At 36.7% G+C, this 117,035-nt stretch overlaps 7 protein-coding genes and 1 long non-coding RNA gene across 11 annotated transcripts; 5 read left to right on the top strand and 3 right to left on the bottom strand.

Moving 5' to 3' along the window:
• The first annotated feature begins 23,017 nt into the window (after positions 1-23,017).
• On the top strand, positions 23,018-25,206 carry LOC115929555. The gene is made up of 2 exons (XR_004066538.1): positions 23,018-23,501; positions 24,265-25,206. It is a non-coding gene; the product is annotated as an uncharacterized LOC115929555 (long non-coding RNA).
• Positions 25,207-25,282: 76 nt separating this feature from the next.
• On the bottom strand, positions 25,283-31,032 carry LOC593766 (ATP synthase subunit s, mitochondrial). The gene is made up of 5 exons (XM_030998851.1): positions 30,946-31,032; positions 30,376-30,473; positions 28,266-28,474; positions 27,332-27,494; positions 25,283-26,862 (listed from the first exon to the last, which is right to left on the bottom strand). The coding sequence occupies exons 1-5, from the start codon at positions 30,967-30,969 to the stop codon at positions 26,688-26,690; spliced, it is 669 nt and encodes a 222-aa protein (XP_030854711.1). The 5' UTR covers positions 30,970-31,032; the 3' UTR covers positions 25,283-26,687.
• Positions 31,033-31,083: 51 nt separating this feature from the next.
• Positions 31,084-46,110, top strand: LOC100893673 (ras-related protein Rab-32B). The gene is made up of 10 exons (XM_011679160.2): positions 31,084-31,266; positions 32,907-32,911; positions 33,733-33,760; positions 34,839-34,935; positions 35,150-35,206; positions 36,511-36,543; positions 37,834-37,861; positions 39,103-39,177; positions 39,743-39,851; positions 45,814-46,110. The coding sequence occupies exons 1-10, from the start codon at positions 31,197-31,199 to the stop codon at positions 46,002-46,004; spliced, it is 693 nt and encodes a 230-aa protein (XP_011677462.1). The 5' UTR covers positions 31,084-31,196; the 3' UTR covers positions 46,005-46,110.
• Positions 46,111-55,112: 9,002 nt separating this feature from the next.
• On the bottom strand, positions 55,113-65,992 carry LOC588091 (mitochondrial import inner membrane translocase subunit Tim9). The gene is made up of 4 exons (XM_030999414.1): positions 65,893-65,992; positions 57,404-57,550; positions 56,448-56,543; positions 55,113-55,344 (listed from the first exon to the last, which is right to left on the bottom strand). Exons 2-4 carry the CDS (start codon positions 57,434-57,436, stop codon positions 55,213-55,215), a joined length of 261 nt encoding a protein of 86 aa, XP_030855274.1. The 5' UTR covers positions 57,437-57,550; positions 65,893-65,992; the 3' UTR covers positions 55,113-55,212.
• LOC588074 (adenosine receptor A2a-like) lies at positions 58,391-61,402 on the bottom strand. The gene has a single exon (XM_787774.3). It carries the CDS (start codon positions 59,676-59,678, stop codon positions 58,677-58,679), a length of 1,002 nt encoding a protein of 333 aa, XP_792867.3. The 5' UTR covers positions 59,679-61,402; the 3' UTR covers positions 58,391-58,676.
• Positions 65,993-88,845: 22,853 nt separating the features above from the next.
• Positions 88,846-98,993, top strand: LOC105438861. The gene is made up of 3 exons (XM_030998935.1): positions 88,846-97,440; positions 98,048-98,301; positions 98,882-98,993. Exons 1-2 carry the CDS (start codon positions 88,896-88,898, stop codon positions 98,263-98,265), a joined length of 8,763 nt encoding a protein of 2,920 aa, XP_030854795.1. The 5' UTR covers positions 88,846-88,895; the 3' UTR covers positions 98,266-98,301; positions 98,882-98,993.
• Positions 98,969-104,331, top strand: LOC115929563 (hyalin-like). Of its 3 annotated transcripts, XM_030998936.1 has the most exons (7): positions 98,969-99,083; positions 99,312-99,560; positions 100,684-100,932; positions 101,349-101,597; positions 102,715-102,963; positions 103,380-103,628; positions 104,137-104,331. In XM_030998936.1, the coding sequence occupies exons 2-7, from the start codon at positions 99,371-99,373 to the stop codon at positions 104,250-104,252; spliced, it is 1,302 nt and encodes a 433-aa protein (XP_030854796.1). In that variant the 5' UTR covers positions 98,969-99,083; positions 99,312-99,370; the 3' UTR covers positions 104,253-104,331. The 3 variants fall into 3 exon arrangements, with proteins under 3 accessions (XP_030854796.1, XP_030854798.1, XP_030854797.1); XM_030998938.1 differs by lacking the exon at positions 101,349-101,597; XM_030998937.1 differs by lacking the exon at positions 103,380-103,628.
• A 177-nt stretch (positions 104,332-104,508) lies between these two features.
• Positions 104,509-112,513, top strand: LOC115929564 (hyalin-like). Of its 2 annotated transcripts, XM_030998940.1 has the most exons (8): positions 104,509-104,994; positions 105,411-105,659; positions 106,777-107,025; positions 107,442-107,689; positions 108,256-108,434; positions 109,279-109,404; positions 109,831-109,935; positions 111,344-112,513. In XM_030998940.1, the coding sequence occupies exons 1-5, from the start codon at positions 104,664-104,666 to the stop codon at positions 108,412-108,414; spliced, it is 1,236 nt and encodes a 411-aa protein (XP_030854800.1). In that variant the 5' UTR covers positions 104,509-104,663; the 3' UTR covers positions 108,415-108,434; positions 109,279-109,404; positions 109,831-109,935; positions 111,344-112,513. The 2 variants fall into 2 exon arrangements, with proteins under 2 accessions (XP_030854800.1, XP_030854801.1); XM_030998941.1 differs by lacking the exon at positions 107,442-107,689 and having other exon boundaries at positions 104,524-104,994.
• Positions 112,514-117,035: the final 4,522 nt, after the last annotated feature.

The raw sequence follows: 117,035 nt of genomic DNA, 5'->3' as shown, positions 1-117,035 counted from the left end.
GAAATGGTAAGGGCCGGGGTGGTTCAGCATTTTGGAGGAAAATAATATTTTTTTAATAGGCTAGTTTCCCCACAATGAATGTCCATACATGCCATTAGATGGATCCTGACCCCCATATCCCTTTGAAAGGGGCGTAGGGGCAAATATTGTAAAAATTTGAATTATCACAACTTTCAGGCCGAAATTGTAAGGGCGGGTGGTTCAGCATTTTGAAGGAAAAAATTATATTTTTCGATAGGCTAGTTACCCCACAATGAATGTAGATACATGCATTAGATGGATCCTGACCCCCATATCCCTTTGAAAGGGGCGTAGGGGCAAATATTGTGATAATTTGAATAAACACCAATTTCAGGCCGAAATGGTAAGGGCCGGGGTGGTTCAGCATTTTGGAGGAAAATATTATATTTTTTTAATAGGCTAGTTTCCCCACAATGAATGTACATACATGCCATTAGATGGATTCTGACCCCCATATCCCTTTGAAAGGGGCGTAGGGGCAAATATTGTGATAATTTGAATTATCACAACTTTCGGGCCGAAATTAGAAGGGCCGGGGTGGTTCAGCATTTTGGAGGAAATTTTTTTTTTTTTTAATAGGTTAGTTTCCCCACAATGAATGTCCATACATGCCATTAGATGGATCCTGACCCCCATATCCCTTTGAAAGGGGCGTAGGGGCAAATATTGTGATAATTTGAATAAACACCATTTCAGGCCGAAATGGTAAGGGCCGGGGTGGTTCAGCATTTTGGAGGAAAATATATATTTTTAATAGGCTAGTTTTCCCACAATGAATGTACATACATGCCATTAGATGGATCCTGACCCCCATATCCCTTTGAAAGGGGCGTAGGGGCAAATATTGTGATAATTTGAATAAAACACCAATTTCAGGCCGAAATGGTAAGGGCCGGGGTGGTTCAGCATTTTGGAGGAAAATATTATTTTTTTTAATAGGCTAGTTTCCCCACAATGAATGTACATACATGCCATTAGATGGATCCTGACCCCCATATCCCTTTGAAAGGGGCGTAGGGGCAAATATTGTGATAATTTGAATAAACACCAATTTCAGGCCGAAATGGTAAGGGCCGGGGTGGTTCAGCATTTTGGAGGAAAAATATTAATTTTTTAATAGGCTAGTTACCCACAATGAATGTACATACATGCCATTAGATGGATCCTGACCCCCATATCCCTTTGAAAGGGGCGTAGGGGCAAATATTGTGATAATTTGAATAAACACCAATTTCAGGCCGAAATGGTAAGGGCCGGGGTGGTTCAGCATTTTGGAGGAAAATATTATATTTTTTTAATAGGCTAGTTTCCCCACAATGAATGTACATACATGCCATTAGATGGATCTGACCCCCATATCCCTTTGAAAGGGGCGTAGGGGCAAATATTGTGATAATTTGAATTATCACAACTTTCGGCCGAAATTGTAAGGGCCGGGGTGGTTCAGCATTTTGGAGGAAAATAATTTTTTTTTTTAATAGGCTAGTTTCCCCACAATGAATGTACATACATGCCATTAGATGGATTCTGACCCCCATATCCCTTGAAAGGGGCGTAGGGGCAAATATTGTAAAAATTTGAATTATCACAACTTTCGGGCCGAAATTAGAAGGTCCGGGGTGGTTCAGCATTTTGGAGGAAATATTTTTTTTTTTAATAGGCTAGTTTCCCACAATGAATGTACATACATGCCATTAGATGGATCCTGACCCCCATATCCCTTTGAAAGGGGCGTAGGGGCAAATATTGTGATAATTTGAATAAACACCAATTTCAGGCCGAAATGGTAAGGGCCGGGGTGGTTCAGGATTTTGGAGGAAAATATATATTTTTTTAATAGGCTAGTTTCCCCACAATGAATGTACATACATGCCATTAGATGGATCCTGACCCCCATATCCCTTTGAAAGGGGCGTAGGGGCAAATATTGTGATAATTTGAATAATAACACCAATTTCAGGCCGAAATGGTAAGGGCCGGGTGGTTCAGCATTTTGGAGGAAAATATTTTTTTTTTTTGATAGGCTAGTTTCCCCACAATGAATGTACATACATGCCATTAGATGGATCCTGACCCCCATATCCCTTTGAAAGGGGCGTAGGAGCAAATATTGTGATAATTTGAATAAACACCAATTTCAGGCCGAAATGGTAAGGGCCGGGGTGGTTCAGCATTTTGGAGGAAAATATTATATTTTTTAATAGGCTAGTTCCCCACAATGAATGTAGATACATGCCATTAGATGGATCCTGACCCCCATATCCCTTTGAAAGGGGCGTGGGCAAATATTGTGATAATTTGAATAAACACCAATTTCAGGCCGAAATGGTAAGGGCCGGGGTGGTTCAGCATTTTGGAGGAAAATATTATATTTTTTAATAGGCTAGTTTCCCCACAATGAATGTACATACATGCCATTAGATGGATCCTGACCCCCATATCCCTTTGAAAGGGGCGTAGGGGCAAATATTGTAAAAATTTGAATTATCACAACTTTCGGGCCGAAATTGTAAGGGCCGGGGTGGTTCAGCATTTTGGAGGAAAATAATTTTTTTTTTTTAATAGGCTAGTTTCCCCACAATGAATGTACATACATGCCATTAGATGGATCCTGACCCCCATATCCCTTTGAAAGGGGCGTAGGGGCAAATATTGTGATAATTTGAATAAACACCAATTTCAGGCCGAAATGGTAAGGGCCGGGGTGGTTCAGCATTTTGGAGGAAAATATTATATTTTTTAATAGGCTAGTTACCCCACAATGAATGTACATACATGCCATTAGATGGATCCTGACCCCCATATCCCTTTGAAAGGGGCGTAGGGGCAAATATTGTGATAATTTGAATAAACACCAATTTCGTGCCGAAATTGTAAGGGCCGGGGTGGTTCAGCATTTTGGAGGAAAATAATTTTTTTTTTTAATAGGCTAGTTTCCCACAATGAATGTACATACATGCCATTAGATGGATCTGACCCCCATATCCCTTTAAAGGGGCGTAGGGGCAAATATTGTGATAATTTGAATAAACACCAATTTCAGGCCGAAATGGTAAGGGTCGGGGTGGTTCAGCATTTTGGAGGAAAATATTATATTTTTTAATAGGCTAGTTCCCCACAATGAATGTACATACATGCCATTAGATGGATCCTGACCCCCATATCCCTTTGAAAGGGGCGTAGGGGCAAATATTGTAAAATTTGAATTATCACAATTTCGGCCGAAATTGTAAGGGCCGGGGTGGTTCAGCATTTTGGAGGAAAATAATTTTTTTTTTTAATAGGCTAGTTTCCCCACAATGAATGTACATACATGCCATTAGATGGATCTGACCCCCATATCCCTTTGAAAGGGGCGTAGGGGGCAAATATTGTAAAAATTTGAATATCACAACTTTCGGGCCGAAATTAGAAGGTCGGGGTGGTTCAGCATTTTGGAGGAAATTTTTTTTTTTTTTTAATAGGCTAGTTTCCCCACAATGAATGTCCATACATGCCATTAGATGATCCTGACCCCCATATCCTTTTGAAAGGGGCGTAGGGGCAAATATTGTGATAATTTGAATAAACACCAATTTCAGGCCGAAATGGTAAGGGCCGGGGGGGTCAGGATTTTGGAGGAAAATATATTTTTTTAATAGGCTAGTTTCCCCACAATGAATGTACATACATGCCATTAGATGGATCCTGACCCCCATATCCCTTTGAAAGGGGCGTAGGGGCAAATATTGTGATAATTTGAATAAAACACCAATTTCAGGCCGAAATGGTAAGGGCCGGGGTGGTTCAGCATTTTGGAGGAAAATATTTTTTTTTTTTGAATAGGCTAGTTTCCCCACAATGAATGTACATACATGCCATTAGATGAATCCTGACCCCCATATCCCTTTGAAATATTGTGATAATTTGAACAAACACCAATTTCAGGCCGAAATGGTAAGGGCCGGGGTGGTTCAGCATTTGGAGGAAAATATTATATTTTTTTAATAGGCTAGTTACCCCACAATGAATGTGTACATACATGCCATTAGATGGATCCTGACCCCCATACCTTTGAAAGGGGCGTAGGGGCAAATATTGTGGATAATTTGAATAAACACCAATTTCAGGCCGAAATGGTAAGGGCCGGGTGGTTCAGCATTTTGGAGGAAAATATTATTTTTTTAATAGGCTAGTTTCCCCACAATGAATGTACATACATGCCATTAGATGGATCCTGACCCCCATATCCCTTTGAAAGGGGCGTAGGGGCAAATATTGTAAAATTTGAATTATCACAACTTTCGTGCCGAAATTGTAAGGGCCGGGGTGGTTCAGCATTTTGGAGGAAAATAATTTTTTTTTTTAATAGGCTAGTTTCCCCACAATGAATGTACATACATGCCATTAGATGATCCTGACCCCCATATCCCTTTGAAAGGGGCGTAGGGGCAAATATTGTGATAATTTGAATAAACACCATTTCAGGCCGAAATGGTAAGGGCCGGGGTGGTTCAGCATTTTGGAGGAAAATATTATATTTTTTTAATAGGCTAGTTTCCCCCAATGAATGTACATACATGCCATTAGATGGATCCTGACCCCCATATCCCTTTGAAAGGGGCGTTAGGGGCAAATATTGTGAATTTGAATAAACACCAATTTCGGCCGAAATTGTAAGGGCCGGGGTGGTTCAGCATTTGGAGGAAAATAATTTTTTTTTTTTAATAGGCTAGTTTCCCCACAATGAATGTACATACATGCCATTAGATGGATCCTGACCCCCATATCCCTTTGAAAGGGGCGTAGGGGCAAATATTGTAAAAATTTGAATTATCAACTTTCGGGCCGAAATTAGAAGGTCGGGGTGGTTCAGCATTTTGGAGGAAAATATTTTTTTTTTTAATAGGTTAGTTTCCCACAATGAATGTCCATACATGCCATTAGATGGATCCTGACCCCCATATCCCTTTGAAAGGGCGTAGGGCAAATATTGTGATAATTTGAATAAACACCAATTTCAGGCCGAAATGGTAAGGGCCGGGGTGGTTCAGCATTTTGGAGAAAATATATTTTTTTTTAATAGGCTAGTTTCCCCACAATGAATGTACATACATGCCATTAGATGGATCCTGACCCCCATATCCCTTTGAAAGGGGCGTAGGGGCAAATATTGTGATAATTTGAATAAACACCAATTTCAGGCCGAAATGGTAAGGGCCGGGGTGGTTCAGCATTTTGGAGGAAAATATTATTTTTTTAATAGGCTAGTTTCCCCACAATGAATGTACATACATGCCATTAGATGGATCCTGACCCCCATATCCCTTTGAAAGGGGCGAAGGGCAAATATTGTAAAAATTTGAATTATCACAACTTTCGTGCCGAAATTGTAAGGGCCGGGGTGGTTCAGCATTTTGGAGGAAAATATTATTTTTTTTTAATAGGTTAGTTTCCCCACAATGAATGTCCATACATGCCATTAGATGGATCCTGACCCCCATATCCCTTTTAAAGGGGCGTAGGGGCAAATATTGTGATAATTTGAATAAACACCAATTTCAGGCCGAAATGGTAAGGGCCGGGGTGGTTCAGCATTTTGGAGGAAAATATTATATTTTTTTAATAGGCTAGTTTCCCCACAATGAATGTACATACATGCCATTAGATGGATCCTGACCCCCATATCCCTTTGAAAGGGGCGTAGGGGCAAATATTGTGATAATTTGAATAAACACCAATTTCAGGCCGAAATGGTAAGGGCCGGGGTGGTTCAGCATTTTGGAGGAAAATATATATTTTTTTAATAGGCTAGTTTCCCCACAATGAATGTACATACATGCCATTAGATGGATCCTGACCCCCATATCCCTTTGAAAGGGGCGTAGGGGCAAATATTGTAAAAATTTGAATTACACAACTTTCGGCCGAAATTGTAAGGGCCGGGGTGGTTCAGCATTTGGAGGAAAATATTTTTTTTTTTAATAGGCTAGTTTCCCCACAATGAATGTACATACATGCCATTAGATGGATCCTGACCCCCATATCCCTTTGAAAGGGGCGTAGGGGCAAATATTGTGATAATTTGAATAAACACCAATTTCAGGCCGAAATGGTAAGGCCGGGGTGGTTCAGCATTTTGGAGGAAAATATATTTTTTTTAAATAGGCTAGTTTCCCACAATGAATGTACCTACATGCATTAGATCAATTCTGACCCCCATATCCTTTGAAAGGGGCGTAGGGCAAATATTGTAAAATTTGAATTATCACAACTTTCGGGCCGAAATTAGAAGGTCCGGGGTGGTTCAGCATTTTGGAGGAAAATATATTTTTTTGATAGGCTAGTTCCCCACAATGAATGTACATACATGCCATTAGATGGATCCTGACCCCCATATCCCTTTGAAAGGGGCGTAGGGCAAATATTGTGATAATTTGAACAAACACCAATTTCAGGCCGAAATGGTAAGGGCCGGGGTGGTTCAGCATTTTGGAGGAAAATATTATATTTTTTTAATAGGCTAGTTTCCCCACAATGAATGTACATACATGCCATTAGATGGATCCTGACCCCCATATCCCTTTGAAAGGGGCGTAGGGGCAAATATTGTAAAAATTTGAATTATCACAACTTCGGCCGAAATTGTAAGGGCCGGGGTGGTTCAGCATTTTGGAGGAAAATATATATTTTTTTTAATAGGTTAGTTTCCCCACAATGAATGTCCATACATGTCATTAGATGATCCTGACCCCCATATCCCTTTGAAAGGGGCGTAGGGGCAAATATTGTGATAATTTGAATAAACACCAATTTCAGGCCGAAATGGTAAGGGCCGGGGTGGTTCAGCATTTTGGAGGAAAATATATATTTTTTAATAGGCTAGTTTCCCCACAATGAATGTACATACATGCCATTAGATGGATCCTGACCCCCATATCCCTTTGAAAGGGGCGTAGGGGCAAATATTGTGATAATTTGAATAAACACCAATTTCAGGCCGAAATGGTAAGGGCCGGGGTGGTTCAGCATTTTGGAGGAAAATATATATTTTTTTTTAATAGGCTAGTTTCCCCACAATGAATGTCCATACATGCCATTAGATGGATCCTGACCCCCATATCCCTTTGAAAGGGGCGTAGGGGCAAATATTGTAAAAATTTGAATTATCACAACTTTCAGGCCGAAATTGGTAAGGGCCGGGGTGGTTCAGCATTTTGGAGGAAAAATATATTTTTTGAATAGGCTAGTTTCCCCACAATGAATGTACATACATGCCATTAGATGGATCCTGACCCCCATATCCCTTTGAAAGGGGCGTAGGGGCAAATATTGTGATAATTTGAATAAACACCAATTTCAGGCCGAAATGGTAAGGGCCGGGGTGGTTCAGCATTTTGGAGGAAAAATATTATATTTTTTTAATAGGCTAGTTTCCCCACAATGAATGTACATACATGCCATTAGATGGATCCTGACCCCCATATCCCTTGAAAGGGGGCGTAGGGGCAAATATTGTAAAAATTTGAATTATCACAACTTTCGGGCCGAAATTAGAAGGTCCGGGGTGGTTCAGCATTTTGGAGGAAAATATTTTTTTTTTTTAATAGGTTAGTTTCCCCACAATGAATGTCCATACATGCCATTAGATGGATCCTGACCCCCATATCCCTTTGAAAGGGGCGTAGGGGCAAATATTGTGATAATTTGAATAAACACCAATTTCAGGCCGAAATGGTAAGGGCCGGGGTGGTTCAGCATTTTGGAGGAAAATATATATTTTTTTAATAGGCTAGTTTCCCCACAATGAATGTACTACATGCCATTAGATGAATCCTGACCCCCATATCCCTTTGAAAGGGGCGTAGGGGCAAATATTGTGATAATTTGAATAAACACCAATTTCAGGCCGAAATGGTAAGGGCCGGGGTGGTTCAGCATTTTGGAGGAAAATATTATATTTTTTGAATAGGCTAGTTTCCCCACAATGAATGTACATACATGCCATTAGATGGATCCTGACCCCCATATCCCTTTGAAAGGGGCGTAGGGGCAAATATTGTAAAAATTTGAATTATCACAACTTTCGTGCCGAAATTGTAAGGGCCGGGGTGGTTCAGCATTTTGGAGGAAAATATATATTTTTTTTAATAGGTTAGTTTCCCCACAATGAATGTCCATACATGCCATTAGATGATCCTGACCCCCATATCCCTTTGAAAGGGGCGTAGGGGCAAATATTGTGATAATTTGAATAAACACCAATTTCAGGCCGAAATGGTAAGGGCCGGGGTGGTTCAGCATTTTGGAGGAAAATATATATTTTTTAATAGGCTAGTTTCCCCACAATGAATGTACATACATGCCATTAGATGGATCCTGACCCCCATATCCCTTTGAAAGGGGCGTAGGGGCAAATATTGTGATAATTTGAATAAACACCAATTTCAGGCCGAAATGGTAAGGGCCGGGGTGGTTCAGCATTTTGGAGGAAAATATATATTTTTTTAATAGGCTAGTTTCCCCACAATGAATGTCCATACATGCCATTAGATGGATCCTGACCCCCATATCCCTTTGAAAGGGGCGTAGGGGCAAATATTGTAAAAATTTGAATTATCACAACTTTCAGGCCGAAATTGTAAGGGCCGGGGTGGTTCAGCATTTTGGAGGAAAAAATTATATTTTTTTATTAGGCTAGTTTCCCCACAATGAATGTACATACATGCCATTAGATGGATCCTGACCCCCATATCCCTTTGAAAGGGGCGTAGGGGCAAATATTGTGATAATTTGAATAAACACCAATTTCAGGCCGAAATGGTAAGGGCCGGGGTGGTTCAGCATTTTGGAGGAAAATATTATATTTTTTTAATAGGCTAGTTTCCCCACAATGAATGTACATACATGCCATTAGATGGATCCGACCCCCATATCCCTTTGAAAGGGGCGTAGGGGCAAATATTGTAAAAATTTGAATTATCACAACTTTCAGGCCGAAATTGTAAGGGCCGGGGTGGTTCAGCATTTTGGAGGAAAATATTATATTTTTTTAATAGGCTAGTTTCCCCACAATGAATGTACATACATGCCATTAGATGGATCCTGACCCCCATATCCCTTTGAAAGGGGCGTAGGGGCAAATATTGTAAAAATTTGAATTATCACAACTTTCAGGCCGAAATTAGAAGGTCCGGGGTGGTTCAGCATTTTGGAGGAAAATATTATATTTTTTTAATAGGCTAGTTTCCCCACAATGAATGTACATACATGCCATTAGATGGATCCTGACCCCCATATCCCTTTGAAAGGGGCGTAGGGGCAAATATTGTGATAATTTGAATAAACACCAATTTCAGGCCGAAATGGTAAGGGCCGGGGTGGTTCAGCATTTTGGAGGAAAATATTATATTTTTTTAATAGGCTAGTTTCCCCACAATGAATGTACATACATGCCATTAGATGGATCCTGACCCCCATATCCCTTTGAAAGGGGCGTAGGGGCAAATATTGTAAAAATTTGAATTATCACAACTTTCGTGCCGAAATTGTAAGGGCCGGGGTGGTTCAGCATTTTGGAGGAAAATATTTTTTTTTTTAATAGGCTAGTTTCCCCACAATGAATGTACATACATGCCATTAGATGGATCCTGACCCCCATATCCCTTTGAAAGGGGCGTAGGGGCAAATATTGTGATAATTTGAATAAACACCAATTTCAGGCCGAAATGGTAAGGGCCGGGGTGGTTCAGGATTTTGGAGGAAAATATATATTTTTTTAATAGGCTAGTTTCCCCACAATGAATGTACCTACATGCAATTAAATGGATTCTGACCCCCATATCCCTTTGAAAGGGGCGTAGTGGCAAATATTGTAAAATTTGAATTATCACAACTTTCGGGCCGAAATTAGAAGGTCGGGGTGGTTCAGCATTTTGGAGGAAAATATATTTTTTTTTGATTAGGCTAGTTTACCCCACAATGAATGTACATACATGCCATTAGATGAATCCTGACCCCCATATCCCTTTGAAAGGGGCGTAGGGGCAAATATTGTGATAATTTGAACAAACACCAATTTCAGGCCGAAATGGTAAGGGCCGGGGTGGTTCAGCATTTTGGAGGAAAATATTATATTTTTTAATAGGCTAGTTTCCCCACAATGAATGTACATACATGCCATTAGATGGATCCTGACCCCCATATCCCTTTGAAAGGGGCGTAGGGGCAAATATTGTAAAAATTTGAATTATCACAACTTTCGTGCCGAAATTGTAAGGGCGGGGTGGTTCAGCATTTTGGAGGAAAATATATATTTTTTTTAATAGGTTAGTTTCCCCACAATGAATGTCCATACATGCCATTAGATGATCCTGACCCCCATATCCCTTTTAAAGGGGCGTAGGGGCAAATATTGTGATAATTTGAATAAACACCAATTTCAGGCCGAAATGGTAAGGGCCGGGGTGGTTCAGCATTTTGGAGGAAAAATATATTTTTTTAATAGGCTAGTTTCCCCACAATGAATGTACATACATGCCATTAGATGGATCCTGACCCCCATATCCTTTGAAAGGGGCGTAGGGGCAAATATTGTGATAATTTGAATAAACACCAATTTCAGGCCGAAATGGTAAGGGCCGGGGTGGTTCAGCATTTTGGAGGAAAATATATATTTTTTAAATAGGCTAGTTTCCCCACAATGAATGTCCATACATGCCATTAGATGGATCCTGACCCCCATATCCCTTTGAAAGGGGCGTAGGGGCAAATATTGTAAAAATTTGAATTATCACAACTTTCAGGCCGAAATTGTAAGGGCGGGGTGGTTCAGCATTTTGGAGGAAAAAATTATATTTTTCGATTAGGCTAGTTACCCCACAATGAATGTAGATACATGCCATTAGATGGATCCTGACCCCCATATCCCTTTGAAAGGGGCGTAGGGGCAAATATTGTGATAATTTGAATAAACACCAATTTCAGGCCGAAATGGTAAGGTCCGGGGTGGTTCAGCATTTTGGAGGAAAATATTATATTTTTTTAATAGGCTAGTTTCCCCACAATGAATGTACATACATGCCATTAGATGGATCCTGACCCCCATATCCCTTTGAAAGGGGCGTAGGGGCAAATATTGTAAAAATTTGAATTATCACAACTTTCGGGCCGAAATTAGAAGGTCCGGGGTGGTTCAGCATTTTGGAGGAAAATATTTTTTTTTTTAATAGGTTAGTTTCCCCACAATGAATGTCCATACATGCCATTAGATGATCCTGACCCCCATATCCCTTTGAAAGGGGCGTAGGGGCAAATATTGTGATAATTTGAATAAACACCAATTTCAGGCCGAAATGGTAAGGGCCGGGTGGTTCAGCATTTTGGAGGAAAAATATATTTTTTAATAGGCTAGTTTCCCCACAATGAATGTACATACATGCCATTAGATGGATCCTGACCCCCATATCCCTTTGAAAGGGGCGTAGGGGCAAATATTGTGATAATTTGAACAAACACCAATTTCAGGCCGAAATGGTAAGGGCCGGGGTGGTTCAGCATTTTGGAGGAAAATATTATATTTTTTGAATAGGCTAGTTTCCCACAATGAATGTACATACATGCCATTAGATGGATCCTGACCCCCATATCCCTTTGAAAGGGCGTAGGGGCAAATATTGTAAAAATTTGAATTATCACAACTTTCGTGCCGAAATTGTGAGGGCCGGGGTGGTTCAGCATTTTGGAGGAAAATATATATTTTTTTAATAGGTTAGTTTCCCCACAATGAATGTCCATACATGTCATTAGATGATCCTGACCCCCATATCCCTTTTAAAGGGGCGTAGGGGCAAATATTGTGATAATTTGAATAAACACCAATTTCAGGCCGAAATGGTAAGGGCCGGGGTGGTTCAGCATTTTGGAGGAAAATATATATTTTTTTAATAGGCTAGTTTCCCCACAATGAATGTACATACATGCCATTAGATGGATCCTGACCCCCATATCCCTTTGAAAGGGGCGTAGGGGCAAATATTGTGATAATTTGAATAAACACCAATTTCAGGCCGAAATGGTAAGGGCCGGGGTGGTTCAGCATTTTGGAGGAAAATATATATTTTTTAAATAGGCTAGTTTCCCCACAATGAATGTCCATACATGCCATTTGATGGATCCTGACCCCCATATCCCTTTGAAAGGGGCGTAGGGGCAAATATTGTAAAAATTTGAATTATCACAACTTTCAGGCCGAAATTGTAAGGGCCGGGGTGGTTCAGCATTTTGAAGGAAAAATTATATTTTTCATTAGGCTAGTTCCCCACAATGAATGTACATACATGCCATTAGATGGATCCTGACCCCCATATCCCTTTGAAAGGGGCGTAGGGGCAAATATTGTGATAATTTGAATAAACACCAATTTCAGGCCGAAATGGTAAGGGCCGGGGTGGTTCAGCATTTTGGAGGAAAATATTATATTTTTTTAATAGGCTAGTTTCCCCACAATGAATGTACATACATGCCATTAGATGGATCCAACCCCCATATCCCTTTGAAAGGGGCGTAGGGGCAAATATTGTAAAAATTTGAATTATCACAACTTTCAGGCCGAAATTGTAAGGGCCGGGGTGGTTCAGCATTTTGGAGGAAAATATTATATTTTTTTAATAGGCTAGTTTCCCCACAATGAATGTACATACATGCCATTAGATGGATCCTGACCCCCATATCCCTTTGAAAGGGGCGTAGGGGCAAATATTGTAAAAATTTGAATTATCACAACTTTCGGGCCGAAATTAGAAGGTCCGGGGTGGTTCAGCATTTTGGAGGAAAATATTTTTTTTTTAATAGGCTAGTTTCCCACAATGAATGTCCATACATGCCATTAGATGATCCTGACCCCCATATCCCTTTGAAAGGGGCGTAGGGGCAAATATTGTGATAATTTGAATAAACACCAATTTCAGGCCGAAATGGTAAGGGCCGGGGTGGTTCAGATTTTGGAGGAAAATATATATTTTTTTTAATAGGCTAGTTTCCCCACAATGAATGTCCATACATGCCATTAGATGGATCCTGACCCCCATATCCCTTTGAAAGGGGCGTAGGGGCAAATATTGTGATAATTTGAATAAACACCAATTTCAGGCCGAAATGGTAAGGGCCGGGGTGGTTCAGCATTTTGGAGGAAAATATATATTATTTTTAATAGGCTAGTTTCCCCACAATGAATGTACATACATGCCATTAGATGGATCCTGACCCCCATATCCCTTTGAAAGGGGCGTAGGGGCAAATATTGTGATAATTTGAATAAACACCAATTTCAGGCCGAAATGGTAAGGGCCGGGGTGGTTCAGCATTTTGGAGGAAAATATATATTTTTTTAATAGGCTAGTTTCCCCACAATGAATGTCCATACATGCCATTAGATGGATCCTGACCCCCATATCCCTTTGAAAGGGGCGTAGGGGCAAATATTGTAAAAATTTGAATTATCACAACTTTCAGGCCGAAATTGTAAGGGCCGGGGTGGTTCAGCATTTTGAAGGAAAAATTATATTTTTCGATTAGGCTAGTTACCCCACAATGAATGTAGATACATGCCATTAGATGGATCCTGACCCCCATATCCCTTTGAAAGGGGCGTAGGGGCAAATATTGTGATAATTTGAATAAACACCAATTTCAGGCCGAAATGGTAAGGGCCGGGGTGGTTCAGCATTTTGGAGGAAAATATTATATTTTTTTAATAGGCTAGTTTCCCCACAATGAATGTACATACATGCCATTAGATGGATCCTGACCCCCATATCCCTCTGAAAGGGGCGTAGGGGCAAATATTGTAAAAATTTGAATTATCACAACTTTCGGCCGAAATTAGAAGGTCCGGCGGGGTGGTTCAGCATTTTGGAGGAAAATATTTTTTTTTTAATAGGTTAGTTTCCCCACAATGAATGTCCATACATGCCATTAGATGATCCTGACCCCCATATCCCTTTAAAGGGGCGTAGGGGCAAATATTGTGATAATTTGAATAAACACCAATTTCAGGCCGAAATGGTAAGGGCCAGGGTGGTTCAGCATTTTGGAGGAAAATATATATTTTTTTTTAATAGGCTAGTTTCCCCACAATGAATGTACCTACATGCCATTAATCAATTCTGACCCCCATATCCCTTTGAAAGGGGCGTAGTGGCAAATATTTAAAAATTTGAATAAAACACCAATTTCAGGCCGAAATGGTAAGGGCCGGGGTGGTTCAGCATTTTGGAGGAAAATATATATTTTTTAATAGGCTAGTTTCCCCACAATGAATGTACCTACATGCCATTAGATGATCCTGACCCCCATATCCCTTTTAAAGGGGCGTAGGGGCAAATATTGTGATAATTTGAATAAACACCAATTTCAGGCCGAAATGGTTAGGGCCGGGGTGGTTCAGCATTTTGGAGGAAAATTTTTTTTTTGTTGATTAGGCTAGTTACCCCACAATGAATGTACATACATGCCATTAGATGAATCCTGACCCCCATATCCCTTTGAAAGGGGCGTAGGGGCAAATATTGTGATAATTTGAACAAACACCAATTTCAGGCCGAAATGGTAAGGGCCGGGGTGGTTCAGCATTTTGGAGGAAAATATTATATTTTTTTAATAGGCTAGTTTCCCCACAATGAATATACATACATGCCATTAGATGGATCCTGACCCCCATATCCCTTTGAAAGGGGCGAAGGGGCAAATATTGTAAAAATTTGAATTATCACAACTTTCATGCCGAAATTGTAAGGGCCGGGGTGGTTCAGCATTTTGGAGGAAAATATTATATTTTTTTAATAGGCTAGTTTCCCCACAATGAATGTACATACATGCCATTAGATGGATCCTGACCCCCATATCCCTCTGAAAGGGGTGTAGGGGCAAATATTGTAAAATTTGAATTATCACAACTTTCGGGCCGAAATTAGAAGGTCCGGGGTGGTTCAGCATTTTGGAGGAAAATATTTTTTTTTTTAATAGGTAAGTTTCCCCACAATGAATGTCCATACATGCCATTAGATGATCCTGACCCCCATATCCCTTTGAAAGGGGCGTAGGGGCAAATATTGTGATAATTTGAATAAACACCAATTTCAGGCCGAAATGGTAAGGGCCGGGGTGGTTCAGCATTTTGGAGGAAAATATATTTTTTTTTAATAGGCTAGTTTCCCCACAATGATTGTACCTACATGCAATTAGATGGATTCTGACCCCCATATCCCTTTGAAAGGGGTGTAGTGGCAAATATTGTAAAAATTTGAATAAACACCAATTTCAGGCCGAAATGGTAAGGGCCGGGGTGGTTCAGCATTTTGGAGGAAAATATTATATTTTTTTAATAGGCTAGTTTCCCCACAATGAATGTACATACATGCCATTAGATGGATCCTGACCCCCATATCCCTCTGAAAGGGGCGTAGGGGCAAATATTGTAAAAATTTGAATTATCACATTTTTCGGGCCGAAATTAGAAGGTCCGGGGTGGTTCAGCATTTTGGAGGAAAATATTTTTTTTTTTAATAGGTTAGTTTCCCCACAATGAATGTCCATACATGCCATTAGATGATCCTGACCCCCATATCCCTTTTAAAGGGGCGTAGGGGCAAATATTGTGATAATTTGAATAAACACCAATTTCAGGCCGAAATGGTAAGGGGCGGGGTGGTTCAGCATTTTGGAGGAAAATATATATTTTTTTAATAGGCTAGTTTCCCCACAATGATTGTACCTACATGCATTAAATGGATTCTGACCCCCATATCCCTTTGAAAGGGGTGTAGTGGCAAATATTGTAAAAATTTGAATAAACACCAATTTCAGGCCGAAATGGTAAGGGCCGGGGTGGTTCAGCATTTTGGAGGAAAATATATATTTTTTTTAATAGGCTAGTTTCCCCACAATGAATGTACCTACATGCCATTAGATGGATCCTGACCCCCATATCCCTTTTAAAGGGGCGTAGGGGCAAATATTGTGATAATTTGAATAAACACCAATTTCAGGCCGAAATGGTTAGGGCCGGGGTGGTTCAGCATTTTGGAGGAAAATATTTTTTTTTTTGATTAGGCTAGTTACCCCACAATGAATGTACATACATGCCATTAGATGAATCCTGACCCCCATATCCCTTTGAAAGGGGCGTAGGGGCAAATATTGTGATAATTTGAACAAACACCAATTTCAGGCCGAAATGGTAAGGGCCGGGGTGGTTCAGCATTTTGGAGGAAAATATTATATTTTTTTAATAGGCTAGTTTCCCCACAATGAATGTACATACATGCCCTTAGATGGATCCTGACCCCCATATCCCTTTGAAAGGGGCGAAGGGGCAAATATTGTAAAAATTTGAATTATCACAACTTTCATGCCGAAATTGTAAGGGCCGGGGTGGTTCAGCATTTTGGAGGAAAATATTATATTTTTTTAATAGGCTAGTTTCCCCACAATGAATGTACATACATGCCATTAGATGGATCCTGACCCCCATATCCCTCTGAAAGGGGCGTAGGGGCAAATATTGTAAAAATTTGAATTATCACAACTTTCGGGCCGAAATTAGAAGGTCCGGGGTGGTTCAGCATTTTGGAGGAAAATATTTTTTTTTTTAATAGGTTAGTTTCCCCACAATGAATGTCCATACATGCCATTAGATGATCCTGACCCCCATATCCCTTTTAAAGGGGCGTAGGGGCAAATATTGTGATAATTTGAATAAACACCAATTTCAGGCCGAAATGGTAAGGGCCGGGGTGGTTCAGGATTTTGGAGGAAAATATATTTTTTTTAATAGGCTAGTTTCCCCACAATGATTGTACCTACATGCAATTAAATCAATTCTGACCCCCATATCCCTTTGAAAGGGGCGTAGTGGCAAATATTGTAAAAATTTGAATAAACACCAATTTCAGGCCGAAATGGTAAGGGCCGGGGTGGTTCAGGATTTTGGAGGAAAATATATATTTTTTTTAATAGGCTAGTTTCCCCACAATGATTGTACCTACATGCCATTAGATGATCCTGACCCCCATATCCCTTTTAAAGGGGCGTAGGGGCAAATATTGTGATAATTTGAATAAACACCAATTTCAGGCCGAAATGGTTAGGGCCGGGGTGGTTCAGGATTTTGGAGGAAAATATTTTTTTTTTTGATTAGGCTAGTTACCCCACAATGAATGTACATACATGCCATTAGATGATCCTGACCCCCATATCCCTTTGAAAGGGGCGTAGGAGCAAATATTGTGATAATTTGAACAAACACCAATTTCAGGCCGAAATGGTAAGGGCCGGGGTGGTTCAGCATTTTGGAGGAAAATATTATATTTTTTTAATAGGCTAGTTTCCCCACAATGAATGTACATACATGCCCTTAGATGGATCCTGACCCCCATATCCCTTTGAAAGGGGCGAAGGGGCAAATATTGTAAAAATTTGAATTATCACAACTTTCATGCCGAAATTGTAAGGGCCGGGGTGGTTCAGCATTTTGGAGGAAAATATTATATTTTTTTAATAGGCTAGTTTCCCCACAATGAATGTACATACATGCCATTAGATGGATCCTGACCCCCATATCCCTCTGAAAGGGGTGTAGGGGCAAATATTGTAAAAATTTGAATTATCACAACTTTCGGGCCGAAATTAGAAGGTCCGGGGTGGTTCAGCATTTTGGAGGAAAATATTTTTTTTTTTAATAGGTTAGTTTCCCCACAATGAATGTCCATACATGCCATTAGATGGATCCTGACCCCCATATCCCTCTGAAAGGGGCGTAGGGGCAAATATTGTGATAATTTGAATAAACACCAATTTCAGGCCGAAATGGTAAGGGCCGGGGTGGTTCAGATTTTGGAGGAAAATATATTTTTTTTAATAGGCTAGTTTCCCCACAATGAATGTACCTACATGCCATTAGATGATCCTGACCCCCATATCCCTTTAAAGGGGCGTAGGGGCAAATATTGTGATAATTTGAATAAACACCAATTTCAGGCCGAAATGGTTAGGGCCGGGGTGGTTCAGGATTTTGGAGGAAAATATATTTTTTTTGATTAGGCTAGTTACCCCACAATGAATGTACATACATGCCATTAGATGAATCCTGACCCCCATATCCCTTTGAAAGGGGCGTAGGAGCAAATATTGTGATAATTTGAACAAACACCAATTTCAGGCCGAAATGGTAAGGGCCGGGGTGGTTCAGCATTTTGGAGGAAAATATTATATTTTTTTAATAGGCTAGTTACCCCACAATGAATGTACATACATGCCATTAGATGAATCCTGACCCCCATATCCCTTTGAAAGGGGCGTAGGAGCAAATATTGTGATAATTTGAAAAACACCAATTTCAGGCCGAAATGGTAAGGGCCGGGATGGTTCAGCATTTTGGAGGAAAATATTATATTTTTTTAATAGGCTAGTTTCCCCACAATGAATGTACATACATGCCATTAGATGGATCCTGACCCACATATCCCTTTGAAAGGGGCGTAGGGGCAAATATTGTAAAAATTTGAATTATCACAGCTTTCGGGCCGAAATTAGAAGGTCCGGGGTGGTTCAGCATTTTGGAGGAAAATATATATTTTTTTTGATTAGGCTAGTTACCCCAAAATGAATGTACATACATGCCATTAGATGGATCCTGACCCCCATATCCCTTTGAAAGGGGCGTAGGGGCAAATATTGTGATAATTTGAACAAACACCAATTTCAGGCCGAAATGGTAAGGGCCGGGGTGGTTCAGCATTTTGGAGGAAAATATTATATTTTTTTAATAGGCTAGTTTTCCCACAATGAATGTACATACATGCCATTAGATGGATCCTGACCCCCATGTCCCTTTTAAAGGGGCGTAGGGGCAAATATTGTGATAATTTGAATAAACACCAATTTCAGGCCGAAATGGTTAGGGCCGGGGTGGTTCAGGATTTTGGAGGAAAATATATATTTTTTTGATTAGGCTAGTTACCCCACAATGAATGTACATACATGCCATTAGATGAATCCTGACCCCCATATCCCTTTGAAAGGGGTGTAGTGGCAAATATTGTAAAAATTTGAATGAACACCAATTTCAGGCCGAAATGGTAAGGGCCGGGGTGGTTCAGGATTTTGGAGGAAAATATATTTTTTTTTAATAGGCTAGTTTCCCCACAATGAATGTACCTACATGCCATTAGATGATCCTGACCCCCATATCCCTTTTAAAGGGGCGTAGGGGCAAATACTGTGATAATTTGAATAAACACCAATTTCAGGCCGAAATGGTTAGGGCCGGGGTGGTTCAGCATTTTGGAGGAAAATATATTTTTTTTTTTTGATTAGGCTAGTTACCCCACAATGAATGTACATACATGCCATTAGATGAATCCTGACCCCCATATCCCTTTGAAAGGGGCGTAGTAGCAAATATTGTGATAATTTGAACAAACACCAATTTCAGGCCGAAATGGTAAGGGCCGGGGTGGTTCAGCATTTTGGAGGAAAATATTATATTTTTTTAATAGGCTAGTTACCCCACAATGAATGTAGATACATGCCATTAGATGGATCCTGACCCCCATATCCCTTTGAAAGGGGTGTTGGGGCAAATATTGTGATAATTTGAATAAACACCAATTTCAGGCCGAAATGGTAAGGGCCGGGGTGGTTCAGCATTTTGGAGGAAAATATTATATTTTTTTAATTGGCTAGTTTCCCCACAATGAATGTACATACATGCCATTAGATGGATCCTGACCCCCATATCCCTTTGAAAGGGGCGAAGGGGCAAATATTGTAAAAATTTGAATTATCACAACTTTCGTGCCGAAATTGTAAGGGCCGGGGTGGTTCAGCATTTTGGAGGAAAATAATTTTTTTTTTTAATAGGCTAGTGTCCCCACAATGAATGTACATACATGCCATTAGATGGATCCTGACCCCCATATCCCTCTGAAAGGGGCGTAGGGGCAAATATTGTAAAAATTTGAATTATCACAGCTTTCGGGCCGAAATTCGAAGGTCCGGGGTGGTTCAGCATTTTGGAGGAAAATATTTTTTTCTTTTAATAGGTTAGTTTCCCCACAATGAATGTCCATACATGCCATTAGATGATCCTGACCCCCATATCCCTTTTAAAGGGGCGAAGGGGCAAATATTGTAAAAATTTGAATTATCACAACTTTCGTGCCGAAATTGTAAGGGCCGGGGTGGTTCAGCATTTTGGAGGAAAATAATTTTTTTTTTTTAATAGGCTAGTGTCCCCACAATGAATGTACATACATGCCATTAGATGGATCCTGACCCCCATATCCCTTTGAAAGGGGCGTAGGGGCAAATATTGTAAAAATTTGAATTATCACAGCTTTCGGGCCGAAATTAGAAGGTCCGGGGTGGTTCAGCATTTTGGAGGAAAATATTTTTTTCTTTTTAATAGGTTAGTTTCCCCACAATGAATGTCCATACATGCCATTAGATGATCCTGACCCCCATATCCCTTTTAAAGGGGCGTAGGGGCAAATATTGTGATAATTTGAATAAACACCAATTTCAGGCCGAAATGGTTAGGGCCGGGGTGGTTCAGGATTTTGGAGGAAAATATATTTTTTTTTGATTAGGCTAGTTACCCCACAATGAATGTACATACATGCCATTAGATGGATCTTGACCCCCATATCCCTTTGAAAGGGGCGAAGGGGCAAATATTGTAAACATTTGAATTATCACAACTTTCATGCCGAAATTGTAAGGGCCGGGGTGGTTCAGCATTTTGGAGGAAAATATTATATTTTTTTAATAGGCTAGTTTCCCCACAATGAATGTACATACATGCCATTAGATGGATCCTGACCCCCATATCCCTCTGAAAGGGGTGTAGGGGCAAATATTGTAAAAATTTGAATTATCACAACTTTCGGGCCGAAATTAGAAGGTCCGGGGTGGTTCAGCATTTTGGAGGAAAATATTTTTTTCTTTTAATAGGTTAGTTTCCCCACAATGAATGTCCATACATGCCATTAGATGGATCCTGACCCCCATATCCCTTTTAAAGGGGCGTAGGGGCAAATATTGTGATAATTTGAATAAACACCAATTTCAGGCCGAAATGGTAAGGGCCGGGGTGGTTCAGCATTTTGGAGGAAAATATTATATTTTTTTAATAGGCTAGTTATCCCACAATGAATGTACATACAAGCCATTAGATGCATCTTGACCCCCATATCCCTTTGAAAGGGGCGTAGGGGCAAATATTGTGATAATTTGAATAAACACCAATTTCAGGCCGAAATGGTAAGGGCCGGGGTGGTTCAGCATTTTGGAGGAAAATATATTTTTTTTAATAGGCTAGTTTCCCCACAATGAATGTACATACTTGCCATTAGATGGATCCTGACCCCCATATCCCTTTGGAAGGGGCATAGGGGCAAATATTGTGATAATTTGAATAAACACCAATTTCAGGCCGAAATGGTAAGGGCCGGGGTGGTTCAGGATTTTGGAGGAAAAATATATATTTTTTTTAATAGGCTAGTTTCCCCACAATGATTGTACCTACATGCAATTAAATCGATTCTGACCCCCATATCCCTTTGAAAGGGGCGTAGTGGCAAATATTGTAAAAATTTGAATTATCACAACTTTCGTGCCGAAATTGTAAGGGCCGGGGTGGTTCAGCATTTTGGAGGAATTTTTTTTTTTTTTTTTAATAGGCTAGTTTCCCCACAATGAATGTACATACATGCCATTAGATGGATCCTGACCCCCATATCCCTTTGAAAGGGGCGTAGGGGCAAATATTGTAAAAATTTGAATTATCACAACTTTCGGGCCGAAATTAGAAGGTCCGGGGTGGTTCAGCATTTTGGAGGAAATTTTTTTTTTTTTTTAATAGGTTAATTCCCCACAATGAATGTCCATACATGCCATTAGATGGATCTTGACCCCCATATCCCTTTGATAGGGGCGTAGGGGCAAATATTGTGATAATTTGAATAAACACCAATTTGAGATTTGAGATTTAAACTTCAAACTTAAGGATAGTATGTATCACCATAGGAAGACGATCTGATTAGATTTTGGAGCACGTTTGTCAAAGGTCAAGGGTCACAGAGGTCAACTTATGAAATTCCATACATTGAGATTGTTATCATGATATCTCAAGAACCACTGGAGATTTAAACTTCAAACTTAGTGATAGTGTGTATCACTATAGGAAAACAATCTGATTACATTTTGGAGCACGTAGGTCAAAGGTCAAGGGTCATAGAGGTCAACTTATGAAATTCCATACATTGAGATTGTTATCATATCTCAAGAACCACTGGAGATTTAAACTTCAAACTTAATGATAGTGTGTATCACCATAGGAAGACAATCTGATTAGATTTTGGAGCACGTAGGTCAAAGGTCAAGGGTCACAGAGGTCAACTTATGAAATTCCATACATTGAGATCGTTATCGCGATGTCTCAAGAACCACTGGAGAATTTTCACTTCAAACTTAATGATAGTGTATCACCATATCTCAAGAACCACTGGAGATTTAAACTTCAAACTTAATGATAGTGTGTATCACCATAGGAAGACAATCTGATTAGATTTTGGAGCACATAGGTCAAAGGTCAAGGGTCACAGAGGTCAACTTATGAAATTCCATACATTGAGATCGTTATCGCGATATCTCAAGAACCACTGGAGAATTTTCACTTCAAACTTAATGATAGTATGTATCACCATATCATAATATCTCAAGAACCACTGGAGATTTAAACTTCAAACTTAATGATAGTGTGTATCACCATAGGAAGACAATCTGATTAGATTTTGGAGCACGTAGGTCAAAGGTCAAGGGTCACAGAGGTCAACTTATGAAATTCCATACATTGAGATTGTTATCATGATATCTCAAGAACCACTGGAGATTTAAACTCCAAACTTGTTTAAATTGCTCTATGGCGGAGGCATCATTTTCGACTGCGCGCAGTCAAAATTCCATCTAGTTTGTTTTATAGAACAAATCTCCCAGATGCTTATTATTTCTTGTTAAAAAGGAAACACTTTGATGTGTAAGATTTGTATTACATTATACAACAAATGTACGAAAAGAAACAAGTGCAGTTGAATTGCACTCTTTCAAGGATCTGGGATATTTGTTCTATACAATTTTCTTACGATATGTCTGGTAAAGCAATGAAGTGAACCAATACTGTTCAATAAGTGTTGAAAATTATAGAAATAATGGATTTGCGTCTTTAGAAAGTATATTTAAAAGTAACTATGAGGCAAATTCTATGAACATAACGAAGAGGTGTCATTACTTTTGATTCTGCAGAAATTCATGAAGTGTGTTTTATTCCATATGCTATCTGTGACAGATGTTCTTCAAGGTATCAGACTACACACACAGTGGCTGTAAAGTGGATACCAGGTCAGTGCAGATCCAACCAAGTTCAAAGGTCAAGGTCACATCAGGTCAGTCAACATTTGATATCATAGCTATGCAGTATTGCTAGCATTACATTGGTTTAGCATGTTATAGAAAGACAAATTTGCAGTCATTTAGTCACCGTGTTGGCATGAAAGTGATGAAACATTCCTCCAATTCATACCATGCAGTAAAATTCTAAACTGTTTATGTCATGCAGTCTGTGATGTGTTGCTAAAAGCCAAGTTGCGATTAGCTGAACAAATTGTCCTCCATAACGCCTAAAAATAAAGAGGTTGTAATGCCCTTTAGGTGCCAAAACATGGGTCAGTTGGTCAGAATTTTTTTTTTTTTATTATTTCCCCTCCCTCTTTGGACTGATATTTCTCAGTTTTGAATGCTTCAATACATATTTTGTTATTCATTAAACATTTTTTTCCTAAAAAATGGTAATTAAAAAAAACTTGTTTAAAAAGCCGACCGTAGATTTCAAGAATTTTGGGTCGGTCGCAAAGGGCAATACAATATCTTTTTTTCAACGCCTAACTGAGGGCCATCCCCAAGATGGGAAGAATATAATATTGAATGTCAATGTTTAACCTCTTTTCAAATGTATTTCACACAAGAATCAATGAAGGCGACTGTGTTGTTGATTATTTTATCTTTGGCCATCCTAACCTTGAACTGGATAAAAGCTACCGTCGTTCTTGCCTTCCAAATCAAGTTTTTGATCTTTATTCAAACAGAGGACATAAACACGCATTCTGTATTCAATTGTTTTTCTTCCTGTTTGTCGCATATTTTCTACAGTTCGAGAATTCTTGTCGGTGGAGTATAAGGTGTGGAACTCCCAGGGGGACGCCCTCTCTTGCCTACCACCTGTCATGCAGGAAACGTGATGAGGGGATATTCATCAGGCAGAAAACAAGATCAGTCGGGGACCATTTGGTTGTGAGATACAGTGGAATTGCGGTGCAAGATGTTGCCTTTCAAATTTCCAAGTCTTATAAAAGTGAACATCCCAACGTGAAATAATAATTCACTCCCCACTTTTTTTTTATGATGAAATATGCCCTTTTCCCTCTTTATTTTTTGGCTTTTGCATCACTCTTATTCAAAGAAGTACTTCCTCTCATTTATTTTGAGGCTTCTGTAGCATCTGGATGAAGGTTCAGTTCATGTGATTGAAAATAAAAATGAAATAGGAGTTTGCATATAAGATTACTGAATAAATCAAGACTATTTTTTTTGTTTTATATCAGTGTATAGACTCCTGTACAAATTTTGCATTCACAAAACAGTACCAAATCTGCTATCTGGTTTTCTTACACAGTGGTTTACTTTTGATTTCAAAATATAGAACAAGGGATTTTAAAATATAATGAAATGAAAACGGTTTGATCTCATTTTGGATAAAACTTTATTACCTGTAAAGACAATCGGGCAAAAATAATATTCCCTTCTCATTTGTTGAAGAAGAAAAAAATTAGAAAAGCAAACAATTTCAATTGCTCAAGTTGTATGCTTAACCATCAGATATGATTGCCATGTGTCAGCTGTAAAGTACTCGGCCATATCAAGAACTTCTACACAGCAATGAAGACCTGTAAAAGATATAATTTGTATCATTCCACAATGCATTTTTATATTTTCCCAGAAATGTATGTTGTGATATATGCTGTATTTGTAATACAGACAAGATAGAGATATATTTATTTAAATAAAGTTTATAAACTATTACAAAAATATAAATGATGCTTGCAGCTTTGAATTTTGTGTGATCGTGTTGCACATAACAGATATATTGGAGGGACCAATACGAGTGGAATTCAAGTCTAGCATGATGGCAAGGTTGTTTGTTCAATGTTCTCACAAAGTAAAAATTATGATAAATCCAAACACTACCATGGTATTTCACAAAGGGAAGTCTTTCATAATTACCGGACCGGTACATGTACTACAAAACATACATGCCATTAATCAAGTCTATACGTACATTACACAAGTGCTTGAATAATTGTTGTTGGGTATAAAACCAATTTCACATGGACAATAACATTGATTTTCCTGTGCATTTACATGGCACAGACAAGTCTTTCCACTTATTAATGTACCCATTGTCAGAGAGTCATTGAAATAACATAATAATAAAATAACAAAACAAAGAAGGTCATGCTCCAGATTCTTATTACATGAATAGGATTATTGCAATTTTTAGAGAATCACTTGCCCTGATCTCCTATATATAGCACTATCCCAACTTTCCCAAGTAACACCTTAATTTCATTAATGATCTATGTTATCCTTTAAAAAAAAAAAATGGTTGAACTATTACAGGTAAAGAGTTAACAATGCATTAAGCAACAAACTCAAAGTATGTTTATTTTAACTACGGCAGACTGAAACTTGTCATATTTCTGTACTGACAAGACTCCTTAATCATTGTCTATTCTTCAGAAATTTTAGTCACATTCCCACTATTCTTCATTTAAAAGTAGTACAGTACAAACAGATTTCATAGGATAGCATATTTCCTATTCGGGTAGCTGACTGCTAATATTCCACAAAGACCTTTACAAAGGATGAAAGTCTTGCAAATACTCATTCCATCTTTCACTAAGGTAACAGCATTGCAAGGTTGCTATGCCTTTCTGGATTTACAACATTTTAAAGCTTTTTTTTCTTCTAAACTAGTTCTCCACTTCCAAGAATATCAGAGAGCAAGATGTCAAGATACTATAGATCCGTGCATTAAATGCACAAGTGCCCATACATTCCCTTTCAAACTTTACAGATGTCATGTCCATTGTATTGGCTGACTCCTTCAAAGTTCATGCAAGTACAAGACTTGATATAAAAATAGCATTAATCACTTGCTCAATATCAACATGATCCTTAGAGACCCAAACTGGTCATCATGCAAGATGACAAAACATTGCTAAGTTCTCCAGGAAGAAAATCAGTGATAAATTCCTTAATCTTGCTCATGCTATCTCCTCTTATTCTTCATCCAGATTTTGCTTGATGCTATCTCACAGTTTGATAGGGCCGATCCAAGAATGATGATCACTCCCTCCATGTCCTTCACAACATGAAAGTCACACAAGAACAACTTTTCCAATTGACTCTTGGGGAGAATGACATATAGTCCTCATGCAGGATGATAGCACTTTGTAAAGATTTCCCAGGCAGAAAATAAGTTGTATCTCTCAATTCAAACGTATAATCTCAGTCTATGGGTCCAGGTTCTCCTTCATGCCATCTTTACCAAGTCTCTTTAAATCTTTGAGTCCTTCCAGAGAGAGGTATCTGATCTCACAGTTTGGTAGGGCTGATCCAAGAATGTGGATTACTCCCTCCATGTCTTTCACAGCTGGAAGGTCACATAGGAATAGCTTCTCTAGTTTACTGTAGGTAGAATAAAATATTTTGTATTTGTATCAAACCAACTGATAAACTAGAACGATGACTAGTAATATTAGTTTATTAGCTTCTGATAAAAAAAATTAATGAAGAAAAAAACCAAACTGGTCTTTCCGAGGGTAGTATTTTAAAACAAAATTGTTATGCAGATTTCTAAAATACAGGCGAGTGATTCAAAGATATTCAAAAATATTCAAAGATGTAACACCATTTTTGCACACATAATTTAGTTGAAAACACCAATATGAACTGAATTCTTAGCAACTTTCAATTCACTTTTTAAAAAAGGGCTAATTTCTTCAATTGTATCCCATTCTTCACAATAAGAGTCCCCTTTCATTTTTATAAAAATCTTTTTGTATTTGTTTTTGTAGTTCCCATTATATATTATGCTTATTTCCAGAGTAGAAGTTTGAACTGCTTTAATTTGAATATAACTAGCGAGTAAACTTACTGAAGGTGATGAAGTGTTGCTAGCCCCTTATCTGTGACATCACCACAGCTGCTTATCTGGAGTTCTTCAAGGGAGTCTTTGAGATAGACTAGCTTGGAGACGCACATGTCCTGTAGGTAGGTGCAGTGGTGAAGCTTCACATATAGTAGGTGCTCCACTCCCTCTGCAATAGTAGTGATGGAAAATATGAAGAGCAATTAGTTATCACATGAGTAAATGTCTGAACCAAAGACATTGAAACTGTCACAGGTAAATACCTTTTGGATGTGTCATAGAACCCGGGCACCCCTCCCCCCCCCCCCCCCCCCCCCCCCCCCCCTCCGTGAACAGCGGGATACCATGCGTGTTACCAAAATGTCCGGTAAAGGGGTACTTTTCACGCACCAAAGTCTGACTCGTAGTACACAAAAATCTGGCCCGTATTGACTTTACACACCGGACTTACGGGGGTGTTTTCAAAAGGAGGGAACATGCATATGCGTACCCTAAATAACACTGAGTGGGGGGCCAGGCATAGAACTAACTCCTAATGATTTATGATTTAACCCATCATGATAAACTTCTTTAAAAACAGTGAGTTAATGCACTGATTCTAAAAAGCTGCATAGAATTACTGCATGACAATCAAGTATACATTCAGTAAATAGCTACAGATACATAATAATCTCGGATACTAATCAGGTATCCATTTTGTAAATGCATGATAATATAGGACTGCCTACAAACTTTTGAATTCTACATATTCCCTACATTTAAATTCTAGGTGACAAAACTGGTGTTTTGAAGGACAAAAAGTTGTTCAAAAAAAAGTATTAAAAATTCTTAACTACTGTACACTGGTAACAACACAAATAAACAAATTTCTTTTATAAATGCAGATTAGGAATTACAGATACATTCATCACAACGTCTAGTTCCCTTTTTGATGACTTACGGAAGTGTTCAAAACCAATGTGCATGATGGATGAATCTGTGGCATCCACTTCCACAATCTTGAGCCTGTCTCTGCCTCCAGTCGGTAAGAGGTTGTAGTCCACTGTCCATCTCTCAAAATCTCTGAACTTCACAGAAGCTCCGCATCTCAATAACCACTCTGCGGCGGCTCTGTCCGGTCCTACTTCTTTGATCCTGGATCGATCTACCCTGGACATGGAGAGAAGAAGAAAAGAAATATGACACAGTCACACAGACGGAGAGAGAGAGAGAGAGAGAGAGAGAGAGAGAGAGAGAGGAGGGTAGGAGGGAGCACATGAGATCAGCAGACAAATAAGAAGTGACAGAGAGACAGAACAAGAGAGCACAAGACAAATATAAAGAATAAATAAGGGTATGGAATTATTAGTGTGTAGATGAATTGTGAATGGAAATTGTAAAGGCGTGTTCACTGATCACACAACATAACTCTCTTTTTAATTTAACTACGAGGAAACAAGGTTGCACTGGCAATAAAATACATGATAAACTGTATTCCCTTTTCGTTATTTTATTGGGTACTGATTTGCAGACACAACACTTGCAAAGTGTAGTCATGCAAGCAAATAAATGATTCAGAATGAGAATCACATTAATGAGGATCGTGGATATTGCACGGAGTTTAAATGGTCATGTATGAGATGGACATGAATAAATGCAGTGAATGAATAGAGCTTACGACAATGGTAGAAATGACGTCGAAAGTCCATGAAGATGATGATGGATGAAACGAAGAAAGGGGCTCACGCGATGATTGTGCGGAGGCTTGATGATGGAAACGCGACTTCGTTGACGTGGCTGAAGAGCCGAGAAGAACGCGATGTCGATGCCGACGCTCATGATGATGATGAATGTAGCGCTCAGGCGAGAAGAAAAGAGAAGAGATGTGGCGCTCGACGACGAGGCAGTGAGTCGCTCGATGTCGGAGGCCCAGGTTGAAATGTAGACATCAAAGCCGGTATCGTGGTGATCGTGAAGAGCAATGAGTCGCTCGATGCTGGATCGATGAGCCGGACTTTGAAGTGAAATCATCCGAGTTGCAGTGAGATGGACTCGTTGATGAAAGTTCAGGCGAGCTACAGTGAATTGAGCTCGTGTGTGAAGAAGAAGCTAGCAGCTCCCAGCGGAGAATCAGGAGCCATGTCGGGTCCTGATTTAAGCGTTCCACTGCAAGACTGCCAGTCCTTTGAAGACGGAAGGATAAAGAGTTGATGTGCCATACAAGAGGTGATAGGCACGGAAGAGAATTCTCCAATTGAAATGCAGGAGGTTAGAATTGTAGAAGGATTTGCTCCTTGTGTATGCATTGAGCAAATTGTGATGGTAGAGGTGACATTCTCATATTGACGTGTTACTTCATCGAAGAACTATGAGAAGTGTAGTGGTGAAGAAAGTTAGACAGAAGATGTTGTTTTCATCCTTCTTGGGAGGCAGGATAAAACAAAGAGGGTACTATATACCAATTCTGGGAAGGGAGAGTGAGTCACTGGTGATTACCAGGTACAGGGACATTGAAGCCATTATGCTGACACTTGTTGACAAATATATAGGGGTGGCAGTGCCTGGCATAAGTCAGAGGGCAATGTCCTCCCAAATTGGGTTAGCAAAGTGACAAATGAAATTTGGAAATGAAGAAAGATGAAATGAGGAAAATACTACAAGGGAAAGAACAAATGAGAGAATAAGAATGCACAACAGTGCGAAGCGAAAAGGGACAGAGCATGAGAGACACAGCAGAGATATGTACAGAGTACATGTGAAAGGGAGGAAGATGAGAGTGAGATAGGAGAGAGAAGAGTATATGATTGTGCAAAGGAGTGGGGATAGAGCAACAACAACAAAAGGCTCCATTTCAATTTTATACAAATTTTTCGCATACTGATCTGTTGAGTATTTTTAATTACAAGAGCATGTTCCAATTACAACAAATTACCGATACAAAATATTTGGTCTCCTTTGTCATAACTTGAGTAGAACAGCATAAAATGTACATACATGTAGGTAGAGCTATCAACATCAAATAAAAATAATGATAACCTGTTATGTTAGGGCAGAAAATATCCAATACTTACTGATTAAAGACAGCATTCAACATCCCCCAAAGGGAACGTGATTCAAGATGGTGCTGTGGTAGAATACCTCTTGCAAGACATCTACCCTGGCCATACATCTAAAAACAGTATTGTAAATATTAAAAAAAAAGGATGAAAATATAAATAGATCTATTCATGTTAAAAATTAAATGTTCTAAAACTTGATGAACTCTAGTCTCTACTGTGAACAGATTTAAGAAATTGTGTAGGAGTGCTTAAGTTGAGGGATTGGGTAACATATTTTAGAACACACTTTAGTTTTACCTTGTCTTTACATCATGATATCACTCTTCAATTTCGATTAACAATACTCAATAGTCAATTCAATAGGACCACAATTTGTAACTCCAGGGAGCTCCGCGACGCGACGCCTTCGGCATCGGGCTCGGAGCTCCCTGGACTCTGGAGACAATTTCGGATGGAGGCGGGTCGGGCTAACTTACAATATATTGGCATAGTCTACACATCATATCAAATTTACATAAATCGGTAACCTAGACTAGGCCAATCAGACACACCCTTGCATACGAATTACATGAAATTACTTACATTTCTCCACAGCAAGCTTGCCATTTTAATGTTTACAAAATTTAATTTAATTTTGTAAACATTCGCTCAGCTCCGAGTAGGGTGTCGCCGAAACATAAAAAGGAAAAAGAAAGCAGTTTATCCAAGCCTACGTTCACATAGTCTGCATGTCTTCAGTTTGGATGACAATTATTTTTTTTCTCACTTTTATGTCAACTTCATAAATTAGGATTTATACTATTTGAGATAATTGGAGAGTTAAATAAACAAAAATGTCGTCGGCCGAAAGGACAGTGGTAGAACACCTTTATAAAGTGCTTGTTATCGGGGAATTCGGAGTTGGTTAGTATGCGAACTCAATCTTCTTTCAGTCCCATTCATACATTCTCATGTGCTGTATAACTGCGACAGAACTATGATGAGTGACGTTTGAGTTTGACTATGAGTGCAGAGAAATCGTGAGACATGAATGACTATGTTACACTATCTGACTATGTAGCATGCAGTATGTTCATGTTTGGCCAAACTTTGGAGTATTTGTTGTGAAAATTGTGAATATGACTGCGATTTTAACATCGATCCATTTTTGTGTGTGTGTGTTTGATCAGTCAGTGCGCGTGCGCTGGTCCAAGAATGAGGATCGGGTCCGCATAGACGAGGATATCCTTTATACGCGCACAAAAATTAAGGATTGTCCACATTTTCGTGGATACTTTTGTTCCTAGGCGCTCTGCAGGGGTCCCAGATCCGCGTGCTGGCGATGTGAAAAAGCGGATTCTGCATAATAAATACGTAATACCCCCAGTTCACCCTCTTCTCGAGGATTTAACCCTCATAGCGTGAAAGTCTCTGTACAAAGTCAATGTAAAATGAATCAAGAAAATCATTGCAGCACCCATTTTTCGCATCGCCAGCGCACGGACTGGAAATCAGAATCGTCAGCGAAAATGCGGACGTTTCTTATTTTTGCGGAAGTGTCTGTCCGCGTTTACGAAGAAGATCCTCGTTTGTGCGGACGATCCTTATTCTCGGACCAGCACCCCTGCTGGTGTGTGTGTGTGGATTTGTCTTTGCTTTTTGACTTGACCAGCTCCAGCCTCTTGGAGTTAGGTGCTTATAATCATTTATTAGTTAGATCTAGATAGTAGATCTATCTAATATGTATTATATATCTTGTATTATTATAGAATCTAGATTATTGTTATTATTATTATTATTATTATTATTATTATTATATTCAGTTATTTTATTTTATTATATTATTATTATTATTAATAATATCACCATTATTATTTATTTTCCACTTCTACAGGTCAAACCGTAAATGGTATGGGAAGGGGGTTGCAGTTCAGAAATGTGGCAAGATTTGGAAATGTAGAATCTTGTCTTTTGTATCATATTTATATTTTTTGTATGTGACTTTGTATTAAGATTAAGTTAATTCTAAATTTTGGACTAGTTTATCTAGATGTACGGCATCATGTAATGTTTCAGATAAATAAAGCGTGGTTTATGTTATTTCACAGACATTCAAACAATGGAAGTAGTCTTTAAATTTGTAAATTTTGTTTAATGTTTGTTTATTTAGCTTCAAGTTATTTATGTATTTAATTAGTTGATGTGATAATTTGTATTCTTTGTATTTTTGTTTGCAAAAGTTGCAAAAGAACTTGTCATGTTGCAAAATTTATTGATTGGAAACTGTTACCGGTATTTTGTTCAGGTAGATCTACATGGCCTAAACTGTAATTAAATTACCTTTCTTATCCAATGATTTTTTTTTATCTTTTCAATTTCCAAACATAGTAAATTATGTGGATGTGGTTCCTGATTTGGAATACCTATATTACATAACATGTACATCATGTCTTTAAGTCCTTAGATATCAAACTACAGTATTTACTAACAGTTGTGTTTCTTTTCTTTTAATTTTTCTTTCTATTTTGATGCTGTTCTCTTCTTGGAATAAATCATGGTGGCAGGAAAGGTAAATAAGACTTTCTTTAAAAAATGTTATTATTATTATTATTATTATTATTATTATTCACTATTAGAATTTATCTTTTAACTATTTCTATTCAAGAATGATATAGATAATTATTCCACTCTAAGATTCCACCCTAAGATACTTCCCTTTTCTGTGATTTCAAAGCATCAAAAGTCAAAACAAAAAAGTGACAAGTGTTTCAAAAAGTGAAAGTTAGCAAAGATCAAAAACATTGCTTTTATTTTGATTTTTGTTATTGTTTTAAATGCTTTTGAATTTAATTTATCTGAAAAGATGATTGGTACTACAAAAAATCGGAGAATAGCGTTGAAAAGAGCCATAACTAAAGCTTTTTCGACTTGCACTCATCAGAGTAAAACACAAGAATGAAACAGAAAGCCGAAATCGATCAATATAAACGGAAACTAAACGGATCAAGTCGTGAATATAACTTATAATTTGATTTATAGTAAGCTGTGTAGTAGTATTACAGAATTAAAACATGGTTGATACTTAAATAATTATTGTATTGTTATAAGTTTGCCTGGATTCTATGCTGTGATGTAACCTTTTCTTTCAGCACTGCTGCACTGATCTCCTGTAATCTTTGATACTTTCTAGGGAACAATACAAACTCCATGTATGTCTTTCTGTTGAGTGCACAATAATTATGGAATGATTGGAATCAATTGCTCCTACAGAAAATAGCTTAAATGATTACTAGTATTACAATACATCTCAGGTATATTAATCTCATTATAGATAATTTGTTTTATTATGATTTTAAAGATTGTATCTTATGATTTTCCCACTCCCTTTAGACATCACTCATCAGGAGATATACAGAAGGTCAGTATTCATTAGTATTCATGTACACAAAATAGAATACTTGGCAAGTCCATAGTGTTTTGTCCCTGGATAAGTTATTTACTTACGACATCTAACTTTGATGATTGTACTTCAGTGATAGCCTTTCTATAGATGGAATCAGACCAGAGTCACCAGGCATACAGGAAAATTGTAGTTTCAAACTTTCATTGTTCATATTTGTTCTAAATTTCATGATAGTTGATAACTTATGGGACAGAGAGTCAGAGACTGACAAAATACATTGGACGTGGATTCCAATAATCATGAAGAAAAGAGGGAAAGTAGACATCACAACCCTAGCCCTATTTATCCTGGTAGATTGTACATGTATAAAAATGTGTTATTTCCCTTTAAAAAACGATAGGAAACTGATTGTAGTCACATGATTGTAATAGAAAGTTTGTGGTTTTAAGTTGGTATCTCCAATGTCAAGTACATTATGATCATTATACAAAAACGTGGGTACTTATGTATATATAAGGATGTGATCTGCAGGCATTTTATAACAAGAATGAACCAATGTGTGGTTTACAACAAAATATTGTGCATTATTCTTTTTTTTTAAGTACCCCCTGTAGTTGTACTCAATGTTTGGTATACATACTGGGTATTAATTTTGCGATAATGTTTGATTAAAAATATGGCACCTGTTGTTTTATTGACAGTAAAATGGAAACTTAAAATGTTCATATTTTCAGAATTCATTAAAAAGAACCATACATGTACATGCACACTGTAGGATTTCCTTGTTTATTGCTAGAACTTGTATTTTATGGATACGATAAATCATAAAAATGTCAGTATAAAGATCTGAAATGTACATTTTTGTGGAAATGTTGTATAGCAATTTTGTATTTGTTGTTGTTCTTATTTTCTTGCATAGTATCTGTTAAACTCCCAAAATGTACATTGATAGATTTAATTTGTCTTATTATATTTCTGTGTGTGGGCATGTGCTTGTGTGTGTGTTTAATTGTAAAGGAAATCTACTTTCCTTAGTCTTACTTTGCTATGTAACTTCATTATACTTTTTTTTTCTATCATGATACTTTTCCAGGTTACTTCTCACCAAACTACAAATTGACAATAGGTGTTGACTTTGCTTTGAAGTCATTAGACTGGGATGAGAATACAAGAGTTAATTTACAATTGTGGTGAGATAATGTATGATTTTTTTTCTTTAATTAAGAATTTGAATTGAGAGAGTTAGATCTAGATGAATTGAAATCACCATTCAAATAGATAATGTATGTATTACATGTATTTGGTTATATCATTTTATTAATAAATGATAATATTATTTTCACATGTTTTCTAATATGTTCAATATTTAACTGCATGAATTCATTTTCACTCAATCTGATACAGGGACATTGCTGGTCATGAGAGGTTTGGTCACATGACAAGAGTCTACTATAAATATGCGTAAGTACATAAAAGTATTCATGAACTACCAAATGTGTATTTAAAAAGTCTGTTTCACTTGTATAATGAAGTACATGTATATAATTATTTGATTCAACAATCGAAAACTTGAATACAAGGGGTTAGTGTTGTAAAACAGAAAGTATAGCTATGAATGTTGCTGTATGTTGGAATCCCAGGGAGGTTTAATTTTACTGTAAATGGCTTCATAAATTGCTAAGATGTGTGCTAGTATTTGGTTACATTCTCCTTATATTTCATGATAATATTAATTATTTCCTGTATGCATTAAATAATCTATCACAGGTGCTATTCATAGACAAATTAAAACAAAGTGAAAGAGTTTATGATTGTAAATGAAGTGTTTCCACATTTTTTAAAGGGTCGGGTCAATCAATCCTTTATAGATATAGTGCTCTGTCATCAGGTTTATATCAGGTTTGAATTCAGGTTTTATACTTAAAGCTTTTATCTTCTTCAAACATTTTAATATGACAAAGCCCTTTCTCGGAAATCAACTTTATATCCACATTTAAATGATAAGAGATGAGATACATATGTACATGTAGTCTTACATTTGCTACTAGAATATCAAACGTATTGTTTGCCACTTGTGCCAATTTTTTTTATTTTTTACAAAACCCCAAAACCTTATACTCTCGTCACAACGAAGTAGTTCTATAGTACTCTTGTAAGTTATCTCTTCTTTCATCCAGATTATAAAAATACACACCAACTACTCAAAGTCTTTTAAATCACAATCTTCAGAAAATTAATTATTTGTTTTATAAAACGGTTGTGTACAATATAAAATTAAAGTCAAGAAACAAGCAACAAACCTGATAAAAATTCGAAGAAATGAACAATCAGGGGGAAGGTGGGGGGGGGGGGGGGGGCACAGCCATTTGCATTGAATGTCATCACAATACAAAAGCTCAGCCAAACAGGGTAATGTAAGTCTTGGTGTGCACATCAATAAATTTGCCACTGGTATTATTACCATGTGCCTTTCATCGAATCCTAATTTTGTACTTGCCTGTGATATGCATGCACATAATTGCACACCTTACATGTAGCTGTGTATTATCACTCTCAGCTGTGGGTTATCACTTTTTGAAGGGACATTTCTTGCACGATTGGTATGGTAGGAAAGAATGATGCACAGTCACATGGTGTCATTTGACCAATAAGATTGCCAACATTTGTAGAACCCATTTTATAATGTTAAATCTGTACTTGGTAGCAGTGACATCATATGGGGATTATGGTAATATATGAAATCTGATTTTTCCTTCCAATTTCAGCATTGCTGCTGTAATAGTATTTGACCTGTCAAGGTAAGATATTTATAATCTTATACACTTGGTTTATTATGTCTCGTATTAGATGAGCAAGTGCTTTTAAATGAATAAATGCAGTATAAATGCCCATGAATTTACAATGTATTTGTTTTTATTTGGAAATAAGAATGTGACGGTATAACTATAAGCTACATATTAAAATAGGATACCGGTACCCACGGTATTGATGAATCAGAGCAAGACGGTTGTTAACTCTTTGTATGTGAGTTAATACCTTCTGGCTCCAAACGATATGAACAAATGACAACTATATGTTTGCAATATGTACATACAGGTGTATATGCTATGCATGCCAGATTTCTTTTGAAAAACGACATGATTGGATTCACCTACTATGCACTTAAAGAACAGTTATGTTTGTGCCGGTACTAGTATTTGCTTGCGGCTTGCCTGTGCATGTACACTACAGTATGTATTTTCATGTGATATATACAGTTATGAAGTATAATGATAATTTAGAGTAATAGAGTTAGTACAACAATTTGTCAATGTATGTGTAAGAATGTATTGCTCAGGGCATAAAGTCAAGGAATAGGGGAACTGCAATTCATTCACTTTTGTATTTATTTTTATATATCTTAGATAATCAAATTTATTTCATTCATCACAAAAAAACATTTAGATAAAATAACATACAATATTGCATACATATAAAGATAAAATAACATACATTACAAAGATAATCATACAATATAATATCTACATAAAGGTAATCTGGACAAAATAAAGGGAAAAGTGAGTCTTTATGAGAATGAAGAAACACAGTACACAAAAAGGGATCCATCTACTCAATTTCAGTCCAATTTCATAAAGCAATCAATTTGAAATGGACTAGATACCTAGAATGCATGTACATTCATCCTGAATATATTTTCTTTTGAAAAAGACAGAAAGGTAGTAATGTTGTACTATTGACTGGTTTGTAAAGTTAAACTTGGTTTATATTTTGGTCAACTAACTTACAAAGTTCCAAGTGTCAAACTCGTCATTCTGCGAAAACAAACAATCTTAACAAAATTATTCCTTTTGACATAATATTTTATTTGAATATTTAGTTTCTAAAGAAATATATTTTCAATGGGGTTGAGGGGCTCGACATGTAGTGCTCTACGGTATTTAAAAATTATTAATATATTGAATCTTCCGATTTTAAAGTTGGTACGCTGTTATGCATACTGGCTTTTGAATGCTCTTTGAATGCCCATCTTATGTATGACTTGATACTGCATGACTCACACATCTACATGTATCACTCTTTCCTTCTAGACCGGCCACATTTGACTCGGTATTAAAGGTAGGCATGTTGACATCACTGTAGCTTTAAAAGAGTAGAGATTGCCCTGCTTTGTAGAGCATTTGCACAATCGCACGCACATATGCTACCTTCCAGCTCAAAATGGATGATCGTCTTATGTGTTTTTCCTAAAAATGAGGTTTCTCTCAGCTTTTGAATGGAACATGTGTATAACTTTGATTTTACAAAAAGTGAACCAATTTCAACTCATGTTAACCTCTTTATGTACCATTAGGTTATTGCAATCATTTGTGATGAATAAACTTTTAATATTAAAGCCAAAATTTGGGTTTTGCCTTTAGTCAGTTTATTATTAACAATTTGCTAACATGTCTACCATACATTGCTGTAAGAACAGATTTCAAAATGTACCATATTTCATTCAGGAAGAAACTTAGCATAAACTTTAAGTGTAATATTTTACATAGGACTAATGACTTTGTTATCTATAAAAGGGTTAATACACAGCCATCAGTAGGAAAGTAGCGTTACAGTTTGGATCAAGAGAGGGTACGAGGTAACCCCCCTGCCATTGAATACAGCACTATTAAAGGATTTTTAAGCTTTAAATCTGGCATGTATCCTTGGATTAATTCTTATGAGAAAAGGAAAATTGTCTTGGGCGGTGGATTATTGATTGAAATTGGAAGTCAACCAGTGTCTGAATCTGCTTTATTGCAGATTCTTTTTCCAGTTGAGTACCCGCCTCTTAAATAGAGTATTTACATACTTTGTGCAGTACTTTTGTGCCGTGTGCAGGGTGTTATACTTGTATAAGAGTACTATGCTTTCTTAGAAATCACTATAAGTCTAGACATGCTGAAATGACCATCAGGAGTGCACATCTTTACAAGAAATCAAATGTAAAAAAAGAAATAAAGAAATTTACCATGATAATTTTCGCTCTCTCTCTCTCTCTCTCTCTATATAGCTTTCAACTTTTTTTTTTACAATGGTCCAAATAATGCTAAAAGTAGTTTCATCATGCATACATAATTCAATGTTTTGCCAGTAAATCTTGGGGCATATTGTGTTTCACTTTCACTGCACTGCACTCTTTCAATTCTAAACATCTTATAAATAGGCATCACCCTATATATATATCCATGTAAAACTCAAGTATGTTTGTATCTAAACCAACATATTCTTAAGCTGCTATTGTTACTTCAAGATATATTTAGGTTTTATTCATGTTTATTGATTTCAATTGTTCGTTTCTGTTTTTATCTGATGATGCATAGTGGTCAACAGATGTTCATGAAAAAGTGATGTTAGCTAATGAGCAACCAGTGCCTCTCTTACTACTAGCAAATAAGGTAAGTGCATGAGAGCATTACTAAATGCAAACAGAATGAATGGAAATCCCCCCCCCCCCCCCTCTCAAAAAGAAAAAGTAATAATACAAAAAATTGTAGCACAAGTGTGTAACACCTTGTTACTTGAAGCTTGTAACGTGATTCAGCGCCTACTAAGATATTTGACCGAGTTTGAATTTGGTTGCTGAAATTGAAATTTGAAAGATACTCATGTGACTCTCATTCCCCATCACAATTTTCAGACCCATCTCTCCTTTTTTTTTCTTCAAGTTACTCTCACTTTTTAAAATGTAATGTTATGAGCCATTATTTGTCTTGCCTTACTCAGATTAGACAGTCTAGTATAGTCGCCCGATGGTCCATCTTGGTCCATTTTGGGCAACAGCCAATGTCAAACCAGACTTATACATGTAACATTTCTGTGTCCCTTCCTTTGAATATGAATACCGGTAAATAACCATTCTCTCCTTATTAGTGTAAATATTTTACATGATGGAAGGTCTTTTCCAATTTTATTTGCAAGACTGTAAACTTTTCAATTTTTTCTTCTCATCTCCCTACTCAGTGTGACTTGCCAGATACAGTGTTAGATGCAGACATGCTGGATCATTTCTGCAAAGAAAACAAGTTCATCGGCTGGTTCGGAACATCTGCTAAGGATGACACCAATGTCAGTAAGTAGGACCATCTATATTTTCTCATCTCATCACTCTCTCTCTTCTCCTATCTTCTTCTCTCTCTATCTCTCTCTCTCTCTCTCTCTCTCTCTCTCACCCTTTCTTTCTACAAAACTACCACTAATACAAGGAAATGAACAGTGTTAAATATGTTCTACATGTATTTGTACAGTTTTCGGTTGGTAAGTTGTATCTTTTTATAGTGAAAACTAACTCTTACAATGATTGTTAAATTATAGAAAAAATTACAAGGTCTAGTCAATACTCTAAAGCCTACCGGTATTTAGAATAGAGATCTCGGCATTGATCACTTTCTATTGATAGAAAGTTTCACTTGTCGATTGCATGTTTTGAAAAGTGAAGGGGGTTTATTCATAATTCATAACTTAGTGAATTACATTGTACACCACTGTAGTATGCAACAGATGTACATGAAATTAGATTGCCCAAGTTCGCACTGATTTGCACCGTATTCAGCACATGCATTAATGTGGATGTAATATTTTCACTTTTAGCACTGTCACTTTTTATTATCTTTTTTTATTTCTCTTTTTTTATTTCTCTTCTTTATTGCACTCACGAAGTTGGTATTTGCTCCATGTGATATTTTTTTTGCATGCATTGTGAGCCGTATAAATTACATAGCAGTTTGATTTAATGTTCTGATACAAGAAAATATCTGTAATTGTCTTCCTTTTGTACTTTCTCCACTTTTATTATTTTCCTCATTTTATTTACTTATTAATTCCTCTTTGTCACATTTTGTTTGTACTGAACTTACATTGGTCATTGCTTTTAAAACTTATTTACTGAAGCTCAAAGAGTAGGGCAATATAAGTGAATGAAGAATAAAAAGTGAGAGGAGTATCGAAAAGTATTTAATCAGAAATAAAATGTCGGTCTGAGAGGTCATGCAAACAGAAGAATAATTTTTTGGTATTTTGATGATAGTATGGAAAATGAACAGGTGTTTGTAAATGATTACGTCAGTTTAACATCTCGTAAATCATAGACAATGGCATATATATTGATGAAAATATGACTGATAAAAGTCAATAACAAAATACAGGAAAGATTTGCAGGTGCAGAATGTTTAGAATAGATTTATCGATATCATATATTGATTGATTGGTATTGGAAGATTCCCTCTTCAAAATAGTTTGGGGCCCACAGTAATCATCTCTAAAAAAAAATGTTAATTTTGAGATCCATATTTTCTGCCTTCAGTGGTCCTCCGTAGAGCGTCAAGATTTGTGACGTCACAACGAGATACAGCTAGCCATAAAATTACATTTTACGCCTTTTCCATGATATCTCTATGATTTTTCAGCAAATATTCGTGTTTTTCAAGAGAAAATCTTTCCATCCATATATAATTTGTCCATAATAATCAGTTGTCTTGAATTTTCTTTGGGTGACTACTTTAAGCAGTTTTGATAATGATCCCTAGGGAATAGTTTTTTTATTACAGTTATGGCATCAAAGTATATTTTTGTTGGGAATTACTGAATTAGGTTTGAAATGATTATTCAAATCTTGCTATAGGTCAACCAGGGTGATAGCCAACAAGTGCACCTTGATAAAAATGCACATGTGTTGATACATTCAAATGCACATGTTTTGATCAAAACAAACGCACCTGTGTTGATCAATACAAAAAGGGGGGGGGGGTGACTAGAATAATGAGCTGTTGCTTCTGCATAATTGTATCTAGGTTAGGTTTAGAAAATATTGAACACTACTCTATTTTTCAATCTAAACTAGTGCTGTAACATCACGGATATCTCCAATTCCGTTTAACCGCCAGTCAAAACCGGACGGTTTTCGGTTAAACGATTAAAAAAAAAAAAAAAAAAAAAAAAAAAAAAATCGTTTTTTTTTTAGTTTTTTTTTACCGACTCTCTCGGCAGCAGGTCCGTGTGAAAAAGCGGGAAGGACTTTCATTTAACTGCGAGGTGCATTTAAAGGGGCCGATTTGTGATGGGGAACTTGTCACAAATAATAGTAACAATGTCGTTTTTAGAAGAATGTGTAAGATCATAAATGTAAATTAAAAACAGTAGAGGACCTAGGATAGAACCATGTGTAAAAGTTGGATGAATTATTATTATAAACTACATATTGAGATGATGAGATCTATTACAAAGATTATTTTCAAACCAAGATGACAGACAAATTGGACTGTTGTTCTAGTTTTGGAGTGGTGAGTCAACACACAGATTACTGAGCTGGGAGACATTGCCAGGCATAGTGCCAGGTGGAGGGGCATAAATCGAAACTTTAAAAAAAAAAAAAAAAAAAAAAAATTATAAAAAAAAAAAAAAAAAATTATTAAAAAAAAAATTTAAAAAAAAAAAAAAAAAAATCGGGAAAACGAAACCGTCCAATTGAAAACGGAATCCGCCATGGGCGGTCGGATACCGGACGGTTAAACGTTTGACTACAGCACTAATCTAAACCATATAAAGTTGAACAGTAAAGATTTATTATGATGTACTTTGTTCTCAATAAATGATCTTCTGACTTATAATACTGTAGTTGTGGACAAGTTTTATTGCAAGGTCATCTGTATGGAAGCAAAAGGGTGTTAACTCGTTGCCCAACTGAATTATCTCACTCCCGTAGACCTTTGCATAACAAGCACCCGGTACCTGTAGGCAGTAGGTTAACTCATATCACTCAGAGTGTATGCCCTTCTTGTTCCTAACAGACGATGTATAGATTGTCACATGCTTTTCATCTGTTTAAGATAGTGCACTCCCTCTAGATTGGTTAAACAGCACGCACATGTGCTCTTTCAACCACTTGCCAGAAGCCTTTCATGTATGCTAACAGAATGCATTTATTAACAAAAATGTTAAAGGTAATACAAAGTTTTGGTAATATTCCAACAGAATTGGATTATGAAATTTAGAATTTGCATTACCATTGTGAAACCTAGTGTTAGAATGAGCAACTTTGACAAAATTGGGCTCTGGAACTCTAAGGATTTCGAGAAATTAAAATATCAAAATTATTGGTGCTATATAATATATGATAAATGATAGCGCCTACGGTCATACAATGGTAGCTGCGACCTTGAAAATCTCGGAATATGCACTTGTGATATATAACTTCAAAATGGGAATAGAACATCGGTCGATTTTTGTCAAGAACCATTGTTTTGAAGCTTAAGTAATATCAATCTTGAGAGGGAGCTATACAACATAAAGAGTCTATTATTCACTATTTCATCACTTTAGACTGATTTTCAACCGCGACAACGATCATTGAATATTGTAGGATTGCATATGTTCATTTGAACCAAATTCATGACCCAATCACAAAACTTGTTATTAAAGGTAAAGACCAGTTTTGGAAATGCCCCCCTCTCAAAATATTAAATGGAAGCTCTTATTACCAATCATGTGAAATAATATATTTTGACTAATACGTGATGATACAAATTTTGCAGTGAAACCGCCTACTAATTGATGTATTTGGTAAATTATTATATCTATTTGGACCGGATAGATATCGTGCACGTGTCACGTAGTCATGTATACATCTTTCTGTGTACAGTGCTTGTAACTTTACCAAGACTGGGCCAAATTTCTTATCATTTTGATGATTCCAGAACCTTGCAGTACACACCAATACTTAAATGCTGGATGCTGGCGCGTACGCAGGGGGGGGGGGGGGGGGGGGTTGGGTTTAAACCCCCCCCCCCCCCCCTTTTTTAATTTTTTTTTATGCCTCCGCCACCAAAGGTGGTGCCGGAGGCATCATGTTTTCGGGTTGTCCGTCCGTACGTCCGTACGTCCGTCCCGTTTGACCGTTTATCTCAAGAACCATTTAAGATTTAAACTTAAGACTCGGGAATAGTATTTATCACCATAGGAAGACGATCTGATTAGATTTTGGAGTACGTAGTTCAAAGGTCACAGGTCACAGAGGTCAACTTATGAAATTCCTTGTATTGAGTTTGTTAGTGCGATATCTCAAGAACCACTGGAGATTTAAACTTCAAACTTAGTGATAGTGTGTATCACTATAGGAAAACAATCTGATTACATTTTGGAGCACGTAGGTCAAAGGTCAAGGGTCATAGAGGTCAACTTATGAAATTCCATACATTGAGATTGTTATCATGATATCTCAAGAACCACTGGAGATGTAAAAACTTCAAACTTAAGGATAGTATGTATCACCATAGGAAGACGATCTGATTAGATTTTGGAGCACGTAGGTCAAAGGTCAAGGGTCACAGAGGTCAACTTATGAAATTCCATACATTGAGATTGTTATCATAATATCTCAAGAACCACTGGAGATTTAAACTTCAAACTTAATGATAGTGTGTATCACCATAGGAAGACAATCTGATTAGATTTTGGAGCACGTAGGTCAAAGGTCAAGGGTCACAGAGGTCAACTTATGAAATTCCATACATTGAGATCGTTATCGCGATATCTCAAGAACCACTGGAGAATTTTCACTTCAAACTTAATGATAGTATGTATCACCATATCATAATATCTCAAGAACCACTGGAGATTTAAACTTCAAACTTAATGATAGTGTGTATCACCATAGGAAGACAATCTGATTAGATTTTGGAGCATGTAGGTCAAAGGTCAAGGGTCACAGAGGTCAACTTATGAAATTCTATACATTGAGATTGTTATCATGATATCTCAAGAACCACTGGAGATTTAAACTCCAAACTTGTTTAAATTGCTCTATGGCGGAGGCATCATTTTCGACTGCACGCAGTCAAAATTCCATCTAGTTTATTTTTTTTTTAATAAAAAAATTTAAAAAAAAAATAATTATGTCAATGGCTGACCTAAAAAAGGTGACCTTACCCCCCCCCCCCCAACTGAACAAAATGTCAAATTTTCAAATTTCGAGACCAAAATTTTTTTTTTTTAAATGTCCTCTTTTCCTAAAAATATGCATAATATTCAAAAGTGTGATCCCTTTCCCATATCCTCTTTCTCATTTCTATCTTTTTCCCCTTTTATTTCTTTCTTTACAGTGTAGTGCATGCATTTCTATGAATACTTTGTATAAATATTTTGAATTAGATTTTTGCTGTAGGTGTATTCCATGTTCTTTTTATTGAATTATATATTGAATGTAGTGTTGTAAATGTATTGTAATGTGAGCTAGACTCCAGGTATAGCTTATTAAAATTAAGATCCTTTTTGTTGGTGTTGACAACTTCTTGAATATATTTGTTAAAGACAAGTTAATCACTTGTAAACATCATTGCCCTCCATTTGCACCTCCTGTATGCTCTTTACTCAGTGGTCATTTTCTGAGGTCATTACACAGTGTTGGCCAAGGACATTGATCTGGTTGAATGATACAGTAGTTTGCTATTACTGTATATACACTAGTTTGCTATTACTGTATATACACTGTACTGACATATCTGTACCAGTATTCAAATTTTGTGACTCTGCCCTTACACAAGATATTCAGTGGGACAGATAGATATTCTTTAAAAAAAAATCAACACTAAAGATGTGGTTTTAATAAAATGCCATTGTTCCAGAGTGAGCTTTTTAGAGGTTAGTTTCTAGCCTCATAGTGCATCCAGATTCCAAAAATTAATTATTTTTGAAGGAAAATCAATGTTAGTTTTAATCTCTAGATAAATTTATGAAACTCTGCATTACTCAAACAAAATAATAATGACATATTTAGTTTTACCATCTATTTATCAAATCTCTGTATTACTTAATAAAAATAATCTAAAATGGCGCCCATGTCAAAATGATGTGAGCTCACGGTGCAGATAGTGACACAACAATACATGCGCAACTAAAAACATTGATGGCGCAATGTTTTCTTGTAAATTAAAATGGCGGCCTTAACCGTGAAAGGGTGTATTAGTTTCACCCTTTATACATTGATCAAGCCTCTGCATAACCTTTAACCTCCTGTATTTGTACCATCCATCTCACTTCAGCTGATGCCATGTCATACCTGGTGGAGACCATCCTCCAGCTGACCTCCGAGGGCCAGAAGCCTCAGGAACATATCTCAGTACATCAGGACCAGGACTACCTGACAGCTATGAAGGAGAAGAGGCAACAAGATGCACTCCAGAGCCAGCAGAAACAAAGGAAGAAAGCAGAGGCCAAGTGCTGTCCCATATAGTAGGACCAGGTCTATAATGTATTAACAGGACTATAATTCCGCCCAGGACCGTAATGCGGGAGTATAACTTGATCTTAAGAACTTGGTCTGTAGAACAAGTAGATAAGAAGAAGTTCTGTAGAAGGTTATAAAAGTACACCTTAATGTGAGGTAGGTATAGCACATGCCTTTTGCAGGAACCCTGACTATGGTGAAAAGCTCTTTAGTACAGAACCCAAAAGACACACAGAGGTGCTTGGATGATATGTAGGTTCTATGCATGTATATACAAGCACAATATCACATCTCGTAATTAGATAATCAGTTGGCTTCTATCTAAGGAACTGATTTTGTCATTTGCCCAAACTGCCAAAATAATGGTTTCAGTGAAGACATGAGCCGAATTCTGAAAGCGATGTTATCTTGTATGTTAGGAAAGAAAATTTATCTCAGTTGTCATAACAAACTCGAGAGCTGAACTAACAGATGTCTTGTATGCCTACACAGTCATCTTTGCACTGACATTAACCAATTACTTGTCCTAATTTTAATTTGTAATGAGAATTAGTATCTCATTTTCTAAACGATAACATCATTTTCAGAATACCACCCATGGTCTTTACTAGACTTCCATTGCTTCAAACAGAAGTAGGCGTACATGTTGCTGAAGAAAAAAAGCAGGTATTACTCCTAATTATTTCATAAACTGTTTTACATTCTAAATGGTGCTTGACTCATGTTTTACAGTTCAAGTTGGTGTAAGTTGGCTGCTAGGGCAGTGTACAGCAAAAGATCTCTTTTTAGTAGATTTCATAGTATGTGTAAAGAGAATGCACATTGACTAACCCTTACTTCACAGTTGCACAATATTAACACTAGCCCACACACTTTAATACCAGAGCACATGTACAAAACGTATGCCCTACAGCAACTCAAACAGTGATGTCAACAAACATCCGTTAGACTGGGATCTGCATATTGAAAGTTACCGGTACATGTATTTCTATAATTAGACATACATGTTACATGACATTCTTTTACTTCAAAGTATAGTGTAGTGTAGTAGTGGTCATTGGTGATGATGCTGGTGATGATGACGATGATGATGGTAATGATGAATGAATATGTTAATGATGGCAATGCATTTGTATAGCACAAGTATCAGCCTCAGCTTGGCTCTCGAGGCACTCTAAGTGAAATTAAATATACTTATAACAGTCTGTGCTTCAATTTTAGAATAATCTTTACCATAATTGTTTAATTGCAATAATTATTCTTGTGAAGATGCCACAGCAGGGAGCAGATAGTTGATAGTTGACCCAGCATTGACAGTTATTGTGGAAGAGATTCATTCCATGGTTGTCACATGCTATGGGGCCAGTGCCACCTATGCAGTGCAGTCTCTCAATTGAGATCAATTCTCAATGTGGTGAAAAAGGGCATCAGGTCAAATGTCTCCCCCCCCCCCCTCCCCTTTCACAATCTGATAATAATGTGGACCCTCATCATATTGTAATTTGAATGAATTTGAAAGAATTTGACTGAAAGAAATAGAAAGGGTCTGCATTATCTATTTTTAGGGAGAGGGGGGTGACAAAAGCTTGTCAAATGTTGTCCCTATTCGCCCCAGTGTCCTTATTCAACTAGTTTTACAGTACACATTTTTAAAAGAAATTTGTGTGAAATACTTTTCCAGTACTATTATGAACAGACTGTTTGATAAGAAGGCCCATTGGGAGAAAGTGCATAATGTAGATATATGATACCATGTGATACCATGTGATACCATGTGATACCATGTGATACCATGTGATACCATGTGATACCATTCCCTGACTCCCACTGAGAGACCTATACAAACAGGGGGAAGAGAAATACATCCTATTGTGATGCATATTAATTATATTCTTAGGAGCATATTATATTTATATTGGATATTTTTACTCAAATTATATGAAATTCCACCATTAAGGAATATTTTAATACAGCTCCTGCATGTGATGTGAACTGGAATGAGCAATGTTTTTTAAAAATATTATCATTATGATTGTATTCAGGTATTTATTTGACTTGTGTAAAATAATAAGTACCGGTACATTAACTGTACACTAATGTATATTTGAATGATGAACAAAATGAAAATATATTTTGAATGTAGAACCCCTCTTTAAATTGTTGAGGCATGCAATTTTCTCCAAATCATAGTATTATATAATGTTCGGTATATGCCTCAGATATATATCATATATTTTAGTATCAAGGTTATTCATTGGATATATTTTTTAAAGCTTAGAAATTTGAATGCAATATATGAAAGTGTGTATTGATATTTATTTGAAAAATGAATTCATGAAGAAATGATAGTGGAATGTAAGACAATGTGTTCCAAATAATGTTTTATCAGTCAGGGTGACCAGATTTTAAATTTTGGAACATGGGGCATTTGAGGCCCCTTCTGATTACCAGGGATCCACCATCGCAATTTGTTCTCTCGTGTCCATAACACATCCTTTTAGACGACGGATCATTCGTAGGAGTCTTGGGAGATACACCAAGCAATGTCTCGGCTCATAAATTCTAAGTATTTGAAGGAAAGAATGTACATCTTTTGCGCTACTAAGATCTTTCCAGTGTGCAAACTTAGTGGGAAAGCAAAATATCAGAAGTTGAAATATTCTCTAATTTCAAATATAATTTTGAAATAGAGAAAATGAATGGTATCCCTGGGAGGTTTGATGCAGGACAAGGGACAAATGATGGAAATACAGGGTGATCCCAAAAATACAAGTCTGGTCAACCCATTATTAATAGCTAGACAAGTTAATCTTGTCTGAGTAAATAATGGTAGTACCTTCATGTTGGAAAAAAAAACATTTGGCAATTTTAGCAATAATCCAAGGCACTTGTTGAAATTTATTTAGTTATGTCATCTACCACTTCTATTGATGTAGATAGTGGATTGGGAGTTGGGGGCAGTGCTTTTTATTCTGTTTTTATTGTATTTTTGGTTTTGGGATGCATGTTCCAATTCAGCACTGTATTTGATAATCACTTATTAACAGTTGTGTGGAAGGATATCAATATGCAATGGGATATGTGGATGCAGGGAAGAGGTATATAGTATCATAATAGGTTTAATGCTGTTTTATTGTACATTAAAGATAGCTCATTTTTTAAATCATGTTAGCTTGATTAAATATTAATCGTGAGGAAAATGGAGCAAGATCTAATTTCTGGATCTATTTTTAGGAGAAAAAAAATCATGCATGTATCCTAGAAAACAAATGATTCCCAAGTCGTTATGTGATAAAAAGAGGTGAAGTAAAGGAATTAGTTTAGAAGAAAGAGAAAGCAGATATGTATAAAACAATAAATGTGCACATGTAGCTCAAAGCACATAACAATTAACAGGTTAACATTTTAGGCTCTCATGATTATATCAATTATAGCACCATACAATAATCTGCATTACATCTAATTGGCATTTTACTTGGTTTTGATTTCAAAGAAACCCTAAATCTAGTTCTCATTTTGTTGGGCTAGAGAGAAAATCATTCCTATGATTATGTGATCCGTCCTATTTTGTTTCCTAGACTTTCTTGGCCTCGCCATGTATTTTGATTTTAAAGCAATAACTATGTATTATGATATCATTGCAATACCTGGCATAGACTACTTTCTTCATTGTTTCATCTTGATATTACTACAAGTAATAGCATCTCATAGGTTTCTTAGATATAACATCAGGCTTGACACGTCACAGTAACAATTTCCAAAGTTTTGTATTTGTGATCATGTTTTGCAGTGATCTATTACAAAGTGTGCTGCTTTTCTTGAATAATGCATTTGTTCCCAAAATGGTTGATTTTCATCCTTAAAAAAGAATCAGGTTCACACCCCCCCCCCCCCCCCCCCCTCCCCATGCTTATTTTCAAGGAATATATTGTATACCAATTTAAAAATGAACAGTTAGAATTTGAGGTAAATGTCCAGAACTGGGGGAGTGGGGAGGGTAGGGGCATATTAATGTTTATGAAAAGAGAGAAGAGCAACAACAAAAAATGCACCATTCTGTTTTAAAAACAAACAGCTTCACATTATCCTGTGTATTGCAAAGCTTTGTAATTTTAGAAATGGAAAATATGAGTGGCAATTTTGAATGTAAACAAAAAATATATTGTATAGTCCATTTGTGAATGCTTTTCTCGACTACAACTACCTGTATCTCCATTCATTTTCTTTCAATAATTACCTATTATGCTTTCAGTTTTATTCATTTTCAATTTCATTTATTCATTTTTGGTTTCCTTTCTCTCTCATCATAGTAGATTTTCTTTTTCTCTTACATTCAGATCACTTGGTAAAAAATAGGTAGAGAATCTTATGATTGATTTTTGGACAGATTGTGCATAAAGATACTTGACAAATCATGATTTAAAGAAATTAGTTGAGTCTTTAAATCAATATATAATCTAAGGGCAAGCTTGATGCAAATGTGAAGTTTACCTGTGTCATTTGATGAAAATATTTTCTCCATAACCCAAATAACTCTTCCAAAAACAATGTCCAGGAAACAAATAGAAAGCTTTTAATATAAAGAGTGCACAATCCCTCAAAAGACAGGATTTGGCCAGGTTCTGACGCCATCAGACATCCCCCAGTCTCTTATTGATCGATGGATGCGAGAGGAAAAAGTGGGTGAATTGATGGAGGGGGGTATCACCTGGTAATGTCATTAATCTGTTAAACTCTATTCAACATGTGAAGTCTACTTTGCCACCCTTTTATTCCTTGACTCGCTTCCATCCATAACCATAGGCTGCGATTGATCGATGGTAGAGCTCTCGAGATGGTTGTATGGCTCATGAACTTCTTTTGTGATGGGGAGAATGGCAGAGTGGAAGAACAGGTGGTTCACCTTCCTGGCCCCGGCGAGACTCTCATGTGAAATATTATGCATTACGTCCATAACAACATGGGGGTATAAATAGCATGTTTCAAAATTATGTTGACAGTTCGATAAGATTCCATGGTAATAAGATATTCACAATCAAAAGTTTATTGATTTTATAAGTAGGATACATACATGTGTAGTGGCTTTTATTTTGGGGGTGTGTTTTCTGCTCTACTTTTCAGATTTATGTCCGCTTTGTTAATTTGGTCATCTCCAGTAATGAACAAATAGTGTTTGAATCTTTAAAAGAATTGATATATTAACAATGTCCTCAATGAGAAAAAAGAGGTACAGTGTATCCTGTTCGACTAATCACAGTATTATTTCTGATTATGCTTTGACATAATAGACAAATTAAGTTGATATTATATGAACATATCAGGGACAGATGGTAATCATGATTTAGCAACTTTATTTTTGTAATGATGTTCTTCAAGAATGCAAATATTGTTTAAATCAGTATGCAAATATTGATATGTGAAAAATTAAGTTTGATTCATGTTCCAATTTTTCCATCAGATATGAAGTATATTTTACAAGTTTTTAAGTTCTCTTTTGTGTGCCTTATTTCAATATGTATTTTTGATGCAATATCTGTAAATATGTATTACCTATCTTAGATTTATTAACCATGTATTACTCAGAATTTATATTTAACTCGTACGAAGGATCATATTCATGCATAGAATTAATTGGTGTATTGATATACTGATATTGTAAATTTTACTTTGCAGATTGTATATAGATTATAATAAAACACAACTCTTCTACAGAGTCTCTTCATACAAACGGTTGTCAATGCTGCTTTTCTTTTTCTGAATGACAATTTATTTATAAACAGAATGATCTATGTACATATCGAGTACAGTAACATCTGAAGTATTTGTGTTTGATAAATCTAAAGATACTTAATTTTCATGATAAACAAGTTGTAAACTGATTGGTGATATTTTCTTTTGACTAATATTTTTCTACTTTTACAGTAGCTGCATTTACACTGCAACCAAAAATTGTTGATTTTTCTCACATTCTGGTGTTTCTGCGGCAGTTACATTACAACTGTCGGCAAACACGACAAGAAAAATCTAAATCGCAAAAATCCACCTCTGGAGTGTGGTTTTTTAAACGCCTGCCAAAGTTTCACAGATTTTTGGTAAGATACCACTTTTTGCTCACATGACCCTCCTTGCTAGCGCATGCAGGGCACCGAGGAGTCTCGGAACGCACTCTACTCACACAAAAAAAAAACAGTAGGAGCGAACCTCAACAGTTTTGTATGTATTTTTCCAGTAATGTAAAATGGTAGACACCAAAAAGTGGACAATTTTTCAAAATGGTGTTTGGGATGTGTAAATAGGCCTAGTTTGAATGTTGCATCTTTGATTTCTGGGTTTTATCCTTTTTTGTGTAAAAGGTCAAACCTTACCGTCCAAGGTAAACCAAATTTTTATCAAGATCATGCATATGGATATATTAAATTGAATCGTGAAGTATATTATAACCAATTTAGAATTGTTTTGGCCCTTTTCTCTTGAATATCTTGTTCACTTCAGAAAAAGTTTTTTTTTTTAAGTCAATATTTCAAAATGCAAAAAAAAAATGCCTACGAATCAAAGTGGTATCCAAGATATATTCATTATAAAATAATCAGTCAACTTTGTACTCTACCTTGAAATTAACTTCCTGGCATTCTGGCACATTAATGCAAATTATTTAAAGGTAGTTTTACTAATTTTATAAAGATTTTTATTGCACCAATATATTTTACTTTCCTATTTCCTTTTCAAAAATAAGCTGTAATTGGGAAACATATTCTACAGAACTGAAATTGAGGAACTATTAAAAAATATAGCCTGATTTGTAAAAAAAAAATTTCTTTGGGAGGGGGGGGGGGGGGTGCAGAGATGCCAACCTTCTTCAACAAAAAAAAGTATTCTTAAGAGCAAAAAACAGTATTTTTGAAAAAATCTCTCAACTTAACATATCGCCCAATCGAGCAGCTTAAAAAACCCAGGCAGTACCAGTATACGTACCCGGATCGGAGCGCGACGTGCATACATTACACATGGGTTGTTCGCAATGTGCGCAGTTTGGGGCCCGTATCACCATCCTGCGTGCATCGTTTTAAGATGTAGGTGCATGATACACTTACGACACAAAGCCCATGATCAGAAATTAAGAAAAACATCACTAAAAAAAAAATAAAAAATAAAAAAACGTAACAAAACATACAAAAAACGTACTGCCGTATTCATAGCGAAAAAACAGAAAAAATACGGCAAAAACGGAACAGTTGGCATCTCTGAGGGTGTAGTTGGTGTAGTTTTGAGTTTTAATAAGAAGTACTGCATTTTTTTTTTTTTTGCATTTCATTTCTTATTTTGATCAATAACAGTTAAACACTACCTTTAAATTTTGAATAGATGTATTCACCACAAAAACTGATCACAAATAAATACTTGTAATTATGAAGTTCAGTTCATTTCCTTTTTTATTATTCATAAAAATATTGCATTCAATAAGAACACAATCTCATCATATTTAAGACGAGCAGCTGTGAAACAAAGAACTTAAAGAAGACAGAGAAAATACAAGATTCCATCTGAGAAAGCATACATGGTAAAATGTTAAACTGAACATCCTAATGCTTTATAACAAAACACATGTCTCATAGTTTTCAATAGTTTGGTATTGGTTTTAGGTCCCGTAAACAGACAAACTTTGGCACCTGTATTTCTCATACATGTAACTGTAATGAGCATAAATTTAGCAACCAAGAAATAGCTCTATTGCTACTATTGGCAATAAATCAAAGAGTAATACTGTACAAGATAAAGATAAATGTATTACATTCAGTAGCTTTTCTTCCTTCTGACCTTCCATAAATGTTGAAAGCAAAGTTGTTGTTTTTTTAATTTCGGTGAAAACTGCAGCAAAACTCACATTTGGAGGTTTTCTATCCTAAAAAGAAAACAAGTCTCTAAACAATTGGGTATGCATACAAAATTGACATTATTGTACCAAACATTGCACAGATAATAAAAGCATCCAATTTTGAATAGAAACTATGCTCATTTGCTTTCACTTCAACATGTTAGCTTCGAGGTCATCTACTGATAGTTATGTCACCTTTTCAATGACATGTGCAAAATGTGTTGTATTTTATTGTTAATTTTGTATTTTTACATTCTAACACAATGGATAAATCTTCTTAAAACAAATTTTCACCCTACAGCAGATGGTCTTTAGGTATTTTTTATTTTTCTTCCTTATTTCTCATTGAAACTTATGGAAAATTACGAAGGGAAATTGTGATTAAGAGAGTAAATCTACGTAATCATTTAAGTTTATAGAAAACGGGTACAAAGAGGGTATCCAACAATAAAATGAATTGAAATCTGATTTCAAGGTTTTAACTATAACACTGGAAAGCAAAGGTTCTTCTGTACATTGAAATGAATGTCATACATCATGAAGAAGAATACGAGTTCAAATTTTCACTTCATAGCATAGAGGTACACAATGCTTATATTATTAATTTATATGCTGATTAATATATATTCAAGGTGAGGTGAAGGACAAGAAGTTAAAAACATATTGCCTCGGTACCTACTATGGTACCAGTACATCACAGAGCCTTGTCACATCATATATCAAAACAAATTTCAAGTCTGAGTAATCAATTATATCCTAATTCGGTAAGTTGCATATTTCTATTAAAGGGGCAAAGATGTCATACTCTGAAAGCTATGTTGATTGTTCTAACAAATCCAAATAAGGACAACTCATTGCTTTCATGTCTGCCAAATCTGACTGTGAACAAATAAATTTAAGAGAGACTTCTGGGAAAGCAAACAAAGAGTTATTCTAACCAATTAAATTTGATATGACAATCAACATACCTCTCTTTAACATAAAAAGCTATTATAGTTTTCAGCATATGGGCTAGTAGGATTTAACTACAAAGAATAAAAGCAACTTCATCGATGCAGAACATTGGGAGATCCTCAAAGCACCATTAGGAAGCAACATTGGAATAGTCAATGTGCGGTTGCATTACATGGTGTCTAAACTCATCTCCTCTTTACAATATTTTCAATAATAATAATCAATGATATAGTCGAGGCCAGCAAATCTTAATCGTGAAGCCGCTGAAAAATATCACATTCCATAGGTTTTGTACACAGGTCAAGGCCACCGAAACATGGCCGAAGCTGGACTTGACTACAACACTGTTAATAATTCAACGTAATTATGTCTGGTCCATAGCATGTACTATCTACCACCGAACTTGGCTTGTTGAGCTATGAGACCTTCATTTTCTTGGACCTGGTACTCCTGAAATCTCATGGATACTCGCTGGGTCATCTTCAGATACTTCTCCATGCAGTTGAATGAACAGCGTTGCTGCAATGTAAAAGAAAAACAAACAAAATATTTGAAAATAAGAAGACAAAAATAATATTTCATATATTTTAAGACTTGGGGGGGTTCAATCACGATGTTTTTTCATGCATGTTTAAAAATCTGTAGCTATCATGCAGTGGCCTAAAATCTGTTCCAAGGAATGAGAAGGGGGAGGGTTATGCTTACAATCAGGCATGAACATACCCACCACTCTTGTGAGATAAATGTGAAATGAAAATTTTAAAAATGTTTTAATTCTAGTTTTGGATTTAAACTAGAAAAAGGAAACTTTCACGATTACATGAGTCATTTATCAACTTTGTCAACATTTTCATGGAGTGATTTGAAAATTATTTTTCCTTGATAACTTGGGGGGGGGGGGGTGCATTTTAACAGGCCATCCCCCTCCTTAAAAAGTGATTAATTTGCAAAATCATTTTCCTCAATAAGTTGGGGGGGGGGGGGGGGGGGAGATGCATTTGAACAGGCCACCCCCTCCTTAAAAAGTGAGTTTTACGCCCATGCTGTCATATATATTTCCCTTAACAACTGCAATCTTTATGGTTCATTTGATCTATTTTCAATTGATTCTAGTTTACTATAGTTATTATGCATAGAAAAAATAAACCTTATTTGACTCATCTCAACAATGGTATATGTTTTCAAAAGTAATACCAGCATCAGAGTCCAATGATAGCTACCTGTAAACTTTGTTAATATAATAAATTCACAACTTAAAATCAAATTATCTTTGGCAACTAGAGAACATAGAAAACACATTTATAAGGATACTTCGAGATATGTTCTGTAGATTCCTTTTGAAAAACAGTCAAAATGGAAACAGATTCAATCTTGGGTGATTTCTGGCCAAGCAAAATGCTTTAAAGGCCATCGGTACTAGTTTGGCTAGAGGGGATTAGACTACCCAGGGTGGTCACTGACAGGTGGCTATCTCATCAACTCAGTTCTCAATTAACATAAGAAAAAGAGGATCATGGGGGACTAATGATCACTGATTAGGCATTGTTTTCTACATAGAGGGAGCAAGTAGCTACAAGTAGTACAGTGGGGATTTAAAACTCAGATATATATTGACAAGTAACCTCATTGTCCTGTAGTTTTCTGCTGGTGAAGTCACTGACGCAATCCGAGAAGCAGGCTTCTGTTAGCTTGTTGTAGGAATGGAGGAAATCCTTCAACTGTGATGAAAAATACACAAAAAGAATGTCACTTATGCCACCTTTACTTAATGTATTTCGTGTGTAGGACAGGTAATGACTTTCTTCCAACCTACACTGTAGATGATTTTGTCTGTTCTTCTCGGTCAGTTTCTCTGCTTCTCTATCCCTCTTCCAACCTAAAGCCCCCCCCCCCCATGATGCTAGTGGAATTCTCGTTGTTTTTCCATTTTTCTTTATCTGTGTAGCTGTGTTGATTTCAGCACTCTCTTTCAACTCTAGTGTTACTGTACAACCTCATTTTTTCCCCCATTACAAATATATATTTGTATTTGTATAAATATATACCAAGACATAGTACGGTATGTATGATGTTTCTCACAATTTTTTCTTTTCCTATCATTCATTCCCTCTATATATTTTATTTATCAGTACCACCACCCCACTACCACTCACCCCACACATACATTTGCTTGTAATATATACATTTTTATTGTATATATACATGTTTAGTGTTTTATTTTTAAAAAAGCTATTGCATTTTTATATTGTAGTTTTAAGCAGAAGAGGATCCCCGATAAACCTCTGTGGTTTAAGATCACCCCTCTGTACATGTAGGTTTATCTTTTGTTTTAAAGCCTTTACATTCGATTGTAATTTATATTGTCTTTTTATGAATTGTGAGGAAATAAATGAATTGAAAAATTGAATATCATGACTAAAGAAGAGGCTACATGTTCATTTATCTCAGAAATAAAGCCAAATTCAGATTGCTACAACTACTTTGTTGCCATAAATAATACAGCAATGTGATGGCTAGGGTTTATATGCTGATTTGCATCTTTTGCAATATAAATTATTTGAAGATGCAATTCTCGTACCTGCTTTGGATCCATTTGAGGTTGCAATGCCATGATTTCAAAGTGTTGCTAGTTTCTTTGCTGCAGGTACCAGATCTTCTGTGGAACAGCAACAGGGGTGTAGGTGAAAGTCAAGCTTTACAAATGTTGATCTGCAGTCTTTCAGATCTGAAAAGAGATGTAATATTATGCAGTGAAACATTAATATGAATAACAAGCATAATCTATTGAGTGTGGGAGAATCACTCTATAAAGTCATGATGCATCATAGACATTTAAGAGATAAAATATCTGCATACAAACGCAATTAATCATTCTTTTTTCCTTCTCTATTACATGATGTCATTCACAATTCTTGATTAGCGGTAAATACATGTTTCCATGAATTCATTTACACTCATCATTGAGAGTGTACAGATTGTACAATTCATCAGCTATTTCAGCTTTCTGAGTGAAATAATGAATATTGACCACATAAAAAGTACTCCAGGTAGAAGGAAAGAAAAATATAATAACTTTTTGATAGATTTAAAGGAAAATTCAACATCAATAGCTAACAACTCTAAAAGAAGAGCAGACTGGTGACAGTTTGAACAAAATCGGACAAAAAATAAGAAAGTTATGACTTTAAAAAAGTTGCAATCACTATACCTATGGGGACTTTAAATTGCCTGAATTCTTCTACACAAAATGACTAAAATGTCTTCTTTATTTCTTCAAAATGTATGACTCAGGAGTGTATTTTCTGTTCAGCGGACCTATAAAATATACTATTCATAATATATTTTGAGTATTACCCCAAGGGAGAAGGCATTTAGGAGAAAATATTAAATTATTAATATATTTTTATATGACAAAGGGGAGAGTTTTCTGTGACTATGTCACAATCCATAGCTAAGTGACCTCATATTTCAAACATTCATAACTCTCTCATTATTGGTCTGATCTATTTCAAACTTTCGCCATTTTCTCTTATTTGTCGGTTCTCATACAAATAAACTTATTACAAGGTTGGATTGCCCTTTAAACGAACTAGGCATCCATGTATGTCACCTAAAATTCAAACCAGAAATGAAGGGATGAGTTAAACAGAATCCTACTACAAGACTTGTCTGTCTGCCAAGGATCACATTCTCAAACGTACCTGCCCACTGAGTGTGCTTTCATTTCATGAGGTGAGTACATATGAGAGAATACTTCATGAGTGGAAGTTCTTGGAATAATCAGCTGCTTTGGAAGACTATATAATCTAGCACACAACACACTTCAATGGAATATCACAAATATTCTCCCATTATAAAGGACATCCAAACAGAATCTTGAGGAGATTATGCGTGCGATGGATAATGACAGTGGCTCTTTGACGGAATCTTTGACTCTTGTATGCATAGATGAATGGATTGACCGCTGTACTAAGGGCTAAGGTTATATTACAAGCACTGGAGAGACCGAGGAATACGTGCGAGTTGCCCAAGCTCGAATTTGCCAGGTGTGTGAAGTAAGCTAAGCAGGTAGGTAAGAAACACAGGATGAAGCTGCCGAGGATGAGTCCGACGGTTACGGTGGCCTTGATATCCTTCATCAAGCGAGGTTTACGTCTGACACCATTCTTGAAGAGAACAGCTATCTCGAGCTGTGCCACACGGCGGGTCTGCCGTCTTGCCTCTCTGAACATGACAAAGTAGAGGAAGACCATGATGAGGAGAGGGATGATGAAACATGCTGTGAAGAGGAAGATGAAGTACTCATGAGGCAGGATGAGGAGATAGCTGCAGACTGGTAGCGGGGTATCCATTGCATTGTGCCACCCAAACTGGGGCAGGAGACCGATCAGCAAGCCTAAAGACCAAGCTAGGAAGAGGTAGACGTTCACTCGTAATTCCGACATGATCACAAAGTATCTCAGTGGTTTGGTCACAGCGGTGTAACGATCGACAGCTATCAGGAGAAGGTGGAAAATAGAGACGGGGAAGTTTATCATGAGAAGAGTAAGACTCCAAAGGCACGTGGTATATTGGCTGATGTCCGTGGTATATGAGACTACAAGACATAATGGAGCCAAAATCACATAGAAGAGGTCTGCGCATGCTAGACTAACAATATAAGTATTTGCGGGCACTCTTAAGATGGACTCTCGCTGGTAAGTGAAGATGATTAACATGTTCCCAATGGCGTTGATGACAATAATGATGGCAATGACCACGTAGATGGCCACATCTGACATCCTAACGATTTCAGCTTCCAAGACAGAGGAATTTAACGCCATCAAGGAATTTTTCCATAAAGAGCCGAACATGAGACATGGCAAATGCGTATACAGATATCCATTGCCTCCTGTAACTTGAAAAATGAGTGCAAAATATCATCCAATTCCAACTCGACTACCTCAGAAGTGATAGCTCCATCATCCTCTATGTATCCCTGAGTTACCGTGGCAACAGGAATACCTTCCCATTGATGCTGCATTGCACCTATAAGAGCAGGTGTTTCGCACCTTCCAGGCCATCCATGTTCATCACCTCTCCTTTATGTTCGCCAACCGAGTTGTTTCCATCACCCTGGAAATGATCACTGCCCGATGAGGGCTTCCTTATAATATGATCGATGGCACTTGACTTCACACCGCGACGATGGTGGTGATATAGTCTGTGAGATGAAATTTGCTTTTAACATTTAATTTTTTTCACCAACAATCATTGGGTCAAGGCTTTGTGGGTTCATTTATCAGCCAGTACATTCTTTAGCTTCCATAGTGATTGTTGCCATGTGTTGATGACGGAATGCATTAATATCATAGACAGGGACCCAAGTGTGCTCGATCACAATAGTTTCAAAGCCTATATAGCTTGGTAAGCAAAGAGCCCCAATAGCATTCCCTTCACATTTATAGTACATATAGTAATCGCAAGATACACACAATCAGTGCTGCAAAATAATTTCTACCAAAGTGGAGTAGAAGCAAATAAGAAGTAACACACAAATAATATCCAAAACTGTGACCAGAATCAATTTTTCTCATGTGCCTGTGCTCTGCAAACACAACACAAAATCAACCAAAAAAGTGTGTGTGTTTTTTTTTTTTTTAAACGCCCACTGATTTTTGCAGTGTAAATGCAAACCGATACTGCTAAGATACAGATTTTTTGCTCAAGTGACTCTCCTCGCTTCTGTGCTAACACATGCAGGGCACTGATAAGTGTTGCTGTCTCATGCGTACTACTCACCAAACATTAGTTAGAGCAAACCTGACAGTTTTGTATGCATTTTTCCACTAGTGTAAATGATAGTCCAAATTTCTTCAAAATGATTTTTTGAATGTGTAAATGGGCCTAAGGACAATACAAAAAGAAACTACAGTACTTGTATGGGGAAGTCTGTTAAACATTAACGTCTGTTAAACATTAACGTCTGAACATGGCATTACCAGATTTCAAAATCACTATTTTCCCCTTATTTATTTTGGCTTATAACTTTTCAATTACAGTAAGACTTGCATTGGTCTGAACCTGGCTCATTTCTTTCACACCTGAATGATTATGCTTTATATTTGTAAATAAAGCCCCTTTTCTGCTAAATTTCTCTTGAATTTTTTGTATCAAACATTGCCTTTCTCTAAAACTTCTGTTTGATCTCAGCCATATTTTTGCCAATTGCCTTATCAAACTGTTTGGCTGGTCTTGAATAGCGCCCTCTGTCTTCTAAATACCATTTTTCTTATAATGTTTGCTTTGGTGTGAAACTTTGCTCATATTGTAAACTTTAATACCATAATACCATTGCTCATGTCATCATTGAGTTTTATTTATGAACAATCACGCTCTATCTTGAATAGCGCAATCTTTCTGGTATAGATGTATCATATACCTTTCCTTACAACATTTGCAAGAAAAATTGCTTTGATCTGAAATGTTTGGTTGTCTCCACCTGGGGGCCGTTTCTTGAAACCAACTCCATGACAGTCATATCTTTGTCGCCGACCTAAGGAGATGTCATGAAGTGGATAAACCGTTTCACAAAGCCATGACAAGCCATGACAGACATGATATCGATATATCGCGATACTAGCAGCTCGAGAACATAGTCTTTGTCACGATCCATTTGATTTATCAAGAATAATCCAAAACAAGTTTTGGGGCTAAAATTGTTCAAAAAGAAATATATACATATAAATTCTCCTAAAATAAATAATAAATAGTGTCATTATCAAATGAAGATCATCAAACGATTTGCATATTTCTGTAAAGATTCTTAAATTGAAGAATAACCGGTGTTTTTTTTTTTGACAGTCAAATCAAAAGTTAGTTGAAGGATACCGTAATGTGATAGTTTATCAATACTTACTTTTTTGTTTTGTTTGAAGAATTTTGTTTGAAGAATAACCGTTTTTTTTTTTTTGACAGTCAAATCAAAAGTTAGTTGAAGGATACCGTAATGTGATAGTTTATCAATACTTACTTTTTTGTTTATTGTGACAAGGGATTTTAGGCAAAATACCTTTTCTCATCCAGTTTTTATTCTAGAGTCTCATAAATACTTGTTATATAATTGATTTGATATTGAAAATATAATTTGAAACAAGTTATTACAAAGGAAACATTAATGCACAAAGGCCCCAAGGGGCTGCCGGCCCTTCGTTTGTTTCTGCCTTGCCTTCGGAGGTACGGAAGTCAAACTGCTTGGGCCATGTGGATCGTCTGTTGTTGGATGTTGCGCAGTCGAACAGCTTGGCTCATGGTCGTCCGTGTCTACCCCTCCCTGGATGCCCTCGATTGCCGTTGAACCCATAATGTCCAAAACCCTTTTCTCGACGTCGTCGAGGGTGTCTACTGGGGGAGGGCCCCCTCCCGTCTTCGCTCTCTGCTTACGAAGTTGACTATATTTGTTTTTGGTCATCGATTGGTACTTAGACCATTTTGCCCGGACTTCATCCCCTGTCCTCTCCCCTCCTGCGATTCCGTTGATCTTGACTGCAATTTCATGCCATTTCTTTTTTTAAAGCTTCGCGGAACTCAAGTCTTTAAACCCCGCAAACAGGAGTAGATGGTTTTCTTCTACTTCGTTTACCAAGAGGTGAAGTTCATCCGCGTTAAAGTTGGCCCGTCGCTTCGCCATGGTGGAACATGTGATTACAAAAAATTAAAGCCCCTTTATATATAGCATACAACCGCCCCCCCCCCTCTACATTCATTTTTATTTACATAGATTAGGCCTACACCCGATCAATCAAATGTTGAGCTTCAGCTTCAAGTCTTATGTCAAATTTCTGCTGCATATAATATAATTTTGTTAAGTCCAGTGAAGATATAAATTGATGAAATTTGGGCGTGTATTATTTTTGTATTGTGCATATTATACCGACCAATCACTGATCGATAGGGATGGACGTCTGATCTGAAAATGAAGAATTAGGAGACTTTCCGTACAGTGCCAGGTAGGATCGATTTAATACATTAGTGGCACATAACTATACACCGGACATACTATGTGAGATTTAAATTCCCAGACGAATCCGTTTGGAAGTGAATTCCACAGAGGATGCATGCGTTTCAACGCCATGAAGGTCAAAATTGCACCAATCTATAGCATATCTGTATAGGCATGGTAAGAAAAAAAAGGGGGGAGGGGCAATAATTATTCATTTTCATATTCTCATAACGTCATATCACATTGTCACAGAAAATGGGATGTTCAATTACAGCAATAAGATATTGGAACATCAAATGTTCTAACTGAACAAGATTTATATGCTACCCTTTTCCCATTCATATTGCATTCTTATCATGTGTGTATGTGTGTGGGGGGGGGGGGGTGGGAGCCCCTCCTTCCTTATGGCGACGGACTTTTCAAATACACAGGATATGAGGTGATGAAATTGGGTGTGTATTAATTTTGTAGTTTGCATATTATACCGACCAATCACTGATTGATAGGTATGAACGGCTGATCTGAAAATGAACAATTAGGAGACTTTCCGTACAGTGCCAGGTAGGGTAGCTTTAATACATTAGTGGCACATAACTACATGTATACAGGGTAATAATTGGAGCAGCGCCAGGAGCGTCACAACATGACGGACATGTGCGCTATATAAGAAGCCACCGTTATTATTATTATTATTATACACCGGACATACTATGTGAGATTTAAATTCCCCGACGTATCCATCTGGAAGTGAATTCCACAGAGGACGTATGTGTTTCAACGTGACTTCCATAATTATCAAATAGGTCTAGTGGTATTAAAGGCCCACACTTAAACTAACTTTGGTTCATCCAAAGTTTTCATAAAAATATTAATTACTCCATTAATTTAGTATGTACAAATATATTTTTGAATATTTAATAAACAGCGAAATCTCATTTTGATCTTTTAAATTAGGAGAAAACCCATGACAGAGAGTGAAGTTTAAAAGGACTTTTGGTTATATAGTGCCCCGAATCTCAGCGCAAAGTACATTTGATTTTGAAATAGATGAATAAAACCGCCAAATGTCTTGTTTTAATAAAATGAGATACGAAATTCAGGAAACACAAGCCTACTTTATTCAGTGTCAAAACTATTGCTACTGTACATGTACATTGCGCCGAAATTATTTCTAGGTAAATTTGAATTCCAAAATAATGTAGGTCTTTAAGTATACTGGATATGTTATCTTTTGTCTGTATTCATCTAAATTGTTTCCCTATTGAATGGTTATCATGGAATGCATGACATACAGTTCTTTGAGATGTATTTCCATATTGCTCCGCATGTGACTGGCTTGCATGTTTCAGTTTATTTTGTGTTTTGTTGGTGGGGACGGGGGTGCACATAGGCATAGCAGTGTGGGCGGTGCCTGAATATTTAACAAGCACGCATTTTCTTGTTGTGATTATTCTGTTGACATGCAATGTTAATGAGGGAAAGACACCGGGGATGATATCCCCAGCCCCTCTCCAACCAATGATAGAAAAATGATTAAAGGAAACCAAAACCTTCATACTAAGTTACTTTTATTGTAAAGTTTAAGATATTTGAAAAATATCAGTGAAAATTTGAACAAAATCGGGCAAGGAATAAGGAAGTAAGAGCTTTTTGAAATGACTAGTCACTAGAGGGCGGTATTCAATTTGATGACATCATCTGTGGACAACTCTCCATGCCTTTTGTACATCAAATTTTATGTTTTTCCTTCTTTCTTGTGATTGAGATAATGTACTCCCCCGAAAGCAAGATATAGAATGCAAAATGATATTCTACTTCACATTTTATGAAGTCAGATCAAGAACACAAATAAATACGAAGAAAACAAAAAAATTGTGAAATTTTATGTACAAAAGGCATGGAGAGTTGTTCACAGATGATGTCATCAAATTGAATACTGCCCTCTAGTGACTAGTCATTTCAAAAAGCTCTTAGGCCTACTTCCTTATTCCTTGCCCGATTTTGTTCAAATTTTCACTGATTTTATTCAAATCTTTTAAACTTTACAATAAAAGTAACTTAGTATGAAGGTTTTGGTTTCCTTTAAAAATGTATGTTGTCCGTGCAACGATATACTCATGATGTTACAATCAACAAAATAATGAGATAGATGTATGTATAATAATTGCTCTCACATTACTCAGACATATTAAATACTTCCAAGCCTGATTTTATTTAAGAAAGTCGTAGTTTTATTTTGTTTGAAACTTGCATCCTCTTTTAGCCTTAACATAACACGCCCCTTTTTAATCATTCACTACCAGTTTGAATTCTTTAGTTTGCTTGAATTAATGATTTTAGCTCCTCCCTTTGCGGATGTTTACGAGTGCTAAATATTCCAGACAGAGCATTGAATTATTTAATTAAGTCATGAAAGTCATACATTAAAAAGAAAATATTACGTTTATATTAAATCAGCAATGGTGGCTATAAAATAACGACTATCGCAAGTTTTTTAACCTTCTGCTCATTCGTTGACTGTCTCTATATATTTGAAGGTTGTATATTCAGAGTAGTCCTATATCTTAAGGAAAATGGCTGCAATTCTGCAAGCACACCGCAATGACATGCGAAGGCAATATATTCCGTGATCGAACGTGTCCTCTAGATATAGGCTAGATCTATACGATGACCAAGAACTCATCGCTAGATATAGATATAGGCTGACGAATGAAAGAGACAGACATTTTCGGTCTAAGCCTTACTATCAGCTAGAAAAATCTAGGCCTATCTCCCTATGCCATGAGTCATGGCATAGGGAATGGTTGGCAGCTCTGCATGACCATGTCGAACGCTAGTGGACATGCACCTACCCCGCGGCCCCGCACCGTACGCCGCCAGGCCAGGCGTTAAAAGTTTCTGTCTCCGCTCATTCGGGAGAGCGGCTTGACTACCTACACCTTGATACAAAAGAACTTACAATAACATATTAATTATTGCGGTATGTGATAATTACGTCATCGACAGGTTTCCACTCAACTCTTACATTAAATGCACCAAGACAAAATTTAACAAAGGTGAAATTAGATTAGAAAAAAGATTCCTACCTCAACTCGGGCGAGTGAAGAGATCACAATCCACGGCATGCATGGGTATGTGAAAACAAGTAACCGAAAAAGCGTATTCAATTGTTGCGAATTTGATGATTACCTTGAAGGAATAGCGATCTATTGTACGCGGTGATAACTGACAAGTAGTCTAGATAACAGCAGTATCAGAAGGGGAGGGTCACGGGTTGCAGAAATTGAATTACGAACTTATATAAGTCAATTAATCTACTTTTATTAGGGTATTTGTATTTTTATTTGATTTCATAAGATACGATATATGGATTTTGTATAAAATAAAAACCTCAGTATGATCATGTGCATGGAGGGGGAGTTGGGGCAAAGAAACCAAAGTGTCTGAAAAACCCGGCCCCCTCGTATATAGCAATTCGTGTTATAGGCCTATGTGCCCTATGGGTTAGATTTGGGGTAGGCCAAAAATAAAAAAAATCATTCAGTTGTCCTCGATTGCTTTTCTGGAGTAGGGGCGGGCGGGTGGATTTAAAAACAAACAAAAAACTTTTTACTTCATTTATTGTGTGTCTTTTGGGGTTTTTTTTCCCCCCATTTTTTTAAATTTTTTTAAAATAATTTATTTTCCATAAAATTTTTTAAAAAAACGTTGAGATGTCAAGCATTTGAACAAACAAAGTCTATAAAACACTTTAATATGGTGAAAGACTACAATGAATATCAAGACCAACACAGAAAGTATTTTTAGCTCTGAAATACAGCACCTTTTAAATCTCCATCGTACTACTTATAGCTACTTGCGCCCTCTATATAGCAAACAATGCCTAATCGGTGACCATTGGTCCCCCATGAACCTCTTTATCTTATGTTAACTGAGAGCTGATTTGATGAAACAACCACTTGTCCAGTGAACTTGCAGGGTGGTCTAAACCCTCCTGTAAGCTAGTACAGATGGGCTTTAAAATGAGTTTAAGAATGCTCAAAACCTGATTTGAATGAACGGCATTTTGATTTAGAAAAATAAAAATGGCAAGTTTAATAACTACAGAATTGCGTACTGAAAAGACCAAACTGGCAACAGGATGCACTTTGATCCTTGCAAATGCATAAATGTTTGGCATTTGAGATTGCTCCCCCCCCCCCCCCAAAAAAAAAAAAAAAAAAAAAAAATAAAGATAAAATAAAATAATAATAATAATAAATAAATAAATAAATAAATAAATAAATAATATTAAATAAATAAATAAATAAAAATAAAAACAAATACGAGCGGCCCGAAAATGACACGAGCGGGCGGTCGAGTACAACCAACAAAATACGGGCACTTTTTGGAAAATGGGGCACGTACAAAGTGAAACAAGAAAGCGAAGATATACACATTTTGGACATTGACAATACCATGCATTGTGATTGATACTTTATCAATAATTATTTCAATTTTCTTTTTTCTCTTTACATTGCCCCAAAATACTGCCTAAGCATCATATTTGGCAGTTGGGTTAGCTGGTCTAAAGATTTATTTGTGAACAAGCGAGATAAGAAGAAAAAAAAGAAAATGATTTGAGAGGTCCCGTTTAATACGACCAATTAGGTCTTAAAAAGAGGAAAAAATAATCCTGATGGTGTTTAAGCATAATCTCATCATGAAAAACTAAAAAAATATTTAATAAGTTACACAATTACATCAATCAGGCGCGTACGCAGGATTTAACATTTATAAATCGGGCCGAAAATTTCGCAACGACTCAGCCAGCCGCTGAATAAGCGGGGGGGGGGGGGGGTTAAACATCCTCATTAAAAGGGCGTCGCTAAAATATTGACATTAAGAAGAATAACAAAGCGAAACAAACGTTTGATGAAAAATAAGGAAAAAATATTTTAGTTTATATTACGATATTCTTTAACATCTCTTTGGAAACGTGCATAGAAGATATGTATAGAATCACTGGGTTATATGATTATACATTCTGATCCCCCCCCCCCCCCCATCTTTTCCTCTTCCTCTCTCTCTCTACCTCCATAATTCTCTCTTTTTCTCCTGTAATTAAATTTCACACTCTATCTTTCAGCCACATTCCTCTATTATCTCCTTTCATATTAGTGCAATTTATCCTTCATCATGTTCTACAATACAGATTACCTGCACCCTAACATCACCTTAACACTTTAATAATCCGAAGAAGAAAAGGGGAAGTCGTAGTTCCATTGTTTATCCATAGGTGAATTTAAAAGTCCCGGGGAGTGTTTCACAAAGACTAGGATTAACATTAAAAAGTTTGGCTCTTAAGAATTCAATTTATCAAAATCTGTATATTTAAAAAGATTAACATTAAAAAGTTTAGCTTTAAAGAATTCAATTTATCAAAATCCGTGTATTATAAAATATAAATCTACTTTGAAAGGAAAAAATCCTAACAGTAGAGGCGTAAATATTCACTCCTGAACGATAAACGCCTATAAACCAAAACAACAACAACAACATGGACTTAACTATGGCAGACTGTTCATGCTACTGGTTGCTCCCGACATTATGATCTTTAAAGAATATTTTTTCCTTCTATAATGACCTATCAAAAAAATGTAAATTCTGTAGATTTGTGACCATGATTTGTACATCCCTTGAGAGACCAATGCCAGTAAACGGTGACAGAAACCGGTGGCATGAACGGCCTGCCATAGTTAACTCCAACTTAAAGTCGATATTATCCTTTGTGAAACACCCCTGGTCCTTATTTGAATACAACTGTGTAACCATATACTTTTGTGTGTATATATATATATATATATATATACAGTGCGTCCCAGAAAAAACAAAACCGAGAATTATCGATGTTATCATAACTTAATCACAATCATATTTGATAAATGACACATATTTGGAAAGCTTAGATCCTCTTCTTTCATTTCATGCAACTCACATGAGTGATTAAAACGAATTTGAAGAGAGGAAACCAAAAAGTCATTTGGCGGACGGTATCTGAATTTCAAAGAGAAAATAACATTGCTATAATTTCCATTTCCATAATTTTATCAAACGAATTCGTTTTCACTGGCTGCCTGTCGTAGCAACAAGCAGAATTGACAAAACACTTAACTCCGTTTCGTTGACAATTAGCCATGCATGAAGTCTTTCGTCTACGACTTGTTTTAAACGAAACGGAGTTAAGTCTTTTGTTAATTTCGTTTGTTGCTACGGCAGGCATCCAGTAAAAACGAATTCGTTTGATAAAATTATGGAAATGCAAGCACTACTTTAAACAAACCAGAAAATTACCCCCCGGAAAACTACCCCCGTAGGACGATTACCTCCAAGGACAACTACCCCCGAGGACAACTACCCCGAGGACAATTACCCCCCGAGGACAACTACTCCCCGAGGATAATTACCCCCATGGACACTACTGGGTATGGTGGCTCAGTGGTTAGAGCGCCCGCCTCATTAACGGGAGGTCGTGGGTTCGAACCCCGGCCGAGTCATACCAAAAAAAATTGGATCTTCTGTCTTCTAGCTAGGCGCTCAGCATATTAGATTGGAGAAGGGTAGTAATAACATGTTGTGTTATGCAGGGCCCGTTGGAAGAGGAGTTTCATAACTGAAGTGGCTACCCTGGGTAAATAAAACGTTATTAGGTGATACGTAACGAAGTCAACGTATCACCTTTTGATTTCGTCAAGATTTTTCTTTATTATTAGGTGATACGTAACGAAGTCTACGTATCACCTTTTGATTTCGTCAAGATTTTTATTTATTATTTATTTATTCTTCCTCGATTTTGTTCGCAGGATATCTCAAGACTGAATAAAGCCATTGTCATGAAACTTTCAATGATGATAGATCCCAGTCTAACTTAGAACTGCGTGACTTTTCAAAGACTCAAAATTATCGTGACGTCATCCAGGCGCCATTTTGTGAAAATCAACTTATGATCATATCTTCATAACGGAAAGTAATTTTTCATTCATATTTACCATGATTAAGATCAATATCTGTCCGGTCAATTTTAGGTCAATAAACGTGCGCAAATTTGCGCGTGCGCGTTCGTCCGCGCGTTTACGCGCGCGCAAAAATTTAAAATGCTCTAAATCATTCCAAATTTTTTTTGCATACGTTTCAGGCCATATGGAGCATTTGACAAAAAATCATGCACACGCGCATGCGCGCGCGTTTTTTGCGCGTACTACCATTTTGCAACATAGAATCACCGAATTTTCTCTGTCATCGTATTTGGCACATTTTTCCAAGCATTTTGATAATTTGTTGACCTTTTAATAACGCAATGAGCGTCCGTCAAAGTCGACAGCACGTGCGGATCTGCGTTATCTTTATCCACAATACATGGGCAAAAACATGCCTATACAAAATTCATTGTAACTCTTTAGAATAGATAGAAACTCCCAATATTTTTTCATATGTGGATAGATTATGAAATGGAGATATGATTTCATGTCTCATTTAACCCTCTTTTAACTCATCATATCATCATAATGGCCTCCGAACTCAAAATTTAAATTTGCATATTATGACGTTTGCATATTTTTGGGAAATTGATTGTATCTCTGTAAATATTGATTGTTTTTCTTCCAAATTTTGATATGTTCTAGCTGAGATAATTTTCTACAAATGTATTGTCCACAATTTTTCGGTTTGACAAAGGTATCATGGCGTATTTTTGCGATTAAAGGAGGCATGTCAATTTTTCACATTTTGCGTGTATTTTCTATGGGACATGACTATTTCTCAAAACTGGATTCTACATTTTCGTCTTTCGCGAGCAATATCTCCGTTGTTTTAGCTTTTTTTTCGTTGAGCTTTGGGTATGTTGTAGCTGAGACAATAAGCTATCTCCAGTGTGCACTTTATTTTTCAATCATATGCCGGGATCATGCTCATATTTCACTTGCAAAGTGCGATTTGAGAATTCCCTTTTCCGTTTACGTGTAATTGCTATGGGAAATGTTTTGGTATATCGGTAACGCACTTGACTTCCGACCTTGAGATCCCTGGTTCGAGTCCGGGCGTCTCCAACAATCTTTTTCTTTCCTTTTTTCTTTCTTTTTGACCTTTCACTGTACCATCTCCTTTAATTATTAAAACACGTAGAATCGCAAATAATGTAATAAACAACCCTATTTACTTTATTATTACCCTATTTACACTTAATCCATTACTTTTTGCGTGTAATCCCTATGGGAGATGACTTTTTCTTAAATCTGGATTCTACATTTCTGTCTTTTGTGAGCGATATCGCCGTTATTTCTGCTTGAATTTTGTTGATTTTTGAGTATGTTGTAGCTGAGACAATTGTCTACAAGATTAATGTATATTATTTAACATTTTCTTGATGTTATCATAGTAAACAAATCAATCATAGGTGACATGTCAGAATTTTCACAATTTGCGTATTAATTGTCGTGTTGGGATCGGTCTATTGAGTTATTGGCAATAGGAGAGGTACATAAATATGAAGAAGCAAGGAGAGACTTGTAATTCCTGAGTCATATCAAGAGTATTTATTATCTCCAAACTTTGGAGACTCAAATTGGTCACATCATACGAACTCCCACATATGTAAAAACACAAGATGAAGAGAGAGCCAGCTAGAAAGAGGGTCTTGATCTAATGGTGATCAAAACTCAACTCCTCCAGAAAGCCAGAACATGTCATCTTTATACAGGAGGATTCAAGGTAGGTTAGTCAAAGGGACAAAGACAAGACCATAATTCTCACAGTCATCTAGCTAACACTGTTCTGGGAAAGGGTCTTATCAAACAAAGGGGGCTTTGGTTATTGGGAGAAAGACAGGAAGTCTTTTGTTTTGGAGGTTTGGGGGCACTTTAAAGATGTAAACAATTTGGGGTTTATTTGGCTGGAATAAGTTATTAAACAAATGTCTTGGAATTAGGAGGTCTGGTATTTCACAGGGTGGGTCTTATCTGTATTGGGGCATACTGAGTGATATTATATACTATTGCTGAGGGGGTGTAGACTTGTACTATACCATTACATAACATTATGCCTTGGGGGGGGGGGGGGTAGGGTGACATTGGCTCAAATCCTGATTCTATATTCTAGTTTTGTTCGAGCAATATCCCAATTAATTTTGCCGTTTTTGTTGTTGTCAGATTTGGATATGTTGTAGCTGGGAAAATTCTCTACAAGGAGGGTGACCTTTAATGTTTAATCAGATGTTGGGATCATTATTATTATTTATTATCACCTAGCTTGTTTGACAAATATAACATCATATGAAATCATTAAAAAAATGTAATAAAATGCCTAATTTTGCGTGTTACATCTATATGGGAGAGGAATGTCAATAGTGTGCGTACAACGTACCCTATGGGAAATCTGATCACTAGACGTGTATTAAACCTGCAGGGTTATAAAGAGAAGGTTCATGCGTGATTTGCTCTGCATCTCTCTTTTAATTTCTAATCTCTCTCTCCCTTTCCCGCCTCCGCTATAGCTCTCTTAATTGTTTTGTCCGCTCTCCTTTTCTTGCTCTCTCTCTCTCTGTTATCTCTCTTTCTCTATACTCTCTCCTTTTCCCGCCTCTGGCTCTCTTGTACTGTCCGCTCTCCTTCTCTTGCTCGGTCCGTCTCTGCATCTATCTTTTTCCATTTTCCCGCTTCTGGTTTTCATTCTCCCTCTATTATGTCTTCGGATGTTCCTTAATTTTCTCTTGACATTCCCTTTGCCCCTTGTATTTTTATTTTACACCTACCACGTTTCTTTACTGTCCTGCCTCATTTCAAGTGCATGCATGCATTCCGATTCATCTTTTATCCCTATGTCCAGCTCATTTATTTTTTTACAGGACTATACCTCTTCTCCCTCCTTCTCTATATACTGCCATCTCTCTCTTTCTTTATCTTTCCGTTAAGACCATAGACCCTTAGAAGAAAAAAAAACAGGCAGACCACCTCATTCGCCAAGTGACGAATTCAAATCTCGTTTTCTATACGTTTCAGACAATATAGGCCATTTTTGTAATGTAATCAAATTTAATGCATACGTCTTTGTGAAGTGCCTCAATACAAATTATTTCATTCACCTGATAAGAATAATAGTATTTCAATAGTCAGAATACAAACTGCATATTTTAGGTGTTACTAGGTAGGTTGCAAGCCATAATGTTTGTCCTACCTGGCAACAACTGATGTTTACAGTTTGAATTCTGTCTATTGAAATACTAGTATTCTTATCAGGTGAATGAAATCATTTGTATTGAGGCACTGCACAAAGACGTATGCATTAAATTTTGTTACATTACGAAAATGGCCCATTATAATTTGTTACTGTTTTCGATTGAAGTTGTATGAATCCAAATATGTTTAAAATAGTGGATAAACAATTACATTTGTGTATGGTCTTTAATGATAACTGTTACCGGTAACTATTATTAAACAGCTCAAATTTTCGCATGATATAGCAGAGATATACTTCGACGCATTAAATACGCAACATTAATGACGTCATTAGAGCTGATTATGACTAATAAGGACTATATCTAAATTGAGTTACAGCTAATTCGACCGTGCCGTATTGATAGATCTACTGCCGTTTGAATAACGTTTTGACGCACTATAGATGTGGATGCCTTCATGCATGTGTCATCTGTCAAGTCTTGATATATTAACTATGCAAATAAATTATTTAAATATTTTTTAATATTAAGTCATGTACACAGTGATTTATTTAGTCCTGATTTAAATGTTACCGGTAACTATTACTAAACAAGCTCAAATTTTCGCCTGATTGCAGAGATATACTTCGACGCACTAAGTACGCAACAATGACGTCATTAGAGCTGATTATGACTAATAAGGACTATATCTAAATTGAGTTACAGCTAATTCGACCGTGCCGTATTGATAGATCTACTGCCGTTTGAATAACGCGTTTTGACGCACTATATGGATGTGGATGCCTTCATGCATGTGTCATCTGTCAAGTCTTGATATATGCAAATAAATTATTTAAATATTTTTTTTATATTAAGACATGTACACAGTGATTTATTTAGTCCTGATTTAATATAAAACATGAGTTAGATATTAAATTTTACCCATCCATAGCCATAATCCAACATATCATGTTATAGAAATGGTTGATAGTATGCATGGCAATGAAAGGTCAAACGATAAAAAAATTCTCAATTTTCCTTGATTTAATTTGTATACATGTAATAAACTATTAAATGAGACACTGAAATGATACAGAGAGAAAGGGGATCGAGAGACTATATACAAAAAGAGAAGCAGAGACAGAGTTAAAATTGTAGATTAAAACAAATATTTTTAAATATTGATTTGTCGTTTAAATACACCGTAGGGCCTGACTAATCGCCATTAAACCAAAACACAACAACAACAACAGAAAAATCGTGTTTTTCCATGTGCTGTAAATCGAGCTTGCAAAGGTAAGCATTTGGTTGCTCTTGTAATGGTATAAAATCTCTGTTTTTATATGTATTAGGCCTATTAAATTATCGTGAATCATTTTATATTTGTAGGTAGGAAATTTGGCATTATCGCGGTTTAAGTCACCACTCATTTACTATGCATAGCGGTTTATTGCGTCAGTACAGTGATACGGTGACTTTTTTTTCCACATGTTGCAAATGATGCGCAGGTACGGTAGGCCTATACATGTATATCCTGAGTATGAATTGTGTGGCGTAGCTGAGGGTGTTTCAGACCAGGGGGGTGTTTCACAAAGATCCTAAGTTGGACTTAAAAATTATGGACAGCCATTGGAGTCTTTAAATGAAATATATTCAAAAGCAGAAATTCAAGTATTTTAGACTTTTTATTAATTCCACATCCAGAACATGAAATCTCCTTGATGATAGAAAATAGAATGATTTCAATAAACAATGAATGCCTTTCAAAATAACTTTTACAAAATATTTTCAAAGATGCTAACGGCTTTCCATAATTTTTAAGTCCAACTTAGAGATAAGTTCAACTTAGAATCTTTGTGGAACACCCCCCAGGCCAAAGTTACCGCGTGCAACACAATTCCACCGACCCACAAAATGCGTATCATGTGCAGAATACCCTACCAAGGGCAAGGCTACCATAGTGTTACTCTTTATAGATTAGCCATATAGGACTAGGCCTATACAGATTGTGATTTTATTGTTTGCTATAATAAACTTGAAAATGGTATTGCAGATTAGGTGCTAGTCTAAAACTAGACCCTCATAGATATTTTAATCGACAAGTGATGCACGTAGAACTTTAGCTTACATTTAGCGCATACACATTACGTTCATCCGATCTCAGCCTCATTTTGAGACATGGGCGCTGCTTTTCCGGTGACTGCAGCGAAGGTCAGTAAGACTACTATGAAGTAGGTGATATTTGATATACGTGAGGTGATATTTGAACGCGCACGTGCGCGTAAACACAAGTACGTACGTACGTACAACTTGCTAGGCCGTCGTCTCTTTCCAAAATTATTAAATTATTGAATTTTCTCTCTAAAAAAAAGTTATAGAGTCTAAAAAGAAAAAAAGAGGAAGGAAAGGTGATGGAAAGAGAAAGAATCCTAAAAATAGTCATTTATGACATGAAATTGTACATATGTATATATATAAATAATTCATAAAAATAGTGTGTGGCAAAAATAGTCAACTGTGACTGATTGCCAAACAAAAACAAATCAAGAAGAAGAAGAAGAAGTAGAATCTATCGCCAATCATGCATGTGAGGAGAATTTCAGGTCACTAAGTCAAGGTCATTTTCAGTCACCAAACTTAGACTAGTAGAGTAAAGGAGTCAGTTTTCGGCCACTTAAGACAAAATCCTATTTTTTGGACTCTTTACTTCCTATTTATTATCATTTCTTGTTCAAATCATGAAGCAAATATTATTATTACTTAGGACCCTATTTAAACAAAAAAACAATCCCAGAAAAAAATCATGAATTGCCGTGACAATATTCATTTCAATTTTCACTGTTTTGGAGCCAGTTATCGACCTAGCGATTCAGTTTACGACCGCATGTACAAAGTCAATAGGAAGCGCTCGCGCGCGTCGTGCGTTTCCGCGCTGATGTATAGCACAAGCTGGCGGAGCAGGTATCCCACGCCGGAGCTCCTGGGTGCTCGCCTGGTCAAAGACAGGCACAGCGGTGATCGGAAGTTGGAATCTGAATTAGACAGACATATCGTGTGTGCGTGGCGGGGTCTGGCTGCATTGATTTAATACATGCGATGAGATACTTCTGAGCTTGCGACTAACACAAAATTGGGCTCTAAATCTGAAAAATACTTGAAATAAAGCTCATTTTATGGTACCCATATTTCTTACATACACGCGTAAGAAACTCGATTTTTCAGATTTGGGTAGCGGGACCGCCGATTACATCGCTAAAATGTGATATTTTAGGATATATTTTCCATTGCAAATGTGGTTCTTCAGTGACTCTGGCATGGTATGGTATATGTGGGATATGTGATATGCTATTATGCAATGTATTTTAAAGGGATTTTACCATGCATCCAATGGATCGGCCGAAAACTGGAACGGGTCGTTTACCGGCTCCTTTACTCTATATTGGCATCAGGTTAAGATTTTGAATTTTTATCTATTTTATGAAACTTGAACATATGGGTTATCAAATATCACCAAATATAAGATTACCGTAGTCAACAGAGTCAAGGTCAAACACACAGCGACAAACCGTGTCTGGCGGATCATCAGAGCGCGCGAAGCCTCAATCACCACTGCAGCGTGATTGGTTGAAAAATACTTTGAAATACACATACACAATAATATGTTTATATACGCGCTGTACGTAACAATGACAAATGTACGTCACAATAGAATAGCGTGGAATTGTGTGTAGATCTGAATCCACGATCGAGGTCAAAGGTTGAATCTTGACTTCCGATTGACACGGTATTTGCCTGACTTGGAACACGGAATGCTGCGCTCTGTGGAAACAGAATGGTTTAATACCGTGTCACCATGACACGGTATTTTAATTCCGGAAAAGATAATCCGTATTCCACTTTTTTCCTGTGGAAACATGCTGAATATAAAAAAAACAATTAGTGGATAGTGAGGCAATGACGTCACAGACTCCTGAGTAACATGTACAGTAGTTGCCAATTTGTCTTGTGATTTTCAGAGTTTTTGTCTCGCCTGCGTAGCAAAAAGCGAGACATAGGCGCCGCTTTTCCGGTGACGGCGGCGGCGACGGCGACGGCGACGGCGACGGCGTCAACATCAAATACTTAACCTAAGGTTAAGTTTTTGAATTTTTGGTATAATTTTTAAAGTATAAGTTCTTAGTCAATGAAACTTTGACTATAGGGTAATCAAGTATCCCCAATCATGTGAGTAGAATTTCAGATCACAAAGTCAAGGTCAAAGGTCATTTCAGGTCAACAGACTTGGACTATGTTGTAGCATCATCATCGAAAACTTAACCTAAGGTTAAGTTTTTGAATTTTTGATATAATTTTGAAAGTATAAGTTCTTAGTCAATGAAACTTGGACTATAGGGTTATCAAGTCTCCCCAATCATGTGAGTAGAATTTCAGGTCACTAAGTTAAGGTCAAAGGCCATTTAAGGTCAACAAACTTAGACTTTGTTGTGGCATCAACATTAAGATTTTCAAAATGCTTCTTCTTCGTTATTTTTCAACCGATTTTGATTCTGATTGTTTCATATGATAGGGCTAGGAGGGGATTTAAAATTTCTACACAGAAGCGTGAAATTCATTATCTATGCTAATTTATGCAAATTTATTCGAAATCACAAAAAAGGCTTCTTCTCCTTCATTTCTCGACCGATTTTGATTTGGTGTGCTTTATATCATAGAGCTAAATTTGGTACACTAAACTTCTACACAGAATTTTGAAATTGTTCTCCATTTATTAATTATGGTAATTTATGCAAATTTATTCCAAAAATAACAAAAATTGCTTCTTTTCCCTCATTTCTTGACCGATTTTGCCTTATCTGGTAGAGCTAAACTTGGAACAATAAACTTCTACGCAGAATTGTGAGATTTTGCTGCATTGATTATTTATGGTACTTTATGCAAATGAAATGAAATTATGTCCCTTCCAGGGCATCAAATTTCTATTTTTTGACCAGTTCAAAAGTGTACCACATAAAATTTACGATATTTGTTGTTGTGAGCTGCGGATGAGCGCTACGTCATTGACGTTCTGGTTTATCATATTGAATTGCGTTATGCAGGCGAGACCGCCGAGAGCGTTTCCCTTGTTTATGTTATTAAGAATTCATAATCATAATTTTCTTATTACAATGTAGTTATCCGATTTTGCTCAAACTGTTTTTGATTGCTTTTATTGAAAGCAAGTTATTTTGGAGTGGACTTGCCCTTTAAAGCCTGTCTGTACTAGTTTGGCCAGGGGGATTAGAGTTCCCTGCAAGGTCACTGACAGGTGGTTATCTCAGCATATCAGCTCTCAATTACCATCAGAAAAAGGGGATCATGGGGGAACAACAGGCACCACTTAGGCATTGTTTGCTGTATAGAGGTCCCATGTAGCTATAAGTAGTGCAGTGAGGCCTATAAGGACAAATCCACTCTAAAAAAATAAATTACTTCCCATAGAAGCAGAAGAATCAGACAAACCAATCAAAAAAAATTAGAGCAAAATTAGACAACTAATAAGAAAGTTATGAATTTTCTACAAAGGTACATGTAGCTTGGTAAAAAAGCAGTGGCATTAAAGGTAAAGACCAGATTGGGAAATGCCATCCTCTCATAAAATAAAATGAAAGCTCTTATTACCAATCATGTAAAAGAATATGTTTTGACTAATGCGTGATCATAAAAGTTTTGCTGAGAAACTGCCTACTAATTGATATATTTGATAAAGTATTATATCTATTTGGACCTGATAGATATAACGCACGTGTCGCACACGTGTGTAGGTAGTCCCACATACATCTTTCTGTGTACAGTGCTTGTAACTTTATCAAAACTGGGCTAAATTTCTTATAATTTTGATGATTCTAGAACCTTGCAGTACATACCAATACTTATATGCTAGATGATCAACCTTTCCTGATCGATTCCACAACGTTTCTTTTACAATGCAATCGCATGACCATAAATGGTCTTTATGTTTAATGGACACGTAACGCAAATTGTACAATTGTTTTTTTTTAAATAATTGTTCCATTGAGGTAGAACCATATATGATTAGGAGTCAGGACACGGATTTACTAATTTTTTCTATAGCTGTACTACCTTAAATGTCATCAGGGCATGTCAAATTACAAGTTTTTATCCCCAGTTCTCATGAACTATTATGTACTTTGCTTACTGGACGCATCCTTTCATGCCACTAAATTTGTACTAAGCTACCAGCTAAATGAAACTTGAGTAGTCTGACATTAATCAATATAATTTACAATGTTGTGTTTATTTTTATCAATCTCATCAAATGATCTCTATGATTTTTGTCATTAATGTACTGTAATACATGTACGGTATATCATTACATTTTGCTAAATGTTTTTTTTTTTTTCCTTTTCCTCCTTTTGCATCAATGAATACAACGTGTGTGGTGTTAACCTTATCCTGCTGAATGCTGCTATTATACAGGTAAGAGACTGCTCTTTTATTTTTTTATTTTAATATTGTGGAACAGGTACGGTAAAATTGGTTTATTTAAAATATTGTATGTGTGCAACCAGAAGAATGTAACACAGAGTTAATGCCCTTCTGGCTCTGAACAGATGTGGTGTGGGAAAGTTTAAAAAAAAAACATATTTGGAATAAGAACATGTGTTTTTCAAGAAAATGAAGACTAGGTGGAATTGATTGATATGTATACATGTATGGGACTAAGTGACATGTGCGTGAAATGTGTGCGATATCTATCCAGTCCAGATAGATATAATAATTTACTATTTGTATCAAATACAGTAGTACGGTAGTACCGTATTTGCCGGCGATACGGCCGCAGCGCCGCATAGGCCGCACCCCAACTTTGACATTTCAAAGAAGGAAAAAACAAAACGGACAAAACAAAATAATCATAATTTTCTCGTAAAACACTATTTTTTTTTACAAACGGATACCAAATTTATCAATATTCTTATAATTTACCGGAAGTTTAGCTAAAAAAGTGATCGCAGGCAGATTTGGTGTCCGATATATGCAAAATGTACCCCTACCACAATGTACGGTGTAATGCGAAATTGCATGAAATGGAAAACAAAATGGTGACTTCGGATGGATGCTTCGCGGTAGCTCCGTTAAATGGTCCTTTTCTTTACTTTTGCAATGCATTGGCACGAACTTAGAGATCTATCGGCAAATGTTGTTTTAGGAAGTTTATTTTCGTCTTCATGTCAACAATGCAAGATAAAATTGTCGGTAAGATGTGTGGAAATGTCCTGTACCATAGTGGTATAGTTATTTTACCGTTCGTAGTCCCATATGTGCAAGTTTGTGCTGGTTTGGACTTTCGCACCCCAACTTTTTGATATTTTCTCTTCCAAAAATACTGCGGCCTTTACGTCGGCAAATACGGTAGGTGGTTTCCCGGCAAAATTTGTATCATCACGTATTAGTCAAAACATATTCTTTCACATGATTGGTAATAAAGAGCTTCCATTTCATTTTTTGAGAGGGGGGCATTTTCATAAATGTCCCATTTGCAGGCCCAAAAAATGAAAAGGTTAAATTCCAACGGTATTTGAAAGATAATACTAATTTAGAACTTCCTTAAAAAAGGTGGGGCTTCAAAATGTCTTTAAGTGGGAAAATAATGACCATTAGTTGTTAAATCGACTTAGGAGCTATAGAGCCAATAAGTAATAGTCTTGATTTTCAGACCATTGTACCGAATGGTCATACGTTTTATGCTGCGCAAAGATTCAATCAGTTTAATTTTGGCCATCGCAAGAAGTGGGTTATTGATGTAAACAAATGCTCATGTACCCTCACAGCTCATTTTATGTATATTATTACCAATGAAGAAAAAAAGCCAGTCAGTCACTCAATAGTGTCTGACAGTGAAGTCTAGCAAGTAAACAGGTTTCCTTGCATAATTTGAATATTAGAACACTGCTAACGTTTAAATTTCACAGATAGGACATTCATGACATATTCATAATTCCTGCAAAGTTCTACAGAATTTGAGGTTGGCTGCAAAAGGGACATAGTACCTTTTAGCATGGGAAAGTGTTCTACTTTGCACAACTTTTATGAAAATGTATACAAACTAAAATCATGAAGAGACATTTTCACCATTTCTGGACCAATGCTGCATAGCACTAAGCAAACTGTGTGTTATATTTAGTCATAAGATTTCGAAAATTATGAAATGTTAATGTGACATCAAAGTTTGTAAATTAGCTCTCACCAAATTTAAATTTGTGATCGAATCTATTAAACTTGGTTTTATAATTTTTATCCCCTCACCGACGAAGTTGGAGGGGGATATAGTAACGCTGCCGTCCGTCCGTCCGTAACAAATTTGGTTTCCGATCGATAATTGCAGTAATGCTTGACGGATTTTAAAGGGATAGTTGAGTTCTGTTTTCAGACCGCAAATGCCTACAAAGTGCATGGTTTTTGCTCTTATTCTTATCTATGACATTTCTAGTGCCCTTTTAGAACCTAAAATTGTTATCAAGGTAATTTTAGACCCCAAAATGTGTGAAATTTAGCCAATACGATCATACCAATTCAGCTCCACTTTAAAAAAAACACGGTGACCGTTAATTAATTATTTAATTAAAAATAACAATACATGAGTCGGCTGGTTGTGCGTAATAAAGCAACACGAAAATGCCTACAATAAGCCAACATCGGCAGTGGCTCAAATACAACGTAAAAGGCGTTATTTAGTTTTTTTCAACGGTTTTTTTCAAATTTGTCAAAATATCTAATATTTGTGGTGGTACACAAGTATTAGAAATTGTTATATTTCAGCCGTCTTTGAACCGATTTTGATCAAACAAAGATGATTTTGTCATTTAAATATTATGTTCTTTCAAATTTGACACTCAGTTTTTCATTATCTCACAAAAAAATTATTTTGTGTAGCGCCCTCTATCCCTTTAATGAAATCTGATATGAAGGTACATTACATGGTATCAAAATACAGGCTAAATTTGATTTCGGAGTATGTACATGTAGGTGAAAGGTCATAGCTCATTAACCCTTTGAGAAGGAGCCCGCGCACATCGATTGTTTCCCCTGTGACGGAGCGATTTCGGTTACATCGCCAGTAATGGGAAATTTGGCCGTGCTTTCTACTTTCATTGCTCATTGTGCCTCATTCAGTCATTTTCGTGAGTTTTAGTAAATGTAAAAATATAAGTTTTGTTTATCAATACAAAAAATAAGATCTGTTATTTTTTAGGAAAATCTTATTTTGCTGAAGCTTCACGTCTTTCCTTTTCAATACACTCACAATACAAATTGCGTAAGCACCACCACACGCGCAGATCGGTCGATACCTCCATTTATTCCCCCATTGTCAATGATTGTCTTCTGCTAAAGCTCGGCCGATTATCAACCGAGCCATAATTAATAGGCCTAAGCCTTCGCTTTACATGGGTTTTCGACACATTTTGTAACTATATTCTGACCAACATTATGCCATGATCTACAGTAAATGCCCTTTTTTTAAATGTGCAAATTGTTATGTATATAGAACAACATAATGGACATGCCAGCTGCAATGCATACCAATGTAATGCACATGCTAATGTAATGTACATGCCAATGTAATATACATACCAGCCAGTGACAATGGGACAATAACTCTCAGGTAAAGCACATATGTTATAGTGTATCAGAGATACAACACAAATCAAATATAGGACTATTTGGGAAATGAATTTTGAGATGAACATTGTTTTATTCTCGAAAACAAAAATAATATTTACTTTGAATGCTTTCGACTTCGTTTTTCATAATTTGGAATATTTATTTTGTTTTAGTTTGGCTCCCGCTTAATTTTGTTTATTTTTTCTTTATCTATACTTAAAACCCTATTTTGATATGAGGTTGCTGTATTTAACATATTTATTGAATTTTTGTACGCATATTTTATTTGTTTTGTTTGTAATGGAAAGAGCTAAATGAATGACAGAGATTCAAACAAAATCATAATTTATCACAATCAACTCTCTCTCTTTTTATCTATTTATCTCTCTCTCTCTCTCTCTCTCTCTCTTTCTCTCTCTTTCTCTCTCTTTCTCTGTCTCCCTCCTTCCCCTCCCTCTCTCAATATGTCAGCAATTTCGTAAAATTGGAATTGTGCTTCAGTGTGTTTTATTTCCGCATCGCGCTGTTCTTTTGTTTTTTTGTTTTTGTTGAAAGGGTGTGGCTAATAAGGAGTTAATCGCCGTAGTCTTGGTAGTCCTTTATTCATTTGAAAATAAATGATATTTAAAATATCTGCTTTGAGAGAAATAGTTGTTTTATACGCTCAAGGGAAGGTTAGAATTGTGCTATTACCCGAGGCGTGCCGAGGGGAATAGCCCAATTGTAACCTTCCCGAGAGCGTATAAAAAGAACTATTTCTCAAATATTAAAGCAGTCTTTAATACTTTTATATGCCGAAAAAAAATAGACTAAAAAATAAAAAATAAAAAATATTTTTAATTTTTGTCGAAGATGGGATTCGAACTCTTGCGTACAACAGGTGATGTATCGAAAACCAACGCCTTACACCACTCGGCTATCGCGCACAGTTACCATGCTTGGCAGTTTTCTCCAATATATATACATTAAAATGGATTGAAAACGGCTTCGCGTGAGGGATGCTTCGCAAAAGCTCCATTAAACGGACCCTTCTTTTACTTTTGCAATGCATATTGGCACAAACTTAGATCAAGATCTATCGGCAGATGTTGTTTTTTTGTTTTTGAGAGTTTATTTTCATCTTCATGTCTACAATGCAAGATAAAATTGTCGGTAAGATCGATCGAGATTCAATTGTATTGAAATTACCGACCAATTATTCGCACACGTACGGTATCCTCAATCGCTCAGACCATTTTTTAACATGTAAACCTATGGGGTAACCATGGAGACTGACCTATTTTCCCAATAACCATGGTTATTGGGAAAATAGGTCTGTTTTTACAGGAACAGTTAAAGTTTATGAATGCAATTTCGACTAATCAGATTGCTGGATTACTTAAGTGAGGTATATAATACATGTTACGAAACAATAAAGAATAAAGTGCAAACAAAAACACAACAATTGAGGTGGACAATGATGAGAAACATACATGTAGGCACACTAAAACAATACCAATATGTATACATACCTGCCAACTACTACGATTTTGGCGTAATTATTACGATTTTTTGATTTAAATTATGCCTTACGATTTTTTTTGTCATAAAATTACGATTTTTTAAAAAAATTTTTTTTTTTTTTTTTTTTTTTTTTTTTCCTGTTCACCTGGCACTGTCCAGGCCGACGCTTAAGCGTGCCCGGGAGAGCACTGGCATGGTACCAAGAGTAAAAAAAAGTTTCACAGCTCAATCACTGTCAACTCACCACTCACAAAGTGGGACCAAATGTCCAGATTTCTGTTTAGACTCTGAGGAAAATTAGTCTGTCATCTTTGGTTTTAAAAACAGCATTGTTTGCTATTATGATTATTAAATCAGCGCCTTCAACTGCAACTCCAAGTAAAATCGCTTGGGTTTTCGGTGACGGACCTGGGATACTTCTACCGTAGTATGGTGGTGTCAACAACAAAAAAATTGGGTATTCGAGTACCTCATTACACGCTTATGCACAGCCCTTTATTTTTCTCCTCCAGGTTCTATTTCATTAGGGGAATTTTGAGCTTTTAGTCCTTGTTTTTTAAAATATTTTTTATGGGGGAGGGGGTTGCATAAGTGTTGAAAATGAGTTTAAAGTGAAGGAAAAAGGCATTCCTACATGTTGAAAATACCAAAAGCTCCCTACCGTGGGAGGGGGACAGCCCTCTCCCACACCCACCCTCCGCTCGGTCGCTTCGCTCCTTCGTTCTGTCGCTCCGCTCCGTCACTGTCCTCGTAAAAAAATGATTACTATTTTTAGTCTTCAAAGGTTGGCAGGTATGTGTATAAAACAAATGACCGTGATTCGGGGGCAAGGAAACAAATGATAGCAATCAACAATAAAAAGCTAGTCGTGCCACCACCCCCCTTTTTGGCTGTGACAGGAAATCGATAATGGTAATAAATCATGTTAATAGAACACATACATGTATAAAAACAAATAAGGCAAAACATTTGTAAATCTATATCTGCCTTTTACTTTTTTCAATGGGGGAGGGGATCATGATTATTCAGATAGAACTGCCATCTGAAGAAAAAAAAGCCGTTGTGTGCCTTATCATATTACAATCTTACCACTATTACCTAAATATATTTTTAAATAAAATGACACACAAATCCCATTTATCAGGATAACCATTAAACATCTAGACTGGTTTTGGTTAAATCCCTCGTGAGAATTCAAGTTATTTGTTTTCGTCTCCATTTGTGTTTTCGCTCAACCTATCGTGTCAATAAAACTTTGTTAATCCTCGTTTCATGATCAGTTTTGTAGATGGTATGTACATGTACAATGTATGAAATGATGATGATGATGATGATGATGATGATGCTTACAATATTGTAATAAAGTAGTAATGGTAATAAAAATAATTTTTTTCATCTTGCACTCGCTTTTTTTTATTGCCAGAAAACTGTTTTTTTTCAACAATGGTAGATACTAAACAATGGTAGTTACTTCTTTACATTTATTTGTTCCTCTTAGGGTGGGGTCCGGTCCAGGCAGCTGAGATAGGCGTTTTATAAAAGAGGAGATCCATACATGAATGATTCGCTAAATTGGTCAAGTTGATAAAATGAAAAGCGTATAGTCAGAGTTCCGGCACTGGTAATTACAGGGGAGAAGAATTACCAAGTCCTTTTATAAATGCGTACTTATATACTACACAGTTGAGAGTAAGTTTGGTTATTTGTGGCCAAGTGAAACGCGGCGTATAGTAAATTTTATTTAAAAGGAATAGTCCTAGGTCTTTATGAATAGGCCTACTACATGCATAGGCCTAATAATATATCCATGGAAATGTGAGGAAAACAACGCCCTCTCATATTGCCCAGCGAAAAATCATCCAATCACTGATGGAAAATCGCCATGTAATCATCTTCATCAATAAAACCAATAATCCAAAGACTTTAATCATAAATAATACAATGCCATTATATAGCTGTCTCATAATGCCTTTTTTTTTCGTGTCATAGATCTGCCAATGTTTTAATAACTCTTTTTGTGTTGCATATTCTACTTTTTAACTATGCATCTAAATCAGTTATGTAAGTACAATGACGTAAAAGATAGATGTGGAGTCAAAACTTTTGAGACGATGGGTATTTCAAGGGCTTTTTGTCGATCCGAACACTAACTTAGGGTAAAGTTGAAATGATATCACTTTTTTTCCACGTAACGACTAACGTTATTATTTTTTTAATAGATGAGATGAATGAATATATCTAAATAATACTTTAAACAACTTTAGCACATAATAGCTAATGATAAGCTGGAAAAATATTAGGGATACATCTCGGCTTCTGTAGAAATCCGCCGTCACAGACTTAAAAACTTGCTCGTCTTCTGTACAATCCCGTCGTCTCCAAAGTGTTAAATATGCGAATATGTTTTTTTTGTGGATAACTTTAATAATGTTTGACAGATTTTAATAAAATTCGAAATAAAGGTACAAAGTATCAAAACACAGCCTAAGTTCAATTTTCGAGTATGTAGGTCAAGTGTCATAGCTCATTAAATATACAAATCTGGTTTCTGTTTGATAACTTTAGTAACGTTTAGCGGATTTTAATAAAATTTGATATGAAGGTCATGGTATCAAAATACAGACTAAGTTTGATCTCGGAGTATGTAGGTCAAAGGAGAAAAGTCATAGCTCATTAAATATGCAAAAACACCTAATTATATCTGTAAAAATGTGGTCAACTTCCTTACCTACTAATATAATAGTATAGCCCAATGGAGGTAACTTGTTTTGATGTACAGGCCATTTGTACCCTGCGAGGGGATGCTACGCTTTGCGTTGACTTGTTTAAATAAATATTTTGGTCATGTTTTACTTTTTATTTTATTTTTCTTTTGAAGACTGGTGGCATCAATTGAGTGATTTGGACTTTAGGAGAAGCAAAGTTTCTGGAGAGTAGGTTTATGTTAATGCTACATTCCATGATTCTTTTAATAAATTTCCCAACCTGTGTTACTGACAAATTTTCATCGCTATTAGATGATATATTTATATGATTTTTGCCATATTTATTTTTGAATATTATTAACTGACATTTCTGACCACTTCCCAGTATATTGTATTTGTGATATGGCTATTTACAAATGTACCTGTGAAACTGACTTTTTTAAACATGATTTAAATGATATTATAATTTTTTTGCATTTGCTGTATTCAAGGTAAATGGTATTTATCTAGTGATGTGAATAATATTCATGATAGTTTTGTTTTTAAAAGTCACGAAACTGTATAATTTGTGTTTCCCTGTGAAATTAATGTGTATAAAATATAAGAGTAAAAATAAACCCTGGATTACAAATGAAATTATAAAGTTGAGTAAGAAAATATGTGACTATATAAGTTGTATATTAAAAACCCTAATGATTATAGAAAAGATATATATAGCAAAATTTGTAATAAATCAAATAATAAGATTAAGATTGAGATAAAGAAATATTTAAAGAAAAGTCTTGAAGAAAACATGGAATATTATTAATAAAGCAATGGGAAAAAATGTAAGATAACTAACATTCAAGAAATTAAAAAAGTGATAATTGATAAGAATGACTTAGAAAATTATGAAATGTTTACGTGACATGATTGTAGATGGGAATGTATGATACAGTATTTAAAATTATGTACATTTTGTCTGTAATTCAAATGAAACTTTGTACAACTGATCATTCCAAGATTTACATGTCATATTCTAATTTTATGTTTCTTTTCTTTTCCTAGGCGGAGACTTTTACATTCCTTTCATTCTCATTGAGCTTGTTGGCGGACTGAACAATTCCATTTCATCTTCACCCATATTCCCTTCCCAACTGTCTTCAGACGTATATTCATCATTCACTTTTCTTTATCTCAGAAAGATCCTGCTCTCCGAAGAGAGTGTACCACAGCTGTCTCTTGTAGACCGTATTGGCTGTGTCTTTTATCCATTTCATCCCATTTCATCTTCACACTTGCAAAAACAAAAGAAAAATTTACAAGAGCAATTATGAGAACATTATTATATATTTGTGCAGAAGCATTCTATACCTAATCACAGAAGTCTTAAATGTTTGCTACAGAAGAAGTCCTACTTTTTACTTGTGATACTTTATATTACTGAATTTTCTAAATTTCACAAATCTTCTCTTATTTTACAAACTTTCTAAATCTATTCTTAATCACAGAAGTTAATTCTACAAGATCTCTAAATCTATTTTATACTAAGCTGTCTGAACTTTTCTAACCTATTTCATATTACTGAATTTTATATTTCTTAATTATGGAACTTGAAATTGATCAATTCAAGGAAGTGATGAAAGAGATTGTAGATATGCTATATACATGCGATCCGCATAATGAAGAATGTTGTGTCTGTAAAAATACAATTGAAGAAAGTGAAAACAAAGCTACTTGTGAGAGCTGCAATGAACATTATCATGTAACATGTATGGGTTTTTTGTGTCAAGATCTAGTAAATGAGCAAAGATTAATCTGGATATGTTCATATTGTGGAAATAACAACATTGCACATCGACTATTTGATAAAGTATGTATCCCCTCTCATATCAATAGATACCAGCCTCTCGAGACAGTGGATGAAGTATTCAATGATGATGTGCTCCTCTTAATCAAGCGAAATGACAAACAAAAGAAATGCAGATCAAAGAAAAGGTATTTTAAAAAATGCAAGAAAATCATTATAGAGCCAGGAAATCAAAGTGTAAAAGTAATGAAATCAAGTGAGTTTGACACGCATGAACATGATCATCTAGTCACTCAAAGAGATTCCCCCAAACAACGTGATCAAGTGCATAGTGAAGAAGTAGGCAGTAATGAATGGATGAAAGTGAAATCAAAAAAGGCAAAGATGTTGGAAAAGATGCAAGACAAAATATCACATTCAACAGCAAAAAGTGACAGTGGAACAGGTCAGAAAAAGAGAATCATAAATGGTGTTGTTTTAGAACCTGGAGTAACGTACATTGGCAAAGCAATGAAATCTTTCTACGAAAGACGAAAAAGTAAAAAATCAAAACGCAAAGTAGACATCAAACTAAACAGAGATGTAGAATGTCAGAATGTATTGGATAATAGTGTTCAAATGTACGCAGAAACATTGCTAAATGAATACTCAAAGTGCGTGCAATCACCAAAATCTATGATGTCCCATGAAACGAAACTCTACAAAGAAAATAACATGAAGCAAAAACAATCTTGGGCTGATGTAGTAGGCCATGTACAAAATGAAATAATGCAGGAACATTCTATTGTTGGCAGTGCGACATGCAGTCATGTTTTTTTAAAACAATATAAGGGCAAAGAACAGAGCACATTTCGAGTATGTGGTGGTGCAAAACCAAATGATAAAGGAAAAGTATGTGACGGAAAGACTGAAAACGCGGGTGAAGTAAAGGTGGATAAAGATTGTAAGCAACATGTGGACAAGTCTATTCCTATGAAAATGTTTGAAATGAAACATGATAGTAAATTTCATAAACAGTCAGTCAACACCTCTAATGTAAATTTAGAAGAGAAGCAAATACCAAATGAGAACATGTCAAATATGGAACAAAATACACTTGTGCAATGTGTTGCCCTGGGCAATTTTCATCAAGGAAATGCTAGATTTGGATTTTATTCTGGAAAGCAATGTGTTTCTAACAGTTTTGCTGCTATTTTATACAGTAAAATTACAGATGTTTCCCAATGGCAAAAACAAGATCTTGACAAGGTATTGAATTATGGTAATGAGTTGTATAGATTTATTCAGCTTAGTTCTGCAATAAATGAAAATTTCTTATTGATATCTGAGTTACCTGATCAATTAGAAGCTTTTGATGTCCACTTTAAGATGCAATGTTCTCAGAGTGTTGTGGGTATAATTTGTGGAGATGAATCTTTTTTAAGTCATTTTAATGCAGTAACATTAAAAGATGCTCTCCATCAGGAATTAGATAGACATGATGCATGCTTTTGTACATTTGGTGGCCAAACATTTGCAATCATATCCACACAAGAACAATATTTTATTTTTGATTCACATTCAAGAGATAGGCATGGACTTATGACAGATGGTGGGACCAGTGTCATTCTATGTTTATCAAACTGGGAAGGTGTGTACGATCATATTTTGAAATTAGCTGAATCTATGGGTATCAATAGAAACCAGACTGAATTTGAACTTACAGGTATAATTGTGAATCTTATCAATTCAAGCGAGATTACTGTGACAGAACATGGTGATAATGGTCATGTGGCAAAAGATGAACAGGACTGTATAAATGTAGTTGAAGGTAATGATGGGTTTTTCTTGCCAACAGATAGAACTGACAAAAGTAATAGATGTGTTCCCACAAATGTGCCTGATTCTATTGAAATCAATGAAGATGACTGCAATTTTATTGATACTGAAAATGATCGGAATGATTGCAGATATTTCGCAAGCAGTTTTTCGACAGATATGTCTGATTGTATTGAAATAGATGATGATGAGGATGACTGCATAATAATTGATGCAGAGCATGATACAAATTATTGCAAAGATTTGTTTAGTGGTGCTCCCTCAGATAGGCCTGATTCTATCAATATAGATGATGTTGATGATGATGACTGCATGGTAATTGATACAGAATACATTACAAATAACTACAAATATTTTCCAGTCCATTCAAGTGAAAAGGAAAAAATGTGTGCTAGATTTAATATTACAGATACATGTATCAGTTCAAAATCAGATATCGACACGTGCATTAATATTGGGACTCCTGCTATTATTTCAAATATTACTGGCGATGGAAATTGTTTTTACCGGGCAATCTCTCTTTTTCTGACAGGGAAGGAAGGCAATCACAAATTTCTGAGGCAAAAGTGTATCCAACATTTGCTGGAAAACTCGCACTTATTTGCTGGTTGTTTAAGATATGAATTTTTATCAGTTAAAGACTATGTTAGTAAAAATAAGCCAGACATCAATGGTGAATGGGCCACAGAGGTAGAAATTGCCGTGATGGCCCATCTGCTTGAAACAGACATATTAATATTTAGTGATATTTATCTAAAGTGGAGACTATATTCATGGGATAACCCTGGACGCATTGGACATGAATCAAATATGGGCATTTATCTATTACATGTTAAAGGGGTCCATTTTGATTATGTTGAATCTGTCAAATGTATTGATTCGGTTATTGACGAAGAAAAAAACACAAAGGAAGTTACGTGTAATAAAAAGAGATCTATTAATAGTGAAATGCTTAAAGACAATAAAAGTAAACTATCCAAACAATGTGCATCTTGTGCAACAAAAGATGAAATTGAAGAAACGTTTATGCCAAGTCTAAGCGGAAAAAGTGAAGACATTTTTATTTCCAAAAGAAAGAGAAAAGGTGACACAATTCATGAAAGTGTAAAGTGTGCTAAGTCGAAAAAGATGTCTTTTCCAAAAATGCATAGATATTGCAAAACAAAACAACCAAAACTGAAAAACGATGAGAGAGATAAAAAATCAGCTTCTAAAATTACTAGTTATCAATCAGACAATTGTAATATTATGAATAGAGGTGTTGCTGATGTTTTAAATAAAGGAAACGTGTTCATTGGAAATGACCCTTTAAAGATACGGAATGAAAAAATTGTATTGAAAAAAGTGTCAATTAGACTTGTACGTTTATCTGAATCTGATATAAAGAATCTTTCATTTGATCTATTGAAAGGTATAAAGAAAACACAATCTAGTGCTAACTTTCAAGGTACTAATATTCCAGTAAAAGGGTCTACAATTGAATTTCCTAAGAAACAAATTAAAAAACAAAACAAAAAAAGCAAATGTAAGCAGTCATTAAAAAAACGACAACAATTAGCTAAAGAAAGGATGAAAGCAAAACGGAAAAAAAAAAATGATTATGATGCATACGAAAATGTACAAAACAATGAGAATTATGCAAATGACATGGATGGTTGCAAATTCAAAGGAGATTTCAGTGATGTAAAGAAGACAAAAATGAAACATAAGTATCACTGTAACAAAAGTTTCAGAGATGAAAAGAAGAAAAAGATTAAACAGAAGTATCAGTCTGACGACTCTTTCAGAGATGAACATAAGAAGAAAATGAAACAAAAAATAAAATTGAAGTATGAGTCTAATACATTGTTTAGAGATAAACATAAGAAAAAAATGAAACAAAAATCAAAGCATGACTATCAATCTAATAAATCTTTCAGAGATGAACACAAAAATAAAATAAAATTGAAATATCAGTCTAATACAATGTTTAGAGATGAACACAAAAACAAAATGAAACAAAAAACAAAGCATGACTATCAATCTAACAAATCCTTCAGAGATGAACACAAGAAGAAAATAAAACATAAGTATCAGTCTAACCAGCATTATAGGCAGAGACTCGCAGAGAAAAATAAAGAACGTGCTGGACTTAAGAAAATAAGTTTTACAAAGTTAGAAAATGTACTAAGAAATTTTAGAAATGTTATTTCTCATGGACCAGAATATGTCTGTTGTGTATGTCTAAAATTGCTTTTTCAAAGTCAAGTCTTAAAATGCATTAAACAAAATTACCAAAACAAAACGTGTATGAATGAGTCCTATTTACACATTTGCAGTTCACAATGTAATGAAAACTGTCAATTGGCGCACTCATCTCGTGGACATTTATGGATATGCTTTACATGCCACAGAAAATTGTTGGTGAATAAATTACCAGCTGAGGCTAGTGTTAACAGTTTGCAATTGCATGAGATTCCAGAAGAATTGAAGGACTTGAATAATTTAGAACAACATTTAATTGCACGTAACATAAGTTTTTTCAAATTAATCCGTTTACCTAAGGGAGGTCAAAATGCAGTTCATGGACCAGTTGTTTGTGTGCCTTCGAATACAATGAAAACTGTAAATATGCTACCTCCACCAGAAAGAGAAGATCAATTAATCCGTGTGAAATTGAAAAGGAAAATATCTTATAAGGGCCATCATGAGTATAAATTTGTTAATAAAATGAAGGTGCTAAATGGGTTGCACTATTTGAAAAAAAACAATAAGTGGTATTCTGATATAAGTATCAATGAAAACTGGAATAATTCGTTGTCAGGAGAAATGTGTAGTGCAGAAACAAACGACAATGACGATTCAATTCAAAACTTTGAAGAACAGGAAAATGATGACCAAGAAGCAAGGTTAAATGGAATTCAACTTGATACCTGCTTGCAACCAGTTGATATTGGACAAGAAATCCTTGATCAACATTTTGATGATATTTTCTGTTGTGCTCCATGTGAAGGCAACAATCCCATAGCACTTCTTAGAGATGAAAGCAATGAACCTAAATCTTTTCCTGTATTATTTCCAAAAGGTCAACCAACTTATCATGATTTCAGAAGTGTACGAGTGACCCTTGGAAGATATCTTCAAAATAGGCTAATGCACGTAGATAATCGCTTTGCTAAAAGTACAGATTTTATTTTTTATGCTCAGTGCATTTATGAAATTCAACAAGTTTTGTCCGGTGTTTCAATTGCATTGAGAAAAACATCAAGTAAAAGTGATACTGATGCACCAATCACTATCAAAGATTTAAAACAAATTGACAAAGTTCAGGACATATTAAAATCAGATAGAGGGTTTCGCTTCCTGAAACAGATAAGAGGTTCTCCTCCATATTGGTCTGCCACACAGAAAGATCTATTAGCCATGGTGAGACAGCTTGGTATACCTACATGGTTTGGAAGTTTCTCGGCAGCAGACATGAGATGGCCTGAAGTATTAAATACTTTATTAATGGAAAGAGGTGATAAACGAAAAATCAATGACCTAGATTGGACAGATAAATGTGAACTTTTAAAGTCGAATCCAGTGACTGTTGCAAGAATGTTTGACAAAAGATTTCATACTTTTTTGAAAAATGTTATTTTGTCTCAAGCACATCCCATTGGTCATGTAATAGATTATTTTTATCGTGTTGAATTCCAACAGCGAGGATCTCCACACACACATTGTTTATTCTGGGTAAAGGATGCACCAGAGCATGGATATAGTTCAGATGAGGAAGTAGTTTCCTTTATTGATAAATACGTTTCTTGCAAGATACCATCCGAACAAGAAGATCCAGAACTCCATGAAATAATCACTCATGTGCAGCAGCATAGCAAAAAGCATTCAAAATCTTGTAAAAAGAAGGGAAAAACATGTCGGTTCAATTTTCCAAGACCACCATCTGATAGAACATGTGTACTTTATCCCAAAGAGGGTAAACCTGATGAAATTGATAGTGCAAAACAATTATTAGAATCTATCAAAAACGCTGTAAATCAGGAAAATAATTACGCTAATGTCTCAGACCTTTTTAAAGATTGTAACACAACACAGACTGAATTTGAAACTGCAACTAGGTTATTAGCTAAACAAGAAATTTTGATCAAGAAAAGAGACCCCAAAGATGTATGGATAAATCAGTACAATCCTTTTCTACTGAGAGCATGGAATGCAAATATGGACTTACAATTTGTTATGGATGTTTATGCATGTGTTAGATATATTGTATCATACATTTCAAAATCAGAGAGAGAAATGGGAATGCTCTTAAGCCATGCTCAATCTGAAATAAATGAGGGAAATCATGATGCAAGAAAAAGTATCAGACAGCTCGGAAATGTCTACATGCAAAATCGAGAAGTATCTGCACAGGAGAGTGTGTATCGTGTATGTTCCCTTCGATTAAAAGAGTGTTCACGAAAAGTCGAGTTTATTCCGGTTGGTCCAAATCCTGTTAGAATGAGTTTACCTTTACATGTTATTCAAAGTAGACCTGACGATGATGATGATGATAGGAGTCCATGGATGGCAAATAAACTTGATCGATATAAAGCTAGACCTAATGGAAGTGAATTTGACACTATGTGCCTTGCAAAATTCTGCGCATGTTACAGAATACTAACTGCATCGCAAGTGAAAGGCACTAAAACATCACCATATTTATTTGAATTGAAAAATAATTCGGGATACATTCAGAAACGAACAAGGTCTAGTGCTGCTGTCGTAAGATATCCACGATTTTCTAAAATACTTTCTCCAGAAAAATATTACCTCAGTATATTGCAACTTTTCCTGCCATTTAGTAATGATGAGCAGTTAAAACCCCCACAGTTTGAGACATATCAGGAATTTTATAAAACAGGTAATGTCAAACTACAGGGAGGCAATTTGGAAAGTGTAAAATCAATAGTAGACAAACATTGTAAAGAGTACGAAAGAAATTCAAGAGCCATTGAACAAGCTGAACTTTTCATGGACAAATTTGGTCCTCCAGAAGATGCGTGGGCTCTTTTATGTCCTGAAAGTGAAAAAGAAAGACTAGAAAATCCTAAGAACAAAGTTGAAATGGATGAACCAGAATGTGAATTGGACATTCCAGATTTCAAACATGAAAAAAAGAATGAAACTTCTAGTGTGGAATTTCGAAGCCATGGAATTTCAAAACATGAATCGAATAGTTTGATTCGATGTTTAAACAATGAGCAAAAAGAAATCTTTTACAAAATTAGACAATGGTGCTTAGAGAAAGTGAATGGTACAAAAAGTCAACCTTTTCATGTACTTATTAGTGGTGGTGCAGGAACAGGAAAATCTTATTTAATAAAATGTATATACCACGAAGCTGTACGCATACTTGGTAAAATGATGGTTAATCCTGATGACATTTCAATCTTGAAAGTTGCACCAACTGGCATAGCTGCATTCAATATAGAAGGATCTACAATTCACAGTGCGCTCTCAGTTCCAATCAACGCCAAATTTCCTTATCGACCACTTGGTGAAGAAAGAATTAACACCCTTCGTAATAAGCTTGGACAGTTGCAAATTTTGATCATAGATGAAATTTCCATGGTAGATTCCAAATTGCTGTACTACATACACGGTCGATTAAGACAAATTAAGCAATCACGCACTGATTGTCCATTCGGTAACGTTTCGGTACTGGCAGTTGGAGATTTTTACCAATTACCACCAGTGAACGGAAAACCCTTGTATAAGGAATCGGTAGAACAATCGCTGTGGTCTGAAAATTTCAAAAAGGTAGAACTGGTTGAAATAATGAGACAAAAGGAAGATTTGGCATTTGCTCTACTCTTGAATAGATTGAGAGTTAAGGAAAAGAAAGACACTTTATCAGATGCAGATTTATCAATCCTTACCTCTTGTGAAACGGGTGAACAATGTGAAGAAGATATGCACATCTATTCAACTAATAAACAAGTAAATGAATGGAATAGCAGAATGTTGCACAGTAAATGTAAAGATATTATATGTGTTAAAGCTGAAGACAGAAATAACAGCAAGGATAATGACGAAATATGTACCAAACCATGTAAATCTAGTCAAAGTTCTTTGCCTGGCAATCTGTCAATTGCTTTGAATGCCAGGGTGATGCTTTTAAAAAATATTGATACCAATATAGGTTTGACAAATGGATGTATAGGTACAGTTGCAGAAATAGTAAAACGAAACAACGAATCCAAGCCATACTGCATCAGTGTAAAATTTGATAGCCAGAAAATTGGCATTCAATCGATCAAAATGTATGAAGAATCAATGGGTAAAAATTACACAAGAAAGCAATTTCCCCTCAAACTGGCTTATGCTTGCACGGTTCACAAAGTACAAGGCATGACTTTAAATAAAGTAGTAGTATCACTGAAAAAAATATTTGCATCTGGACATAGCTATGTAGGCCTGAGTCGTGTAACTTCTTTATCTGGACTTACCATTGAAGATTTTCATCCAAAAGTTATATACTGTGATCCAAAGATTAAAAAACACCTTAATGATATGACCAATTTCTTGGAAACTTCTATAGCAGAGGAAACATATGATGATGGTTTATGCATAATGTTGCACAATATTCAAGGATTAAAACAACATTATGTAGACTTACAATGCAATCCAACATTCCTGAATTCTGATATTATTTGTTTGACTGAAACATGGCTGTCTGATAAGGATGATGCTTTTGAATTATTCTTAGCTCATTTCAAATTGTATCATCAATCAAGATATAACTCTTATTCTATCACAAGTGATTCAAGGCAACATTTCAAGGACCAGTCACATGGAGGTGTTGCAGTTTATAGCAAGAATGAATTTTCAAGCAGACTTGATATAAAGATTGATAATCTAGAGTTTATTGCTTTTCTTATAACCTGTCCTGTTTCTGTTGTCATTGCAGTTGTTTATCGCCCTCCGACATACAGAATGAAAGACTTCTGTGAGTGTTTGAATAACTTATTAGAAGAGCTACATAAAGTGGGTACAAAATGTATTGTAATGGGCGACTTCAATGATAACTTATTAAAACAGTCATCTAAAATACAAGACTTGATGTGTAATCACGGCTATACACAACATGTAAAGCAATCAACCACTGAAGGTGATACTTTGATTGACCATGTATACAGCAAAGGTCTACCGTTGGTTGAAACACAAGTGATTCCTATTTATTATAGTTACCATGAAGCAATTAAAATAAAGCTCTTTCACATTTGACATTTTTGATTTTTCAATCATATCACAAGGTGATCCTTAGCTGTTAATCTAAACTACTCCAGACTTTATTTTGTTGAAGATTAAGATTAGGGTTGGTATTGAGTTCAAGGTTACCGGTAGTTATTTTAACTAAGTGAGCATTAGATATAGTGTTTGGTCCTGAGCTGAATTTGGGATTTGGTTGATGTAGAAAATTTGACCACGGACTACCAGAATCATCTTTGGAGCATTTTCACTTTCTCTGATTGAAGCTTTCTCAGACCTAATCTTCATTACATTAATAAATAAATAAAATTTAAACTGAATTCGACCTCCACCACAAACGGCAGCGACACTACCGCCCCAGAGATCACGTTTCGTCCCAGTAACGTCTTCGTCCAGGCTGCATCCTGTGCCAGCAGTGCCACGGCCTCTTGGGACGTCCCTACAGCTACGGACGCCTCAGAACCCATCACAGCAGTCAGTAACTTCTTGCCTGGTGATTCCTTTGATGTTGGCACTTATCTGGTCATCTATTACCTTATCGATAACGCTAGTTTCTACTTGACATGCAGCTTTGAAGTCACTGTCACTTCAAGTGGAGGTCAGTGATTTTCCTTTAATAATTTTAAAGATTTTTTGGGAGTGTAAGACATTATTGTGAAATCTTGCTTTGAAAAAAAAAACTTGTTTTAACTGACCCATTTATGTATAGAGTACCAAGGTGTGACGTCATACTGGCCACATTGTCAAGGTTGCTGGTTTCAAACAATTTGTGCTAAACCATGATGTTGTGATCACACCGGTGCCAAACACTGACTTTGCCCTGCTCTAGCTTGTTGTATAAATGATTGTGCCTTGAACCTCATTGACGGGCTCTGTTTAAAACCAGTAACCCGGATGACAAGTAAACATGACGTTAACACTTTATTACAGCAACTGTTTGGTTCAAATTCTTCCTGCATATAAACATGTTGCTATGTTTGGCATTTGTCTGTGTTTCGTGAGCAGATTAGAATTGTAAAAATGTAGGTGGTGAAATGATTAAAATTTGTACCAAATCTGACGAGATGAATGTACACTGTATCTCTGGATAGAGGAAGCAACTTATATTTTTTGAAAATAGAGGCTGCATGTACATATTCTGTTTCTGACATCATTTTCATCTAATTTCTTTGTCACAGTGGTCATTTACAGAGAGAACCCCGTCCTGACGGGCTGTCCAACCGACATCGTCGCCAATGCCAGCCCTGGTACCTCGACCCCGGTGGTTTCATGGCTGGCTCCTGTGGCATCAGACAACTCTGACGCCGCTACCCTGACGGTCAACCAACTACCAGGCAGTTCCTTCGCTGTTGGATCTACTGAGGTCACCTACACAGCTAGGTATGGATTGTTAAAAAGACAGAGCCAAGCTGTGTTATTGGTAGAAGTTGCAAGGAAACAAAAAACGAGGGTACTGACTAGAACTATTTTATTTTTTGGGTACCATAGGTATTTTTGTTATCAGTCTTCTCTTTGATTAGACTTATGCTCGGTACAAATCAGGGGAAAAGTGTATAAAGGCGATATGCCATTTAAAGAGATATTCTTGCTTCATTATGATTCGTCAAGGAACGATTTATCCAGGAACGGATGGCACCCGACCATCCTTCCTCAACTGGCCAAGCAACATGGACGTGACCGTCCCCTTCGGTAGCAGCCCAACTACCGTCAACTGGACTGAGCCCATTGGTGTAGCCAGCGTTGCGGCCTCACAGAGCTCTGGATCTTTCTTTGTCGTGGGATACACTAACGTGGCCTCCACCGCCACAGACGCAAGCAGCAACTTCGAAAGCTGCTCTTTCTCTGTCACCATCACAGGTAGGTGGGAACTTATGTTTAGTAGAGATTGTGGTTGAAAGGGAGTAACGATAAAAGCAAAAATGTTGATGTTTTAGAAAACTCAGATACATACACGTGTTAAAGTGTACCAATCGCCTGAAGTATAAAAGTATTGAGTATCACTTGAATATATAAGATCAGCCGAACACAAATTTCTAGGTATTTTACAAAATAAAGGAGTATGACTATGAAGACAATAAAGGGTAACAAACAAACCAATAGAACAGAGTGAGCAAGTAACTGAAGTCATTTTGCATTCCAGTTGCTTCTTTTCTACCCCTACAATTCGCTAAGCTACCTTATCATAATTCTAAACTTCAACTCTGGACCAAAGGAACCTAACCGAAATCAAAATCATCTTTAATTTTCATTTTGAACCTATCGTTTTGTGCAAAATAGCATGTGTGACAAACGAGCGAAGATCATAACGAAAGTGTTGAAATTGAAAATAAGCTCTTAATATTATTGTAATAAACTTGTTGATTTTTCTTAGACAACACACCCCCAGTCACCTCCAACTGCCCTGCATCCCAGACTATCACCTGGACCGAAACCCATCTTTACCAATATCTAGGGTGTGGCCACCGTCACCAGCAACTTCAACTCTAGCTCCTCTTTCCCCACCATCGCTCACACCGCGACCGATTACCTCAGCAACGTTGGATAAATCTCCTTTAATATCGTTGTCAATCTTGGTACGTAGGCTTCTATTAAATGCACAGACTGCACTAATATAATCTGGGCCATGTCTTATATGAATTTAGGAGCACTCGTTTGAGTAAACTCTACTCCATAACATGTTTAGCAAGAGGCTATTAATCTGTCTGTAAAATGTATTGTAACTCATCTCTGCATGCCAAAAATATGTAAGTTGGCATAGGTATAGATCATTAGAAAGACAAAGCCATGCAGTGTTATTGGTAGGAGTTGCAAGGGGACAAATAACGAGGGTACTGACTAAACTGGTACCATAAGAATTTTTCTTATCAGTCTTCTCTTTGAATGTCCTGATTTAGACCTATGCTCAGTACAGATCAGGGGAAAAGTGTAAAGGGGATATGCCATTTAAAGAGATATTCTTGCTTCATTATGATTCATCAAGCAACGATTTATCCAGGAACGGATGGCACCCGACCATCCTTCCTCAACTGGCCAAGCAACATCAACGAGACCGTCCCCTTCGGTAGCAGCCCAACTACCCTCAGCTGGACCGAGCCCATTGGTGTAGCCAGCGTTGCGGCCTCACAGAGCTCTGGATCTTTCTTTGTCGTGGGATACACTAACGTGGCCTCCACCGCCACAGACGCAAGCAGCAACTTCGAAAGCTGCTCTTTCTCTGTCACCGTCACAGGTAGGTCGGAAATTGTATTTAGAAGAGATTGTGGTTGAAAGGGAGTAAAGATAAAAGCAAAAATGTTGATGTTTTAGAAAACTCAGATACATACACGTGTTAAAGTGTACCAATCGCCTGAAGAATAAAAAGATTGGGTATCACTGGAATATATAAGATCAGCCGAACACAAATTTCTAGGTATTTTACAAAATAAAGGAGTATGACTATGAAGACAATAAAGGGTAACAAACAAACCAATAGAACAGAGTGAGCAAAAAACCGAAGTCCGACTTGGGTTCCATGTGTGCCCTATTCAAGTGTAATCTTGCTACCGAAATGCAAGTACTTGTCGATGATCAGTACAGATCAGGGGAAAAGTGTAAAGGCGATATGCCATTTAAAGAGATATTCTTGCTTTATTATGATTCATCAAGCAATGATTCATCCAGGAACGGATGGCACCCGACCATCCTTCCTCAACTGGCCAAGCAACATCAACGAGACCGTCCCCTTCGGTAGCAGCCCAACTACCGTCAGCTGGACCGAGCCCATTGGTGTAGCCAGCGTTGCGGCCTCACAGAGCTCTGGATCTTTCTTTGTCGTGGGATACACTAACGTGGCCTCCACCGCCACAGACGCAAGCAGCAACTTCGAAAGCTGCTCTTTATCTGTCACCGTCACAGGTAGGTGGGAACTTATGTTTAGTAGAGATTGTGGTTGAAAGGGAGTAACGATAAAAGCAAAAATGTTGATGTTTTAGAAAACTCAGATACATACACGTGTTAAAGTGTACCAATCGCCTGAAGAATAAAAAGATTGGGTATCACTGGAATATAAAAGATCAGCCGAACACAAATTTCTAGGTATTTTACAAAATAAAGGAGTATGACTATGAAGACAATAAAGGGTAACAAACAAACCAATTGAACAGAGTGAGCAAGTAACTGAAGTCATTTTGCATTCCAGTTGCTTCTTTTCTACCCCTACAATTCGCTAAGCTACCTTATCATAATTCTAAACTTCAACTCTGGACCAAAGGAACTAAACCGAAATCAAAATCATCTTTAATTTTCATTTTGAACCTATCGTTTTGTGCAAAATAGCATGTGTGACAAACGAGCGAAGATCATAACGAAAGTGTTGAAAATAAGCTCTTGATATTATTGTAATAAACTTGTTGATTTTCCTTAGACAACACACCCCCAGTCACCTCCAACTGCCCTGCATCCCAGACTATCACCTGGACCGAAACCCATCTTTACCAATATCTAGGGTGTGGCCACCGTCACCAGCAACTTCAACTCTAGCTCCTCTTTCCCCACCATCGCTCACACCGCGACCGATTTCCTCAGCAACGTTGGATAATGTTCCTTTAATATCGTTGTCAATCTTGGTACGTAGGCTTCTATTAAATGCACAGACTGCAATAATATAATCTGGGCCATGTCTTATATGAATTTAGGAGCACTCGTTTGAGTAAACTCTACTCCATGACATGTTTAGCAAGAGGCTATTAATCTGTCTGTAAAATGTATTGTAACTCATCTCTTCATGCCAAAAATATGTAAGTTGGCATAGGTATAGATCATTAGAAAGACAAAGCCATGCAGTGTTATTGGTAGGAGTTGCAAGGGGACAAATAACGAGGGTACTGACTAAACTGGTACCATAAGAATTTTTCTTATCAGTCTTCTCTTTGAATGTCCTGATTTAGACCTATGCTCAGTACAGATCAGGGGAAAAGTGTAAAGGGGATATGCCATTTAAAGAGATATTCTTGCTTCATTATGATTCATCAAGCAACGATTTATCCAGGAACGGATGGCACCCGACCATCCTTCCTCAACTGGCCAAGCAACATCAACGAGACCGTCCCCTTCGGTAGCAGCCCAACTACCCTCAGCTGGACCGAGCCCATTGGTGTAGCCAGCGTTGCGGCCTCACAGAGCTCTGGATCTTTCTTTGTCGTGGGATACACTAACGTGGCCTCCACCGCCACAGACGCAAGCAGCAACTTCGAAAGCTGCTCTTTCTCTGTCACCGTCACAGGTAGGTGGGAAATTGTATTTAGAAGAGATTGTGGTTGAAAGGGAGTAAAGATAAAAGCAAAAATGTTGATGTTTTAGAAAACTCAGATACATACACGTGTTAAAGTGTACCAATCGCCTGAAGAATAAAAAGATTGGGTATCACTGGAATATATAAGATCAGCCGAACACAAATTTCTAGGTATTTTACAAAATAAAGGAGTATGACTATGAAGACAATAAAGGGTAACAAACAAACCAATAGAACAGAGTGAGCAAAAAACCGAAGTCCGACTTGGGTTCCATGTGTGCCCTATTCAAGTGTAATCTTGCTACCGAAATACAAGTACTTGTCGATGCTCAGTACAGATCAGGGGAAAAGTGTAAAGGCGATATGCCATTTAAAGAGATATTCTTGCTTTATTATGATTCATCAAGCAACGATTTATCCAGGAACGGATGGCACCCGACCATCCTTCCTCAACTGGCCAAGCAACATCAACGAGACCGTCCCCTTCGGTAGCAGCCCAACTACCCTCAGCTGGACCGAGCCCATTGGTGTAGCCAGCGTTGCGGCCTCACAGAGCTCTGGATCTTTCTTTGTCGTGGGATACACTAACGTGGCCTCCACCGCCACAGACGCAAGCAGCAATTTCGAAAGCTGCTCTTTATCTGTCACCGTCACAGGTAGGTGGGAACTTATGTTTAGTAGAGATTGTGGTTGAAAGGGAGTAACGATAAAAGCAAAAATGTTGATGTTTTAGAAAACTCAGATACATACACGTGTTAAAGTGTACCAATCGCCTGAAGAATAAAAAGATTGGGTATCACTGGAATATAAAAGATCAGCCGAACACAAATTTCTAGGTATTTTACAAAATAAAGGAGTATGACTATGAAGACAATAAAGGGTAACAAACAAACCAATAGAACAGAGTGAGCAAGTAACTGAAGTCATTTTGCATTCCAGTTGCTTCTTTTCTACCCCTACAATTCGCTAAGCTACCTTATCATAATTCTAAACTTCAACTCTGGACCAAAGGAACCTAACCGAAATCAAAATCATCTTTAATTTTCATTTTGAACCTATCGTTTTGTGCAAAATAGCATGTGTGACAAACGAGCGAAGATCATAACGAAAGTGTTGAAAATAAGCTCTTGATATTATTGTAATAAACTTGTTGATTTTCCTTAGACAACACACCCCCAGTCACCTCCAACTGCCCTGCATCCCAGACTATCACCTGGACCGAAACCCATCTTTACCAATATCTAGGGTGTGGCCACCGTCACCAGCAACTTCAACTCTAGCTCCTCTTTCCCCACCATCGCTCACACCGCGACCGATTTCCTCAGCAACGTTGGATAATGTTCCTTTAATATCGTTGTCAATCTTAGTACGTAGGCTTCTATTAAATGCACAGACTGCAATAATATAATCTGGGCCATGTCTTATATGAATTTAGGAGCACTCGTTTGAGTAAACTCTACTCCATGACATGTTTAGCAAGAGGCTATTAATCTGTCTGTAAAATGTATTGTAACTCATCTCTTCATGCCAAAAATATGTAAGTTGGCATAGGTATAGATCATTAGAAAGACAAAGCCATGCAGTGTTATTGGTAGGAGTTGCAAGGGGACAAATAACGAGGGTACTGACTAAACTGGTACCATAAGAATTTTTCTTATCAGTCTTCTCTTTGAATGTCCTGATTTAGACCTATGCTCAGTACAGATCAGGGGAAAAGTGTAAAGGGGATATGCCATTTAAAGAGATATTCTTGCTTCATTATGATTCATCAAGCAACGATTTATCCAGGAACGGATGGCACCCGACCATCCTTCCTCAACTGGCCAAGCAACATCAACGAGACCGTCCCCTTCGGTAGCAGCCCAACTACCCTCAGCTGGACCGAGCCCATTGGTGTAGCCAGCGTTGCGGCCTCACAGAGCTCTGGATCTTTCTTTGTCGTGGGATACACTAACGTGGCCTCCACCGCCACAGACGCAAGCAGCAACTTCGAAAGCTGCTCTTTCTCTGTCACCGTCACAGGTAGGTGGGAAATTGTATTTAGAAGAGATTGTGGTTGAAAGGGAGTAAAGATAAAAGCAAAAATGTTGATGTTTTAGAAAACTCAGATACATACACGTGTTAAAGTGTACCAATCGCCTGAAGAATAAAAAGATTGGGTATCACTGGAATATATAAGATCAGCCGAACACAAATTTCTAGGTATTTTACAAAATAAAGGAGTATGACTATGAAGACAATAAAGGGTAACAAACAAACCAATAGAACAGAGTGAGCAAAAAACCGAAGTCCGACTTGGGTTCCATGTGTGCCCTATTCAAGTGTAATCTTGCTACCGAAATACAAGTACTTGTCGATGCTCAGTACAGATCAGGGGAAAAGTGTAAAGGCGATATGCCATTTAAAGAGATATTCTTGCTTTATTATGATTCATCAAGCAACGATTTATCCAGGAACGGATGGCACCCGACCATCCTTCCTCAACTGGCCAAGCAACATCAACGAGACCGTCCCCTTCGGTAGCAGCCCAACTACCCTCAGCTGGACCGAGCCCATTGGTGTAGCCAGCGTTGCGGCCTCACAGAGCTCTGGATCTTTCTTTGTCGTGGGATACACTAACGTGGCCTCCACCGCCACAGACGCAAGCAGCAATTTCGAAAGCTGCTCTTTATCTGTCACCGTCACAGGTAGGTGGGAACTTATGTTTAGTAGAGATTGTGGTTGAAAGGGAGTAACGATAAAAGCAAAAATGTTGATGTTTTAGAAAACTCAGATACATACACGTGTTAAAGTGTACCAATCGCCTGAAGAATAAAAAGATTGGGTATCACTGGAATATAAAAGATCAGCCGAACACAAATTTCTAGGTATTTTACAAAATAAAGGAGTATGACTATGAAGACAATAAAGGGTAACAAACAAACCAATAGAACAGAGTGAGCAAGTAACTGAAGTCATTTTGCATTCCAGTTGCTTCTTTTCTACCCCTACAATTCGCTAAGCTACCTTATCATAATTCTAAACTTCAACTCTGGACCAAAGGAACCTAACCGAAATCAAAATCATCTTTAATTTTCATTTTGAACCTATCGTTTTGTGCAAAATAGCATGTGTGACAAACGAGCGAAGATCATAACGAAAGTGTTGAAAATAAGCTCTTGATATTATTGTAATAAACTTGTTGATTTTCCTTAGACAACACACCCCCAGTCACCTCCAACTGCCCTGCATCCCAGACTATCACCTGGACCGAAACCCATCTTTACCAATATCTAGGGTGTGGCCACCGTCACCAGCAACTTCAACTCTAGCTCCTCTTTCCCCACCATCGCTCACACCGCGACCGATTTCCTCAGCAACGTTGGATAATGTTCCTTTAATATCGTTGTCAATCTTGGTACGTAGGCTTCTATTAAATGCACAGACTGCAATAATATAATCTGGGCCATGTCTTATATGAATTTAGGAGCACTCGTTTGAGTAAACTCTACTCCATGACATGTTTAGCAAGAGGCTATTAATCTGTCTGTAAAATGTATTGTAACTCATCTCTGCATGCCAAAAATATGTAAGTTGGCATAGGTATAGATCATTAGAAAGACAAAGCCATGCAGTGTTATTGGTAGGAGTTGCAAGGGGACAAATAACGAGGGTACTGACTAAACTGGTACCATAAGAATTTTTCTTATCAGTCTTCTCTTTGAATGTCCTGATTTAGACCTATGCTCAGTACAGATCAGGGGAAAAGTGTAAAGGGGATATGCCATTTAAAGAGATATTCTTGCTTTATTATGATTCATCAAGCAACAATTTATCCAGGAACGGATGGCACCCGACCATCCTTCCTCAACTGGCCAAGCAACATCAACGAGACCGTCCCCTTCGGTAGCAGCCCAACTACCCTCAGCTGGACCGAGCCCATTGGTGTAGCCAGCGTTGCGGCCTCACAGAGCTCTGGATCTTTCTTTGTCGTGGGATACACTAACGTGGCCTCCACTTCCACAGACGCAAGCAGCAACTTCGAAAGCTGCTCTTTCTCTGTCACCGTCACAGGTAGGTGGGAAATTGTATTTAGAAGAGATTGTGGTTGAAAGGGAGTAAAGATAAAAGCAAAAATGTTGATGTTTTAGAAAACTCAGATACATACACGTGTTAAAGTGTACCAATCGCCTGAAGAATAAAAAGATTGGGTATCACTGGAATATATAAGATCAGCCAAACACAAATTTCTAGGTATTTTACAAAATAAAGGAGTATGACTATGAAGACAATAAAGGGTAACAAACAAACCAATAGAACCGAGTGAGCAAGGAACCGAAGTCAGACTTTGGTTCCATGTGTGCCCTATTCAAGTGTAATCTTGCTACCGAAATACAAGTACTTGTCTATGCTCAGTACAGATCAGGGGAAAAGTGTAAAGGCGATATGCCATTTAAAGAGATATTCTTGCTTCATTATGATTCATCAAGCAATGATTCATCCAGGAACGGATGGCACCCGACCATCCTTCCTCAACTGGCCAAGCAACATCGACGTGACCGTCCCCTTCGGTAGCAGCCCAACTACCGTCAACTGGACCGAGCCCATTGGTGTAGCCAGCGTTGCGGCCTCACAGAGCTCTGGATCTTTCTTTGTCGTGGGATACACTAACGTGGCGTACAACGCCACAGACCCAAGCAGCAACTCCAGACCTGCTTTTTTTCTGTCACTGTCACAGGTAGGTGGGAACTTGAGTTTAGAAGAGATTGTGGTTGAAGGGGAGTAAAGATAGAAGCAAATATGTTTATGTTTTTGAAAATTCAGATTCATACACATGTTTAAGTGTACCAATCGCCTGAAAACAATAATCTGGTGTATCACTGCAAATATAAGATCAGCCAAACAAAAATTTCTAGATATTTTACAAAATAAAGGAGTATGACTATGAAGACAATAAAGGGTAACAAGCAAACCAATAGAACAGAGTGAGCAAAGAACTGAAGTCCGACTTGGGTTCCATGTGTGCCCTATTCAAGTTTAATCTTGCTACCGAAATACAAGTACTTGTCTATACAATAGGCCATTGTTGCATTAGCATATCTCTACCTTCAATTCTCCCGGACATGGCAACTTGATTAGATTGTAATGAGTTTGGTTTCGTAAGAACTATCATTTCTGTATAAAAAGCACATATTGCATTTCATATAAGGATTGTTGGCACCATCCATCTCGTAAGTTAGCAAGATCTGCAAGACTTACAATCCTCTGTAAACAATAACGGACAGATTTATTTCACTGCACCAGATGCCAACAGCATCGATGTCAAATTCGCTCCACCCACTGCGACGGACAACTCTGGATCCGTCACATCAACCTCCAACGAACCAGGAGATCAGTTTGCTATCAGAGTGCACACTGCACCTTCACCTTCAGCGATGCTCAAGGACTTACAGCAAGCTGTAGCTTCTCTTTTGAAGTCCAAGGTAAACCCATGTCTGTAAACAAAGTATAGTCAAATCTGGCTTCGCAGCCACCTCTCTATAAGGGCCACCTTTTCTGTATGGGTCTTTAAAGGCAGGGCTCTACACCAATAGGCACTGCGACACATGGAGCCCTCAAAATCTGAGTCTGGGCCCCAAAAATTCTGACCCCCTTCCAGAAAAATTGTTGTAAAGCCCTGTTATAGGTTTACCAAGTATTAGGCAGCTGTGAACATAAATTGACATCCAAACTACCGGTATTGTTTCCCTTGATGTCTGGTTGGACCCAAGCTCTGAGGGGCATATTAACTTGTCTTATTAAAAGTTTTGAACGATAAATCACAACTCCTATCAAGTGCATACTTACAAAGTCTCTGTAGTACAGAGTTGAAATTGGTATCAAGTTATCAATTTGCATGAACCACATCTGTTTATGTCCTTGAACAATAACATTATTTATCTACCTTCCTCTCCATAAGGGTGTTAAATGAATACCTGGTTAGATAAGCATCTGTAGGCATCTATACAAAAGTGACTAGCTGAAATGCCCCCCAGGGAGCGGAGAATGTACACTGTAATGTGGAAAATAATAATTGGTCACGCGCTATGTGAGAGACGGACATTATAATTACCATTATTACATTCAAACCTGTTTGGTGACCACCTGTATAGAAAGGACACATATTTTGTTTCCCTTGAATATTGTTTCTCATTGAAACCTGTAAATAAAGACCACCCATCTTTAAAGACATTTAATGTCTCCTTTGAGTGGTCTTTATATACAGGTTTCACTGTATTATCATTATTATTGTTATAATCATTATCATGTGTTTGTGTGTATTTTCAGTTGGTGCCAACCCTTGTTCCAGCAACCCATGCGCTCCCAGTGAACAGTGCTTCTACATCCCAGCCCAATACCTGTGTATCAACAACGGCAGGAGGAGGAGAGAAGCTGAGATGCTCGACCTTAGCGGTGAGAACATTCTGTTATTCTGAATCTGTCCTCTTTCTATCTTTGGCGTCCATCCATCAGACTTGGGCCTTGTTTTATAAAACCTCTTATCAATAATTAATGCTAAAATTCTATGACAAATTTGCTCTCAGCCAATCAAATGCGTTGATTTGAGTATCTTAGAACAGTTATAATGTTACTTGTCATTGAGAACAACTTGGTACATTTAGTTGCTCTTTCATGGAAAGCCTTGACAACCTGGTGGGGCATCAGCAAAAATTATCATTCAATAAGTTTGCATGCCGTTGAATAAATTATATCAGCTTTGGATTTGTTTTTTTACTTGACTTGGCTCTCATATACCTATTTTTCATGAGCAAAAGATTTATAGTTTTTATCTTTTATTCGAATGTTTTATTTCGATGTTGCCTTATTTTCTTTATACAGACATCTGCCCTTGCCAGAATGGCGCTATGTGTCTCCTAGACGACGCCACATCCTCAGCCATCTGTTAATGCCCCGTTGGATACGCTGGTGTGCTCTGTGAGATGGGTAAGACACCTACTCCTTCCATACTAGCTGTTTTACGAAGATAATCATCAAGATTATAGGGAAACCGTTCTATGAATGGGTTACCAACTATACTGCAAATCAGGGAATATAAAGAAAAAAAAAGTTGCTAAAATCTGGGATTAAAGATAAACTTTAGTACTGGTAATGCGATTGCATTGTGAAAGAAATGGTGTTGAAAGGATCAGAAACAGTTGATCATGTAGCATGTAAGTATTGGTGTGCACTGCAAGGTTCTGGAGTCATCAAAATCATAATAAATTTGACCAAGTCTTGGTAAACTAACACAGAAAGCTATATATGGGACAACACACATGGTGTCGGGGCTAATACTACCTTGATTTCCTTGTCTTTCTATGCTCATTACTCAGCCAGTATACATTTTCTTCCAAAATTGTTTGGCACATGTCATTTATTTATAATCTTGAACATTCAGTGTAAGTTTTGTTAGATTCTGTGAGAATTCATTTTCTTTTTTTACTTGTACTAAAGTTTATCTTTAATCAGCAAATTTCATTGGCCTTAAAAGAAAAACAATCTCTTATTTTTTCATCTCGTGTCCAAAGATTGTATCCACTGGATCTTGGAATTTTAAAACCATTCTTCATATAAAAAAAAAAATTGGGAATTTTTGTTTTCATGAAGTCCTGGAAACACTGATGAAAGACTACCACAGAGGAATACACAGTAATGAGACCTTTGAGAGGGTGTTGTAGTACAGTGCTTAAGCCTTTGACTTGAGATGTAAAGATTGTGGCCCGAATTCACAAAGGAGGTTTGTCGACAAACCAAGGTTTTTGTACGTCATATGACGCGTTTTGACGCGTTTTTTACAAACCTGGTTTGTAAATAACGAAAGGAGGTTTGTCAAAACAAAAGGAAGTTTGTCGACAAACCTCCTTTGTGAATTCGGGCCTGTGCGTTTGAGCTGTTGTTCAGTAGTAATGTAATTTGATGAGACATCGATCCGAGTCGGTCATTCACATATGCCTCAGTAATACCTCGATCACACCTCTGCACCGACTCCAAACCAACCAATTCTTGGCCATTGGAGTTAATGTAATTTCTTGTTTAGTCTCTTGTTGGTCTCTTATTGGTTGATAGGACCAAAGTATTAAAAGGCGAAAGCGACTGTAATATCTGTGATATGTGATCTCATATATGTTATATATTGACCTTACATGATCAAATGCAACCATGCTGCACTGTCAAAATGAAGTTCATGTGTTGTAGTAATACAGCCAAACAACACCACATTACATGGTGGCAGCGGTGAGATTCTAACCCACGCCATTGAAATGACTGGTGGCTAGTCTCATGATGCTAAGTTGTCAACCAAGTTTTCATTCAAAGTTAAAATAACTTATAAATTCCTTTATGTCTATTTCAGATATAATGCCTGCTGCATGGCGATTATGCTCGTCGTCATCATCTCTCTATCTGGGTTGCTTTTGTTACATCATACTGCGCCTCGGCATGGTTCGTTGACATCGAAGCAAGATTGATGAAATTCCAATCCTTCAATAAACACAACACTGCTCACAAGCTCATTTAAATCTAATCTAAGCTTATTGCATTCATGCCTTTGCTAGAAAAATCCATTGTGTAATCCTAATGGTAAGTTATGAAAATTGAAATATTGAGATGTACATGCAAGGAAAATATATATATATATATATCTATGCAAAACATGAATTCAAATGGCTGGTAATTAGATTTCTCAAAAGGGAAAAATCTTGTGGCCATTAGGCAATGTTTGTTGAAGAAAGTCTTCTAACCATTATGTATTAATTGTGTTACAAATTTCTGTAAATACTGTGTATGCTTAACGGTAGATTCTTAGTTGCATAATTTCATATTGATGTAAGACATAGTCAAAGGCCGAAACATGGAGGAGGTGTTGTTTCCAATGTGCTGCTTGGGTGTCGATGCAATTTTTTTTTACCTCTCGTGAAACTATTTGTTAATATGTTATGTTACTTCTCTGGGATTACCCTAAGAATATTCTCTCCCTGTGAACACTTACTAGCCTTTCTCTCTGAAATTCATCTAGAAATGCTGTGTTTGTAATGTTTTTGTCACGACAGAACTGATCATTTGACGATTTTTTTTTCTTCAAACTAATTGTTGACGGCTCAGACTTTAATGCCAACTGAAAAATATGGCTATGTTTAGGTTGTTTTGTTGGTAGGGAGTAATGTTTGGAAGTATTTTTTACTTTATTTCGCTTCAGGTATGCTTATAAGCGGTGTTGTGGGGTTTAAATCCTGACTATCATATATCGAACCAACTTTATTTCACCCTCTAAGTAATTCAAACACCAAAGCATTTCAGAAATGCCAAATATATCATGTTTTATATTGCATTATATATTGCAGAATTTTTATATTGAATTACATCAATTTTGGTTTTTTTATTTTCAATTTTATCTTCGTCATAAAGTTGTGGCTATCTAGAATATGAATTCATTTAGTGAATTGTCTTTGTGTTTAGATAGATACAGGCCTGATTAAAAGCCGATTTAAATCAGTTTCCCGATTTTTATTTTTTTTCCCCGATTTTTTTCCCGATTTTTTTTGTTTCTTCCCGATTAAAAAAAAATTTAAAAATCCAGATTTTTTTTTTTAACAGATTTTTTTTTCTTCCCTATTTTATCCTGATTTTTCTGATTCCCCCTGATTTTCCCGATTCCCCCTTATTTTCTCTATTCTTCCCTATTTTGCCCTATTTTTCTTCCCAATTTTCTTACTCGAAAGGGGGGAATAATGTTAGATGCCATTTTTCCCCCGTGAGGGGGGCGTGGTTGAGGGGAAAACATAAAACCTATATTTTTTTTAGTGCTCACTATCACCCCTGATAGATATGATTTTTTAAAATATCTCAATTTATATAATGAAATAAAAAATGGCCTGATTGCACAAATAATGTTTATACTAATTTTTCTTGTATTATTATGATGGAAATGGCGATGGTGATAAATTATGGCGGTAGTGATGATTATGATGGTGGTGATGGTGCATAAAATTGATGATGATGATAGACTTGGTAAAAATGATGATGCTAATGATGATGATGATGGTGATAGTTATGATAATTGTGATGATGATGATGGTGATGATGGTTCAACTTCAATTTGACATTTATTCCATTAATTTTTTTTTTAAAGAGTACATTGCCACAATTTATAGAGGAGATCATGAAATAACAATGCATGAATGAAGAGACGGCTCAATTACAAAAGGCAAGAGCCTTATTGGTGCTGCCATCGAAAAAAAGGGTGGCATGATGGTGATAGTGATGTTTCTCGTACCGACTAAACAAATCAAAACAAAATCATGAAAACATAATTCACAAACATAAGTGTCATGAAGTCAGTAGATAGCATCAGTCCTTATAGAATTAAAGACCATACATATATATAACTGTTTACCCACTATTTTAAACATATTTGGATTCCTATAACTTCAATCAAAAACAGTTAAAAATTATAATTGTCTAAAACGTAAAGAAAACGAGATTTGAATTCGTCACTTGGCGAATGAGGTGGTCTGCCTGTTTTTTTCTAAGGGTCTATGGTGTTAACGGAAAGATAAAGAGAGAGAGAAAAAGATGGCAGTAGATATATATATAGAGAAAAGGAGGGAGACTGGTATATAGTCCTGTAAAAAAATTAATGAGCTGGACAGAGAGATACAAGAGGAATCGGAATGCATGCACTTGAAAGGAGACAAAACGGTGAGGAAACGTGGTAGGTGTAAAATAAGAATACAAAGGGCAAAGGGAAGTGCAAGAGGAAATTAAGAAGCATCCCAAGGCATAATAGAGGGAGAATGAAAGCCAGAAGCGGGAAAGTAGAGACAGAGAAATACAGAGACAGAGCAAGAGGAGAGCGAGCAAAACAAGAGAGCCAGAGGCGAAAAAGGGGGGAGATACAGAGACGGAGCAAGGAAAGGAGAGCGGACAGAATTATTAAGAGAAGCAGAAAAGGGAGAGAGTAGAGAAAAAGAGATGAAGCTTCTCTATTAAATTGTTATTCTCTTATTTGCATGGGCTGTCTCTGCATCTCGCTCTCTCTCTCTCTACTCTTTCACCCTCTCGATCCTCTCTCTCTCACTTGCCTAATTGCCTCTCTCTTATTATCTTGCTCTGTCTCCCCGCCCTACACAGTTAAAACTTGACTCATGGATAGACCATAATGGGAGTAGTAAACTAAAGATCAAATCGTGAAAATGGGTTCTTCATGTTACACATGAGCATACGTATCACCTAATTCGTCAAAGTGACGAATTCAAGTCTAGTTTATTTTTATTATTCTTCCTCGAATTTGTTCGCAGGATATCTCAAGACTGAATAAAGCCATTGTCATGAAACTTTCAATGATGATAGATCTTAGTCTAACTTAGAACTGCGTGACTTTTCAAAGACTCAAAGTCATCGTGACGTCATCCAGGCGCCATTTTGTGAAAATCAACTAATGATCATATCTTCATAACGGATAGTAATTTTTCATTCATATTTATCATGATTAAGATCAATATCCGACCGGTCAATTTCAGGTCAATAAATGCACGCAAAAATGCGCGTACGCGTTTGTGCGCGCGTTAACGCGCGCGTAAAATTTTAAATTGCTCAAAATCGTCTTAAATTTTTTTTGCATACGTTTCAGGTCATATGGAGCATTTTAAAAAAAAATACGCACACGCGCATGCGCGCGCGTTTTCGCGCGTACTGGCATTTTGCAACATAGAATCGCCGATTTTTTTCCGTCATCATATTCGGTACATTTTTCCAAGCATTTTGATAATTTGTTCACCTTTTATTAACGCAATGAGCGTCCGTCAAAGTTGACAGCACGCGCGGATTTGCGTTATCTTTATCCACAATACATGGGCAAAAACATGCCTATATAAAATTCATTGTAACTCTTTAGGATAGATAGAAACTCCTAATATTTTTTCATATTTGGATAGATTATGAGTTGCAGATATGATTTCATGTCTCATTTTATCCTCAATTAACTCATGACGTCATCATAATGGCCTTCAAACTCAAAATTTCAATTTGCATATTATGACGTCAGCATATTTTTGGAAAATTGATTGTATCTCTGTAAATATGGATCAATTTTCTTTTTAATTTTGATATGTTCTAGCTGAGACAATTTTCTACAAATGTAGTATTCACAATTTTTATTTTTGACAAAAGTATCATGGTGTATTTTTGCGATTAAAGGAGGCATGTCAATTTTTCGCATTTTGCGTGTATTCTCTATGGGACATGACTTTTTCTCAAAACTGGATTCTACACTCCTGTCTTTCGCGAGCAAAATCTCCGTTGTTTTAGCTTCGTTTTCGCTGAGCTTCGGATATGTTGTAGCTGAGACAATAAGCTATCACAAGTGTGCCCTTTATTTTTTCGATTAGATGCCGGGATCATGCTGATATTTCACTTGCAAAGTAGGATTTCTGAATTCCATTTCCCGTTTACGTGTAATCGCTATGGGAGATGTTTTGGTATATCGGTAACGCACTTGACTTCAAACCTCGAGATATCCCTGGTTCGAGTCCGGGTGTCTCAAACAATTTTTTCCTCCACTTTTTTTTCCTTTTGACCTTCACTGTACCATCTCCTTTGATTGTTTAAACACGTAGATTCGCAAATAATGTCATAAATAACCCTTTTTACTTTATTATTACCCTATTTTCACTTAATCCATTAATTTCTGGGTGTAATCCCTATGGGAAATGACTTTTTCTCAAATCTGGAGTCTACATTCCTGTCTTTTGCGAGCAATATCGCCGTTATTTCTGCTTGGATTTTGTTGATTTTTGAATATGTTGTAGCTGAGACTATATGCTATCTAAATCAACCCTCATTTTTTTCAATAAGATGTCATGATCGCGCTCATGATCATGATCATGATCATCTTTATCATAATGATGATAATCATTTATCAATTACATTTTCATTTCTTTGAATAAGATAAAATCGTCAAAAGGTGTTCTTCATGATGTATTTTAGAGTCAAATGTGTAACTGGTTACTGCACAGGGTCAAAGGTCATATATTGTTTCAATCTATCTTTCCTAGATCCATGATGATCAAGGAGACACAATCTAATCTTGACATTTGAATAGATCATAATGGGAGAAGCATATAAATGGGAGAAGCATTTTACAAAATAATATATCGTGTAATGCATTATTCGTTATGTAAACAATTATCATACGTATCACCTAATTCGTCTAAGTGACGAATTAAAGTCTAGTTATTATTATTATTATTACCCTCGAGGACAACTATCCCCCAGGAATACTACCCCCGGAAGACAAATACCCCCAATGACAATCACCCCCGAGGAATTTATAACAATGTGACGCATAACGGAAGCTTCTCTCCAAATTGCTATTTACAGAAAATTGCATTAACTTTCATTTTCTTTGTTATTTATGAAGTTCATTTCAGTCTTTTCAAAGTATTCAATTCGATATGGGGTGGGGGGGGGGTGGAGGTTGCCCAATCCCCCTGTAGTTTTGTTAACGAGTAAAGAACAGAAACTAGAAATGCAATCGTGTCACATCGATGTGCGTGCAATGACGCCATGTTTCTACGTGTCAAACGAAAGACCTCCTCTCGGACTATCCAGAGCAATTTGTACGAAGTCTGTAGCTTCTGTGATATTGGAGATAGGTAGGGCGAAAGAAAGGCCTCAACAGTGACCTTGATGGGATGGTAATGACTATGCCTACGAAGTTTGAAAGAAATTGGGATAGGGGAAAGAGAATTTCATGGTTATTATTGTAAACCACTTTCTTTTTTTCTATGATAATCCTATCGAAACACGTGATGTAAAATAGATTTATAGAACAAAATGGCGTCTTAAATGGCCCCCTTGACCAATTTAAAAAATCTGGCCACGAGGTGCACTGCGTATTTGGAACTCGGCATGTCACTGCAAATTTTCAAGGAAAAAAAAAGGACGTTTAAGGGGCGAAAAACAGTCTGAAAAAATGATGTCATAGCCGATACGTGTAAGATTCGGGCGGAAACTCGGCGGAATTTGTGTACTGACCTTTGTTAAAA

This window comes from Strongylocentrotus purpuratus, unplaced genomic scaffold (assembly GCF_000002235.5).
Source record: "Strongylocentrotus purpuratus isolate Spur 01 unplaced genomic scaffold, Spur_5.0 spur5_scaffold_5, whole genome shotgun sequence".
Lineage (NCBI taxonomy): Eukaryota > Metazoa > Echinodermata > Echinoidea > Camarodonta > Strongylocentrotidae > Strongylocentrotus > Strongylocentrotus purpuratus.
Note: the sequence above shows the minus strand (reverse complement) of the source record. Positions and strands in the feature narration are given on the sequence as shown.

Excerpts from the sequence above, each read along its gene's own strand:
- LOC115929563 (XM_030998936.1), top strand. The coding sequence starts at position 99,371 with ATGGACGTGACCGTCCCCTTCGGTAGCAGCCCAACTACCGTCAACTGG. Across the intron at positions 100,933-101,348 it reads TTTCTCTGTCACCGTCACAG|CAATGATTCATCCAGGAACG; the intron begins GTAGGTCGGAAA and ends TGATTCATCAAG. Across the intron at positions 103,629-104,136 it reads TTTATCTGTCACCGTCACAG|ACAACACACCCCCAGTCACC; the intron begins GTAGGTGGGAAC and ends GATTTTCCTTAG.
- LOC588091 (XM_030999414.1), bottom strand. The coding sequence starts at position 57,436 with ATGGCATTGCAACCTCAAATGGATCCAAAGCAG. Across the intron at positions 56,544-57,403 it reads CTCAAATGGATCCAAAGCAG|TTGAAGGATTTCCTCCATTC; the intron begins GTACGAGAATTG and ends TTTTCATCACAG. Across the intron at positions 55,345-56,447 it reads GAAAACTACAGGACAATGAG|CAACGCTGTTCATTCAACTG; the intron begins GTTACTTGTCAA and ends TTTACATTGCAG.
- LOC115929564 (XM_030998940.1), top strand. The coding sequence starts at position 104,664 with ATGCTCAGTACAGATCAGGGGAAAAGTGTAAAGGGGATATGCCATTTA. Across the intron at positions 104,995-105,410 it reads TTTCTCTGTCACCGTCACAG|CAACGATTTATCCAGGAACG; the intron begins GTAGGTGGGAAA and ends TGATTCATCAAG. Across the intron at positions 105,660-106,776 it reads TTTATCTGTCACCGTCACAG|CAACAATTTATCCAGGAACG; the intron begins GTAGGTGGGAAC and ends TGATTCATCAAG.
- LOC593766 (XM_030998851.1), bottom strand. The coding sequence starts at position 30,969 with ATGGCAAGCTTGCTGTGGAGAAAT. Across the intron at positions 30,474-30,945 it reads CAAGCTTGCTGTGGAGAAAT|ATGTATGGCCAGGGTAGATG; the intron begins GTAAGTAATTTC and ends TACTGTTTTTAG. Across the intron at positions 26,863-27,331 it reads GCAACACTTCATCACCTTCA|TAAACTAGAGAAGCTATTCC; the intron begins GTAAGTTTACTC and ends TTCTACCTACAG.
- LOC588074 (XM_787774.3), bottom strand. The coding sequence starts at position 59,678 with ATGTTCGGCTCTTTATGGAAAAATTCCTTGATGGCGTTAAATTCCTCT.
- LOC100893673 (XM_011679160.2), top strand. The coding sequence starts at position 31,197 with ATGTCGTCGGCCGAAAGGACAGTGGTAGAACACCTTTATAAAGTGCTT. Across the intron at positions 34,936-35,149 it reads AGAGTTAATTTACAATTGTG|GGACATTGCTGGTCATGAGA; the intron begins GTGAGATAATGT and ends AATCTGATACAG. Across the intron at positions 36,544-37,833 it reads ATAGTATTTGACCTGTCAAG|ACCGGCCACATTTGACTCGG; the intron begins GTAAGATATTTA and ends CTTTCCTTCTAG.
- LOC105438861 (XM_030998935.1), top strand. The coding sequence starts at position 88,896 with ATGAAATCAAGTGAGTTTGACACGCATGAACATGATCATCTAGTCACT. Across the intron at positions 97,441-98,047 it reads ATACAGAATGAAAGACTTCT|CGACACTACCGCCCCAGAGA; the intron begins GTGAGTGTTTGA and ends CACAAACGGCAG.